At 50.1% G+C, this 107655-nt stretch overlaps 5 protein-coding genes across 7 annotated transcripts; 3 read left to right on the top strand and 2 right to left on the bottom strand.

Moving 5' to 3' along the window:
* The first annotated feature begins 4483 nt into the window (after window positions 1-4483).
* On the top strand, window positions 4484-29322 carry EIF3L (eukaryotic translation initiation factor 3 subunit L). Of its 3 annotated transcripts, none has more exons than XM_063074884.1 (13): window positions 4484-4585; window positions 5320-5368; window positions 6479-6689; window positions 9159-9238; window positions 11669-11730; window positions 14621-14690; window positions 15019-15092; window positions 18391-18562; window positions 20774-20928; window positions 21432-21602; window positions 22659-23156; window positions 28046-28126; window positions 29117-29322. In XM_063074884.1, exons 1-13 carry the CDS (start codon window positions 4553-4555, stop codon window positions 29153-29155), a joined length of 1695 nt encoding a protein of 564 aa, XP_062930954.1. In that variant the 5' UTR covers window positions 4484-4552; the 3' UTR covers window positions 29156-29322. The 3 variants fall into 3 exon arrangements, with proteins under 3 accessions (XP_062930954.1, XP_062930953.1, XP_062930955.1); XM_063074883.1 differs by lacking the exon at window positions 29117-29322 and adding an exon at window positions 28705-28781 and having other exon boundaries at window positions 4505-4585; XM_063074885.1 differs by lacking the exons at window positions 4484-4585; window positions 5320-5368; window positions 9159-9238 and having other exon boundaries at window positions 6611-6689.
* A 13806-nt stretch (window positions 29323-43128) lies between these two features.
* On the top strand, window positions 43129-70352 carry MICALL1 (MICAL like 1). The gene is made up of 16 exons (XM_063075330.1): window positions 43129-43307; window positions 47696-47744; window positions 49410-49551; window positions 53783-53871; window positions 55056-55198; window positions 56665-57119; window positions 58436-58493; window positions 59489-59862; window positions 61286-61710; window positions 63669-63803; window positions 64575-64701; window positions 64808-64898; window positions 65052-65125; window positions 67255-67369; window positions 67608-67654; window positions 68990-70352. Exons 1-16 carry the CDS (start codon window positions 43162-43164, stop codon window positions 69109-69111), a joined length of 2592 nt encoding a protein of 863 aa, XP_062931400.1. The 5' UTR covers window positions 43129-43161; the 3' UTR covers window positions 69112-70352.
* Window positions 70353-72342: 1990 nt separating this feature from the next.
* On the bottom strand, window positions 72343-78388 carry C12H22orf23 (chromosome 12 C22orf23 homolog). The gene is made up of 7 exons (XM_063076339.1): window positions 78330-78388; window positions 77925-78036; window positions 76984-77046; window positions 73759-73941; window positions 72955-73086; window positions 72644-72744; window positions 72343-72475 (listed from the first exon to the last, which is right to left on the bottom strand). Exons 2-7 carry the CDS (start codon window positions 78025-78027, stop codon window positions 72404-72406), a joined length of 654 nt encoding a protein of 217 aa, XP_062932409.1. The 5' UTR covers window positions 78028-78036; window positions 78330-78388; the 3' UTR covers window positions 72343-72403.
* A 198-nt stretch (window positions 78389-78586) lies between these two features.
* POLR2F (RNA polymerase II, I and III subunit F) lies at window positions 78587-89007 on the top strand. Its single transcript, XM_063075967.1, has 5 exons — window positions 78587-78698; window positions 80047-80116; window positions 84281-84411; window positions 88249-88320; window positions 88827-89007. Exons 1-5 carry the CDS (start codon window positions 78679-78681, stop codon window positions 88915-88917), a joined length of 384 nt encoding a protein of 127 aa, XP_062932037.1. The 5' UTR covers window positions 78587-78678; the 3' UTR covers window positions 88918-89007.
* Window positions 89008-94394: 5387 nt separating this feature from the next.
* On the bottom strand, window positions 94395-103527 carry SOX10 (SRY-box transcription factor 10). The gene is made up of 4 exons (XM_063076341.1): window positions 103301-103527; window positions 102313-102818; window positions 97352-97620; window positions 94395-95098 (listed from the first exon to the last, which is right to left on the bottom strand). Exons 2-4 carry the CDS (start codon window positions 102741-102743, stop codon window positions 94395-94397), a joined length of 1404 nt encoding a protein of 467 aa, XP_062932411.1. The 5' UTR covers window positions 102744-102818; window positions 103301-103527.
* Window positions 103528-107655: the final 4128 nt, after the last annotated feature.

Genomic DNA, 107655 nt, shown 5'->3' with positions numbered 1-107655 from the left:
GGTGTTCTGGTTTGCCATAATCCCCATCACCTTCTATTACCTCCACATTGAGGCCTAAAGGTAGTTCCCATTTATTGTTATACTTGTGCTGCTGTTCTTCTTAAGCAGAATTAACAGGAAATGAAAATATTTCATTTATCAAAAGTGGAATAATGAAAACTAGCATGGAGGAAAATTATCTAATATCTAAAAACATGGCAAATGGTAGTTAAGTGGCTTTTTAATATCATGCTAAAGAACTTTTTTTTATCTTTTTGCTGTCCAGGGATCAAACTCCATAATCCACCAGCTCATGCTAAAGAATTTCTAAGAAAGGGACTGGCTGGTGAGTTCAGTTGGTTAGAGTGCAGCCTTATAACACCAAGGTCACGGGCTCAGATCCCCACACCGGACAGCTGAACCCCCCCCCCCAAAAAAAAAGAATTTCTAAGAAAACCACACAAGGAAATCTGACTCTCTGGGGAAATTTAACTTTGGCTAACAATTGATTAGGATCCAGTGATGTTTTATAACTCTGTAAAATTAGAGGTTAGCTTGTAGAAAATTGATAATATACCATAATTTTTATATGTCTAATAGAGAAGATAAGTCCAGAGGTTACAGTTTTATTCTTCTGTAGGACGTGAAACAGTTTGAGTTTTACTTAGCAATCACATTCAGCATCCTTTGCCCATTAACTATTCTCAAATTCTTTCCAAACCAGCTCTGGCATACTGTTGATTCCTTCCTTTGCAATCAAATAAGCTCACTCTCTATGAGTATGCCACTTATGTTTTTAATCTCTTAAGGGCATTAATCTTTTGTCTATCATGTAAGTTCCAAGAAGTTAAATGTTGGTTGTTAATTTTATATATAATTGTTAAATCAAATTTATTTAAGTAAGATATTACATAGCAGAATCCCCACATTTTAAGTGTACAGGTTGATGATTTTTTACAAATGTATACACTCATGTAACCACCACAAGTCAAGATATAGAACATGAGAATAATATTTTTAACAACTTGAGAATTGTTCTTTTAGACTAGAGAGTAAGAGCCCTGTGTTTTAGAAAACTAAGTGAATATTTATTTGCGGGCAAGAACAAGTCTCAACGTCCATGATGAAAGAAAAGATATAACTTAAGATGTAGTCAGGAAACAGCCTGCCATTTCACTGTTTTTTGTTTTGTTTTTTGTAATGTCTAGTCAGCTCCGGTTTAGATTTTGCTTTATGACTCCTATACCAGATGATCCCTAAGAATGCTTCTAGCTCTGATTTGTAAAGACTCAGCTTTTCTCGGGGCCCACATATAACTGCAGTAAAGGGGGTGGGCAGGGGCTTGTGAGATCATGCTCAGGCGAATGAAACAAACAGAACAGTAAGTGAACTACAAAACAAATCCAAGATTCATGGGAAGTGGAGCTTGAAATGAATCCATCCCGGGCAAACTGTAAAATATAACTAATGACCTCCCTGAGTCAGAGAATTTCCTGTTCAAACCCCAGGCCAAAGAAGATCAGGGCAGAGAAAAGAGAAACGGCATCATTTCAGCTGCTAAATCCTGTATTCCAGAAGCTTTGGTCTGCACAGTTTCTTTCCCTTTGAAGTACTGCTTTTCCATTAACAAGGGAGCCTTGTGAAATCAAACACCCTGTCATCAGACATTTCATAGTCTGTAAGTGTTCTGTTTGCTTTTGGAGTAAAGTTGCATTTCTAAGCAGACTTAATGTACTGCCAAGCAATGGACTAAGTTGCAACTCAAATGCAATTCTACAAATATGGATTAAGAGTGAAAGCAAGAAGGGTGAGGAAGCTATTATAACAATACAGGTGAGATGATGGTGGCTTGGATAAGAATGAAAGAGACAAAATGGTGAGAATTGAGAGTCTGGGAATATTTTTGGAGGTAGAGCCAATAAGATTAGCAGCTGCATTGAATGTGGATTCTGAGAGAGCGGAATGAAGGATAGCTGTGAAAGTTCTGGCCTGAGCTACTGGAAGAATGAAGTTACCCTTAACTACCAAGAGGAAACTGTAGGAGGAACAACGTTGAGGCAGAAAATCACAAGCTTGGTTTGGACATGGTAATTTTGAGGTGACTATTAGACATCCGAGTACTTACGTGAGCCACAGGCTCACTTCAGGGGTGGGGTCTGAGATGGTGACATAAATGAGGAAGCATATGAATAATATTTAAATATGAATAATGTTCATATAAATATACGAATAATATTTAAACCTACTGGACTGGATAAGTCACCCAGGGAGTGAAGGTAGATACAGAATGGACCTGAGGACCAAGCCCAAAGGGAGGCAGTCAACTATTTAGCGATTGGAGAAAGAGGGAGGAACCAACAAAAGAAAGTGAAAAAAAAGAGTAGCAAAAAGTGAGGAAGGTTCCTTCAGAGCCATTACTATTCTAACTTGCATTGTGGTTCTCTAAACTAGACTGTATGTTCTGGAAGAGGTAGAAAGTCCTACATAAATAAATAAGTAAATAAAATGTATGTTAGATGGCTATAAACAGGGGATCCAAGTTTGTGGTGCCTGAAGTTTACATGAAGAATAATAAGAAAATTACAAAAACAGAAGTAGGTATGAAAGAGTATATTTATTCAGGATAAGAAATCACAACACAAATTGTGTGAGAAATCATGCAACTACAGATTACAATTTGTAATTTTAAAAAGCTGACAAATAACACAAACATCATAAAATTCAGAAAAGAAACATTTGTAATTTCGTAAAACATCTCCATAACACATATTCTTTTCTTTTTTTGGCTGCATATGCTTTGATCACCTCTTTGTTTTGTTTGGCGGCTGGCCAGTAGGGGGATCTGAACCATGATCTTGGTGTTACTAGTGCCACACTCTCCCAAGTGAGGTAACCGGCCAGCCCTGATCCCCTCTTTATATGACAAAAATTTTATATCACCGTTTTCCATAATGAGAATGGAAAGATAATTCAGTCTTTTCTCTAGCATGTTAGATCAAAGTTCTTTATGATTGATAATTTAGAAAAATTTCTTCTGACTTCACAATTACCTTTTAGTAATGTCAAGAGCATTTTGAGAATTGTGAAATTGGGGGCAACCTGTATCAAATTCTTGTCACATATGAGTTGTAAGAATTCAGGTAATTTCAAGCCCGATTAACCTTAAGTCCTCTTCTCACTGCAGTCATTGAGCACAGCGGGTGGTAGGTGTATCCTACATTCAAAAGGCAGAGTATTACACAAATATATCCTACTAAACTCAAATGTTTTCAAGTGGATTTCCTCTAGCTGGATTCCAAAAGCCACCAGACACAAGAGGCAGTATGATAGAGGAGAAATTGGAGTGGAGAGAGCTGTCTTAAGCGATTGCAATAAAAACATTATTTTGCACATTTTACAAAAACATATGACGATGTAAGCACATTGCTGGGGATCTTCCCTAAGCCAAGAAAAGGTCCGGGGCAATCGAGGGGCCCTAAAGCTTAAGCTCCATTAGTTCCAAGATACTATCAATAGTGCAAGGGAGAAACACGAAGCAAGAGTACGCCATAGGGAGTTGGGGTGGGGCGCTGCAGTTCTAAAGAGGATGCTCTGAGTCCATGACATCAGAGCAAACCTCTGAAGGAGGTGACGGAGCGAGCCATGAGGACATCTGGGGGGCTGCATTCTAGAATCGTTAGACGCCGACAACTTGCAAAAGCGCCGAGGTGGGTCGTGCCTCGATTGGAAAAGCAAGGAGGGCTGTGTGACAACGGGATGCCCAGGCTGAGGCCCAGAGAAGGTGAGACAAGCTCCTGGTCACACAGCAAAATCAGCGGCAGAGCAGGGACTGGAACCCAGATTTCCACTAGGGGTTGCGTATGGGCAGATGGCTAAACGAAGGCCCTTGAACCAAAGAGCCTCATGACCCATATACAGGTTTCTGTTGGTTGTTTTATAACCCAATCCCTGCTTCAACAGCTTCCCCGGGGCTCGAAGCCCCTCCACAGCCCAGATCCTAGCAAGACCCTCGCCGGAGCTCTCAGCACCTGCGCGGGTCCCAAGGCTCGCGCCAGAGCTGGCCTCATCTTTGCCTGCTCCATCCCCAGAATGCAAAGTCGGGAGGCTCCTCTCCTCAATGACCTCTCGCTGCATGGGTGCAAGCCTCAACTTTCGCACCCAGTTAGTCTAGTCTTTTGGAACCGCAACCCTTGAAAACATTTTTCGCTGCAGGCAAACCGTTTATACCTAAATCCAAGGTCAGCCCCCCCATCTGAATTTCCTTTCACGCGAGAAGCCGGCCCGAGGAAGCTGTCAGCCATCATTTGTGTGGCATTCCGTCTGGCTCCATTTAGTTTGCCCATCCTTTATGCCGAACTATTTCACGCCTTTATTTCTGAATTTACACCAGTACCACAGAGTCACATTTATTGAAACACTCGTCCTTCCTAACATGGCTATCTCAGATTGCCGGCGGCCTCAGGAGAGCTTCCGGTTTCCCGGCAGGCCAGAGGGGGCTGGACTTCCGGTCTCCTGACGCAGGCGCGGGCCGCTGCCTTCGCTCTCTCTGGTGGTGTTCGCGAGCGTCGCAGCCATGTCTTATCCCGCTGATGATTATGAGTCTGAGGTAACGTGGCCCTGAGCGCGTGGTGGGCTCCGCGACAGGGCAGGGCTCTCTGGATGCTGGGCCCTGGGATGGGGCGATGTCCGGGCCTCTCCAGGAGCCCCCTCGGGCCGCGGCCAGCTCCGGCTGCCTCCCTGTGCGGCCCTCCGGCTGCAGCCACAGTCCCCGGCTCTTCAACCACCCTGTCTCTGCTCGCCCACTTCGCGTGTGCGGTCAGCTTGTCCTCCTCTCTTCCAGGACCGGGGACGGAGGCTGATTAGAGGTTCTGTGTTCTTGTAAATGAGCTCTTCTTTTAAAAAATAAATAAATAAAGATGACCGGTAAGGGGATCTCAACCCTTGGCTTGGTGTTGTCAGCACCACGCTCAGCCAGTGAGCAAACCGGCCATCCCTATATGGTATCCGAACCCGTGGCCTTGGTGTTATCAGCACCACACTCTCCCGAGTGAGCCACAGGCCGGCCCATAAATGAGCTCTTTTGATTTGGGATCCTGTGGACAAACCTCGCTGATTCCCACAGCCCCTTGTGCTTTCCTTACCTTATTGCACCCATCATCTTGTGTTGTCATTGTCTGTTTATTCTCTTTTCTCGCAGGCATGTGACTTCCGCAAAGGCAGGGACTGTGTCTTAAGTGCCTTTGTATCTTTAGCTTTCTGCTTGGCACATAGGCCCTAGGGCGAGCATTTTTTGGATTTACAAATTGGTGACTGTTCCTGACTGTGTTTTTTTCCTTGTAGGCTGCTTATGATCCCTATGCCTACCCAGGCGACTATGATATGCACACAGGTGAGACCATGGGTTTGTCTGGCTAACTGAGTATGGATTGGCACCTATTGTGAATGTCTCACTACCAGCTTTGACAGGCACTTGGTAAAAACTACTTCTTGATGGCCCAGGTTTGGAGTCAGTCATTACCTCTCAGTGGGAGGGGTTGTACAGGCCTAATAAACCCAGCCTTTTTCATGGTCTGCCTCAAAGTCTCAGAAGAGAAGGATTACTGACCTGGCTGTGGTTTCCTTGTTTAAACTATTAGCTAGAAAAGAAAATCTTGATGTTAAAAATTTAAGTGATTCAAACCAAACCCAAATGAAATCTTTTGGGGAGGCTTTTGAAATGTTATAGTGACTTGGCTTGACTTAGAGTCATGCGTTATTCTGGGTAATTTATGTGAAATATTCCATTTTATCCTTAAAACAGTTCTATAAAGTATGTACGTTAATGTTGTCTTCTAAAGATGAGAAAACTGAGCACAAGGAGTTTAGTAACTTGCTGCAAACCATATATTTAGAAGGTGGCAGTTACTCATTCAATAAGTACTAAGTGCCTATTACCATTTCCTGTTCTCACAGTCTCCCACCTCTTTCCCAGCACATTGTTCTAGGCCCTGAGGGTACATCTGGGTACAGGACACGCAAAGTTCTTGACCTCATAGACTTTGGATTCTAGGGGGCAAAACATAATAAAAAGTAACTTTAAGTATCAATGCTGTTCATGGAAACTTAAATAGTGGTAATTGTTCTCAGGAAACAAGGGTTATGGGTTTGGGGGTAACTTGGGGGAGATTTATATCTCTGAGTGTTAAAAGGGAATTATACTGGTTTTCAAAGGTTTGAGTTGAGTTTGTGAGATGGGCTTGCCCTTTTGTTCCATCATATATATGGGTTTAAAAGCTCTCTGAAGGGCTGGCCCATGGCTCACTCAGGAGAGTGTGGTGCTGATAACACCAAGGCCACGGGTTCGGATCCCATATAGGGATGGCCGATTAGCTCACGAGGTGAGCATGGTGCTGACAATACCAAGTCAAGGGTTAAGATCCCCTTACCGGTCATCTTTTTTAAAAATAAAATAAATTTTTTTTAAAAAAGCTCTCTGAACAGTATCATATTCAAACTCTAGGAGATCCAAAGCAGGACCTGGCTTATGAACGTCAGTATGAACAGCAGACCTATCAGGTGATCCCTGAAGTAATCAAAAACTTCATCCAGTATTTCCACAAAACCGTCTCAGATTTGATTGACCAGAAGGTATATGAGCTACAGGCCAGTCGTGTCTCCAGCGATGTCATTGACCAGAAAGTATATGAGATCCAGGACATCTATGAGAACAGGTATGGACTGCTTACTGAAATGAGCTCCTTCTGGATGGGACTGGCCTTGTGATTCAGCTCCTACAAAAGGAGTGATGTTTAATCATTTTTCTGTAAAGAGTGCTCAGGGGATCCTTGGGGCTAGAGTTATGTTATTTTGGGGACTTTGTATCCCAGAAACTTGTACAAGGCCTAAAATAATATCACAATTAATAATTATTGTAATAGCAGTTAGTGTATATTGTTAGTATATGAGTAGATCAGGTGGTGGTCAAAGTGCTTTTCCTGTATTTGCTCATTTACCCTTGGCAGTAATCCCACAAATGGGTACTATTGTTTTTCTCATTTTACAGATAAGGAAACAGTACACAAGTCAACATAGCTAGTTAAGTGGATGTGCTGAGTTTTGAACCTGCACAGTTTGATACAAGAGCCTGATTTCTAAACTGTGCTGTGAAACCTCTCAATGCATAACAGGATGAGCCAAGGTCTGGAGTGGTTTTGAGGGGGCTGCCCTTGTGTAATGGGCATTAAAGATAACAGGTCAGTCAGCGCTGGAATAGTCAGGAAAGACTTCACCAAGGAATAAAATTTAAACAAGTCCTGGAAGGACTGGGGGAGAAAGCAGATAGCCAGAGCCTATAGGATCAATGAATAGAAGTTAATAGGAGTCAGAGGACCTGTGTTTCCTTCATTCCCTGAGTCTTTCTGGTTAGAAGTTTATAGACCAGAACTGTTCAGTAGAAATATAATGCTAACCACATATGTAATTTTAATTTTTTCAGGGCTACATTTTTAATAAAGTGAAAAGAAATGAAAATTTATCTAAAATATTATTTTCACATCATAATAGAAATTAGTATTTAAAACTAGTATGTAATTAAAACTAACGAGATATTTAACTTTCTTTGTGCTAAATCTTCTAGGTTTTTTTTCTTTATAGCACATCTCAATTTGTGTTCATCAGAAATCTTGATTTGTATTTAGATTTCATAAAATTTACAATTGGAAAAGTAGATTCACATACTCAAGTCATTCCAAATATACCTAAAAGTTTTCAAATAACTGAGTTAAGTATTGGTTTTTAAATTTAAGTTAGGGCCGGCCCGTGGCTCACTCGGGAGAGTGTGGTGCTGATAACACTAAGGCCCCGGGTTCGGATCCCATATATGGATGGCTGGTTAGCTCACTGGCTGAGTGTGGTGCTGACAACACCAAGTCAAGGGTTAAGATCCCCTCACCGGTCATCTTTAAAAAATATAAATAAATAAATAAATAAATAAATTTAAGTTAAAATTAACTGAAATTTAAAATTCAGGTCCTCAGTCACAGTAGCCACATGTAGCTGGTGGCTACGTATTGGACAGTTTAGACAAATATAGATGGTAGTTGAAGCCAAGCATGTGATAGATCTTTCCTTAGGAGAATGTAGTGAGAATGGCTAGTGCTTTGGGAAGTATGTTCCTTTAGGGGTGGGTGGGCAGGCAAAGAAGGAGAAAGGAGACAGAAAGAAAATGAGATAGTAAATCAGCAGAGAGAACCAAAAAATCTTCAGACAAGACTTCGAAGAAGGGAATGGTCAACAAATGTTAAGTCTAGGGAGGCTGAAATGAGACAGGAGCCAGTCGAATTAGGCAATTTAGAGGGTTCATAGTAACCTAAGCAGTGTCAATTTCAGTGGAGTGGTTGAGCAGCAGCCAGATGGCAGTGAGGTGAGAAAGGGGAATTGGTAAATATAGAAGACTTTTATAGGGTGGGTCAATGAGAAACTTTCTGTTTTATTTTGTGTTTTGAAGTGGGACTTATGCTTGTTTATATACTGGACTGAAAGAGTCAGAGAAGAGGGAGAAGTGGGGCTTGGGGAGAGTGAGGGAAAGTTGTAATAGCTGCTTAGCGGATCAGAAGAGGGAATTTGAGGACTGGCTGGTTAGCTCAGTTGGTTAGAGTGTGGTATTGTAACACCAATATCAAGGCCTGTACTGACCAGCCAAAAAAAAAGAAAAGAGAGGACGGAAGTTGAACAACAATCTCTTCTAGGTTTGTGAAGCAGTAGTGTTTTGATTGGATACTGTAGGTCTGTTGTGGCATCAGACTGCAACAGAAGGACTGATTTGCTTCCATGTTTGGAGAGGGACACAGCTCTCTAGGAGATGGAAACAGTATGTGCTAAGGGATGAAGGTAGTGGTGTCTAAGAACTAATTATATCAGGGAACAGAAAGCAGTTTGTGATATGGAGGAAGGAGATGATCCTGAAAGACTTGGTGGGTACTGACTAACTTATATAGAAGGAGTGTTTGCTGTATTAGGAAAGGCCTGATGTGCAGAGTTGGCTTGAGGAAAGTTGTTGACTTGGAGGGCTCTGGCCCTGGCTCTGTTTCTGTGACATCTTCCTCTCTCTGAACCTGGGTTCTCATCTGTAAAATGTGAGGGATGGCTCTCTCAGGTCTTTTTTGTTTTGGAGTTCAAGAATTTTTCTGCTTGGTTTTCAGCTGGACCAAACTGACTGAAAGATTCTTCAAGAATACGCCTTGGCCTGAGGCTGAAGCCATTGCCCCGCAGGTTGGCAACGGTAGGTGTGAGCTGTTTGTGACCTGTGCGCTAGATGGAATCCTATGGCTGGGGGTCATTAGACAGAAAGCTCAGGAGGGGGCCGAGCCCGTGGCGCACTTGGTAGAGTGCTGTGCTGGGAGCGCAGCGACGCTCCCGCCACGGGTTCGGATCCTATATAGGACTGACCGTCGGTGCACTCACTGGCTGAGTGCCGGTCATGAAAAAACGACAAAAAAAAAAAAAAAAGAAAAAGAAAGCTCAGGAGGGCTTGATACATAGTAGGTCCTTAGTAAATAACATGATGATTAAAGGCTGGATAAGAGAGGACAAAAAGCTCATTTTTTGCCATTCATGGGTGGCAAAAGCTGAAATTGAGATCTTTGTCCTGACTTGTTTTCATTTCCCTCTGTAATTTTGGGGGGTCATTGCAGTCACTCTGGAATGGGCTCTTTAGCCGCTCACCTTTCACTTTCTTAGATGGTATCTTTTATATATGGGTGAGGTAGGTGGATCCAACTTCGTTATTTTACAAGTGTCTATCCAGCTCTCCCAGCACCAGTTTTTGAGGAGAACATTCCCACCACCTCCCCACCTCCCCACCTCCCCAAATTGTCTTGGCTTCTTTGTTGAAATCAGTTGATCTTATAATTTATTTTCGGACTCTCCATTCTGTTCCGTTGATCTATATGTCTGTCCTTATGCTTATACCACACTATCTTGATTACTGTAGCTTTGTAGTAAGTTTCTAAATTGGGAAGTGTAGTCCTCAAGATTGTTTTGGCTACTCTGGGTCCTTTGGATTTCCATAGGAATTTTATGATCAGCTAGTCATTTATGTCAGCTTCTCAGTTTCTGCAAAGTAGCCAGCTGGGATTTTGATAGGAATTATGTTGAATCTGAAGATCAATTTGGGGAGTATTGCCATCTTAACAATATTAAGTCCTCCAAAACATGGACATAGGTTGTCTTTCCATTGATTTAAATTTTCACTTTCCTTTAGCAGTGGTTTGTAGTTTTCATTGTACAAGTCTTACACTTTTTTTGTTAGGGCTGACATTTTTTGAACACTTACTATTTTTATCATTGTTACACAGGTTTAGAAATTCTGAAATGTTATTTTCTATGTTGCTCAGATATTATATCCTGTTTAATATTTTGCTTTTAAAGAATGTAATATTGTATTTTTTAAGAACAATAGGAGTCCCGTGATATATATGAGTATATTTTGAAACAGGTAAGCATTCACAGAGCTCATAGTATAATGATTTGGTATACAAATCCCCCTCCCTTTCTGTCCCCAATTCTTCAGTATCTCTCTCTGGAAACAACTAGTGTTAGCATTTTCTCATTAATACTTTCTATGATACTCTGCATATATAAGCAAATAGGAATAACTCTTTTGTTCTTTTTTACATGGACTAAACTCCCTTTTCTTTCCCTTGTTTGTTTCCTACTTATATTTTTGGAGAGCATTCTGTATCTCCAGGAGTCCCCAAGACCACCACCAGGTTTGATGATTTGCTAGGAGGACTAACAGGATTCAGCATATAATCATTCCAGTAGCTATGAGTGTTTGCAGCAAAAGGATACAAAGCAAAATCAGTAAAGGGAAAAAGGAGCATGGAGTGAAGTCCAGAGGAAACCAGGTTCAAGCTTCTGAGAGTCCTCTTCTAATAGAGTCACATGGGACTCACATAATTCCTCCAGCAACAGATCGTGACAACATATGTGAAGTGTTGTCTGACAGGGAAGCTCATTACAGATACAGTGTCCAGTGACTTTATTGGGGGCTGGTCATTCTGCTTAATAGCTACCAAAATCCCAGATTCTCAGAAGGAAAGCAGGTGTGCAGGCATAAACTTTGCACAGTTTAGGCTCTGCAGGCCACCCTTCTCAGGTAGGGAATGGTGGAAGCCCTCCTGAAATCTAGGTTCCCAAATGCCAGCCTCAGGCCAGTGTTGCAAGCAAGCATGCACTTCTAAGGGTTGCAGTCTCAGGCCAGCTTGTTAACTCTTCTGCACAGCATCAATACCTAAAGAACCTTTTTTCTTATTCTTTCTTTTTAAGGGCTGTATTATATCAATAGGATGAATTTTTTAAAATAGGATTTCTAAGTCAAAGATACAGGTATATGTGTTTGCAGTTTTGATGGCGTCATATTGCCCTCTGTGGAACTGTTACTATTTATTTATGTGCTGGTTTAAGCAGCTGGATGGCAAAAGTATAAATGATGAAGGGAAGTGGGTCTGAATGACATTAAGATGAAGTTGATAGATTAGAATGAGAAAAGATCTTTTTCCTTGCTTGTATTCTTGGGGAATAAGCATAAGAGTGTAGATGTTATTTAATCTTTAAAATCACCTTTATCCACCCTTCCTGCAAGGGTTAAAACTGCCAGAAGACCCCAGTTTTGTGGATTACTGAAACACCCCTCTGCCATCTCTTTCAGATGCTGTCTTCCTGATTTTGTACAAAGAATTATACTACAGGCACATATATGCCAAAGTCAGTGTGAGTATTTAAGTGTCAATAGCAGTTTTTTACTTTTTATTTTTTATTTTTTTGGCAGCTGGCTGATATGGGATCTGAACTCTTGACCTTGGTGTTACAATACCACACTCTAACCAAGTGAGCTAAGTGGCCAGCTCTAACTAGCAGTTTTTTAAACTATGCTATTTTCATCGTGGGAACATAGTCACTATTATACTGGTTCAGTGTCCAAGAGTTGTCAGCATGTTTCCTGAGTGTTCTTTGAAGAAATGGCAGAAGGAATGATTTAACTAAGAAAGCTGGGTATCTGTTCCATATAGAATAACACTACATCGCCTGTCTGTCCTTTTTACTTTCTCCATCCTCACCCTTTTTGACTGGGCACTCATCATCCTGCACTGGCTGCCATCCTAGTAGATGTTCCCAAGCACCTTCTGTAACTGAGATGTAAAGAGGTTACTTGTTTTCAAATTTACGTGACTAATAGATGGCAACGTTCATTGAACCTAGGCCCATCTTGTTATAACACCAATGTGCTACACACTGTCCCAACTTTGGGCACTTGCTAGATTCTGTTCTTCCTGATTTCTAAATTTTAGGGTGCTCTAAATCTCTTAAAATGCCATCCGTACTGTTTATATACACCAGTGACTTTAAAATCTCTATCTTTAGCCGAAGTCTCTCTACTGAAGTCCAGACTTGTATATTCGGCTGTCTGATAGTCATCTCAAGCTTAAATGTCCAGAACTGAATTCCTATTTTCCCTCTAAACTCATTTCTCCCATGTTCATCATCTCAATAAATGGTACCATCATTCACTCACTTAACTGCTGGAGTGAAGATCTTTTTTTTTTTTTTTTTTTTTTTTAAAAGATGACCGGTAAGGGGATCTTAACCCTTGACTTGGTGTTGTCAGCACCACGCTCACCCAGTGAGCTAACCGGCCATCCCTATATGGGATCCGAACCCGTGGCCTTAGTGTTATCAGCACCGCACTCACCCGAGTGAGCCACGGCCCGGCCCCTGGAGTGAAGATCTTGGCATCATTCTTGACATCCAATCTGACAGCAAATCCGGTTCAGCTCTACAGCATTCTTGAACTAACCACTTCTCACCAACAGCGCTGCTGTTATCTTAGTTCAAGTCATTATCGTCTCTTGCCTGAATTACTGTGATAGCTGCTCACCTGGTGTCGGTTTCCACTCTTGCCCACTTGTTTATTCTCAACATAGTAATCAGCATGAGTCTTTTGAAACACAGTCTGATCCTAACAAACCTACTGACTTCCCATTGTCCTTAGAATAAAATCCCAGGCTTTAGCCATGGCCCCACTTGATCTGGCCCCTGACTTACTTCCTTGCCAGTTTCATTTCCTACAATTCTTCCCTTCCCTCCCTGGGCTCCTAGCCATACTCTGTGTCACTTACCAGTGCACATAATATTTGTGTGTTTGGGGGTTTTTACTTTCCATACTAAAAGGTAGACTCCACCAGGGTATGGACTTTGTCTTGTTTGCTGCTACTCCTGTGCTTGTCCGGTGCCTAAAATAACGTCTGATTCGTTATGGTGACATGTTAATTACATGTTAATTGAGCATGTATGTACTTGCACATGTGTGTAAATGAAGGAAACTGGCACCAAGTTCTTTTTTGGAGTGTTACCACCTAAAGAAGTTCTAACTTCTCACAATTACTCACCTCTTATCCCCCTGAGGACCACTTGATCTGACTAGAGCTTTGGATTAAGAGCCACCATCATTGGTGGTAGTTGGAGAAGTTTCTGCTGCTAAAGTAATGCAGGAAGCTATGTCTTTCTGGAATCCCATTGGGATATCTGACCACCTTATCTGATAGAAAGTAAAGATTCCCTTCTGCTATTGGTGCTGAAGTTCACGTACTTTGTGGGATATAGCTGGTTTTACCACCTCTAATCTCTGTCTGGTCTGTAGATGAAGGTTCAGCAGAAGTTTATTGATGCTGTAATCTCTTTGCTAAGTACCAAATGGGTACATGCACATACATGACCAGTTTTAAACCATAGGGGGGAGGTTCTTCATTGACTGTGCTTACCTTATTAAGCACTTTAACTACATAATCTTATTTGCGACTAGTCACAATCTTCTGTTCACATTTTATAGAGATTAAATACCTTGTCAGACCCCACAGTAAGTGGTGGGGCTGAGACTCCAGGCTATGTTCTTTCTCCTCCATCACAAATACATTGCTCATCGTATTGTTCCCCAAATCAGAAACCTTCAGTGGTTCTCAGTTGCCAGCAACATAAAGTCTAGTCAGGTGTCAGCAGTCTTCTTTGTGAAGGGCCAGATAGTAAGTATTTTAGGCTTTAAGGACCGTGGTGGTCTCTGTTGAATCTGTTCAGCTGTGCTTGTGTAGCAGCCATAAACAATATGTAATGCGTGGGCACGTCTGTGTTCTAGTAAGACTTTTTATTTACAAAACAGGTGGCAGAGTAGATTTGCAGACCCCTTGGCCTAAGATTCCTGTTTGGCACTGAAAGACCTATACGTTCCAGGCCAAGTCTAGTCCAGTATAGCCTAATACAACATTATTTCCTCTAATACTCTAGCCTTCAAGTGCCCCAGTTTTACCTCTTTGCCTTTGTTAGTATTATTTTTCCTGAAACACCTTCCCCTCTCTCTGCTTTGCCAGATCTGCATGCCTGAGCTCTGAGGGTCGGTTAAGGTCTGTTGCCTTAAAACCTGGCCATGTGGTCCAGTCTTCAGTGCCATTTGAAACTGCTGTAGCACTTGCTGAATTCCCTCTCACTTGAGTACTCTTCATGTGCATAGAAGGAGAGGACAGACATCAGTTCTTGTGTATTTGTTCTCAGCTGTGGATAAAAAACATTGACATTAAATGTCTGTGTCATGATGTCTCTGTTCTCTTTACAGGGAGGACCCTCCTTGGAGCAGAGGTTTGAATCTTATTACAACTACTGCAATCTCTTCAACTATATTCTTAGTGAGTCTGAGATTTCACCAAGCGGGTATGGTTATGATGAGGGCCAGCATTGGCCTCCAGCTCTTTTTAGTTGGCTTTTTTTTTTTTTTGGTTGCCAGCCGGTACAGGGATCCAAACCCTTGACCTTGGTGTTCTAACACTGCACTCTAACCAACTGAGCTAACCAGGTCAACCTGTTAGTGGGATTTTAATGTACCAGTGGGAGGAAGGGGGGGGTCTTGTGATTTATAGTTCCTTTGAGAGAGAAGTAAGAAGGAGCACTTGGTAGCCTTACTGAATGGGTAAAATCATTGCTTTGACTCTGACTTTTCTGTGATCTCCTGCACAGATGCTGATGGTCCTGCTCCCCTTGAACTACCCAACCAGTGGCTCTGGGATATCATCGATGAATTCATCTACCAGGTATCTGCTCAGCTGCAGCCTAATTTGAAATAATTGGTTCAGGGCTGAGCCCGTGGCGCACTCGGTAGCGTGCTGCGCTAGCAGCGCGGCGACACTCCCACCGCGGGTTCGGATCCTATATAGGAATGACCGGTGCACTCACTGGCTGAGCGCCGGTCACGAAAAAAAAAAAAGAAATAATTGGTTCAAACAGGGAGCAGCTGCTAGCATTATTTGTGTTGTTAAAAATATGTATATACGAAAAAAAAATCCCATGGCAGTGGATTCTCATGTCAGGTGGTTTTCTGAATAGACAGTCAAGTGTAAGCAGTGCAGACATGAATTTGGAAGTCAGGAGAATTGAACTTCTGACTTTTACCAAGTTCTGGCCTGACCTTAGGAGGTCTTCTGACAGGAAGAACACAGGCTTCACAGGCTTTGGAGCCAGGTGGAAGTGGGTTCTAGTCTGGAGTCTGCCACTTGTTAGCTCTGTGACAGTGACATGCCTCCGTGCCTCACTTTCCTCATCTACAAAATGGAAATATTCTGTATCTTGATTGTGGTGATAGTTACTTGGGTATATGCTAGATCAGAATATACAATAGAACATTTTTATCAAAACAGAAACCTCGGGGTGCTATTGTTGAGATTCCACTAAGAACCAAAGTACAGCAGCTGTGTAGACTGGGAGTAAAAGTTTTGGGTTTTGCTGTTTACTGGCTGGATGTTGGGCATGTAACTTAATCACGCTGTGCTTCAATTTCTTCATCTCTAAAATAGGGACTGTTGGGAAGATTACATGTAAACTGCTTATTAGTACAGTGCCTGTCACAGAATGATTAGTAAGTGTTACCTGTTCATTATGATGATGGTTAATATCATTATTCTTTTCCATCTCTTTATTAGCCCAGTCTTTTTATTCTTTAGAAATCTAGATTAAAAAAATAATTTAGAAAAATATAATTCTTTTTCCCTGTGTTTTATGGGGACAGTATAGCTCTCACTGGGTATTTCAGTGGAAATTGATTTCTTAATAAATATGTTATTTGAACTCTATGGACCAGAAAGCCTTTGTGAATTCAAAGTGCTGATAAATTGTGATTGGTGAGCTGAGAAAATTTTCCATATGGCTCTTTGACAAAGATACTTCCTAGGCTTTTTACAGTGAAGGCAACAAACTACATTGGTCTCGTTTGCCCTTCTGACTCCTTGGCTTGTGTCAGCCTCTTATGTGGCAGAATTTTAGATGGTTGGCAGTCCAGTTGACTCGTATTAAATGAAGGAGGATCATCTCTGCTGAGGTTCTTCATCCTTCTTAAAATAATTATAATCCCCTGGGCTTAGCTGGTGTTCTCTCGTTAAGTGGCTTAAGGTGCTTTATGCTTCTTAAGACCTTCCAGTGAGAGGCATGAGCGTCTGGTATGATTCCTTTCGTACAGGTGACTACCCCACTGAGATGAGTGGCTCTTCCTCACTACTCTTTCATTTATTTTTGTTGATACAAGTACTATATGAATGTATTATTACTGGTAAGAAATTTTTTCTGTTTTTTCAGACAGATAAAGTAAAAGTGCTTGCATTCCTTGCTTTTGCAGAGGCGTCAGTTATTATGTGGAAGGAAAAACCATGTTAATATTTCTCAGGCATATCCGTAAATGTGTATGTATAAAGAGAGATCATTTTAAAAAACGGTATCATGCTCTGTTGTGCCATTAGCTGTGATTTGGAACACTTAAAACATGTCTTCACAGAGACCTGCCTTGTTCTTTTGCTGCAGCTTGCATGATACAGACCTCCTACTTCTCTGATGATGAACATTTGGGTTGTTAGTTACAAACAAGTGAATTAATGGATATCCTTGTTTGTGTTATACATAGATATATCTCTAGGGATCACTACCTAGAAGTAGAATTGTTACTTAAAAGATATTTGCTTTTCAAATTTTTCAAAATTAGCCTTCAAGGTCAAGGGTTCAGATCCCCATACCAACCAGGCACCTAAATGAATGAATGAATGAAATAAACTTTAAAGAGGTGTAATTTATGTACAATAAAATGTACTAATATAAGTGTACAGTTGATGAGATTTGACAAATGTATATACCGCCTCAATCAAGATAAAGAAAATTCAGTCACTTTGAATTTTAATAAGTAGTAACACATTGCCCTTCCAAAGGGCTGTATTAAATTGTACTACTAACAGCAGTCTTTGAAAGCAACTGTTTTCTATACTAGATGTTTTCTGTCTGTCTAATTTTTGTCAGTGTGATGATAAATTTACATTTTTCTAATAATGAGATTAAGCCTTTTCTGTGTTAATTGAGAATCCTGTTTTTCTTTTAAGTAATCAGTATTCTTTGCCTGTTTTTCTTTGGATTGTTGTCTTTTGTGTGTTCGTTTGTATGTTTGTTTTTGTTTTGGGTAGCTGGCCGGTTTGTGGATTGTCTTATTGATTTATGAGAATTCCTTATATATTCTGGATATTATTCTTTGTTTATTATAAATTTGGAAATTTTTTCTTACACACTCTTAGAGCAAGGTAATATTTCAGAATTAAAGGACACTTCTATATCATCTAAGACCTAGATTCTAGGTCACTGGTTTCCAAACCTGGTGCACACCAGGATCAACCGCGAAGCTTTTAAAAATTCTGATTGAGTAGGTAGGTCTGTTGTGGTATTCTCTGTGTGATGGAGCCAGCCCAGCACTGTTTCCAGGTAGAACCCCTGCACCAAACAAATTCTTGTGGCATGTCTCCTGTGTGTGCTTTACACTTAGCCAGGCTCTGTGGTTGGTAGAGAGGTGACACGGACTGGGAACTATTGGTCAACTCTGGTAAGGAAGGCATGCACATACAGTTACCTACCCCACCTGCACCACATCAGTCGGCATACCCCTGACGCTGGCATGGTCAAGCCTCATATAAATAGATCCATTAGAAGAGCACAGGTGGTGCTTCTGTTGGCCAGGTCAACTGCATTGTGAGGCCTAGAGACAGTAAGGGACTTTAGGTCAGAGACTACCTGCTCAATCCAATTTCAGTGAGCTTCTAACAGGTTGGACTCCAGATTGAATATTTTTTCCACAAACTGCCTGTAATCTTAGAGATTTTTACTTAAATGTGGAATAAGTAACATTCATTGCTTAATCAAAGATGGTTTTGGAAAAATGGTGTACAAAATGGTTCAGGATGAGAAGTATCCTCACCCTCACCTTTTCCTAGTCCAGAGCCCTGCCATTGCCTCGTTTTCAGCACTGTGCGTGTAGACTGTCACTTTGGGTTTATACTACTGCTACATCTTTCTTTTCTTCCTAAACAGTTTCAGTCATTTAGTCAGTATCGCTGTAAGACTGCCAAGAAGTCAGAGGAGGAGATTGACTTTCTTCGTTCCAATCCTAAAATCTGGAATGTTCACAGTGTCCTCAATGTTCTTCATTCCCTGGTGGACAAATCCAACATCAACCGGCAGTTGGAGGTATACACAAGTGGAGGTGAGTGCAACAAGGCTAACAGCTGTGGCCTGTGAATTTCTAGCTGCTTGCCATCTGTTCCAGGTGAGTAGATACTGCAGGTAGAGCAGATAAGTCACTATCTCTTAGGTAGTGGGCTATTGCTCTTCTTTGGGGCTTGGTTGTGAGCAGTAGCTGAGTGCTCGTTTTGGGGGCTACAGGACTTGGCAGTGTGTTGCCAAGTCTGCCAAGTCTGAGCCAGTGCTTATTGAGATATGCATTTGTAAACACTTCTACTGTGTCTCCAGGGCGTTTTTTTACATAAGCACTTCTCAGACTTTTTGGTGTTAGGATGACTTTGCAATCTTAAAATATTAAGAACCACAAAGTCTATCTATGTTTTAAACATCTTTTTTTCAGTGAAAAGAGTGGCGTTTTTTGAAATATCTTCAGTGCCTGGCTTTCATAGCAGATGGCTGGATTCTCATTTCTGCTTCTGATTCAATCTATTGCAGTATGCTGGGGTTTTTTTTAAAAGATGACCGGTAAGGGGATCTCAACCCTGGGCTTGGTGTTGTCAGCACCATGCTCAGCCAGTGAGCAAACCGGCCATCCCTATATAGGATCCGAACCCATGGCCTTGGTGTCATCAGGACCGTACTCTCCTGAGTGAGCCACAGGCTGGCCCCTGCAGTATGCTGTTTTGGTTGAAGTATGAGTGTGTGAGGAAAACCTGGCCTCATACAGAAATGAGTGTAGTTCAGAAAGTACACAGAAAGATTCATATGATCATTTAATTCCATTTTTCCACAGTCTTTTTGAAGTACTCTGGCATTTAGTTGAGAAAGGGAAGAGTATCTTAATATCCTTTTCAGGTAGTACAGATGTTCTTTGACACTACACCGTGTAGTAATATGTACTTTGAAACTTGACAAGTGGTAGTTTCATACAGGTTAGTTACAGTGAGGAATCTGAAACTGTATTAGTGAACTTTTACTTTGTTATATTAAAGTTATTGGTCTATCTTGCAATTTGAATGGGTCTTTTACCCATGTGTGATTTTGTAAAATATTAGTTCACTGAGTTATTAAGATCTTCCAAATGTTGACACATTTTATTACACAATTTTTTTTATTTTTAAATTTTATTTATTTATTTATTTTAAAAGATGACTGGTAAGGGGATCTTAACCCTTGACTTGGTGTTATCAGCACCGCACTCTCCCAAGTGAGCCATGGGCTGGCCTCACAATTTTTGGCTCACTCGGGAGAGTGCGTCGCTGGTAGTGCCAAGGCCGCGGGTTCGGATCCTATATAGGGATGGCCGGTGCGCTTGCTGGCTGAGCGTGGTGCAGACAACACCGTGCGGAGGATTGCGATCCCCTTACTGGTAAGAAAAAAAAAAATCAGATTTTTTGCTTTTGCCACTGACCTCATCAGAGGTCATTTAGAAGCTGTCAAGCTTGTAGTGGCAGATACAAGTTTTACAAAATTTCATTTTTGCTTAAAAGCTCAAATTTTTCTTTTCTTTAAAAAAATTTTAATATTTCCCATCCCCACAAAAAGCTCAAATTTTTCATTGGCAGTAAACACTGTAAGTTGTTTTCATTGAAGCATGACAGTTTCACTTCATTCATTTTTGTAAAAATGTCTGCCAAATAGCCAAATCTGAATAGCCACAATTTGTGTCAGTTGTTCTTTTGAGTCACTGTGGTGCTCCTTGAAAAAAAGGGACTAGTTCTTTTAGTGCAAGTGAATGGCAAGTAACAGTACAGTGACTGCTGGTACACTTTGTTGTCACTGCCTGATTTATGCTAAATAAATCGAAATTTTGTCAGTAGTTTCACCCATTATTGTTTTTGCATCATCAGTACAAATGTCAAGTTAGTGGGAAAGGCAAATAGCATCTTGGTGTTTTTAGGAAAATAGCTTTGACCTCATGGACTTCCTGAAAGGAGGGGCCTTGGTGAGTTACTGTTACTAATGAGAGGGTCTCTCTCATACTCTCAGATGTGTTGGGACCAAAACATAACAAAGTGAACTGCCACCTTTCAAGCAACTGTTGATAAATTTAACACGAGCGTAAGGTCAGGCATGCTGTTTTTTGGTATTCCTTTGAAGGCAGAGTTATTCCCTTTGAAGGAAGCTTTAAAGGCTGGCAGCAGATGAGAAGTTTACTGAGTGACATTCAAAGGTCAGGCTTGCTTTCCTTTACCTGCCCCTCACTGAAACATTCAGTGTCTGTCTCTCTCAGGTGACCCCGAGAGTGTGGCTGGGGAGTATGGACGGCACTCCCTCTACAAGATGCTTGGCTACTTCAGCCTGGTAGGGCTTCTGCGCCTGCACTCTCTGTTGGGAGATTACTACCAGGCTATCAAGGTGCTGGAAAATATTGAACTGAACAAGAAGGTAATTATTGCCTGTTATCTCTCGCCCATCTTCCCAGAGGCAAATGTCTGTCTCTTAGGACAAATTTTCGGGAAAGGAAAGAGGAGTCTTCCTACAGGTCAGTTTAAAATAGAGACTGTCAGTTGGTTAGAGCAGGGTGTTGTAACACCAAGATTAAGGGTTCAGATCCCCGTGGCCAGCCACATACATACATACATACATACATACAATAAAATAGAATAAAATCAATTATTTAATTAATTAATTTTTAAAAATTGAGACTGCAACTGGGCTAACCACTGCAGGGAAAATCTGGACCTTGACTATTTTAAATTTGATTTTGGTGGTTAATGACATTTATATAGTATCCAGCATTCTTTTGATTTTGTTTTCAAGAAAATGGAGGCCTCTGCAGTGGAAGCTCTCTGTGCTTACGCCTCAGCTGACACTAGGCCCCACCAACTCTCAGGTCTTGTCTGGGATGAATTGGGACTCATGGATGCTTCTTCGACCTTCTTCTACAGAGCATGTATTCCCGTGTGCCAGAGTGCCAGGTCACCACTTACTATTATGTCGGTTTTGCATATTTGATGATGCGTCGCTACCAAGATGCCATCCGGGTCTTTGCCAACATCCTTCTTTACATCCAGAGGACCAAGAGCATGTTCCAGAGGACCACATATAAGTATGAGATGGTAAGGGGACCTTGGTGTATGGCCTGTGCCTTTTCTAATGAGCTGACTCCTTGGTACCTATTCCAACAGTTTTCAGTAAATTTCATCCAAAATTTTGCTATTTTGTATGCTTTTTTTCCAATACAATATAATGGCCAGCCTACTCTAAGAGTTTCTGTTATTATGCCTGTTACCTCAGATTGTTAATATCTTTTTTTTTTTTTTTTTTTTTTTTTTTTTGTCTTTTTCATGACCGGCACTCAGCCAGTGAGTGCACTGGCCAGTCCTATATGGGATCCGAACCCGCGGCGGGAGCGTCACTGCGCTCCCAAGCGCAGCACTCTCCTGAGTGCGCCACGGGGCCGGCCCAGATTGTTAATATCTTGATGATGAGGATAATTTCTTCTCTAATGTTTTTTCCCCAGCAGTGCTTACATTTATTTATTCAGCAGCAATTTGCTGAGTGTTCACTGGGGTATGGGTGTGTTAAAATGCATTGGTGGTGGATACTGCCCTCCAGCAGTTTGCCATGGCGGAGGATGGAGTCAGGACATGTGTAGAGTTGGAGGAGCTTCCTAGGCAGAGAGAATAGCATGAGGAGAGGGGTTGAGGCTTGAGAGCATGGTGATGCAGCAGCACAGTAAACCTTTTGGCTGGGGGACAGCAGAGTGGTGGGAATTAGGGTATTAGGTTCTGGGATAACTTTCATTACCCTGGTAAGGTATTTAGTCTTTATTCTGTAGGCATCAAAGTGTCATTAAAGGTTTTGGTTAACTTGATCCTGACTGGTATGAAAGGATTGACCTGCCAGTAATGTGTGAAGCAGACTGGAGAGACTGAGACAGAGATACCAGTAAGTAATCCAGGAGATGACTAAGAAGGACCTGGAATTAAGATCAAAGTCCAGGAAAGGATTGGAACAGATTTTGAGAAAGTTAAGTGACTGATGCAAGACAACGGGAGAAGTCAGAGATCTGTGCAGAGTGCACGTGGGAGGATGGTGGGGCCCCGGTGACAGTGGGGCCCTCAGAAAGTCCATTTCGTTCAAACCTGCACCAATCTCCACCCCATCCCCAGATTAACAAGCAGAATGAGCAGATGCACGCGCTGCTGGCCATCGCCCTTACCATGTACCCCATGCGAATCGATGAGAGTATCCACCTCCAGCTGCGGGAGAAATACGGTGACAAGATGCTGCGCATGCAGAAAGGTGACCCGCAGGTCTATGAGGAACTTTTTAGCTACTCTTGCCCCAAATTCCTGTCTCCTGTAGTGCCCAACTATGACAACGTGCACCCCAACTACCACAAAGAGCCCTTCCTGCAGCAGCTGAAGGTGTTTTCTGATGAAGTGCAGCAGCAGGCCCAGCTCTCAACCATCCGCAGCTTCCTCAAGCTCTACACTACCATGCCTGTGGCCAAGCTGGCGGGCTTCCTAGACCTCACAGAGCAGGAGTTCCGCATCCAGCTTCTTGTCTTCAAACACAAAATGAAGAACCTGGTGTGGACCAGTGGCATCTCTGCCCTTGATGGTGAATTTCAGTCAGCCTCTGAAGTTGATTTCTATATCGATAAGGTATGGCTGTCCTCTGGGCTGGGATCTCTGGGGCACTCTGTTCATCATTTCATCAATAAGTATTTATTAATAACTCACTATCTTCCACTCTTCTGGGCCTTTGGGATACATCAGTGAACAAAATCTACAAAGATCGGGCCGGCCCGTGGCTCACTCGGGAGAGTGCGGTGCTGATAACACCAAGGCCCCGGGTTCGGATCCTTAAAAAAAAAAAAAAAAAAAAAAAAAATCTACAAAGATTCCTGCCCTAGTGGTGCTGCCATTCTTGTCTAAAAAAAAAAAAAGGTGATAAACAATAGGCATTATAATTAAGCAAACTAGTTAGAAGTTGCCAACTACTACAGAGTAAAGGTAGAGGTGATGGGAGGCACAGGGTGCAGTATTAAATAAGGTGCCAGGGCTTTGCTGAGAAGATGAAATTTAAACTAAGGCTTGAAGGAAGTGAGGAAGTTAGGCAAACAGATATCTGGGGGAAGAGCATTCCAGGCAGAGGGAGCAGTTAGAGCAAAAGCCCCAGGGCAGGAGTGAGCCTAGTGTGTTTGGGGGACAGCTGTGTTATAACTGAGTGGCCTGAGAGGAGGCTGTGATAGGAGATGAGGTTGAAGAAGAAAGGGAGGAGTGCTTGTAGACTGTTGGAAGTACTTTAGCAAGTGGGAAGCCATTATCCTGACTTTTAACACTGTAGATTAGTGCTGTCTGTTTTTAACTTTATATAATGGAATTATACAGTGTATTTGTCCATTTCTGTTGCTTATAACAAATTACATGGAACTGGGTGATTTATAAATAAAACGAAATTTATTGCTTACAGTTACAGAGGCTGAAAAGTTCAAAGTCAGTGGAACACATCTGGTGAAGGGCTTGATGATAGCGACAGTGAGCCAGGGGTCTCACACAGCAGAAAATGGCAGAGCAGAGAGAGGAAACTCTCACATGCTGTCCTTTTAAAGTCCTTAGAACCACACCCCTGACCACTATTATTAATCCATTCGCTAGGGCATGGTCCTGCTATCCTAATTACCTCTTTAAGGCCCCCTCTTTCAATTACCATAACAGGATTTCCTACCCTCAACGGTTACAGTGGGGATGTAAGCTTCAGTGAGGACTGGGGGGGCATCCAATCTACAGCATACAGTATGTACTCTTTTTGTGTCTCTGACTTCTTTTGCTCAGTATTGTATTTGAGGGAATCACCATTCCAATGTTACTGTGTGTATTAGTAGTTCATTTATGTTTATTGATAGTCCTACATCTTCTGCAATTACTGTACTACAGTTTGTGTATTCTCCTACTGATGGACATTTGGGTGGTTTTTGACTATTATAAAAAGTACACATAAGGTTTTTATAGAGTGGCTACCAATGGTCCATTTAAGTTTTTTATAGTAATACATTTATGTGTATGTGCATCAAGTTCTTTGTAGAAGGATACACAAGCAACATAGCAGTGTTTTCCTTTTAGGAAGAGAGGTAGGTTGAGGAGTGCTGTTAGTTTTCACTATTTTGATTTTTAAGTTCAAGCTGGACATTTTAATGTCCTAATGGGGTTTTTAAAGAACTAACTTGCTTTGTTTTCTCTGTTTTTTTGTTTGTTTGTTTTTGTTTTGTCTGGCGGCTCGCTGGTGCAGGGATCAAACTCTGGACCTTGGTGTTATCAGCACGATGCTCTAACTGACCAACCCAGCCTTGTTTTGTTTTCTTGAGTGAATTTAAGACTTAAAAATTCTAGACTCCTAGAATTGTTCTTGTGAAATATCACCTCCCCTTTTTGTTTCCCTCATGTGCATACACTCACAAGTGAAGCAAACACTTTTTTTTTTTTTCTTTTGCATCTGGCTGGTCTAGGGATTTGAACTTGTGATCATGGTGTTATAAGGCTGCTGTCTAACCAACTGAAAAAACACTTTTGATCAGGCATGTTTGGAACCCTCATATGGACTTAAGAGAGTCTGTTAAATCAGTGGACTAATATCTCATCTATTCTAGAATATTCTTAGCCAATATCTGTTATGTATTGTTTCTGTTCCCTTCTTCTGGAACTCTTGTTTTAATGAACGTCCTCCATGTCTCTTAAACCCTTTTTCTTTCTTTTTTTTTTTTTTTTTTTTTTTTTGTCATTTTTTCGTGACCGGCACTCAGCCAGTGAGTGCACTGGTCATTCCTATATAGGATCCGAACCCGCGGCGGGAGCGTCGCCGCGCTCCCAGCGCAGCACTCTACCGAGTGCGCCCCGGGCTCGGCCCCCCTTTTTCTATATATCCCATCTTCGTGTCTTTTGTATCCTGGGTAATTTCTTTTGATTGGTCATCCTATCCCTGATTAATCTCTTCAGCTCTGTTTCTTGCTTCCTCTATTTTTTTTTTTCACTACATATGGTCCATTGTCTTTGAAAAACTACTTGTCAGCATTCCTTGAGGCCTAGGGTGAATGGTCATTCCTCTACAGGAGATTTGCTTTTTGCTTCTTCAAGCTGCTTGCAGATATTGTTGGTTTGGGACCACCAAAAACTGAGCTTATACCCTAAGGTCACCCACACAACAAGCCCAGGCTACACTTTGTCAAAAGAGTCAAACATTTCCAGGATTGGTCTCTTTAATACCCCATCCCCCTCACTCCCCACCTTGGCAACCTTTGCTTGGAGTGGGGGGTGGGATGGCAGTTCACTTCTGGTTCACCTTTAACTTGAGTATGAAGCCCATTGGGATCCCAGCATTATAAGGAGGGTCTTCTGTTAGACTGCCCTGCCCTTGGTTTGTCCCCTCAGCCCAAGTTTTCTAGGATTAGCAAATGTCTTTAGGACAGAGGGGGCTCCTGTGCTTTGCTTAGAATGGTTTCTGTTTTCCCTTAAATTGTTTCTTTATTCTTTTGTCAGCTCTGATGCTATAGGAGATTTTGAAAAATAACTTATCCTGCATTTTTAGTTGTTTTCAGAAAACGTGTTGGTCTAAACATATTACCGGAAATAGCACCTTTTTTGACAGTTTTAAAAAATAAATATATAAGGGCCGTCCCGTGGCTCATTTGGGAGAGCGTGGTGCTGACAACACCAAGTCAAGGGTTAAGATCCCCTTACTTGTCATCTTTAAAAAAAAAAAATAATAATAATATAAATAAATATATATATATATATCTTATATATATAATTTATATGGCATAAACTTCATCATTTTATTTTTCTTCTTAAATATTTATTATTTATTTTTTTAAACTTCGTTTTAAAGTGTACAATTCAGTGATTATTAGTATATTCACAATGTTGTGCAACCACCACCACTATTCCAGAACATTCCCATTCCTTCAAAAAGAAACTCCTTGCGCATTAGCAGTCACTCTAGATTCTCCCTTTCTCTTATCCCTTGGTAAAACAATAATCTACTTTCTGTCTCCGGATTTGCCTGTTCTTAACATTTCATATAAATGGAATCATAATATGTGGCCTTTTGTGTTTAGCTTCTTTCAATCAGCATGTTTTCAAGTTTCATCCATGTTGTAGCATGAATCAGTACTTTATTACTTTTTATGGCTGAATAATATTCCATCATATGAATGCACCATGTTTTGTTTATCCATTCATTAATTGGTGGACATTTGTGTTTTCACTTTTGGACTATTATGAATAGTGCTGTATTCACGTATAAGCTTTTGTGTGAACACATGTTTTTAATCTCCTGGGTATATACCTAGTTTGTGGAATTGCTGGGTCAGTTTGGGTAGGTTGGTTTTGAAAGCTCATCTTGCTCTAAGTTAAATACTCTCACTTAGAGTTTATGGCTCTCGGAAGACTTGGTGTTTGTCAGAACTTGGGTATCCCTGACATGAACAGACTCGCCAAAAGTAAAAATACATTAGTAGAGGAAATTTCTCAATTTATTGTTTTAAATCATGCTTTTAAAAATCAAATAAAACTGTCCCTCCTCTGCAGTATCATGTCAACTACCTGCTGTCCTTTTTGAGTTTATTCTCAATGCCTGACATATACATGTTCTTTGGCAGTATCACTAACCTGCTGCATGCCTCTGTTATCTCTTAGTGACCCAGCCTAACTAGTCCCAACTATCTGGATGGTTTAATAAAACACTTTTCCCAAGAATTAGCCATTTGGTTATTGCAAGTAAAATTTTTCTGTGAGGTTATATTCAGGTTAAATTAATAATATGTTCCTAGGGCTGGCCGGTTAGCTCAGTTGGTTAGAGTGTGATGCTGATAACACCCCAAAAAATATGTTCCTGATTTAAAGTCTCTATATCAAAAATTTTAATTGCCTGTTTTTATTGTTCCTTTCTAATTGGTAATGCTCTTCCAGAGGGCTCTTCTTCCAAAGGGGCTTCTCCTTTGTTTTTGTTTTTGTTTTTGTTTTTAAAAAGATAACTGGTAACGGGATCTTAATCCTTGACTTGGTGTTGTCAGCACCACGCTCTCCAAAGTGAGCTAACCGGCCATCCCTGTATAGGGATCCGAACCCGTCTCCTTGGTGTTGTCAGCACTGCACTCTCCCAAGTAAGCCACAGGCCGGCCCTCCCTTTGCTTTTTTTTTTTTTTTTTTTTTTGTCGTTTTTTTTTTTTTCGTGACCGGCACTCAGCCAGTGAGTGCACCGGTCAGTCCTATATAGGATCCGAACCCGCGGCGGGAGCGTCGCCGCGCTGCCAGCGCAGCACTCTACCAAGTGCGCCACGGGCTCGGCCCGCTTTTTTTTTTTTTTTTTTTTTTTAATATTTTATTTTATTTTATTTTGTCAAAATACAATGTGGTTGATTATTGTGGCCAATTACCGAAACCTCCCTCCCTCCTCCCTTTGCTTTTGAAAAGCTAAATCCATAAGGAAGTCCTGGATTAGGGAGTCCTTCCCCCTCCACCTCGCTGCTCTTCTCTGACTCTGGTTTTCCCCACAGGACATGATCCACATCGCAGACACCAAGGTCGCCAGGCGCTATGGGGATTTCTTTATCCGTCAGATTCACAAATTTGAGGAGGTAAGAGGTCTGAGAGAGTGGTTTGTTGGCTGTGGACAGAGATTAGGAACTAGACTGGGAGTTTTTAAATTTTTTATTTCTTATTTTTAGTTTCAAGAAAGCCTAAAATTTGCCCTTTAAGTTTCTGAGCTAGACTGGCTGGCTGCTTGGGGTTTGGGGAGTGGGGTTGGGCTTGTAGGAATTGCTGTGTCAGCCTTCTCTAGAGCATCTCTCTCCAAGATCTCCCTGTGCGGGTGGCCACCTCCCCTGTCCCTCCCTTGTATTTCCTAATATGGGTGGGTTCACTGCCTGCTCTTACCCATCCCTCCCCATTTGGCATTGTTCTCCAAATTAGACAGGTCTGGCCAGTTCCTGCAGGCTGGAGGATAGGAAGCTCTATTTTGACAGACTTGGTACATTCCATGACTTGCTCCAGGAGAGATCTTGTGGGTCAGGCCAAACACCCACCACAAGGGTGTGGGTCTCCTTTTTTGGCAATCACTGGAGCTACTGTGTCCTGGTACTTTCAGTCCTCCAGCAGAGGTCAGGCTTCTCCTGTGGGATCATAACATAGCCCCAGTGCTCTTTTTATTTTCTAGATGTGCAGATCACATCTGTCAGTGTGGTGGACTGGGGCTGTCTTCTAACAAGGATCCTGTTCCTTGTGAAAGGAGAAAACTGAAGCTCCTGATTCTTCCCCTAACTGGACTAGTAACCTTGGCAAGTCTAGCCGCTCTGAATCCCTTTCCTGTCTATAAAATGGCTAGAGCAGTGAGGGTGTGGGTTTGTTGAGTGCAAAGGGCAGATAGAAGAACAATCTGCGTGAACTGCACAGGGCCCTATGAACTGTGCAGGGCTTTACACATACATAGTGGTCATCCAAGCTCAAACCAGAGACTCCCTCCCTGACATCAGAGGGGTGGCTACGAGTCTGACCTAGTGATAATGCACACTGTAGGGAAGAGGTTTGGAGAAAACCCCATATCGAACTTGCTTTTCTTTCTCTTTTAGCTTAATCGAACCCTGAAGAAGATGGGACAGAGACCGTGAGCATCTTCACACTCATATTAGTCAGGAACCTTTTTTATGTCATTGTAGGTGGGAAGTGTGAAGCCTTTACCTAGGTCAGCCATCAGCCAGTCAACTGAGTTGAAATTTACTCAAATTAAGGACTGAAATGTTTTACGTAGAGTCAATAAAAGACCTCTGGAGCCCAATTTGTCGTCTCCTTATTGTGGGGGAGAATCTGAATTGCAGCAACAATACATTACTTCCCATGTCATGATGCTTTCATCTTGCATCAGTTATCAGTGTTTAAATTGAATTATTTATTTCCTTGGGTTCATAAAGTCCTGTACAGTTCACAGGATATTTTCACATTCCGTGTCTTATTTGCACCTCACAAGAATCCTGTGAGCTTTAAATGACCTGCCATAATTTGCATGGCATGCTAGTGGCAGTGCTAGGTCCTGGGAAGAAACCTCTCAACTCCTCCTGCAAGGAATTGTGCAAAGAGCTATCCATATATGTTGCTTGAACATTATAGCTTGGGTTTAATAGTATTTCCCTATTTCATTAGTGAGGAAATGGACCCCAGGTTATAACTAAGTGACTTGACCAAGGTCACATAGCTATAAAAAAGCCAAGAGTTGGCTCCAAACTACAACGTTTTTCTACTGTTTTCTGCCTAGGTAAGTGCCTGCTGCCAGGCAGAGCTGGGCCTCCTCTAGGTTCCTTTCATGCATGGAGACGTCTGATGGTAGGCAGCAGTGTCCACCTTACTCTGGGTGTTAGTGCTGTACCTGTCACCCTGAGGTGGACACCAGTGTGACTCTTGGGGTAGAAGCCCCTGTTGACAAGTCACTTCACCTTTGCGCCTGGTTGCTTGTATATGAAATGATGGGAACTTGCTGGGCAGTGGTGAGGAATAAATGCGATGCTATTGGAGTACCCAGTGCATTGCCTGGCTTGTAATAGATGCTCTTTTATTTACTCATCTTGCACACTTGGAATTCATAAGCTTTTCTGCATCCTCTTTTTTCCCCCTATTTGATAATTCCTTGCTATTGAATGCTGTAGTGGGTTGAATGGTGGTTCTAACTGTTAACAAATTCACTGAAAAAGAAATTTAGAGACAAAGACTTGGGCAGTTTGCAAACCAGGGAGACGCAACCTTGCAACATTCAGTACAAAATGAAAGAAAGCATGCTCCACCAGGACAAAGAGAGGAGTAGTCTTACATAGCCAGATTTCCTGCCCAGGTTCCCACTCTGGTCCTTTAAGCAAATGAGGGGTTCAAGTTTGTCAGTCCTGATTGGTCCAGTCAGTTATGCAAAGGAGGGATTCTGGCTTGCTGAGTTTTGGCCAGTTAACACGTGATAGGTCATAGTTCTTAAGTTTGGGTAGAGAGTGACTTCTGTGCAGCAATTGACTGATGACATAAACAGAAATAGGTGACTATGAAAAGCCCCAAAATTCAACTGTTGTTCAGCTTGGGATTTTCCCAGGGATACGTATGTTGTTCAGCTCTGTACAGAATTTAGACCCAGTTAGCCACTTAGGATCCATTTCAGGATTAAAGACCTAGGTATAAGACCCAAAACTGTAAAATTACTAAGGGAAAATATAGGTGAAACACTTCAGCAGTTAGGTCAGGGCACAGGCTTTGTGAACATGAGCCCGAAAGCACAAGCAGCAAAAGAAAAAATAAACAAATGGGACTATGTCAAACTAAAAAGTTTCTGCACAGCAAAAGAAACAACAGAGTGAAATGACAACCTACGGAGTGGGAGAAAATTTTTGCCAACTATTCATCCGACAAGGGACTAATATCCAGAATATACATAGAACTCAAGCAATTATACAGTAAAAAAATTAACCATTTAAAAAAATGGGCAAAGGAGCTAAATAGACATTTTTCAAAGGAAGACATACAAACGGCCAACAGATACATGAAAAAATGCTCAACATCACTAGTCATCAGGGACTTTCAAATTAAAACTACATTGAGATACCACCTCACTGCAGTTCGACTGGCTATAATCAAAAAGACAGTGAATAACAAATGCTGGCGAGAGTGTGGAGAGAAGGGAACACTACTGCACTGTTGGTGGGACTGTAAATTAGTACAACCACTTTGGAAAACAGTATGGAGGTTTCTCAAACTACAGATAGATCTTCCATATGATCCAGCAATCCCTCTTCTGGGTATATATCCAGAGGAATGGAAATCATCATGTCAAAGAGATACCTGCACTCCAGTGTTTATTGCAGCTCTGTTTACAATAGCCAAGATATGGAACCAACCTAAATGTCCATCAATAGATGATTGGATAAGGAAACTGGTATATATATACTATGGAATATTACTCTGCCATAAAAAAGAATGAAATACTCCCATTTGCAACAACATGAATGAACTTGGAGAAACTTATATTGAATGAAACAAGCAAAGCACAGGGATAAATACTGCATGTGCTCACTCATGTGGGAGCTAAGAGGTAAAGAAAGACCACAGTAGTGCCATGATCCAACAGAGGGAGGGAACATTCCTAGGGCTACAAATTGGAGTGGGGAGGGGGGGGAGGTTGGAGGATAATTGGGAGGGGACAAAGGGTACAAAAGTAATGTCTGGTAATGGATATGCCACCAGTATGAATCTGGCTCCCACACTGTGGACAGGAGGGGAGACAATCAGTTTTGTATCTCATGAATATTCGTAATAAATAAATAAATTTTTTTTTAAAAAAAGGATCCATTTCAAAGGATTGGCTCTTTCAGGGTTCATACCAAGAAGATATGTTCACATACTAACTCCTGGAAGCTGTCCATGTGACATTTGTTACCAGGACAAAGGTCTTCGTGGATGTAAGTTAAGGATCTCAACATGTGATCATTGTGGATTATCCAGGTGGGCTCTAAGTCCCATGACAAGTGCCTTTATAAGAGACATACTGAGGACAGATACAGGGAGAAGGAGGAAGAGGCCACACGAAAACAAGCAGACGCTGGAGTTATGTAGCCATAAGCTAAGGGATGCGTGGAGCTGCCAGAAGCTGTAAGAGGCAAGGAAGGATTCTCCCCTAAAGCTGACTTCTTGATTTTGGACTTTTGGATTCCAGAAGTCTGAGAGAATAAATTTCTGTTGTGTTAAGCCACCAAATTGTGGTAATCGTTATAGCAGTGCTAGGAATCTGATATGGTGCCTACTGAGTATCTGGCACATTATAAGATTTTATGCACAGAAAGCAGGGTCCTTTTTCTACAAGTGAACCAGCCAGGACTGCTAGGCAAGGGGGAAATCAAAGTTGGAAAAAAATCAAATTACATTCTAATGGGTGGAGACAGGTGATAGACCATACTTAGTATGTTGTTGGATGGTGATAGGTGATATGGAGAAAAATCAAGGGTAGGAGTTACTATTTTGAACAGGATAGAGATCACTGATTGGTGTCATCTGAGTGGAGACCTGACTGCAAGGAGGCAGACATTGCAGAGACAGGGGCAAGAGCTTTCCAGGCAGAGGAAACTGCAAGTGTAAGGGCCCTGAGGCCACAGCATGATTTGTGTGTGGAGGGAATTCAGCAAGAAGTCAGAGGAAGCATGGGGAAGAGAGGAGGAGAGGCCAGAGACTGGTGAGGCTCCAGGTCATATATAGGGTCTCGTAGATGACTATAAGAAGTGACTTTGAGTCTGAGTGAGGTCAGAAGTCATTCTTCACCAGGGAGATTACAGATCCGGTCCAAGTTTCCAGAGCTAAAGGGTAGAGCCAGAATTTGAACCCAGGTCAGCGCAATTCTAAGGCCTGTATTATCTCTGGGACACTCAGCCCCACTTCCCAAAGGAAGAAAATCAAAGCAACCTCTCCCTTAATATATAAAAGTCCAAATAATTGTAGAACTCATAGTAACTTCCCAAGTACTTATTCAACTCTTACCCTGTTGGATCCTAATGAGTGATAGAGTCGGGATCTGCCAGACATTTTGATGATCAGGCCAGTGCCAACCAGGGCTCCTTCCTGTCCACTGCCTACCTGTCGCCTAGCTTTCTGCTGTGCATTGATTCCTAATGAAGAACATCTCATTCTGTACCCACCACCAGTCCTGAAATTTGGCAGTGGCGACTCAGGAATTCAGACCCACCTTAGTGGTCCCTGGGTTAACTTGTTTTAGATTCAACGCCAAAGTTCCATAGTTCGTTAAAATTATGCCAGGTCAGAGTGTTGTATCTGACATGGCCTCTCGGCACTCTTAGGTCCCGGGAGATGGGAGATTTCAGGAGCCAGGGTCACACAGATTCAGTGTGTGTGAGTGCCTGGCTCAGGGCCATCTCCCAGTGGCTTGGTCCGGGTCCAGTGGTAATGCTGGGCAGCCAGCAGCCCTTGTGAGAGGGCAGGCACAGCTGAACTCTGCCTGGCACCGCTTGAGGAATGCGGGGCATTCAGCCGCTGTGGCCAACTCACAGGACTTTCATTCCATCTTGTCCAGAGCAGAGGAAGCAGGTTCATAATCCTCCCATGCAATAAAGAGAGCAAGGGTTTTGTTACCAGGGAATAGGGAGCTGGGAGCTCTGGGTGGTGCCGGTTACCAGAGAAGGTGGCATAGCAATGTGTGGGCTGGCTCTTGGTCAGACCCGGCTTTGAGCCCTGACTGCCACATACTTACTAGCCGTGCGGTTGTGGGCCAAGTTACTTAACTTCTCAATGCCTCACTTTTCTCATCTATAAAATGGGGACTTTCTGCTGATTAAATTATATAAAGTTCTTAGCACAGCACCTGGCCATAGTACATAATTAGGGAATGAAGGCCATTATTATTAGTTGGTTGTGATCTTGGCAATCAGAGTCATAGATTATAGAGGCAGAAAGGTCATGTGTGAACAGCCTGGCTGCTTCCTGGTGGAGCTGGGACTTGCAGCCTCCAGACGCCACCTGGGGCTTTCTCCACTGCCTTTTCTTCCATGGACCAAAGGCATGGCCTGTGTAGAGACAGTGTAGAGGCTCACAGAGAGGCTGAGGCACTTGTCTAAAGCCATGGAAGAGCTGGGCTTTGTGCTCAGTGGCAGCAGCAGGTGTGGAGAGAAGTGGGAGAATTCAAGAGAGATTTGGGAGATGACAGAAAACAGGACTTGGCAGTTGAGCGAATGTAGGGGCTGATGGGGAGGGAGATGTCCAATTCTTTGGCTGCAGCTGGGTGATAGTGGAACCACTTTCTGAGATGGGGGCCGTCGCTAGAGCAGGTTTGGAACAGGAGGCATGTGCAGGTGGGTAGAGAACTGGGTTCTGACACGAGTTTGAAGAGCCTGTGGGACATCCAGGCGGAGGTGTCCAGGACAGAACAATTTAGGCAGAGGCAGTGAACAGCTAGGGCTGGAACCCTGATACTCAGACCCCCAGGCTAGAGCTGGTTGGCCTTGGTCCACTTTCTTCTTTCTCTGTCTCTTTCCCCTCTCTCTTTCTGTCTCTGTCATACATTGGACTGCAAAACCAAGATGGAGCTGTTCTTTCCAGTATGGCCTTGACCCTTGGTGGCTCCTGTTTTCTTCCTTATCCGCTAACTGAGACAGTGAGAACAGTTGGTGTCCAAGGGCTACAGCCTCACCGTTCTCCAATTCTGGGTAACATCCTAGGATTGAAAGGGGTTGGGAGCCCCATGAACACCTGAGAATAGAGAGGCACTAGGGAGCAATAACGCTTATAGTAAAGAGATTTTTTTTGGCAGCTGACCAGTACTGAGATACACACTCTTGACCTTGGTGTTACAACACCACACTCTAACCAACTGAGATGACTGTCCAGCCCGAGAGATTTTGTTGAATGAGTGAATGATGAATGCAGGAGGAAGTGAGTGAGTGAGGACTGAACGAAACAGTATCAGCAGATGAACAGTGGTGGAGTGTGCCTCAGATCCGTTCCAGAGGGTAGAGGCCTAGAACGAGAGAGTGATCGATGAATGCTCTCTCCAGCACGGCTTTTGACAAATGAGAACCGGGACTGTGACTGCACTGGCTCCTCCTCACCTTGGCCTCCTTCCCACACCTGTTCCCTCCCCCACCTGCCCTGCAGACTGGAGATGGGCTGGACTGAGCTGTGGCTTAGGGTCAGAAGCTGGCCTCCAGGGTGGGGGAAGGGTGTCAGAAAGAGGCTGAGAGGGAGGCAGGGGAAGGGCCAGTGTGAAGGTCCAAAGCTTGACCAGCAATTTTCTGAGGTTTTCCGGAAGGAGGTGGGTATGGGCAGCAACTCCTGGTTCCTGTGGCTCCACATTCCTGTCAAGCCTGCAGCTTTTCCTTATTTCTAGCCCTACCCTGTCCCTATCCAGCCACTTGATAAGATCAAAGTACTTCCCTCCTGTCCCCACCTCCACAACTTTGGAGGAGATCCTGGGAGGGTGGACTTTTCCACTCTCTGGTCATGGTTGGGCCGTGGAAGGGAACCAAGAAACTGAAAACTAGGGGATTTCAGGCACGTGCCTTAACTTCTCTGAGCCTCTGCTTCCCCATCAGTCAAAGGAGAGAGTAATTCTCTCCCACCTGGGTCTCTCTCAATGTCAGCAAATAAAACTGTGAGGACGGCAACAGGTGTTTGGTTCTACTTGTATCCATCCCAGTTGAGTTGTACTGTGTTACCTGGGGATAAGGTGTGCCTCTCTAACCTCTGTTCTATTTAGAGAAAAAAGCAGCTCCCAGAGCTTAGAAAAGTCTCACTTTCTGTTTTTGACAGGAAGAGCTGCCTGGCTCACAGTATTTCATGGCATCAGGTAACTCGGAGACAAGCAGGCCTTTTCCGGTGTCTGACAGCCCTTCCTTGTCACTCTGTCCTCAGAGGAGACGTGACCTTCCTGTGTCAGGAAGTCTCAGAAGCTGTTTCCACTCTGCCTGCCTTTGACTTGCAGAGGGCCAGGGTTGGTACTGAGGGTGTGGAGGGAGGGCTCTGGCTCCCCATGGTAACTCCCAGGCAGCCCCTAAACCTACAGCCAAAGCATAAACAGGGGATTTGCAATGCAGATCCAACACTTATGTAGGGCCCTCCAGACTCCCTCTCTCTCTTCCTGCCAAATATTGGCCCCTGAGCTCCTCCTATGGAGCAACAGGAACACAGCTATTAGGGCCTGGAATTCTACATTAGTTAGCACCCAAACATCAACCCTGCTGGTCTGCTGGAAGAATTCCAGTATCAATAGTATTAATTACAGTCAAAAGTGAGATGGGAAATTCCGGGAGGGCCCTGGGGGCTCCCTTCTGGGTGGGCCTTTGGCATTATGGGTGTAACCAGGCCCTCCAGGGCCTGTGGAGCTCTGGGAGGGCTCCTGCTCACCAAACTCATAGGAAGATAACGATGAATGAATTTATCATGAGAACCAGGCAAGCCGTGCTGAACTGGACACAATGCCTGCCTAGATATACCAGTAATACGTCTTGGGGTGAAAAAAGTTCTTTGTGAAGCCAGAAAGAGCAAGGCTGGGTCCTGGAGGCTTCGAGCAGGCTGTGGAACCTCTCAGAGCCTTATCCTCATCAGTAAAAGGACAATGCGATAGTCCCTAGCTCACAGAGTTGTTGCAAGGAATCAACACAGCAATTCACACTAACAACAAAAATAACAAACACACACACAATATCTAGAGCATGGTTAGTGCTCAGTAAAATTTATTATATTTGTTTTTTGTTTTATTTGTTTGTTGGTGGTTGGCAGGTGCAGGAATCAAATCTTTGACCTTGGGGTTATCAGCACCATGCTCTAATTAACTGAGCTAAGCGACCAGCTCTCAGAAAAGTTTAGATAACTGTATTATTAAGGATCTCATAATCTAATGGGGAGACATGTAGATGCACAAATACATGCCATACAGCGTGAGCAACTATTCAAAAGCTGCCTCCTCCATGCAGCCTTCAGAGATGTCCCTCAGTCTCTGGCAGGAGGTAAGAGGCTCCTGGAAGCCCTGAAGCACTTTGCACAGCTCTCCATCACACCCCTTATCTTGTCTTCCTGTGACTGTTGTGATTGTTTAGATATCTGTCTTCCACACTGGTCTGCCAGTCCCTCCAAGGTAGGCATGTGGACGTTCCTCTCCGAAACTGCAGGGATTTTAGGATCCATCTAATTCTACAGTGAAGTGCTATGGGAAGACCTGGAGTTGTAGCCCTGTCTGGGCCTATTGAGGAGGGCTTTAGGGAGGAGGTGATGGCTGAGCTAGGCCTTAAAGCCTGAGTAGGATTTGGAACAGCAGCAGAGGCATTTTAGGGGCAGCCAAAAGAGGGGAGAGACAGTCTGGCAGGCTGAGACTTTAACCAGCAGCCTGTAGCACAGACAGTGTGGGTCAAGCGAATGGGGTTCAGTCCCAGCTCCTCTTCCAAGTGCCTTTATGAACTCTGTGCAAACATCTCCCCTCTCTAGCCTCCAGTCTCTCCTCCCAGTACACAGGGGGTCTTTGCTAGATAAGGGTCTTTGCCAGGTCAGATATTGCAGTGGCTTTTTTGACTCCCGCCTCCCTACCATACCTCGACCCCAGGACAGTCCCAGACAATAAAGTCTAAGTATTTCCCAGCTCAGAAGTTCCCTTCCCAGTGACAGGCAGCACACAGTCCCGTCTGCTGAAGGATTTAGTTAGTTGGTTGGGTTTGGGGGTAAGGATACAAGCCTACTTGCGCAGTCCCAAGCAGATTTCCAGAATGTGTATATGTAGGGGCCAATGGTCTGTGGAGAAAGGCTTGGAATAGCTGCCTATCTATCCTCAGACACAGCTGGTATTCCAGGGACCCAGGCCTCATCCAGGTGGGCAGGGCCCAGGGCTCAGGGTGCTGTCCTGGCACGCTCAGGACATGCCTCTGGCCCAGTGAGAACAGAGGAGAGCAGCGAAGCAGCTGCTGCTCCTGCCTCTGCTGCCCCCAGGCCCCTGCTCCTGAGGTTGCACAATGCTCCTATTGTCCACAGCTCTGCCAGGCTGCCCCCCAGGGAGCAGCTCAGAGCCAAGGGCCTGGGCAGGGCCCTGATTCCTGGGGCACAGCCTGGGTGCAAAAGCATGATGGTCAGACACATAGAACATACCCATGGAACTTGGAGAATCCTAGCCTAAGAATTCTAGAATCTGACAGAGACGCTTAAAAAAATGAAAACCTAAAATTAGAAGACTACAGGTGCTGAGGCTCCAGCTGTCCAGCCCAGAGAGATGCCCCAGTTCACATAGTCCCGCTCCCTCATCTTATTTTTTTTTCATTACAGTGGTTGCCAAGGGCTGGGGGTGGGGGGAAGTTGGAGGTAAATGTTAATGGCTATATAGTTTTGGGGGTGACAAAAATGTTCTAAAATTAAATAGTAGAGGCTGGCTGGTTAGCTCAGTTGGTTAGAGCGTGGTGTTATAACACCAAGGTCAAGGGTTGGAATCCCCATACCAGCCAGCCGCCAAAAAAATAAGTAGTGGTAATGGTTGCACAATTCGGTTTGTATACAGAAAAAATTGAACCGAACACTTTAAAAGCATGAATTTTATGGTTCTTGAATTATATCTCAATAAAGCTGTTATTTTAAAAATTATACCTGCTAATTGTTACAAATTTGAATGATTTTCACAATGATTCATAATGATTTGTGAAAGGTGAGTCTGCCATATCCCCCAATCTCAATCCCAGAGTTAACCACTGACAGTGTTTGGACATGTGTTTCCTTCCTCATGTTTAAAATTCTCTATATATGTATACAGAAGTGTTTAGACACATAAATACACATGAGATCTAGATAGATAGTTTTGCAAAAATAGGATCCTAATACACCTATTTATCCGTAGCTTGTTTTTTTCACTTCCTTTGAGGATATATTTCCATCACATTCTTTTTTCAATTTTTTAAAATATTTTTTTCATTTTTTAATTTCATGACATTCTTTTTAACCTCTGTGTGGTTTTCTGTTGTCCAGCTGTGCTGAAACTTAATCATCCTATCCCTTACTAATGAACATTCAGGTTATTTCTTGTGATTTGCTGTTAGCAAACAATAAACATCTCTGTATGTACATCTTGGGGCCCCTGGGGTAGTATTTCTTGAGGACAGAATCCTAGAAGCAGGCCTTCTGCATCATAGGATGGGCAAATCCTCACCTTTTATAGATGTTGTCATTAAACATTGGACAGGTGACATCCTTGTCCGGTGTCTCCCAGCAAGTAAGTGGCAAAGAGAGCAGGTGGTAGGTGAAATGTGGCCAGCCAGGCACCTCCTCCCACCCCCAGGAACACATTCATACACCCACCTCTGGCTCTCAGGTTGAAGTAGCTGGTAGACCTCGGAACAGGTGCAGAATCAGGTAACCAGACTCAACAGCCAGAGGTTCCTGGGTGGCAATGACGATATTCTTTTTCACCACACCCTCTCCAGGTCCCCTCCATGGTGGTTGCTCTCCATTTTATCTTTCTGAAACTTACCTTGAGATGTGTGTGCAAAAACAAACGTAAACCATAGGTCCTGGTCACTCATTCACTCATTCATTCTCACCAGTGTTCTTAAATATTAGTCTCTTCCACCCCCAGTGGGTTCTTTTTGCCTCTTGCCTTTGTACCTCTCTCCTTCAAAGCCCTCCTGCAAAGCGTGTTGGCCAGAAGGATGGTAAGTGGGAAGCACAGCCCCCTGACCCACACTGGTCAGGGGCCTCCTCTGGGCTCCCCTTGTTCCCTGGGCTTCCTTTTTCCTTGCCTCTTATCTTGCTAGACACAGAGTTGTGGATGTGCCTGTCTCCCTCCCCAGACTAGCAGGCACTTCCCTGCTGGGATCTTGCCCCTCTACTGGGACACCTGCAGCTGTTACCTTGGAAGAAATTAGAAAGGATTCCAAGTCTACTTGTAAGGACATCTCTCACTGGCTTGCTTTCAACTTGCTTTCTTGGGAGATAGGTGTCATTAAGCTCAAATGTCACCATCTCCAAGAGGCCTTCCCTGCCTGCCCTGTCTGTCTGCATCATTCTCTGTCACAGGACCTGGTTTTTCTTCCTAGCACCCATCACCACCTGAAATTATCTTGGTTGATTTGTTTACTTGTTCACTGCCTGTCTTCCCCATTAGAATGTTAGTTGCATGAGGGCAGGAACCTTGTCTTGTTCATCATACATGCCCTCAGCCCTTGAGTCCCAACACCTAGACCCCGACCCCCCCCACAGAAAATAGCTGTTGAATCCATACTTGAATAAATATCCATGAACAAGGCCTGGAAGGATGTTTCAAACTGACAACCGTGGCTACTTCTAGCTTTATTTTATTTTTTAATTTTTGGTAAGGACAGTGGACTCACTTCTTAATTGATAGTTAAAAAATAAACCAGAAAAGCACTGAGTTAAGGGCCCAAGTCCTTCAGTCCTAATCCTGAAATGATGGCATGCTTTTGGGCAAGTGGCCTGACTCACTTGTCTGTGGCTTCTTACCTCACCCATAAACACAGACCCACCTTCCATCTGAACCCTAGATTTATTGTCTGCACAGCATTTTCACATCCATTATCTCACCCAATTACCAACAACCCTGGGACATAGGCAAGGCAGAGATTATTATCCCCATTTTACAGGGTAGGAAATTGGGGCTCATAGGGGTAAGTTGTCTGGCCTGTGGTCATGCAGCTGTGGTCATGAAGGTCCTTACTTCATAACATGGGGAGCTGACTTAGATAATGAGTTTATAAAATCCACAAATGACTAATGGGGGCCAAGAGGGCTATGCTGTGTAAGCTGTTATGGCAATGGCGTCAAGGTCAGATCTGGAGCTGTCTTCAGTGACCCAAAGGGAGCCACTTAGGCTGGTGAGGACAGGGCATAATCCCTCTTGGGTTTTATTTATTTTGGGGGGGGGGAGGCTGGCCGGTAATGCCAGTAACAGCAGGGATCGAACCCTGACCTTGGTTTTATCAGCACCTTGCTCTAACCAAATGAGCTAACTGGCTAGCCTCCTCCTGGATTTTAGAGTCCCAGGTGGTCTTTGAAGGCTAAGGTGAAATGGTGGTATCAGGATCGTGAGCACAAGTTCCTGATTTAATAAAAGCACCTGGAATCCTGCTTTCCTGGAGTTGCTTTCCCACAGGGAATGGACAGGAGGTGGCAGCGCAGGGCTGGTGAGGGGCCAAGAGAGCTGGTCATGTGCTCGCTTCAGCAGCACATGACCAGCGTGGCTGGGTCAGCCCATTCCTAGATGGCCTGAGTCCACATTCTGGGCCAAGATGGAAGCCTTCCAGTTCCAGGGGTGCAAAGACGGCCTAGGTTGGCAAGCTGGGATTCCCAGGCCCTGGGTCATAATTGTGTTCTGGACTAGGACTCAGTGGACTTTGAGGAGGTGGAATTCCCCAAGTTGGCCTCTCTCCTTGAAAATTTACCCAAAAAGGGGCAGGTGACAAGCTGGGTACAGAATCTTTCAATCCATTCATTCCATGTTTACCAGGTACCAGGTATTATTAGTTAGAATTTATAAGTGATGACTAAAGGGTGGGACTTGATATCTTAATTCTCTCAGCCACCTCGTAAAGCAGGAATTATCCCCATTTTTAAGATGTGGAAACTGAAGTTCCGGCCCGGGACTCACTCGGGAGAGTGCGGTGCTGATAACACCAAGGCCACAGGTTCAGATCCTATATAGGGATGGCCGGTTGGTTCACTGGCTGAGCGTGGTGCTGACAACACCAAGCCAAGGGTTGAGATCCCCTTACCGGTCATCTTTAAAAAAAAAAAAAGATGTGGAAACTGAGGTTCAGGCAGACACAAAATCACAGGGCTGAGTGAGTGGGGAAAGCCAGGATTTGAACCTGGGTTGATAGGACTGAAATGACTCCAAAACCCGTCTCCCTACACCTGAGAGATGACTGAGACCCTGTTTCTTCCCTTGGGCAGAGAGCAACAGACCCATTCCAACTAGCTATTGCATTGGTCAGGGTGACGTCAGAGGCTGATTCATCTGCCTGGAGAACCCAGACAGGCCTCTGGGGAGGGGTCTGCTGAGAGGGGTCTGGAAGTGGGGAGCAGACAGAAAATGAGGCTGGGGAGGTTCTAAGGCCAGATTGTGAACGGTCTATATGCCCGGTGGACAGGGGGCTGCTGCCCCCCAAACCCTTCCAGTAGGAGCCCAACCCACTGCCGCTCTAATCCGGGCTGAAGCTGGGCCCAAGTGGGGAGGGGCGAGATGCCTGAGCTTACCCAGGGGCTGCGGGGAACTCTGCAGGACCGCTGGTTGTGCGCTCAATACAGGATTGGGGGAGGTGGTGGCGGGGGCACGAGTCCCCTGGCCCGCTATGAGGGTAGGGCTCAAGGAGTACTGAGAGAAGCTGGTGGCCACCTCAGGGTGCTTTGGGTCAGCAGGGGAACTGCCTCCCCAAAGTTTCAGGCCAGGGGTGGGTTTGCAGGTCCTTAGGAATGGGAAAGAGGCAGGATGGGAGCAAGAGGGAGGTGTCCCGCCTCTGCAGGGCGGAGGGTTCCCGGCTGGCAGCGTGGTGGTGTGTGTGGGGGGGGACAGGCCATTGGGGGAGGGGCTAGCTTGCGGTGGTTGGGGGTCTTCAGGGGCCAAACCAGAGTTCTTTGAGGGGCTCACCATGGGGAAGGGGTGACCAGGAGTCGTCGAGGAAAGGGGTTATGGGGCAGCTGGTCCTTTTGGGGCGGGGGGGGGGTCCGAGTCTGGGGGTGGAGCCGCCGCTGGGTGGGGCGCCAGGCCGCCCCCTCCCCGCTCTCCCGCGGCGGCGGGCGGGCCTCGGGTGGGGACGGCGGCAGCGGGACGCCCGCGCCCGCGGCCTGCCCACAAGGAGGGGAGCGGGCCGCGGTGAGTAAGCGGCGGCCGGCCCGGCCGGGCCACGCGGGCGGCGGCTGCTCGGGCAGGTCGGGGCAGGGCCGGGAGGGCGGGAGCAGCAGGGAGCCGAGCCCGGGACCCCGCGCCCGAGCCCGAGCGAGGACACCGAGGCCGGGGCCCCGCCTCCGCCCCGCCCCGCGCCCCGCCGGTCGGCGCCCGGAGCTCCGAGCCGCGCCGCAGCCGCAGCCGGAAATCGGCCCCGCGCGGCGGCCGCCGTCCCGGCCAGAGCCGAAGCCGGAGCCGGAGCCGGCCCGAGCCGCGCGGGTCATGGCAGGGCCGCGGGGCGCGCTGCTGGCCTGGTGCCGCCGCCAGTGCGAGGGCTACCGCGGCGTGGAGATCCGCGACCTGAGCAGCTCCTTCCGGGACGGCCTGGCCTTCTGTGCCATCCTGCACCGGCACCGGCCCGACCTGCTGTGAGTGCCGGGCCGAGGGCGGGCGGGTGGGCGGCGGGGCGGGTGCTGGGGACCGCCGCCCCCCTCAGTGACGCGGAGGCCGGGCGGTGACTGGCACCGCCCCCCGGGGACCGAGACGCCGACCCACCGGCCGCCCTGAAGGCCAAGCGGGGCACTGAGACCCCCGCGCCCGGGACACCCCTCCCCCACTAAGCCGGTCTGACCCCGCCCATCGGGACTCGGAACCCGCCCCCCATGCTGATCCGACGGCCGAGGGGCACTGACCCCGCCCACAGGACACTGATTTCCGCCAAGGGACCCTGTGCCACCTTGACATTCTCTTTGAAGGGGCACTGAGCTCTCCCTGGGGACCCTGGGCCTTTCCTACACCAAAGTCCTCTGCAGCAGGCACACTGAGCCTCCCTGGCCCCATTCGCCATTGAGGGCTGTTAGCTCCGGGGGCGCCCCCTTGCTCTGTGAGTCCTGGTGAGCCCTCACTTCTCTGATTCCTCAGTGGGAGCTTGTCTCCAGGGCACTAGCACAGTTCCTGGAGACTCTAGACTAACAATTGTAGGGGTGAATGGGGGCACACCATGCTCCCCCCATGCCTCCCCAATTAGGGCACAGATCTACCTTCCCAGGTCTGTGCTCCAGGGCCCTGCTGTCCTCAGTAGAACACGGAAGAGGAGTCAGGAGAGTGGCATTGGGAAGACTCGTAAGATCCCTTCCTGCCCAGAGCTGCTCAGTGAGGTTCCCATGGGAAAATGTGTTCAAACCCCCCAGAGCAGTGGACTTGGGGCTTCGATCTCAGCTCCCCTTGTCTTGGGCCCTGGAACCTCTTCCTTTCATCCATTCATTCATAAAACACTGAGTGAAAGTTACCTGGTGCCACCATTCCTTGTGCTTCAGGTCTTGTCTGCAAATCAGGGACAAGGGTCTACAGCACCCCTGCCAGGGCTCCCCCAGCCTGGCAGGATCTGGAGTCTTTCTGTGTGTGACCTCCAAATGTACGATCCCCAGCACCTGGGAGGGTTTCGAAAGGAGTGCCTCAAGGATTCCATGGAGCACATGCACCTGGTTTATTCTGTGCTGTGCAGTACAGTGTCTGGGGGTGGTGGCTTGGCCCTGGGTTGGGCTCTGGAAGGGAGGGTTTTGGGGGTGTGGATACAGATGGGAACAAGATAAGGTGGGGACATAGGTGGGCTGCTGTCTTCTGTGGGACATGTGACAACTGAGCTAACGGAGGCACAGGGGTGGGGGCTCAGGAGCTCAGGAGCAGGGGCTTGAAGGATGAAGGAGGGGGCACTGGGATTGGACCCATGCATTGGAGTCGAGGGCTTGAGGGGTCTTCTGTTTCAGCTGGGAGCAGGCAGAAAGGCAGGAGGTGGGGAAAGGGCCTAGTGTGAGAAGGAACTTGGATGTCAAGCTAAGCCATTTGGTGGTCCCGAGCCTACTGGCATCAGAATGCAGGCCAACGCCTGCCTGTCTTAGGTGTGCAACGTTGGGAAAATCACCGAACCCCTCCTGTCATCGGTTTCCTCTTCTGTAAGGTGGGGTTGATAATTAGACCTACTTCGAAGAATTGTGAGGGTTAAATGAGATAAAAACTGTTCAAGCAACATTAGTTATGAGTAGTGCTACTAGGCAGTAGGGGATGATGACTGTTTTATTCTTCCATTTATTCAGTAAGTACTTATAGAGTTACTACTCTGTGCTGGACACTGTACCTGGTAATGGAGGTACCAACCAAGCAAATAAAAACCCTACCCACTGTCCTGCACCTATAGAGGGAGACAGGTGTATAAACAGTATTGATAATTCCATGTGCTCTCTCAGAGGGCTAGGGCTGGGAAGACCTCCCAGGGAGACACAGTCTTCAATGAGATGGCCAAAGCCAGGTGAGGGGCTTCTGGCAGAGGGCCCCATCTGAGTAGAGGCCCCAGGAGAAAGGTGTGTGCAGAGCCCAGGCCATGCTGCTGGGGTGGGTAGCGCCAGGCAGCGAGAGGCAGGAGATGCGGTTGGGCCAGGTTACTGAGGGCCTCTTTTGTTGGCCAAGGAGGGTGGACAGAGGCCTGGGAGCCATGTGGGTTTAAAGCAGGTGACAGATGTGGCTGGAGAAAGCGTGGAGGGGAGGGTGGCTGTCCTGAGAAGAATCCAGAATTGTGCCCAGGCATTCATTTTAATTGGGTCCACGGAGGCCAGTGAGTGGGCTGCCAGCCCATTGTGCAGGAGAGAAGCTGAGGCCCAGGTCCCACATAAAGCGTAGGGAAGGGCTCAGCAGTGGAAAGAGAGGATTTCCGAGAGAGTATGGGTGGGGTAGCGGGTGAGGGCAAGTAGCATCTTGTAAAGTGTTTCCAGGCTTCTGGAGCTGTGGGTCCTGCCTGGGTGAACCAGGTGTTGGCCTAGGCCTCTGCTGGGGGGAGGGTTCTGCTGTAGTGGTGAGGGGGCTGGTCTACCCCCCTCCCCCCGCTGGCCCCCACCCAGGGATGTTTAAGCTCGCTTGAGGGCAGGGACCATGTGGGTTTCATTTTTATGTTCTTCATCTCCCCCAGATCCTAATAGAACCTCCCAGGCCTCTGAAAACTCTCAGAAAATATCTGTGTTACCAAAACCCAGATGTTGATTAGGGACTGAGAGGAGATAGGAGAAGATGCTGGAGGAAAAATTATAGTTTCCTGGGGTTTTTAGCATTTACTCATTCAACAAACATGTATTGAGTGCCTGTTGCATACTGGGAATTATAGGGTGTTGGGGGCACAGGGTGGACCACTTTTAGGAACACTGCTGGGGAACCCAAAATAAACGGACGAGACAAGTTGCTTTTGTCTCATTTGGTCTCAGAACAAGCCTGTGTTGGGGGCTGGGCCGGTGTTCCCTTACCCTGTTCCCAGTGTCACAGACTAGGAAACTGAGGCTTAGGAAGGTTAAATAGCTTGCTTAAGGTCCCACTCTAGAAACAAACAAACAAAAAAACCCAAAAAAACAAAAACAAAAAGGTGCCACTCTTAGGCAGTGCCAAAGAAGGGGAGTCAGTGAGGCAGCTGCCTGGCCAGAAGTGGCAAAAAGCGGGCTGGAGCTCAGACGCAGGGCCCTCTCCTCTCCCTCTGCGTGGTCCACCCAGCCCTGGGGCCGCAGCCTCCTTCCAGGCTTCTCTAGCTGCCCTTCCTTTCCTGCCTTTGCCTGGGGTTTCTGCTACCTGGACTCTGCCTGGACAAGTGTGAGAGGGTAGGAGAAGGAGGCTGCGCCTGCCCAGCCCACTCATATCTGTGGGGCCTGCCGTTTAGCAAGCCGGGACGCTACCCGTCTTCACCACCAGGCTGAGAGGTGCTTTCCCCCAGGACTGCTGACCTGCCCCGGGTCCCCCAGCCTGGCCTGCAAGGGCCGGGCCTGGGATTCAGGCCTGGGAGGAGGTGCTGCTCTTGCCACAGTCTGGGCAGTCAAGGTTGCAGTTTTCAGCCGTAGAAGGAAGGGCCAGTCTGCAGGCGGCTGCATCCAGGAGGCTGCCAGGCAAGAAGGATGAGCTGCCTCTGCTGGTTTCAGCCCCTCCATTGTCCTGGAGCAGGATGAACAAAGCCAGCAGGCTGGCCAGCAGTCCCATGCCAGGGGCCCCCTGGGCAGGTCCTGCTGCCTCTCACCTGTCCCAGCTTAGAAACCAGGAAACTGCTCACTGCTTCCCCAAGGGAAGCTGTCCCCAGGAGCAGCCTGGTGGGGTCAACCAGCTGTTCAGTGCTGGCAGCTCTGGAGTATGTACCATTTCCACTCTGCTTCAAACTTATTCTTCTATTCCTGACCCCCCTTAAGAAAAACGTTCATCTCTGGGCTGGGCTAGGTTGGGATTCGGCAAGCTGGTGTGGCTTCTCCAAGTCTGTGACATGCGGTGGAAGGGCCGGAAATGTGGATTCCCAGGGCTGGGTGGCTGCCCCTCTTCAGGACTCGGTGTCCTCTTCTGTAAAATGAGATAAATACCCACCAAATCAAATTGCTGTGAAAATAAAGTAAATGTGATAGAGGAACCCAACACAGTGCCCTCCTCAAGGTCAGCAGTCCCTGGATGCCCTTGTTATTACAAGTATCAGTCCTGCTCCCAGTTGTGTCTTTGCCACACTCAGGAGATGGCTTTCTGGGGATCTAAAACTTGATCTAAAGCTTGGACCTGAGCTCCACCCCTTCCCAGTGCTTTCCCAGCCTTTGCTTGGATGCCTCCAGGGGCCATGAGCTCATCCTCTGCCCCAGCTGGCAACCCCAGCTCCATTAACAACTGTTTGCTGCCTCAGTTTCCTCCTCAGCAGTCCACAGGTCCCCTCCTCCAACCCTGATGGCTGAGATGAGGTCACCTCTGCTGGGGGCTCCTTTCCGACCCCATCCCCCACTCCCTCTCTTGACCAATCCTCCTCTCTTTGCTCTTGCAGAGATTTTGATTCACTTTCCAAGGACAATGTCTTCGAGAATAACCGTTTGGTGAGTCCCCAGACAGATGGAAGCCAAAGGGTGTGTGTGTGTGTGTGTGTGTGTGTGTGTGTGTGTGTGTGTGTGTGTGTGTGTGTGTGTGTGTGTGTGTGTGGTGTGTGTGTGTGTGTGGTGTGTGTGTGTGTGTGTGTGTGTGGTGTGGGGGGGCGTGCGTGTGTGTGGTGTGTGTGTGTGTGTGTATGTGGTGTGTGTGTGTGTGGTGTGGGGGGCGTGTGTGTGTGTGGTGTGTGTGTGTGTGTGTGGTGTGTGTGGTGCATGTGCGTGTGTGGTGTGTGTGTGTGTGTGGTGTGTGTGGTGCATGTGCGTGCGTGTGTGTGTGTGTGGTGCATGTGCGTGCACGTGCGTGTGTGTGTGTGTGTGGTGTGTGTGTGTGGTGTGGGGGGGCGTGTGTGTGTGGTGTGTGTGTGTGTGTGTGTGGTGTGTGTGTGTGTGGTGTGGGGGGGCATGTGTGTGTGTAGTGTGTGTGGTGTGTGTGTGTGGTGTGTGTGTGTGTGGTGCATGTGCGTGCACGTGCGTGTGTGTGTGGTGCATGTGCGTGTGGGCGTGTGTGTGTGTGTGGTGTGTGTGTGTGGGGTGTGTGGGGTGTGTGTGTGTGTGTGGTGTGTGTGTGTGGTGTGTGTGTGTGTGGTGTGGGGGGGCATGTGTGTGTGTGGTGTGTGTGTGTGTGTGGTGTGTGTGTGTGTGGTGCATGTGCGTGCACGTGCGTGCACGTGCGTGTGTGTGTGGTGCATGTGCGTGCGTGTGCGTGTGTGGTGCATGTGCGTGTGTGTGTGTGGTGTGTGTGTGTAGTGTGTGTGTGTGTGGTGTGGGGGGGCGTGTGTGTGTGGTGTGGGGGGGCGTGTGTGTGTGTGGTTGTGTGTGTGTGTGTGGTGTGGGGGGCGTGTGTGTGTGTGTGGTGTGTGTGTGTGTGGTGTGGGGGGGGCGTGTGTGTGTGTGTGTGTGGTGTGTGTGTGTGTGTTGTGTGTGGTACATGTGCGTGTGTGTGCGTGTGTGTGGTGCATGTGCGTGCACGTGCGTGTGTGTGTGTGTGTGTGTGGTGTGTGTGTGGTGTGGGGGGGCATGTGTGTGTGGTGTGTGTGGTGTGTGTGTGTGGTGTGTGTGTGGTGTGTGTGTGGTGTGTGTGTGTGTGGTGCATGTGCGTGCACGTGCGTGCACGTGCGTGCACGTGCGTGTGTGTGTGGTGCATGTGCGTGCGTGTGCGTGTGGGCATGTGTGTGTGTGTGGTGTGTGTGTGTGGTGTGTGTGTGCGTGTGTGGGTGTGGTGTGTGTGGGGGGCACGTGTGTGTGTGGTGCATGTGCATGCATGGGCGTGTGTGTGTGTGTGTGTGTGGTGTGGGGGGGGCGTGTGTGTGTGTGTGTGTGTGGTGTGTGTGTGGGGTGTGTGTGTGTGTGTGTGTGGTGCATGTGCATGCGTGTGCGTGTGTGTGTGTGTGTGGTGCATGTGCGTGCGCATGCGTGTGTGTGTGTTTGGCCCCCTTGCGCCTGGAACATCAGGGCTCCTCCTTCTCCAGGCTCAGGGTGGGACTTGAGCTGAGGGGAGCCCACGGTCACCTCATGCCCCTGAGCGGAGCTGGGCCTGGGCTGGTGGGCATCCACTGACACCGCCTCCTCCTTCTCCTTCTCTTTCTGCTGCGGCTGCACCTTCCCGCACCCCAGGCCTTTGAAGTGGCCGAGAAAGAGCTGGGGATCCCCGCTCTCCTGGACCCCAACGACATGGTCTCCATGAGTGTCCCCGACTGCCTCAGCATCATGACATATGTGTCCCAGTATTATAACCACTTCTCCAGTCCTGGCCAAGGTGAGAGGGGACCCAGCTCTTCAGGGAGGCTGCTGGCCCTGGGGGAGGCCCTGTGACTTGTTTTCTGAGCTGCAGTCAGGTGGCTGGGGAGGCAGCACATCATCCATTCACTTAATCATTCATTCAAACATTTGCTTTGTTTGTTTACTCTCTGAATTATTATTATTATTATTATTTTCTTTAAATTTTTAAAAAAATATGACCGGTAAGGGGATCTTAATCCTTGACTTGGTGTTGTCAGCACCACGCTCTCCCAAGTGAGCTGACCAGACATCCCTATACAGGATCCAAACCCGTGGCCTTGGTGTTGTCATCACCGCACTCTCCCAAGTGAGCCACAGGCTGGCCCTGAATTATTATTATTATTTTTTTTGTGGCTGGTGAGCGATTGAATCCTGGACCTTGGTGTTATCAGCACCACACTTGAACCAACTAACGAGCCTCATTCAAACATTTATTGAGTAAAATAGCACTGTGCTAGGTCCTGGGGGTAAGCTGTGAATGCGATTGCTGCTTATAGTCTTGTGGGGGAGACAGACAACAAACATATAAACTCCGAAATGAACAAAATACTGTCACAGACAAAACAGGGTGAGTTCATCTGCTGTATGTGTTCACCTCCCCGACACCCACCCTCATTTCCTGTTTGTGGATACTTGCCTGGGATTTTTTCCTCCAGCAGGGAAATGGCTCTGTCCTGTGGGGCTGTGCAGCATCCCACAGAAATGACTTTCAAGGCCTGAGAGCTCCGTGGGTACCAGGCTCTGTGGGTGCCAGTGACCCCGGGCACATCAGACTGGTCCCTGCCCTTGAGACTGGGGAGCTGGGGTGGGCTACAAGGTTACCTCTCTGCTCTGAGTCAGGCCACTGGGCATCCCCATGCAAGGATGTCTCCTGGGGGCAGCTGGGCCTCCCCTTTTGCAGAGAGGAAATGGGCCCAGAGAGGGGAAGCAAGGAGCTCAAGGTCACACAGCAGGCATGAGAATTCAGGTGTCCTGAATCCTGCACTAGGTCGTTGTGTCCAGGGTCCCAGGTGGACCCCATTTCAGCCCTACCTTCTGTCTCTGCTCTCTATCTGGATGATCCCAGCCCATCCCCTTTTAAAAAAAGTGTTTCATGAAGTCAGGGGTTTCTTTTCTTACTAGAAGTGAAACACATTTACTCTAGAAAATTTATTTATTTATTTATTTGTTTGTTTATTTATTTATTTTTTAAAAGATGACCGGTAAGGGGATCTTAACTCTTAACTTGGTGTTGTCAGCACCACACTCACCCATTGAGCTAACCAGTCATCCCTATGTGGGATCCGAACCTGTGGCCTTGGTGTTATCAGCACCGCACTCACCTGAGTGAGCCACGGGCTGGCCCAACTCTAGAAAATTTAGAACATAGAAAAATATAAACATTAAAATAATCTGTGATTCCCCCTTTGCCTGATATAACACTAGGAATTAAAGTTATAATTAAACAAATCACATTATATGTATTTTAATAGAAATTAAAATGAAAGTATTTCTAAACCCCAGAGTCTTTGATGAGAGGCAGCCTATGGTGGGGGTAAGGAGGATTCACAATTTTCACTCTGCTGTTTACTCTCTGGGTGACCATGAGCCATTTACTTAACCTCTCTGCCTCAGTTTCTCCTGTGCAGTGGGATTAGGATAGCACCCATCTCACAGGGTTGATGTGAAGAGTAAATGAGGACAGGTAAAACCGTGTCCAGCCCTTATTTAGGACTCAGATTAGTATTCCTGTCACTTCTTATTTCATTGATCAGAGTTCAGCTTGCGTGCTTAAGAATCCCATTTTAGTCCTATCTCCCAGAGGCTTCCTTGTGGCCAAACCCAGATCTCTTTCTACTAAGCTCATCTCTGCTGGGCTGCTCTTTCTGGGACCTGCGGTGGATGGGTAGGGGCAGCCCTTGGTGGTGCCCACTATGTTCCCTGGTCCTCATTGGGCACCTGGTGGGTGAGGGTGGCCCTGATACCCCCAGCTCCCTGCACTGTGTCTGGCTGGGAGAAACACCTCGCCCTGCGAGGATTCTCGTTGATAGAGGTACAGCTTGTGCTTTGCATACAACTTGGCCCCTCAATGCAAACCATTTTTATCCAATCTGCCACTCAAGCAAAGGAAACAGTAATGTGTTCCAACCCTGGAGGCAAAGCTGGCTGTTCAACTGCCCCAGATGGTCCTGTACTGTGCTTTCTGGGCAAGTGGATACATTTCAAGGGTGATTTTGACGAAACTTGACTTTATCCAGATTGGGGAACTCTGGAGCCTGCCCCTGGCTGAGACACCACTGCTCCATGCTGAGTTGTTGAGCTTGCGCCAGGCTCTGTGGGTGCCAGTAACCCTGGGCACATCAGACTGACCCCCACCCGCAATGAGCCACAACCTGGTTGGGGAACCAGGGCGTGTGTGAAGGAAGCCCAGCAGATGTGGGGAATCAGATGAGGGGCACCTGCCCCACTGGGTGGCAGGGACAGGTAACATCAGGAAAAGTCCAGCTTCCCAGCATGGCTTTAAGGGACTTTTCCCCCTTAGCTTGAGCCACTCCCTGTCACATTCCTTCACTGGTAAGTCTTCTCGCTGACCTTCCTGCCTCTGCCCACACCCTGGCAGATTCTTTCTTGCTACTCCTCTTATCTTCACACCTTCCTCCTCCAGGCAGCCTGCCTTGATATTCCAGCTGCTCTCGTAGCCGCCCACCCAGTGGTGAACGTGGCCATGACGTCTTATTCATCTTTCCTCCTGGGCAGACCATCTCTGTCTAGTTCACAGCTATGTAGCCCCAGCACCTGGCACTTATTTAACAAATATTTATTGAGCTCCTACTGTGTGCCAGGCACTGTGCTGCTGCTGGGGAGACAGCTGAGAGTGAGATAGACTCATGGAGCTTGCATTCTAATGAATGTGGGGAAGAGAGAAAGCAAAGCATAGTAATATAATTCCAGATGAGTCCAGTGAAGGAAAGAAAATAAGGTCAGGGGATAAAAAGTCGTGGGGGCAGGGAGTGGCTACTTTAGATGGGTGGTCAGGGAGGGCCTCTCGGAGGAGGTGACATTTGAGCTGAGCTTTAAACAAGGAGGAGGAGTCCCTGTGAATATCTGGGGAGGAATGTTCCAGGCCAGGGGCAGCAGGGAGCCTGTGTGCTGCTGGGGACTGAGGGCAGGCGCAGAGGAAAGGAGGACAGAGGGTTGTGGGGAGTGGGAAGATCGTGTAGGGACTTGATTAAGCTGCTGTACTTCCAAAATTTTTGACCATGACTCACGGTAACAAATTTCCCATCACAATCCAAGTTCACACACACATGTGTAACGGAAACAAGTTTCAGGAAACGATTCTTCCCCTTACAGCATGTGACACATGCAGATATTTTCTATTTTGTTTCGTCTTTTTAATGTGCTTATTTTTTTATTTTATTTCATTTTTTAAATGGTTGCGATCTACTAAATTAATTTCAGGATCCATTAATGGACTGTGACCTGAAGTAGAATAAATGTTATTTTAAACCACTGTAAGGAACTTGGTTTTACTTTTTAAATTTTCAAACAGTAACTTAACTTTTTTTTTGGTGTACAGTTCTCTGACATTTTGGATTTTATTTTATTTTATTTTATTTTATTTTATTTTATTTTTGTTTTTTTGGGGTTTTTTTTGGATTTTATTTTAATCATTGGGTACAGATTAGGTGCTCAGTGATATTTGCCAATGGAGTGACAAAGGAGCTGTCTGAGAGGAGGCTGGGGGCTTGGGGGGGTTTCTTCTGGTGATGGGGAGTGCAGGCAGGGTTCTGGGCCGCACCTGCCCACTTGAGGATGGGCAGGGCAGCAGGTTGTCGACCCCAGGAAGCCAGCCCACTTTCCTGAGCCTTTGGGCCTTCCCTTCGGCCCACTTCCCCTGCTGGGAAGGAAGCTGTTTTGCCACATACCGTGCACTCCATTATTTCTGTGACTGTCCTGTTGCACTGTTGTTCGTATTGACTCTGTGCAGTAGGAACTACTGTCCTCATTTTATGGAGGCTTGGGGAGGTTAAGTGGCTTGCCCATGGCACATAGCTTGGAAGCGGAGGCATCCCTGGCCCGTGTGAAGCAGGAGACTGGTCTTATCCAGCATGAGGTGGTCTGCCCAAAGCTGATGTCTGCGGAGCTTAAATCTTTGGCCAGGTTGGGACCTCCTGGGACTCTGGGATCTCCACTTGCCTCAGGGCCCCTTTCCTGTCTCTTGGCAGCTAGTGTCTCACCACCCAGAAAGGACCTGGCACCCTCGTCCCCACCATCTGTGGCACCCACTTCAGTGGAACCAGGAGACAGGGCTCAGGTAGGCAGAGGCCTAGGGTGGCGGGAGGGTGGGGGTGGAGAGGGTGGGTTGGCAGGACACCTGTCATTGCAGTGACTGTCACGTGGGGACTGGGTCTCCTAGGCTGAGGCAAGGGGGCATGGGTCAGGATGCCAGTCGCATTCTGTGGACAGGGAGCCCCAGTTCTTTCTCCAGTGCTCAGCATGGGTTTGAGAGATGCCAGGCCTGGGAAGGGGAGAGAGGGCAGTCCACAGCACTGACTGCCGTCACGGGGCTGTCAGGAGTTACTCACATAATAAAGCAAATATTCCCGTGGATTCCTATTGAGACAGAGCTTTAAACTCCCCAGTGTGACTTTGTTTCATCCTCACAACAACCCAGGAAGGTTGATGTGGGCCCTGCTAGGCAGATGAGGAAACTGAGGCTCAGTGAGGTTTAGTCATCTGTCCAAGGTCACTTAGGAGGGAAGTGGGGGCCACACTGCCAGTCACCTGTTCCAAGGAGCTTAGAGGAAGTGGCACCAGCCCTTCTCATCTGAATAGCACTTTACAGTGTGCAAAGGGCTTTTCCCATCTGCTCCCAGCCACTCCTTGCTAGAGGAGCTCTGGAGAAAGCCAGGCCCACGGTGGGTCCCCAGTGAGGGTGTCAGGGACGGAGACTGGCAGGGGTTATACGATTCCATTTTTCAGGTGGGATCACAAGGCCCAGAGACTCAAGCAGCTTGCTCAAGGTCACAGTGCTTGGAAGTAGAGAAACTGGGATATAAATCTGCCGCAGCTCTAGGACAGAATACAGAGAAGGCAGATGAGGTTGGCCTAAGGAGACAATAACCCCTCAGGGGGCCAACCCAGAAGCAAGGATGAGGGGCAAGAGCAGCCAAGGGGAAGGAACTGTGTAGTGAGGAGCTGCCTTCCTGGGGGATAGGGGTCTGAAACTGGAAGTCAGGATTTTTGTGTTACCATCTTGGCTCAGTGACCCTGAGCAAGTCTTTCCCCCTTTCTGGGCTTTAGTTTGGGAGCCGGACAATCTCCTGTCCTCTGCCCCTCCTCAGGCCCTGATGACTCAGGCCCACATGATTACCAGGAAGCTCGGTGCACACTTGAGGGATGGTGGCAATTGGAGTGAGGGGAGGCGGGAATGTTCTTGAACAGGATGGCTGGTGACCATGCCCCCTGTTCCCAACCTGCCTGCCTCATTCCCTGCAGGGCGAGGAGCTTTCCCCAGGCAGCCTGTCGGAGCAGGGCACGCACCGGCCCCCCAGCAGCGTGTGCGCGGCCTGCCAGCAGCACGTGCACCTGGTGCAGCGCTTCCTGGCCGAGGGCAGGCTGTACCACCGGCACTGCTTCCGGTGAGTGGCCAGGGGCTCGCCACCATTACTCCCAGTGCCCTGGAGGGAGCTCCCATGGATTCAGCACCCCACAGCGTGCCAGGCGCCTTGCGGGGCTCTTTGTGCCAGAGCGTCTTGCTTATCCCCATTTTACTGATGAGCAAACTGAGGCCTAGTGAGGAGAGAAAGCCTTGCGCAGCTGCACAGTTTGAGGCAGAATTGTGTGACTGCCACAGGGTGAGAGCTCAGGGGTTCTGCTTCCAGCGCCTCAGCTCCTTGAGGATAACTGCCTGATGATGAGTAAGCAGTATATACTTTTCTTTTTTTTTTTATATTTTCTTTTCTTTTTTTTTTTTTTGTCTTTTTCGTGACCGGCAGTCAGCCAGTGAGTGCACGGGCCATTCCTATATAGGATCCGAACCTGTGGTGCGAGCGTCGCTGTGCTCCCAGCGCCGCACTCTCCCGAGTGCGCCACGGGCCTGGCCCAAGCAGTATATACTTTTAAAAACAGCAATAACAACTTGCTTAAGTGTGTGGCTCCCAGAGGAAGCCAGATTTTAAGAAAATGGAGTAAGAGGGAAGGAAAATTCAGAACCTTAGGAAACTTATGAAAACATATGTTACAGGAAAGAAAATCGAGCAGTCAAGGGAAACAAACCACTCAATTACAGCATGCACTTGCTCTGGTCTGGTGTGTACGTGAGTGAGTGGGGTGTCAGCTAGTGAGGGAGGGACACTCAGGGACCTGACTGCAGAATTGAGGTGCTGTGGGGAACACATCAGGACCGGGGGAAACAGGCTACACAATGTAGTCACATCTAGCCACCAGGGCAGTGTTTTAGAAATTTTTACAGTGACTCCCAGTAAAAAACACATTTGACACTATGACTAGATGTAAATACTTACCTGAAATAAAACTTGTGCAGGGCTGGCTGGTTAGCTCCACTGGTTAGAGCACAGTGCTGTAACACCGAGGTACAGGGTTCGATCCCTGTACCAGCCAGCCCCCAGAAAAGCAAAAACAAAACACTTGTGTAAATAGTTTATATTTAAATAGTAAGTAGTGCACAACTGGAATTAGAGTTTCAGAAAGCAATATTTGTCCTTATTTGTACGATAGACTCTGATAGATTGTATTTTGTTCTATTTCATTAAACAAATAAACCTGGTTGGTTGGAAACCACTGAACTGATGTCCTGAGCCACTGTGGGTGGCTGCTCGCCCTCTGGACGGTGCCTCTTGCAGCGCAAACCAAAGGCCTGTTTCGCCATTTCTGTTGCTGATTTCATGTGGTTTTATTGGCCCACTGCGTTTCTGACAGTTACTGTTTTCTTTTTCCTTTGGAAAGTCCTGGCTATTGAGCCAGGATCCTGGCTGGCACTTGGGAGGAGAGGAGGGAAGGAACACCCCTGGCTGCTGTTGGAGGGGTAGCCAGTGCCCAGGCCAGGCTGCCCGGCTAAGTGAACCCTTGTCCTGTCCCCTGGCAGGTGTCAGCAGTGCTCCAGCACCCTGCTTCCTGGGGCTTATAGGAGTGGGCCCGAGGAAGGCACCTTTGTGTGTGCAGAACGCTGTGCCAGGCTGGGCTCTGGTGGGCGGTCAGGAACCAGGCCCGGGCCCCCGCCCCAGCCAAAGCTGCAGCACCAGCAGCAACTCGCAGAAGAAGCCAAGGACGTCCAAGGAGGCAGCCCTAGCCCTCATGCGGCTGCAGGAGCTGAGACGGATGGACCAAAGGCCAGCCCCGAGGCTCGGCCCCAGATCCCCAGCAAGCCCCGGCTTCCCGGCAAACCACAGGAGCTGGCCAGCCCCTTGGCCAGCCGCCCCACACCTGCCCCCAGGAAGGTCCCTGAGAGCACAGCCCCACCCCACCCCACACCCCGGCCCCGGTCCAGCCTGCAGCAGGAGAACTTGGTGGAGCAGGGTGGCAGCAGTGGACTAGTGAATGGTGAGTGAGGGGCCGGGCGAGAGTGTGCTGGCCACGTCTGTGTGCATCTGGGAGGATTTGTGGGCCACTCTGTGCCCATGTGTACTGAGAATGCTGGGGTTATCTGTGTTTCTGAGGTTATCAATTCATGCAACTAGTAGTTACTGAGTGCCTCTGTGCCACGCTCTGTCCTCGATGCTGGTGCAGCTCAGATAGGATGCACACGGATCCCCCACCCCTAGCTGCCCCATTCTGTGTGTGTTGAAGTATTTGTGTTCTTTTGTGTCTGTCTCGTGTGCTCCGGTTTCAGGGTGTGTAGTATGTGTACATCCATGTGTGCCTGTGTATCCTGAGTGTCTCTGGGACTCTGTGCACGTTGGTGTCATTACTGTGTGTCCTGGCTGATTTTCAGGCGCACTCTAGGTGTCCTCCATACCCAGCCTATGTGCTTGTCAATGTCTGGCAGGGGAGACCTCGGACTGGAGGGAGGGCAGAGGTGTCAAGTGGGTCCCTGAGCTGGTCTGAACTGCAATGGTGACCCCTGCCCCACTCTGTGGGTCTATTCTCCCCCTCCCCCTCATCACAGACCATTCCCAAATGACCTCCTTGGGTTTCCATGAGCTCATGGAAATGAGGCCTGTGTAACCTGAGGTGTGCTGGGCAGCCCCCATCATCCTGTTGAGGAAGGCACTGGAAGCCTGGGGAGAGAGACTCCCAGGGTCTCCTTGCACCAGAATATTCTATTTATTCAGTTCTGTTTAGTACTCAAGGAGGCTGGCTCTGAGCACAGCTCTGAGCTGAGCACTGGGGACACGGATACTGTTCAGACCTATTTGTGCCTTCGACGTGCTACCAGTGTTGAGGGGGAGACAGGCACAGACACACGGGGGTTTCAGTAGAATGTAGAGGTCTTTTTAAGATGGACGAAGGAAATTGGCTTTTGTGGGACTCATGGAAGACACTTGGGAGTGAGGGGAGACTTCCAGGAGGAGGTGACTCCTGAGCTGAGTTGAGACGATGATTCCTGACCGCACTGGGGGAGTATCTGAGGGGACTTGGGCTCCCTTTTCTCAACTGAAATGCAAATGGTGTCTCAGGTGGCCTGGCCTTGCCCCTCTGACCGTTCTCTACTAGGTCACCTTTGGTGCTTATCTAATCTCCCTGAGGGCTGGGCTGGGAGGTGTGAGGGGGCAGTTGAGGTTGCCATGGCTACCTAGAGCCCATGGCCTACCAGCTCAGAAGGTAGGGCACTCCTTGGCGGGGCAGCACTCTGGCTGACTCCCTGGGAGCCCCTCTGCTGCCCATGAAGGCCTGGCTCACTCTCCTTTCCCATCTAGGAAGACTACACGAACCCCCTGTCCCCAAGCCAAGAGGGACACCCAAGTTGTCAGACGGGTACGTTGGTCCCTGAGAGGCTTTTTTGCTTGGGAGGTCCTGGTGCTGGGCGGGGTACCCCTGGGGCCTGGATGGGGAGCAAGGCATCCTGTGGATGGGCAGGGCAAAGCTCAGGAGGGAGGCTCATCTCCAGGTGGGGAAGGAGAGCCGTGCCCATGTTCCCTTTCCCCCTCTTTCCCCGTGGCTTACCCTGGGATTCCTGCTGCCACTGCCTGACCTTCCTGGGTCCCTGCTCCCGTGGACAGCAGGGCTTGGTGGACAGCTGCCTCTGGAATCATAACACCTCACTAAGCCTCTGTTTCCTCTACAAGATAGGGGACCTAGGCTGCACTCATAGCATTGTTGTGAGGCTTAGCTGCAGAGCATAGAAAGATCTGGAAGAGTTCAGCTGTGGCCCCTGGCTCTCAGGTCCTCCACCCCAGCACCCTGCTTCACAGGGGAGGACAAGTGTTTGCAGCTGCTCTTTGGGAGTGGAGCTTCCCCTGCATGGTCAGCCAGCGAGGGAGCGAGGTGGGACACGGCCGTACTAGTAGTTAACCTTTGTTGAGCATCTGGCACAACAAGTGCTTGGGTGCTGTGCCCAGTGGGGGATGAGGGAACTCACTGCATCCTTTCAGCAACATGTGAGGCAGGGTAATTATTGTCCCCACTTAATGGCTAGGGATACTGACACATGGAGAGGCCAGGTAACTTCCTCAGTATCATGCAGGTGGTAAATGGCAGAGCCCCTTGTCAGTCCTTTCCTGGGCTGGGTTAATGGCGGCTGGTGACTTGAAGGTCCCCTCCTCTAGACCTCAGGAGATCCAGTTGGGAGGTGACTGTAATAGTCCTTTCAGCCTGGGCCCAGAATGGTTCCATGGGGCTGGGGGTGTGAGAAGGGAAGGGGCCGTTTCTCATCTAACCCCTTTGAAATAGACTCAAAACTCTGCAGAGAGAGAAGGAAGCTGACCCCTCGCCTCTTCTAATGGTTTTTGCCTCTTCCTGCTTCCCTCCAGGATGCCAGCCCCTAGGAAGGACCCCCCATGGATCACGCTGGTGCAGGCAGAGCCTAAGAAGAAGCTGGCCCCGCTCCCCCCGAGCAGCCCTGGGCCGGCAGGCCGGGCCAGCAGGCAGGTGCAGAACGGAGGCGTGGAGGAGGTGGCCCAGCAGAGCCCAGCGGCCGGCCCAGAGCCCAAGCCCTACAACCCCTTTGAGGAGGAGGAAGAAGGAGAAGAGTCCCCAGCTGCACCCAGCCTGGTCACCAGCCCTGCCCTGGCCCAACTGGAGTCCACCCCCAAGATCCTGCACCCCTGGTACGGCATCACCCCCACCAGCAGCCCCAAGACAAAGAAGCGCCCTGCCCCCCGAGCGCCCAGTGCATCACCGCTCGGTGAGTGCCTTTTCTGGAGCTCTCCTGATGGTCAGGACTGTGGGGTTGGGGGCCAGGGCAGGGTGTGGTCATGTGAGCCTACAGCAAACCCATGAGTACGTATCTGTACCCCCACTTTGCAGTGAGGAGACAGAAGCACAGAGAGAGTAAGTCATTTATTTGCCTAAGACCTCACAGTGCTGAAGAGTGGAGGCAGGATTTGAACCCAGGCGGTCTGGTTCCTGAGTCCATGCTCTTTTTTTTTGGCAGCTGGCCAGCAGGGGATCCGGACCCCTAACCCTGATGTTAAAAGACTATGCCGTAACCAACTGAGCTAACTGGCCAGCCCCACGACCCCACCCCTCCCATTGAGCTAATGAAATGTGTTACCCAGTGAAGTGCTTAGCATGACACTGGGTTCCTGGAAAACACACAGCGGGGTTAGCTTTAACCTGCCCAACTCTGTCCCTGTTTTCCCAGTGGCCGAGCAACAAGCAACTTGGGCTCTCACCTGGCTATGTGTGGCTCAGGTGTGGTGACTCTGAGCTGTTCTTTCCTCAGTTTCTCTGTCTGTGAAACGGTGGTGGGCCAGTCCCAGGTGCTGCACACCCCCCCCAGTACTCCCTCCCTCTTCCGGTCACGCTGTAGATTTGGGCTCTCACCTTTTGCCAGTCTTCTTATGCCCTGGGCTCAGGCACCTTCCCACGGCCGGGGACTGGCTGCCTTGGAGAGCTCTGTAGGAACCCTTCAGACAGTGGGGTCAAGGGTATGTTAGAGATGACCAGAGGCAGGTGCTCGGGTGGTCTGGGTGGAGCTCTGGGACAGGGTCAGGGTACAGTGGATAGGCATGAGCTCTGGAGTCAGACCCCAGCCCTTGCTGGCACAAGTGTTTCCTCTCTGAGTCTGTTGCGTCGTCTGGCAAATGGGGATGATGTACTTAGAGGCATGGTACCTGCCATCCACGTGAGGGTGAATTGGTGTCCAGCAGTGCCTGGCCAGAGTCGGTGGCTGTGGGGGCTGCCTGCTCCTCCCTGCTCTGCCCTCCCTGCCCCGTGGGTCGGAGCAGAGGAGAGGTGGCCTCACTTCTCTCTGGCCTTCCCATGCACCAGAGCCTCGCCTCCCCTGCCCGGGTGGTTAGGCCTTTGGGTACACTCAGGCATGGGAGGGGCCATGCGTCGTGGGGAAGTGGAGGCATCAGCCCTGCTGGCTGAGGGTGAGCGGCCCACAGCACGGGAGTGTGGGATGAATGCGGACGACTGGGTGCGCTTTATGACTTTGCCCCTGTCATGCATTGGCTGTCCTCTGGGCCCTTGTCCCGCCTAGATGTGGAGGAGCATGGGTTTCCAGGGCCACCTGCAGCTCTGTTGAGAGTGGAGCGTGTTAGGTGAGGCCAGAAGCCCTGATCATGCCCCGTTGTATGGTGTCTGCTTGCTCATTTGTACAGCTCTCCACGCCTCCCGCCTCTCGCACTCAGAGCCACCCTCAGCCACACCATCTCCAGCCCTCAGCGTGGAGAGCCTGTCATCTGAGAGCTGCAGCCAGACTGCTGGTGGGATGCTTCTGGAGCCACCAGCTGTGCCCAAGAGCTCCTCAGAGCCTGCTGTCCATGCCCCTGGTACCCCTGGCACCCCAGGCAACCCTGCCAGCCTCTCTGCCAACTCCTCCCTGTCTTCCTCTGGGGAGCTGGTGCAGCCCAGTATGGCACGGACACCTCAAGCCAGCCCTGGCCTTACCCCCAGGACTAGTGGCAGCCCAGGTCCCCAGGCAGCCAAGTCCTGTGGTGGCACCACTCCAACCCCTCTCTTGTTGGTTGGGGACAGGAGCCTTGTGCCTTCCCCTGGAACCTCATCCCCACAACTGCAGGTAAAGGTGAGTACCTCCTCACCCTCCTAAAAGCTGCGTCCTCTCTAGTGGACATGGGTCTGGTCCCAGGGCAGGAACGTCCAGGGTCTTCATCTCTGCTGGCCTCTGACTTCTTGAGTGGTCTTGGCTGTGTCCATCTACCCATCTACCGCTCTGTTCATTGAGGCACAAATCCACCTATCCTTCCTTCCATCCGCCGGCTAGACTTCCTGTCCACCTGGCCAGCCACTTGGCCCAGCATGACCTGTGCATCCAGGCCCCTGTTTACCAGCCTATCCTATGCAATGGCCCATTTGGTGTCTGTTCCCCTAGCCACCTTCATCTGCACATCCTCTGTCCACCCTTCCACTCACTCAGGCCCTATTGATGCCAGACCCTGGGCATCATTGCATTAAGATCCACTCTTGCCCTCCAGTGGCTCCTGGTCTGCTCAGAGAGACAGCTTAATGATTGTTCTAGAAGGCAATCTGGGGTGGAGCACAGAGGGGAGGGGATGAATCCCTTCTCCAGAGACCTCGATCTTTCTGCCATGTAACGGGGCAGCTGGCAACTGCTGAGCACCTCCTGGGTGCATGAGCTGCCTGGGCTGCAGGGGTCACACGAACATAGTGGTTGCTGTCCTCATGCTCACAGCCAGGTCACGGGGAGGTGCTGAACTGACCGTGCCATGGGGTTTGTAGTGGGCAAGGGGTCAGCCCCCAGCAGGCAGAGGGCTCAGACACACCCAGTTACTGAGCGCTTCTGTTGTGTGCCCTGTGGGAAGTATTGACAGAGAACAGCAGGCACAGCCCTGTCCTCAGGCTCCCCTCCCAGGTCCCCTTTGGGCCCTTGCTGGGCTCTGTCTTTTCTCAGGGTGAGGGGGACACTGGGAGGGGCTGCTGGGCACCCATCTGGGCAGCTCATTTTCCAAGGGCAAGAGCTTCCCTGTGGGAACAAACCCTGTCCCCTGCTGTGCCCAGACTCTGCCATGGCACTTTTCGTGCTTCAGAAATCCCAGAGCAACTCCCCACCTAAATGAATCTCTCCCTGAGCTGGCACAAGTGAGGGGCAGAGTCCCTCTCCCAGCTGCTGGGAGAAGTGGCCAACACTCCAGGCCTCAAGTGCATCCTCTTGGAGGGGTCCCTGATGACACCTGTGTTTGTGATAAGCTGGGAAAGTTGTTGGGAAACATCAACACTGCCTATGTGGCAGATCGGGCCTGCTGTGCCTTGGAGGTGGGGCTGCCCAGCTGTGTTGGCCTCTAGGTGGGCAGGGGTCTCCCCAGAGGACCAAAAGGATGCAGAGCCTGGGTACATGGGTGGTGGGCTGGGCAGCAGAGGGCGGGGGCCTTTCCCAGGCAGGGAGGGAGCTCCCCTCCTCCTCCAACTGCTGGCCAGAGGAGGGCAGGACCCCTGCTTTGGCACTTACTGGCTGGGTGGCCCTGGGTTAGGAGCTTCCCCTCTCTGAGCCTTAGAATCCCCACTGGGGAAAGGGTGGTTGTGAGGCCTGAACGAGCTCCTGTAGCTCTGTCTTGCCCTAACCTTTGTGTTGTGACCACTGTCGCTCCATGCTAGACGGCTGCTGGGCCCTGAAACAGACAGATTCTCACCCAGCTTGGGCCCATGGGAAGCGTGTGGCCTTGAGCAAATTCCCTCACCTCCCTGAAGCTGGGTTTACCCAACTGCAAATGGGCATTATGATACCTACTCTGCAGGGTGGTTGTGAGAATCAAACAAGTGTGTACAGAGAACATCTAGTGCAGCAGCTGGCACTGGAAGGGGCAGTGGAAATGGGAGCGGTTTTTGAATGACCAAATGCATTGGAGTCAGAATTCAGGGAATTCTCTGTGCCTGGGCACTCCTCCCCGCAAGGCGAACTCTCCCGCCTTTGGGGTCCTGGCCTCTCCATATTCCCACATGATCAAGCTGCTGGGGTCTTGACTGTCACCTTCCCCAACTCACCCTGTCACGTCTCCCTGCCTTTAGTCTTCTTGCAAGGAGAATCCTTTTAACCGGAAGCCATCGCCTGCAGCATCCCCAGCCACAAAGAAGGCCACCAAAGGATCCAAGCCAATGAGGCCACCTGCCCCAGGACATGGCTTTCCACTCATCAAACGCAAGGTACCAGGCTTCCCGAGGCATTCTTAGAGAGGCTGGGTGTCTGTTCAGCATCGCTCACACATTAAGAGGGGGCTGTTGGGTGGCCTAACTGGAGGGTTTAACTTGCAACCAGAGGGACTTAAGACAGACTGGCCATTTGCAACCCAGTGCAGTGGGTGGTGCATTTAACTTGTTACTAACAATAGTCCAGGTATCAAGGCTCTTATATGATGTACTTCTACTTAAACAGAGTGTTCTAGGGCCAGCCCATGGCTCACTTGGGAGAGTGCGGTGCTGATAACACCAAGACCGTGGGTTCGGATCCCCATATAGGGATGGCCCGTTAGCTCACTTGGGAGAGGGTGGTGCTGACAACACCAAGTCAAGGGTTAAGATCCCCTTACCAGTCAGCTTTAAAAAAAAGAAAAAAAACTGAGAGCGTTCTCAAGTTTATCTCTATTATAGGGTCATTCTCACTCACAATGTGGCAGAGAAGGGGAGGAGTATCCACAAAGGGCAGGAAGTTGTGCCTCCCTCTGAGTGTGTCTGTCACCACTGGGACCAGTGGCTTGGAGGGCTTGTGTCTATTCCCACACCGACCCCTTCCCCATACTGGGACCCTGCCTTCTTACCATGCTGATGTGTGGGACAGGACCCAGGGCCCTGGAGCCTGCAGTGGCCAATCCTGGCTGGACAAAAGGGCACAGCTTCTGGCAGCAGCCTGAGCTGGAGGAGGGCAGGCAGGCGGGAGGGGTCGGCTGTCCTTCAGGTGACCAGGGCACTGTCGGGCAGGTCCAGGCTGACCAGTACATTCCTGAGGAGGACATCCATGGAGAGATGGACGCCATCGAGCGCCAGCTGGATGCCCTGGAACACCGCGGGGTCCTGCTGGAGGAGAAGCTGCGCAGCGGAGTGCACGGTGCGGCAACGCTGCAAGGGCTGGCAGTGGGGGGGTCTCTCTTCTTGGGGGGAGCTGAGCTGGGACTTGCTATGAGCCCTGGCCTTAGTGGGTGTCTGGTTTCCAGAGGGCCGCGAGGACGACATGCTGGTGGACTGGTTCAAGCTCATCCACGAGAAGCACCTGCTGGTGCGGCGGGAGTCTGAGCTCATCTATGTGTGAGTCCCCTCCCCTCGGCCCCTCCCGCCCTCCCTGAGTCCAGAGAGCCTAGAACTGAGACCCTGTGCCCTCTCCCCTCCCTACTGGGTGCAGGGCAGGGCAGCCAGGCAGCGGGGACAAGTGTTAATAGTCACCTCACTCCCATCCACCAGCTTCAAGCAGCAGAACCTGGAGCAGCGCCAGGCTGACGTCGAGTATGAGCTCCGGTGCCTTCTCAACAAGCCAGGTGAGCACAGCCACATGCACTCCAGCACCGACCCTGGGGCTCTTCCCCTCCGGCTGGGGAGCTGACGGAGCCAGCCCCATGGGGGATGCATGGGCAGACTGATAACAGGGCCAGAGCAGTAGGGTGTGCACGGTGGCTATCTGTGTCACCTCTGAGGAGGGAGAGATTGTACCAGGTGATAACTAGGCTAGCACATGGCAGGAGAGGGAACCGCAGGATGGTGTGTGGGTGTGGAGGGCCATGGTGTTGGGGATGACAGGCTGTCTGGGAACACCAGGCCCAGGAGCAGCCCGGCCTGTTTTGGGCCACACAGTCCTGTGTTTTGCCACTAACTTGCTGCGTGACCTGGGCAGGTTTCTTAGCCTCACTGAGGCTCAGTGGCTTCATATGTAGGACGGGAGTGCAGGTACGCACCTTGTAGGGTGTTCTTGGAACCAGGAGACAGTGGGGTGGGAACGCTATGTACCCTCGGATGGGCCAATGGCTGATGGTCATTATGTGGCTGAGTTGGGGTTTGGTGAGGGAGGGCTCCTTATGTACCCTGTGGCCATGACATGGAGTGAACTGCAGCTGCAGGGGACACCTCAGGGCTATGGAGAATCCATAGCTGGGAGCCAGGGCTTGGACCACTTTTGTATGGCCCAGGCATGGTGCCAACCCTGGGAGTTGGCCATTGTTTCCATTTAACAGATGAGGAAACGGAGGGCCAGGGAGGCTGGGGGACTTGCCCATTGGTGGTGGAGCTGGGCTTCGGTCCACGTTTTTGACCTTGCCCTGTCCCTGCACAAACAGCCACCCGCCTCCTGCCCTGCCTCACCTGCTGGGACAGCGGTCTTGTCTCTCCATTGACTGGGGAACTTGGGAGGCTGGAGTGTCCCTGAGGAAGCCACAGAATGTCCAAGGCCTCCACTACCGTCGAGTCCCTCCCACTTCTCCAGGCGGCTGGGATGTGGCCACTGCTCCTAGGGAGCCACAGTGACACCCTGTGGCTGCAGTGGGCACAGTCCCTCTGCCTCCTGGGCCAACCTGTCCCTGTCCTGTGTGGTGGCAGCACCTCACAGATGTCAGCCTGTCCCGATGTTGCTTTTAGAGGGTGAGAGGCTGGTTTATAAGGCCCTGGGTGGGATGGAGACCCACAAGACACCATACAGGCCATTATTTGGGGGTGTCAGGCTGCCCAGGTTCAAATACCGGCTCCACCTGCGCTATGTGATGCTGGTTCAGGACTTAACTTCCCTGAGCCTCAGTTTCCCTATGTGGACTGGGGACATAACTTACTCGGGTCCCATTTGAGAAGTGGCAGAGCAGGATTTGAACTTGGGTGGTGACTCTGAAGCCCACGCTCAGAATAAGGTTGGGCCACCTGCTCCTGAATTTTGGCAAGGTAAGGTGGGAGGGGGATGGGTAATAGCTGAGGGGGCCTCAGGATATTTATTTCAAGACGGAGAGGCCTGTGGTGGCAGATGTTGTGGAGGGGAGGCCAAGTGTGTAAACCCATCCCTGGAAGTCTGCAGGCTGGGGGAGTGGGGAATACCCAGGCATGGGGGCCCTGAGGGTGGGCCTGTGGGATGGCTCAGGGCCTGGAGGGGAGAGAAGGGAGAGAGGCAGCAGGGGTGCTCGGCCTCAGGGAAACCTCCTGCTGGACTCCTTGCCCCCAGCGACCCCTAATCTACTCTCCTCCATGGCCTTGGGTGGATGTCCCAACATGTCACTTGGGTCACGTTGCTTCTCTTGCATGTGGACCCCTGGGGTTCCCTGTTGTCTCCCCACCCCTGCCCCACTCTGGCCCACCTGAATCCTGCCTCTTGCAAGAAGCCACCTCGTGAACCTGTGAATGGATGAAAGAACATGAGCAGGAAACCCTTTGGTCCATGCTGTCCTCTGTTCTTAGAGTGTATGTGCTGGCCCTGCTGGGGCCCCTTGAAGGGTGTTTTATCCTTCTAGAACAACCTGCATTTCCCCATTAACTTGTAAACCCCACCCCTCTGGACTCCTCCTTTCTGTGCTCATGGTATCTAGCGTGGGGCTGGCCTTTAGCTACCTGCAGCACTTAGACAGGAGCTTCTGACATCCTGGGAAGGAGGAGGGTTTTCCCACCACTCACACCCCCAACTTTTGTCCCTGGGCAGAAAAAGACTGGACGGAGGAGGACCGGGGCCGGGAGAAGGTGTTGATGCGGGAACTTGTGACCCTCATTGAGAAGCGCAATGCCATCGTCAACTGTCTGGATGAGGACCGGCAGAGGTGACATAGCTGGGGGAGGGGCCCAGAGCAGGTGGGGCTTAAGGCCCCATGGGTGGGCAGCTCCCTGGCAGAGCCTGAGACACAATCCCATACCCTAGGCCAGGCCAGCCCTGTCTTCACTGCCTGTGATCCCAGGACACCCTTGCTCAGCCCTGTGTGGTCTCGGAGGCTGGAAGGGACTTGGAGATTATCTGATCCTTCCTCCTGTGGGATGCTTAGCTTTCCTTTCTTACTGCAGGGAGGAAGAGGAAGACAAGATGTTGGAAGCAATGATCAAGAAGAAAGGTCAGGCTGCTGCTGGGGATGAGGCCGGTGCCTGGGAGTTCTGGCCCACCTGAACTCTCCTGAGTGTGTTCAGCTGGGGGGTTGGAGGGCAAGGAGGCACGTTTTTGTGTTTTTTTTTTTTTCTGACCAGTAAGGGGATCGCAACCCTTGGTTTGGTGTTGCCTGCACCATGCTCAGCCAGTGAGCTAACTGGCCATCCCTATATAGGATCCGAACCTGCAGCCTCGGCGCTACCAGCAACACACTCTCCTGAGTGAGCCACAGGGCTGGCCCCCAAGGAGGCAGGTTGAATGGAGGATTGGAGTGGGCACTACAGGGATGGTTGTGCACAAACTCCCCAGCCTCTGTTTTGCTGGGAAGGCTGTGTGTGGCAAGGGAGGCCAGCCTACAGCCATGAGGGCAGTGGCCCAGGCTTGGAGGGTGGCTGTGGGACATCCTGATGCCTGCAGGAAGGACTGTGATATATGGGGCATTTTCCCAGGGGGGTTTGCCTTAAGCTGTATATTCCTCCTTGAGATCTGCAGCTGGTTTTGGTGGCATCTGTGGGTCCAAACAGCACTTGCCTGCTGGGAATTGGATAGCTCCTGGAATGGTTCAAAGAGCCCTGGACTGTGAGTCAGGGTTTCTGGGCTTTGATCTTGGTTCCACCAGTGCCTTACTTTGTGGCCTTGTGGTTAAATCTTGACTCTGGCTAGAGCCACATTGCGTGGATTCTGGTCCCAGCCCTGACACCTATTAGCTGGGTGACTTTGAGCCCGCACTTTACCCCTCTGGTCTCACCCTCTGTATCTGCAGAATGGGGGTGATAAAGACACCCCACTCCCAGGCATGTGCCGACGATGACTGAGATAATGTGTGTAAAGCGCTTAATGCAGGTCCTGGCGCCTACAACGAACTCAGTTGGGATTAGTCTGTTTCAAAGGCCCACGTTTTCCTTGTCTATAAACTTAGGGCGTGGACAGATGATTTCTGAGGTTTCTTCTTGCTTTGACAGTCAGTATTTGTGTTGTAACCAACAGAACTGTAAGCACCAGCCTAGGTGAACTGAGCCTTTTCAAGACACATAAGTGAACGCCATGCTTCTGTTCCCAGCTTCCTTTCGCGTATGCTTATTTCCTGATCTTTGCCAAAATGCCAGGAGAGGGGGTGGTCCCCATCCGCTAGGTGAAGAAACGGAGGCTCAGGAAGGGGAAGTGACTCGCCCAAGATTCCACACAGCAGGTGGTGGCGCTTGGCTGAGCCCCTGTTGGCCACACGCCCAGGCCTGTGTCACTGGCCTGCGCTGGACGGACTCCCCTTCCCTACTTAGTTAAGTGCCCTGTTTCTCTGCTGCAGAATTCCAGAAGGAGGCTGAATCCGAGGGCAAGAAGAAGGGGAAGTTGAAGACCATGAAGGTGCTGAAGCTGCTGGGAAACAAGCGTGAGACCAAGAGCAAGTCCTCCGGGGACAAGAGCTAACAGCGAGGGAAGCCAGCTGTGGACTGTCTGCCTCCTGGATCAGCCCTTGGGCTGTGCTCCCTCGTGGGGTACCACCTGCCTCAGAGCAGTTGGGAGGAAAGATGACTTCAGGGAAGGAGCCTCTGGGTGATGGCCTCTCCCTCCTCAGGGTCCTCCGGCGGGGCTGGGCCAAAGAATTTTCCTCCCTCTTCTTTGAGCTCCAGGCAGCTGTGATTCCTCCCTGCCCAGTCTGATTCTGAGGACTCTGGATGCTGTGACTGACCTAAGGGGCAGCGGCCGAGCATGTCCACTCCCTTGTCCCACCCAGCTGCTGCTGTGATGGGGCAGCTCCCTGGTCCTTCTTCCTCTCTGTACCACTTCCAGATGGGATTCTTAGCTGTCCAAGTCCTGCAATGGTAGCTCTCTGGCCCAGGTCTCCTGCCTCTGTAGGCTGCCCTTCTTGGCAGGCTGGCGAGTAGCACTTGGAGGTGCTGGCTTCTTCCTGCCCAGCCCTGGCTCCGAGCCTCTGCCCTCCTGTCTGGTGCAGGTGCCCTGAGTCTCAGTTTCTCCTTGCTCAGGAGCTCTACTTATGAAATCTCTAATTGAGTCTGAGTTAGTTACTGAATGGCCTGTGCTGTGCCAGACACGGAAGGGCCTGATGGGCAAGTCCCTCCCTCCCTTCCTCTCTCTAAGTTCTAGGAGATGCCTCCCTCCTCTCCCCTTATTCTGCAGGAAACCTCGCTTTCTGTGACACAGGGCTGTGATGGCCATGCTGGGGTAGGTGGGTGTCCCCCACTAATTCCCCCCAGTGCTGAGCCCTCCAGGAAGGGCCTCTGGGAGGCAGTCCCTGGTTGCAGTTCCGGTTCCTGATTGTCAGCCTAGGGTGGGTGCGCTTCAAGTAGGTGCTAATCCTGGTTCTTTAACACATTGTAGTCTGACCCCTAACTCAGGCTTTCCTCCAGACCCCAGGTCCAGGGGATAGGGCCCATTCTGTTTGTGGTCATCACTAGTCTTGTCTCCTCTGTTGTCTGTTCTCTCCCCAACCCATTCCCACCAAGGGACAGATGGCCACTTGCCCCACTGGGATAGCTGTGGGAGAGGAGGAGCGATGGGGACACCAGCTTTTCCATAGGGAATGTGCCAGCAGTTTTTGGTTGAAGCACTGTTTCTATAAGCTATCTCTGGGATGCCCCTAGGTCCCCCTTCCCTCCATGTACCTCTGGGAAAAGATTGCACTGTATTAATTCTTGAGGATTTTCCACACCAACAATAAATGGAGACAACCTCATTTGCCAGTGCCCTGTGGTATCAGGTCGCGTCTGCCTTCCTGCCTGCTTCTGCCTTGCCTCATGGCCAAGCATCTCTGGTTGTGCTGGAGGGTCTGGGGCCATGTTGGGGCTGTCAACTGGAAGGGACCTTGGCCCTGACTGCCTGCCATTGGACAGGATTCCCTTTCTCTGCAGGAAGAGGTGGCCTGCCTGCTCCTGTGTAGCCCCTGGTGGTTTCCTTCCCAATGTGCCTGTTGTCCTAGAGCTGGGGTTACCAACACCAAGGCCTTTCAGGGGCCAGGCAGGTAACATGTGAACCAGGCTGGGTGTAACCTGAGTGATGGCTGATGGCTGCCACAATGTCAGGAGACAAGGGCAGTGGGGACAGAGGTGGATTGGAGTGTCTATGCATAGCCCAAGGGGTGTTCTCCCTGACTTAAGTCAGCTGTAACTGGTGGGAGTGAACATGGGCCCAGTACTACCAGATCTTTTCCATTTTTCAAAAGAATCTGGAACTCCAGATTTTATATGTGTGTAATGTATAAAAGTTGACAACGAATCTGATTTTAAATCAAGAGTAGGCTGATACGGTATTGTCAAAGGTGGGCTGAGTTTGTCTTGGGGTTCTCTAGTTTGCTGCCTCTGGACAAGTGGATGGGACCTCCTCGGTGGAGGATGCTGTCCCCATCGTGTTGCACCCTCTGCCCTCAATTCTTGAGGTGTGTGGACACAGAGGCTTCCCATGGCTGTTCCTGAGCCAGCCCCTCATCTGGTCCTCTTTACTTCCAGGACCCTGTTTATTCTGCAAACCCAAACTTGGGTCATGTGACCTGACAGGATTATTGACTCCTTCCAGGAGCAGGGGACAGCCCAGGAGGGTTGGTTAATATTTCCAAAACATGTTGGTGATTTATGGGGACAGAATACTGGAGAAGGTAGGGCTCACAGAGGCACCAGTGGAGCAGAGGCTGCAGGTTTTGCCCAAGGGCACACAGCACTGCTGGGGTTGGAACTCCATAGCCAGGCCCTTTCAGCCTTGTCTCTCCCACCCCTTTGTGTTTCTTTGTGTAGGCCATGGGTTTAGTGGAAAGACATAAAGCTAACTTAATCCTCAGTAGACTACTTGTTAGTTAAATGCACTTGGTTGTAGTAACTGGTGAGTCTTAGTCTTCACATAGGGATAGAAACTATCACAGAGGTTTGCTGAGTAGTTAACTGAGAGTGAATTTCAGTCCCTACCATAGCTCTGGCCATGGAGTTGGTCTCCATTTCCACTTGAAATATGCAAACAGGGGCCGGCCCCATGGCTAACTCAGGAGAGTGCAGCGCTGGTAGCGCCAAGGCTGTGGGTTCGGATCCTATATAGGGATGGCCAGTGCGCTCACTGGCTGAGCGTGGTGCGGACAACACCAAGCCAAGGGTTGCGGTCCCCTTACCGGTCAAAAGAAAGAAAAAAAAAAAAATAGCAAACAGGTAGCCAGAAACCATCTATGCTTGACAAATTCTAACTCTTTGAGCAAATAAGCCTTATCCCTCTGAAAACAAAATGGTGCGCATCATGACACATGTTAAATGTGATTTATTGGCCAATTAATCACTGTGGTTAAACATTTCCAAGGCTATAAGAAGTCAAATAAGGAGGTCCTAAGACAGGTAGGAAGAAAGGAATCATATTCATTCCCAAGTTCAGAAAACTAAGTGAGTAGGATGCACAAGGCTGGAGTTGGTGGGAAGAGGGCCAGCTGGATGCCCATAGACACACATCCAAGGCGATGAGATGTGGGCCTTGCTTTCACTGTGTATGGGGCTCTTTTCCCTACAAAAGACTTGAAGACTGTGTCTGTGACTGTGGGTCTCAGAGCCTCCAATTGCTGACCCAGCACCCCTGGGCAGTGTCTAGGGTGCTGTCTATGCCCCGGGTACCTTAGGCCAGGGCAGTGCCGTGCGACCATTTGACATGACTGAAGGACAGTCTGGGTGGGCTGACGAGGGGTGGGCTCTGGTGGTCGAGGTTGGGCTACCCTGCCCCTGTCTCTGGAGACAGATTAAGTGGTGGCAAGAGCCTTCCTAAGTTCCTCACTCCTCTTGTGGTCAATGTCTTCCATTTCTCGTAGTTTCTGCAAAGGGCATCAGGGAAAGCTGGTGTCAGGAGCCACCACAGATGCGAGCTGGAGCTTGACTCCTGAAACCTGTCACCACAGCTGGCCCTTTGTTTCTCCTCACATCTTTTTCTCCACGCTCACGGTGGGCCCATCTGTTCCCCACTCCCTGGTTGTTTCTCCTACCTGGGAGATTTCAGTAAGGACAATTCCTCGGTACTGCCTGCCCTGTCCCAGGGCCTCCATATCAGCCAGGAACTCTTTCCTCTCCTGGATCTCTTTCACCACTGTACAGACGAGAGGGCTGTCAGTGCATGGGCAGAGGGGGCCGCCAAGGTCCTGCAGGGAATGGGCAGCGGATTGCCACTCTTGAGGAGAGGGAGACGTCTGTTGTCAAATAGTGTATCCCACCTGTTGGCCCTCAGGGATAACCCTGCCCCGTCCAATTCTGGGCCCCCTCCACACATCAGCCCCCCACCCCCCATCGAGTGGCTTACATTCGTCAAACCGGTCTAGCTCAGGGACTGGGTCCTGCTGTTGCACAGGAGGGGTCTTTCTTTTCCGTTCCTCAGGGTCTTTCCCAGTGGCAAAGATATTTTGGAGTCTTAATTTCTCCTTCTCCAGATCTCCTGTAGGGCCCAGAAATGGGCTAATTAAGGTGTGAAGGGTGCCCATACTCATGGTCTGTGTTCTCAGTTGGGCACGCTTGCTGCAAGGTGCCTGGATCATGTAGTAAGCGCTCTGCTTCTACCCTAGGTGCTCCTGAGCTTGTCATGTCAAGATAGGTAAGAAGAGGTTTAAAGAACAAAAAAGAGAGTTATCAAAACCCACACACTGCTTGGGTGCCGAGTAAGGCTAAGAAACTCAAGGACCCGAGGCCTCAATGATGCCCTTACTGGCAACCTGTGTGTTGGGAATGTGGGGAGATGTTAGGATGGGCTGGGCCAAAAGTTCTGTCAGATGCCAAGTACAAAGTGGGAGCAGCGGCTCTGTGAAGCGGGCTGGGGTGCAGAGGAGTTTGATTCCAGTGACTATGTGAGGTCAAGAGAACAGAGGCTGTGAGACCTGACAGCCAAACGTTCATCAGGCATATTGGTAGAATCTAGTTAATAGTCAAAGAGAGTTCTGGAAAAATAAAAAAACAGGACCACCTAACTGGTCCTGAAAACCTTGCAAGCTAACATGTGCTCAAGAGCATTAGTATGAAAAGCATGAGAATTTGATTAGCTACCAGCTCACTTGCCCAGTGGGCTGCTGGTCCCATCCCCCCCAGGGAGGTCTGTCTGAGCCTTCTCACTTACTGGTGGCTTGAGGTTTGAACTGCTCCCGGCTGTAGGCCCCATTGGCTTGGCATATGCTGGCAGGCCGGAGGTGGGACCGAGCCGCCAGGATAGGAGGTAGGTAGATGGGTGAGGCTGGCTGCTTGGAAGGTGAGACCCTCTGGCTGGATGTTGGGCTGCACTGTAGGGGCAAAGTGTCTCCTCCTGGGGAGGAAGAGTCAGGGTGGGGGAGACCCATCTGGCTTTTTTTTTTTTTTTTTCCTTTTTAAAATAAAAGTTATACCTACCTGTTTTAGCAAGCCAACAGCACAGAAGTCTTCCCTTCTCCCCTCCAAGCCCACCTCTCTACAGTGAGCAATGGTAACACTTTGGTGGTCTCTTCCCTTACTTTTTGATGCTATACAAACATGTTCAAATGTGCATATATTTTATATGTGCATATAACATTCTTTTTTCAAACACTGGATCATTCTGTCTTATATTCAGTAACAGACTCTTCACTTAACAAATTATCATGACATCTTTCCAGGCCAATCCATTTATACATAACTTATTTTTTATAGTTATATGCTTGTGTTTAGAATGGATACATTATTTATCCAGCTAGTCTCCTAGTTTCAGAAATTCAGGTTGTTTCTAGGTTTTTTGTTTGTTTTTTACTACTTCAAACAATGCTGTAATAAACATTCTTGTGCATCAAGTCTTCGGACTGGGGCTGTTATTTCTATAGATGGGCTGCTAAAACTTTCTGTTTGGATGGCAGTAGACACCTGTTCCTCCTGCTGTCCATCCCCCGGGGTTCCTCCCCTAGCCCAGCCAAGTGTGTCACCTCTTATCTGGTCAATTGGCCCCTTCTCTCAACCGCCCTAAAGCCTAGCTTAGAGCAGCCTCCATCCACAGTTCGGATCTGGCCCTGTTTACGTTTTCCACCTTTCCAGCCTTCTACATCCATTCAGTGAATTCGTATTGAGCATCTACTCTGCCAGGCTCTGGACACTGGGGGAAAGTGGGAAGTAAGACAAAGTTCTGCCCTCCTGGCTTATGTCTGAGGTTGGGGGAGGGTGCAGGTGATAACAGGTAACATACACAGTATGTTGGATGGCTGGAGCATGGGGTGTGTCACAGGGTTTAGTTTTAATACGGTAGCCAGGGAAGGCCTCACAAAGGTGACATTTGAGAAAATACTTGGGAGTGGTGAGGAGGCCAGCCCTGCAGATATTTTGGGGAAGAGCCTTCCAGGCAGAGGGAACAGCTGGAGCAAAGGCACTGAGGTGAAAGGATGCCTGGAGTTTCTAAGGAAAAGCCATGAGGCTAGGGTGGCAGAAATGGAGTGAACAAGGGGGAGCAGAGGTCAGAGGCCATGGAGGCCTCTGGAAAGACTGGCGTTTAGTTTGTGTGAGATGGGAAGCCACTGGCGGCTTTTGAGCAGAGGACTGACCCTTTGGCTGCTGTTAAAAACCCAATGTCTAGGGCCAAGGGCAGGGGCAGGGAGACCAGCTGTGAGGCTACTTAAGTACTGTCCTGGAGCAATGGTGGGAACCTGGGCCGGGTGGTGGCAGAGGAGCTGGGGAGAGGTGGTCAGGGTCACGATATGGTCTGAAGGTCAAGCAGACAGGATTGCCAGCGGGTCGGATGTGGGGTTGGGAGAATGGGGGAATCGAGGATGGCTCCGAGCGGTCTGTCCTGAGGAGCTGGAAGGATGGAGCTGCCATTACTTCCCACTAGTCTCCCTCTTCTCGTACCCTCTACCTAGAGCCACGCCGCACCTTTGTCTCCTGAAGAGATGCTGTGCTTCCACGAATATTGCTTCTCCCCGCTTCCCTCCCTATTTCTACCTCTTTCTTTGGCCCATTCTCAGCAAATAACTGCGACCTAAATAATTCTGGGTGCTCAGGTGAAGGAGGGGGAGTTGTGGCCTGCAACAAAATTTGAATTAAGCAGCAAACAACAAGTAGGATTTGGTTAAGAGGACAAAAGTTGAGAGGGAATTCTAGGAGAAGAAACCAACTCAACACCAAGGCTTGGAGGAAATTTTTTAAAAAAGAAAACTTCTAAGGAGAATTAAAACCATTAGGCAAAGTAGTTACTCATGTTAACCTAACCACTGATGCAATTAGTTGTTCAATACATATTTTTCCCCCACGCCCCTGTTCAATAAATATTGAGTACCTGTTCTAAGTGTCGGAGCTACTGCTATCGTGAACGAGGCAGACATAGCCCTTGGTCTCGTGGTATTTTCTCTGAGTGGAATTTCTAGCACATTCTCTTTGTTAGAAGAGGGACTACAAAGAAAATGCTACAGGGGACACCAGGTTATTGGTAAATCGCTGGGTGTGGAGATTGAGTTATATGATCCAACTGTATCATGGCACCTGTCTTTGACAGCCTGAGTTGTCCTTGTCCACAATGAGGAAGGCGATGTGACCCCTGACCCAGCCTGACAAGGCCTCCCTCCCCCAGCTGGTGCTGGACAGGCACTGCCAACATTCGCTTCTCACTCTCCCTTCCCCACACTTTTGTGGTTGATCAGATGTTCTCCTGATAGGCATGTTCTTTCTTTAGAGAAGACAATAACTTTAGGTAGATTCAAGTAAAACTCAGAGGCTTGGACCTTCTGGCATTCTCTCTCTTACAGGCAACTTTACAGGTCTCTGTTCTGACCCATCAAATGTTGATTCAGCTAAATCACAAAAAGCAAGGTTGTTTTCAAGATTTTAGTGGGCACCTTGCTATTGTGCTCATGTACTTTTACTTTTTTTGTTTTCCTTAAAAAGAAATAACACAATATGTGGTGAGAGGTGAGCTGTGGAAAGGCTTTGTGTATTCTTTCTAAGTTGGAATTCGCCCAATTATCTTGTTTCTTCTAGCTATGAATAAATAAAACTAGGAATAAGACACATACACATTTCCTTTGGAGGGCTTCTATGGTATGTGTGTAGCAGGGAGGGATAGATTGCAGACACGATGGTGTGAGACTATTTTGGCTGGCCAGGAAGTTTGGGCCATGATCTCTTGAGAAGTTTGGCTAGAGCTGGACTGCAGTGGGCTTATGTTGTGCCAGGACCCATGTCTGGGAAGAAACAAGGGCCCCACAAGGTCAATTCCCCAGGACCAAGGGTCAGAAATACTATTCAATTTTTTTGTTTGTCTTTTGAAATGAAATCCCCTCTCCCTTAACATGGAGGAGCATTAAAAATGTGGCCCCGAATCCCTTTGTCCAGGAAGCCTCTGGGGACTGCCTCTTACTTTTCATGGTGTCCATGATGTGACGCTGCTGGAAGTTAGTCAACTTGGATTCCTTCATCATTACTGCAAAATAAAGCACTTCCATGAAGTCTTCTGGCCTACAGGCAGATCCCTTCATCACACCCTATTGAAATTTAGAATTGTATCACCTTGATCCTCCTTCTGCCCTCTCTCCCTTTCCTGCCTTTAAAAATTTTATTTATTTATTTATTTTTGGTGGCTGGCTGGTACAGGGATCGACCTTGGTGTTATCAGCACCACACTCTAGCCACCTTTCCTGTTTTTCCTATAGCACTCATCACCACCTAAGTTCTCTATATTTTATTTATCTTCCACCATAACATTAGCTCTATGAGAACAAGAATTTTTGCTGTTTTTTCTTTTTTCTTTTCCCTCATTGCTGTATCCCCAGCATCTAGAACAGTGTCTAAAGCACATACTAGGCTTTAAAAATGTTTTCATTGAGTAAAGGAATGAATGAGTACTTTGTTCATTCATGTGCCAGGGCCTGGAGCTACAATTGTGAGCCAAAATAGGCACAATCCCTGCCTGATGGAATTCACAATCTAGAAGGGTAAATGTGACACTAAACTAAATATTTGACCCACTGTGCCAAGTCCATTGAAGGAAAATGTATATTTGGTAGTGTGAGGGCACATAAGCGTTGGTCCTACTGTGGCGATAGTGGTGGGGAGGAGATAAGGCTTCCCTGAGAAAGTGTAAGTTAAAGAATGCATGGGAGTTAATTGTACAATTCTTAAGTTCTTTGGCTTTTGGTCCTTTGCAAGCTATAGGAGCACCCTGAACCTTCCTGAACCCCGGGCTCCTTATCTGTAAAGGAAAACAGCAATTGCTAAGCTACAGGTCGTGTAGGGGAGAAGTGAGTTACAAAGGGTAAATGTAACCACCGCTCTCCTCCTCGCGTCCTTTAACGCACTGACCTCTGAGCAGCTCGCAGGTCCCCGGGGTGTAAGTGACCGGCTTGGGGCAGCGCCAGAACACTGTTCCTTTGGTCACTGCCTCCACCCTCTCCTGTGATGCCATGGGAGGACCCTGAGGATGGAAAGACACAATGACACACTCCCTGTCTCGCAGCCCCCTTCTCTGCTCCCCCACGCCCAACACTCAGAAGTTTGGAAGCAGGTTGCAGAGAATCGTGACGTCACCAGTTAATACTGCCACAGTGCCCGGTCCTCCTACCCCGACACACAGGCAGATACACACACACAGTCCTAATCTCGACTCGGCGCCTGTGGCAGGCAAGTCCCCTCGCGAGGAAGGAAGCGTTAAGATAGTCGAGGTCACAACAGTACCCACTGGGCGATGTGCCAAAATGGAAACCTCACCCTAAAGTCAGACCCCGTCTGGGTGCCCCCTCCCCACAGAGAGCGGCGGGTGGGCTCCCGGAGACGGTGACTTCGACTCTACAGCGGCACCCGCGCCGGTGCCCCGCTGGAATACAGTGTAATCTGGGCGACTAGCACCTACAGCCAGCGGCTTCGGCTACCATGGTAACAAGCGCAGCCACTTGGCGCAAGCGCGCCGTCATTGCCCCGGCCAGCCTCCCGGAAGTAATTTCCTCTGGGTCACAGCGCAGGCGCAGGATTCGCGTGGTGCTGGGAGAGGTGGAAGCGCGCTCCTTAAGGGTTTCCGTGTGGGCCTGGGTAGCTGAGCCGGGTGACTGGCGAGGGCGTCATGTCGGACAACGAGGACAAGTGAGTGCGGGAGCGGAGTGACCTTTTTGGGAGCCTCGGAAGGGGCGGGTGAGCTGGGGCCTGGGTCGAAAGTGGCTGAGTAGCCTTGCGTCCGGGGATAGTGTCTGAGGAGACTGGGGTCCCCGGGGGCACGCGGAGCTGGGGAAGGGAAGGATAGGGACCCAGGGGCATAGACCGGGCCAGAGCCTGGGCACAGAAAGGCCCAGGCTTGAGGGGCCGGAGAGGATCAGTGAAGGTTTCTTTCAGCGAACTTTCTACTGAGTGTTGTAATGAGAGTATTGAGATCAATTAGGTATAGCCCTGCTCTCCAGCTGCTCACTTTCTGGAAGAGGCGGCGGGCCCATAAGCAGAATAGCCGGGGACGTGTGAGTTTACGTATTAGAAGCGTGTAGTATAAGTATCCAGAGCAAGGTCTGGTGTAGCTTCACTGGGTGGTAAAAGGCTGGAAGGGTTGCATTAACCTAGGTGAGAGAAGGCAGTGGCTTGTACTAGGGTAATAGTAGTAGAGGTGCTCAGAAGTGCTTTTGAATTCTGGAGATATTTTAAAGGTAGAGCCAAAAGGATTTCCTGATAGATTGGATGTGGGGTGAGAGGAGAGATCTATTCTGAAGATAAAAAGTTGGGAGTTGTCAGCATAAGTATATTAGTAGAAAACAAGAAACAGGTGGGATCACCGGGAGAGTGAGTGTCAGTAGAGAAGAGGAGGTGACCAGTGACTGAGCCTTAGAGAATTCCAACATTGAGTGCTTGGGGAAAAGAGGAGAAACCAGCAAAGACCGACGTGGAGCAGCCAGTGAGGTGGAGGGACACCAAGAGAGTAAGGTGTCCTTACAGTCGGTGAGGAGAGTGTATGCCGCGGGAGGGATGGCCTAGTGTGCCAACCGATAGATTGGATTTAGTAATGTGGAGATCATTAACAAACAAAAAGAGTGGTTTTGATGGAGCTTTGGGGATGAAAGTCTTACTGGAATGAAATTACGACAGAGTGGGGAGAGGAGCTGGAGACAGTGAGGATGAACAGCTCTTTCACAAGTTTTGTTTCAAAGGGGAGCATGGAATTAGGGCCGTGCGGGAAGGGAAAAGAGAAGTAAGTTTTTTTAAAAGAGGAGATAAGTACATGTTTAAATGCTGATGGGAGTGATCCAGTAGAGGGAAATGGTGATGATGAATGAGTCATAGTAAAAATTTGGGGGAAGATGGGTGAGACTGAAGGAGTAAATGGAACACAAGTTTGATTCACTCAAGTAGATATTTATTGAATGCCTCCTACATATTGGGTGAGACACAGATCTCTGCCCTCTTGATTCTAGTAAGTGGTGCTCTAACTAACTGATCTCTTCTTGTCCAGTTTCGATGGTGATGACTTTGATGATGTGGAGGAGGATGAAGGGCTAGATGACTTGGAGAATGCTGAAGAGGTCAGTATTTAACCTCGGGCTTCCACCTCTGCAGCCCAAGCTGCCAAATAGCCTGGTAGGTGATAATTACCAGAATGTATCTGCCTCTTGTTTGTGGTCAGGTTCCTTGCCATAAATATCCCCAGTTAGAGTGAGCAGTATTCCAGTCCTGGGTAGTGGAGCAGCCCTGCAGGTAGGCCTGAAGGCTTTTGTAAACATCACCTTTACTCATTCAGCAGACACTGTTGAGTGTTTATGTGCCATGTGCTGTGCAGGGGGGAGCTACATAGGGAGCAAGGGAGAGAATGGCCTGGGGTCAAGCTCGAGAGGTGAGCAGGGCCCAGATCAGGCAGGATTTTGTAGACTAAAGACAGTGGGAAGCCATGACAAGTTTTGAGCCAGAGAGTGGCATAATTCAGTTTACATTTCATTTTATTTATTTATTTATTATTTATTTATTTTTTATTAATATTCTTTTACATTCTATGATGTTGTTGAAGAGCAGTTGGGAGGGAGGGGAGAGGGGATAGGGAAAGAAATGGGATGGAAGAAGGAGGATGGAGGAGGGGCAGGATTGAGGCCTGTGGCACCCCCCTCATTCCCACAAGGAAGACTGGGGGGCTTCCAGCAGTGGTTTGGCCATTGCCGAGCTGGGTCCAGATGTCAGGGGCCCTCCCCTCCCATCACCCCAGCTCGGGAACCTGGGGCCATTGCTGTGGCTTGGTGGTCATCACTGGAGCGATTGTGCCTGTTGGGGGTGTGTGGCTGAGGCCCAAGGCCCCACCCTCTGGGTGGGGGTGTCAGGGGTCATGGCTGAGGCCTCTAGCCCTCCCTGCCTTCTGGCTTGGTAGCCCAGGAGGCTTCTGATCCTTCTAGGTGTTATAGGTGTTCTTTGGTGTAATGAGATTTTTACTAGTTAATATCAAACTTTGTCTCTGGTCGTGTGTACTTTGTTTTTTCTTTAAGTTCTGTGTTGGATTATTTGCTGTTCCCACTGCTTAAACTCTGCACTGGAACTAATTTATTGTCCTTTGCTTACTTCTAAAATGAGGGAACTTCCTGTGGAGACCAGTACTTGAGCTCTGTGGTTGAGCTAAATTATTGCTTTGCTGCTGATTCTCTAGGGAAGGCTTTTAGTGCAGCTCAGGTTTTAATGGTTAGCTTTATAGGTACTTCCGGGTCTAGTGATATCTGGTGCACCTGCGTTGTGTAGAAACTCTGGTCTGGGCCTGAGTCTTTTCATCAAACTGCACCCCATGCAATTCTATATTCCTGACCAGTCTCCTCTGAGCAATCGTACGCTGATGGGGGGAAGATCAGCTGTCCTTGCTGTGTCCCAGTGTTCCCCTAGTGGGCCCGTCTCCCCCGGTGCCCATGCTCCAAACACTTCCCATGGGTTGGGCCATGCACCAGTCCCTTGTGATGACTCACCAGCCTCTGAGTGGCTCCTTTTTTTCAGTTGTTGTGGCTCCTCATTCCTATGTGGATCCATGGGAACCCTATTAGTGGTCTTGCTGTCCTGGGGGCCACCAAGGCCCTCTTCTTCCCTGTCGCCTCCAATCAAATTCATCTGAAGGGCACAGCTGTGGCTTTTGCTAGCTACTGCTCCATGTGCTCAGCAGGTCCAGCCTGGAAACACCCAGGATTCAAAATGATCAGAGCGGTCCTTTCTTTTTCTCATCGTGGCTTCTCCCGCCTTTGTGCACTCCATAGGTCTCTCCTCCTCTTTCCCTGAGCTCTATTGGCCCCACCTTGGCTGTCATTGCTTTTTTGTAGTTGTAAATTGGTTGATTTGTGGGAGAGAGAGATGCTGGGGACTGTCTATTCCACCATCTTGACCGGAAGTCCCAGTTTACATTTTAGATAGTGCATTCTGGCTTCAAGAACAAGGAATGGTTGGAGAGGGGCAAGAGTGAAAGAGAGGCACCAATTAGGGAACTCTTATGGACCTCCAGGTGAGAGACCCATGGCTTGGACATGGGTGCTGGTAGTGTAGGTGATGAGAAGACAGAGGAAAGGTATTTTGCTGGATTAGATGTGGGGCTGAGATAGTGGGAGAGGGCAAGGATGACTTTGAGGTTTCTGGCTTGAGCAGTTAGGTGGATGGGTTGCTAGCTCCGTGAATAAAGTAGGGCCTTCTGTCCTGTGTGTGTGATGGAGGAGAAGTACTTATGTCTCCTGGAGAAAGAGATCCTGTGATTTTTTTAGGCTGGGAAGCTGAAGTCCTTCTTTCTTTCTTTTTTTTTTTTGGCGGCTGGCCAGCCCAGGGAACTGAACCCTTGACCTTGTTGTTATAAGCACGCCCTAACCAGCTGAGCTAACCAGCCAGCCCCGAAGCATTTCTTTTTGGATTTCCTCTGTTGCATGCCACTCTCAGATTCACTTGAGTCAGAAGCCTCCCTGTCCGTTCTTCTGGTCCCCTTCCCCTCCCTGTCCTGTTGATTCTGTCTCCTAGATGTGGTTCAGTTTTGGCTCCGTTTCTCCACTCCTGGTGCCTCAGCTGGGTTAGATCTCATTGCTTTTCACCCACATTCCTGTAGAAATTGTGTAACTGGTTTCCCTGCCTTCAGTCTCCACTTTGCTGTTATGCAGCCAGAGTTATCTTTCTTACCTGCCCACATGATCGATTACTACTGGTTTTCTTAAATGGTCGGTCTGCTTCTGCCCTTACCCCCTACAAAATATTCTCAACAGAGTATTCCGAGTGAGCCTTTGAAGTCTTAAGTCAGATTGTTTCTTTCCTCTACTTAGGGCCCTCATCAGTGGCTTCCCATCTTACTCAGAGTAAATGTGAGAAAGATGCATGAGGTCCTCCATGATTTGGCCACCTGCTCCATCTGTGACCTTATCTCTTCTTCCTGTCCCTGTTCATGCCAGGCAGTCTACCCCTTAAGACCTTGTTCACACTGTTCCTCTTCCAGGGATGCTTTTCCCTTAGATACACACATGGCCTGCTGCCTCATCTCCTTCACGTCTTAGGTGGTCCAAGTCCTTCAGCTTCTTAGATGGTTCATGTGCCACCTAAATGAGGCCTTGGTGACCATCCTATTTAAAATTGGGGCATTCTTCCCTTCCTCCCCCACTACCACTATAGCACTCCCTGTCTTCTCTGTTGTTTTTTTGTTTTGTTTTTTTACTTGTAAATATTTTCTCTGTCGTCTTTGTTTTTATACTACATTTCTTTTTTTACTTACTATTTTCTTTATTGTTTATCAGTTCTCATTATAATGTAAGCTCTGTAGGGGAAATAATTTTTATCTGTCTTATTCACTGCTTTGTCCCAAGCACTTAGAACACTATCTGACATATAGTAAGCACTCAATCAATACTTGTTGATTTAATTTTTTATTTATTACAGATTTGATTCTCCTGCCTGTAGTCCTGTATGCACCTTTTGCTCTTCTTCTTTTTTTAAAAAAAAAAGATGATAAGGGGATCTTAATCCTTAACTTGGTGTTGTCAGCACCACACTCTCCAAAATGAGCTAACTAGCCATCCCTATATAGGGATCTGAACCCATGGCCTTAGTGTTATCAGCACTGCACTCTCTCAAGTGAGCCACAGGCTGGCCCCCACCTTTTGCTCTAATTATACTCCACAATTAGTTGTCCAGTCCTGTTATGGTCTCTTCCTCCTCTGTGCCTTTGCACATATAATTCAGCCTGCTTGGAATATTCTTCCCTTCCTTGTTGGCTTGGCAGCTCCTACTCATCCTTCTAGATGAGCTCAAGTCTCATCTCTGGACAGTCTTCCTCACTCCTAGTGTGAGTTGGATGTCCCCAACTTCTCATTAACTCTGTTGTGTGTTGTATCCCTTCATAGCACCTGTTCTCTGTTACTACTCTTGTCTCCCGCTCGCGATCGTGAATTCTCTGAGAGTAGAAACTCTTAACTTTCTGTCTCAGCACCTATTGCATTGTCTGGCACAGGACAGATGCTTAATAAGTAATTGTTAAATATGTGAATATGTAACTATACCTACCTTCAATGAGGAATATCATCCCTGCCTCATAAAATTATTGTGAAGATTAAATGAGGTGTTAGTAAGCAGTCACATGGTCCCTGGCATGCAATAAGCATTAATGGGGGTGATAGTGGTGGTGGTGATCATTGTCATCATCACCCTCCCACCCCACCCAGAAAATGCACCCTGAGATTTTCCCTCTTTTTTGTCTTGGTGTCCAGGAGGGCCAGGAGAATGTCGAGATACTTCCCTCTGGGGAGCGGCCACAGGCCAACCAGAAGCGAATCACCACACCGTACATGACCAAGTATGAGCGGGCCCGTGTGCTGGGTACCCGAGCTCTCCAGATCGCGTGAGTGTGTGCCCCTTCACTGCTTCTCTGTCAGGCCACAGTGAGCCCCCAAGCCGCTGATCCTGTCCAGCCTTGGCACCTGAAAACAGACTCTCCCTGCTCTCACATTATAAACAAAGGTGATGCTGTATCTGTGTGCTGGGCATTGTGCTATATCCCTGCCCTCAGGGAGCTCGTGATCTAATAGGAGAAATAGGACCTGAACATCTGAGAGGTCAAATAATAGTACAGGAGAAAAGTAACAAAAAATACAGGACTCGATGATTGCCTGTCAGGTTAGTGAAGCAAAAAAAGCTTGTGAATTCAGAGTGCCCTGGATCATTGTGTGCCGGTTAGTTGGGGCGGGGGGGGGGTTGTGGCAGCACCCATCTGGCTTGTGGTGGCTCTTGACATGAGGTAGACTGTGGCCAGCCCAGTGGCGAGGGGAGGGCCCTCCACTGTGTTGCTTGAGATGGGAAAGCACAGAGTAGTGTCTGGCTTCTGGGGATTCGAAGATTGGCAACCTTTCCTTTCTCTCCCAAGTTTGGAAGAATAACAAGATTCAGGAGATGGATGGTAGAGACGTGGAGATCCAAATGTTGGATGATTGCTGATCACCTAGTTAGCCACAGTAGCGCAGGCCTCCAGGTGCCTGCTGAGGTTGTGGGCAGACTGGAAAGCACCCTCTCTGCTGGCAGGTGCCATTGAGAAAGCAGGGACTCTCAAAGAGGCTGGGCCACAGATGCCTGCTTTTTTCCTCTAGGCTCATCTGTCAGATAAGTTACTACTTCTCCCTGGGAAGGAGTAAATGAGGGACAGAGAGGGCAGGAGGGTTAGTGTTGCTCTACTGGAAGGTCCTCCAGAGGGAACCATAAGGCCGAGGAAAGGAGTCCCTACCCCAGACTTCTGATAAGCTGGTGTGGGAAATGGCAGGTATCTGGAGGAAGTGGACTAGTGTAGGGAACAATAGAGATTAGGCTAGAAAGAAAAGCTGGGGCCAGATTTATAGAGTCCTTCCTGATGGAGGGACAGTGCTGCTGTCTGTGTATTCCCCTCCCTGGTGTTCACATAGTGTTTGACTTTTATCTTCTTCAGTCCTGTGGGGTGAAGAGGACTGCCATGTCTACCTTGATAAAGGGTTTTATGGGCCACCACACTGTTCTATCCATTCCTCGGTGATGGGTCTGTCTTCAGCCTGGTTGTACTCCTTATTCTTCCTGGCAAAATAAGAGCCATGCTTATATGATATCTTTTGGTACTAGTGGGGTCAGGATCCTCTTGGCTTGCATTATCAGTTATGGTAGCCACTAGCTGCATGTGGCCATTTAAGTAACATTAAATAAAATTGAAAATTTAGTTTCTGTCTTACTAGCCACAGTTCGAGTGCTGAGTAGCCACATGAGGCTAGTGGATAGCACAGATACAGGACATTTCCCTCATTGCAGAGCATTCTATGGGGCACATTCATCTAGGCTAAAAATGGTTCAGCAGGAAGAATTCCTAAATTATTTTTCAAACAGACTGCTTATATGCAAGCTAAACAGTCTTTCAGCACTGCGTGAGACACTGTGCTAACCTGTTGGGGATGCAAAGATGATTAAAGATGTAATCCCCAGTCCTCCAGGTGTTTTCTTGTGGAGGAGATGGACCTGTGCACAGATACCCAGAACACAAGGCAGATGCCAGTGCTGCTTTACAAACTGTACAAAAAAGGAGAGAGGGGAGTGATTGCAGGGAATGGGGTGGGGGACTGGGAAAGCTTCATGAAGAGATTAGAATTCCAGCATAGACAAATACAGGGACTTGGTTTCGTGGGTGTCCCAAGTGCTAGAAACAGTACAAGGAAAGGAACAGTAGGATTCAGGCAGGTGTCGATTGTGGTAGGAAATGGCAAGTAGCTTGAGGCACAAGACTGGAATAGATGTCACTAGTCCCTTGAATGACAAGCTCAGAAGATTGGAGTTTATTTTTGCGGGCGTTGTGGAGCACTTAAAGGTTTTGAGGCCGACATCCAGACCAGTCATAAGTCCAAGTGTCCTGTTTTTCTTGGGGAGCAAGGCATGCCCCAACTTAGTCCAGTCTGTAGTACTCCTTCTGAGTAAGGGATATGATGCCATTTGCTTGTTCCATGCCTGCTGTTAAGCCCTTGGATAGCCACACTGTATTGTATCTTATTCCTAGCACAAGGCTTGTGACCCTGCACTTAGTAGGTGCCAAACAAACATTGCTTGGATAGGTTTTGGATGAAGTTTCAGTGTGCTTCATTAGCACCACCTGGTGGCTGATGCTGTTTGCCACATCCATTTCCTAACTGGATGGTTGACGCGTTTATTTGTGGAGGCCATGGTGCAAGAAAAATTACTTAAGGGCACACTCTTGCACACTGCACAACGCATGCACATGGCAGGTGCTGGATGAATGAATACCTTTGAATTATTATATCACAAAAGAAGAGAAAAGCATTTTGCCACATTCTTCAAAGTCTTATATTTTGAGAACATTTAAATACTCAGTATATAGGGAAAGTTAAGCACTTGGTCTCTGCCCTTGGGAAATTTTCGGGCTTTTGGTAGGAACAGAAACCAGAATTAATCAATCAATCTATCTATCCATCTATCTATCTAATCTGTCTATCTATTTGTTTGTTTATTTAAAAAGAGGACCGGTAAGGGGATCTTAACCCTTGACTTGGTGTTGTCAGCACCACGCTCTCCCAGGTGAGCTAACCGGCCATCCCTGTATAGGGATCTGAACCTGTGGCCTTGGTGTTATCAGCACCACACTCTCCCAAGTGAGCCATGGGCCGGTTATTAAAACCGGAATATTTAGTAATATTTAATATTTATTAAAACCGGAATATTACTAAATATTCCAGTTATTAAACCAGAATATTTACTAAGCTGGTGGATTTCAGACTGGCTGACTCAAATCCATCTGGGCAGCTTTGGAAATGCAGATTCTCAGGCCCCTTCACTAGAGATTCTATTCAGAGGGTCTGGAGAAGGACCCAGGAACCTGTATTTTTAGCATGTTTTCATGGTAATTCTGGATCCATTAGTGTAAACTTGAGCTGGAATGATCAAGGTGGCTTCCTAGAGGAGGTGGGCCTAGAATTGGCATCCCCTTGTTTGTTTTTGGAGCCTTTGCTGTGGGCCAAGCATGTGCTAGGGGCTGGGCCCCCATGGTGAATAACATGTAGTCCTGGGCCCCCAGGAGCTCATGGTCTAATGTGGAAAACTTCCAAACAAGTAGTTAACAGTCTAGTGAGATTGGTGCCAAGAGAAGCATATGCAAAATGAGTTGGCATATAGAAGATTCAGGCTTGTAGGGAGAGAATGTGGGGTAAATACAGGGAAGTAGCATGAGAAGGTGCTAGAAAGGTGAACAGGGACCAGACTGGGTTCTGGCCTGATGGCCATGGGGAGTCATAAAAACGTTATAAGCAGGTGAGCATCATAAAAAGGTTATAAGCAGGTGAGCATCCTGACCACAGCCCTGTGTTGGGGGGCTGGAAGAATGGGACCTGCAGGGGTGCTGCTGTGATAGAGCAGGAAAATGAGTCAAACTGGGCTCTGTGGCTGGGCTCGTGGGGTTGGATTGGAGCAGTCAGAATGGTGGTGCCATTCACACACGCCACCCTCTCTTGGTGGGATACTCTGCCGTGGTGCTGGGCTCAGGAGTCTGCGATAGGCTCTGGAGAAGGTCTCTGGCAGTGCCCCGGCACACTGCTCCCTCCCACCTGCCTACCTAGGAGACCTTTCTAGGTGAGGACCAGGATGCCAACTCCATCCTCACTGCCTGTTGGGCCCTTCTCCCTATGTTTACAGTCTCCCCCAACACCTGTCCCTGTCCTTACAGGATGTGTGCCCCTGTGATGGTGGAGCTGGAGGGGGAGACAGATCCTTTGCTCATCGCCATGAAGGAACTCAAGTAAGTCACCGAGATCGTGGTTCACTCCTCACAGCCCTGGGAGGCATCTCCTGGGCTCTCTGTTGCACCCTCCTTTCCCACTTCCCTGGCTGGGGAAGTTGTACTTGTTCCTGTAGATCTTAGTTCATCTAGGAGTCAGCTCACCAGGAGGGATGGGGCAGAGGGAGAAGCGGGCAGGCAAGGGGGAGGGCATTGATGAGACATGGACCTCTCCTTGCTGTCGGAATTTCCCTGCTTCTGCCGTAGGAGGCCTTACCAACATCCCCCAACTCTTCCCCCTCCTCCGTACAGCTTTTGGATGGCAGAGCCCCTCCAGACCCTCTGTCCCACATTCTAGGATGCAGAAACTTTCTTGTTATTATAATTCCTTTCCTACAAAGTACATTCATCAGTCCCAAGAGGCTGCTCCTAAGACTTCTCTGCTCACATTTTGCACACAGTGTTTCTTCTGCTGCAGAGCTGGGGTTACCAGGCCTCAAGTACTTGTGACTTCTTCCCTATCACAGGGCCCGAAAGATCCCCATCATCATCCGCCGCTACCTGCCAGATGGGAGCTATGAAGACTGGGGAGTAGATGAGCTCATCATCACCGACTGAGCCAAAATCATCTTCCTGACCTTGCCCCACGCCCAATTTCTATTCTAACTTTATACATGTAAATAATAAACTATTTAGCTTTCAGCCCCATCCGCCTCCAGCTGTCTGCCTTGCCACCACCTGCTTCCCTTTTACTACCCTGCATGCACCTAGCACAGTGGCCCTGTGACTGTCAGCTCTTTAAGAAGTACCAGGGGCCCTTAGGCCCTGTGGATCCCCCACATCCCCTCCCACCATCTCCCCGTTCACCAGAGCAAAGACTGCTGCAGGGGAGACACCTCAGCTGCCTTCCCAACAGACAACTGAGTCTTTGTGCCCAGGGAGCTGGTTGCCACGGAAACCCCCAATTTCCTTTCCAGTGGGGACTGGTTGCAGGGGCTTCTCCCTTCTCAGGAGTATCACAGAGCAGGTCTCATCAAGCCACCTATTGTTTCCTAAGGACCTGCCTCGAGCCTCTTATCGTGGGCTCAGATCCCCTTTCAGGAGCAGTGCCCCAGCAGGAAGCGTGGGGTTGCAGTGATCTCCCACCCTCCCCAAGCACAGCAAGTTAGCAGCTGGCAGCTGGGGCAAGGACCAAGCACCTGCCCACCCCTGCTCCCGTTCTGTCCCTCCTCCTCCTCACGCCACTGCCCACAAACTGTCCTCCATGGTCCACCTCTCTGGTCTGTCACACCCAAAACCCTCCCCTTTGTAGTTCCTGCAGGATGTCCTTTCCCTTCTGTGTGGGGCTTGTGATCTGAGGTCTTGTCTGGGATGGGGTGATGGTGCTCCAATCCCATCCCAAGGCATTACATTATGTCAGAGCTGGAGCTCTCTCTTCCTCTGCCTGGGTTCTCTTCTCTAATCCACCCTGCTTACCCAACCTGGGATAAGACTAGTCCCACTGGCTCCTCCCTCCTCAGGACAGGGAGAGGGTGTGTATTGACACCAACAGAGACAGAAGGGAAAACTGGCTCCCTCAATCTTCCAGCCTTGACCTCTATACCCTTCCTGGAAGAGGAGGAGCCCACAACCTCTGTAAGAGGCAGGGCCCCAGGGGATGGGTGCACCCTGGACAAAGTGGGAATGGTGAGCATCCACAAGAGTGGGAGGGGTGTTTGCAGTTCTGGAGAAGGGTTAATTCAGGGAGCAGTGGACTTCGCACCCCCTTCCACCCTCCTCCAAGCCTGTGGAATCCTTTAATCAAGTTGGGTGCTGAAATTTCAGCTCTGAAATGCCGCCTTTGTGCCGGCATCCAGGCAGCCGCCCCAGAGTGCGGGGGTCACTTTCTCGGCCCCATTTCTCTAAATGGTCTCTTTGTTCCCTGCTGGGCTGTTCAGTATCAGATGTGATTAAAGGGAGATGGGGCTTGTGCAGGGGAGGAGGGGAGTAAGGGGGTTAACCCTTGGGGGATAGAGTGTAAGGGAAATGGGAGAAAAGGGGTATTTTTCCTCTTTTCTCTTTCCCCTTCTGATCCGCTTTTGGGGAATCCCTTGCTATTCAGCAGGCAGGTTTGGGTTTTGACTTGTCTTGAATGAAAAATCACCTGCCAGGGCCGAGCCCGTGGCGCACTCGGGAGAGTGTGGCGCTGGGAGCGCGGCGACACTCCCGCCCCGAGTTCGGATCCTATATGGGAATGGCCGGTGCACTCACTGGCTGAGTGCTGGTCACAAAAAAGACAAAAAAAAAAAAAAAAAAAAAAATCGCCTGCCGGGCCGGCCTGTGGCTCACTCGGGAGCGTGTAGTGCTGATAACACCAAGGCCATGTGTTCGGATCCCATATAGGGATGGCCGGTTTGCTCACTGGGTGAGCGTGGTGCTGACAACACCAAGAGTTAAGATCCCCTTACCGGTAATCTTTAAATAAAAAAAAAAAAAAAAAATCACATGCCACTAACATTGGTTCTATATTTTCTTAGGGATTGGGCAAAGTCCCTTCAATTATTTCCAGAAACACCCAGCCCCTCACCTCTTTATAAGTGGAGCTATTAGCTACTGAGGCCTGAGCACATCTGGAACCTTTGGTTCAAGGGATGTGCACAAACTAGGTTTTCTGACTTCTTGGGAGTCATCTGTCCCTTCCTGTGTCCATTTGCCCTCCTCCCACATCCCCAGTGATTTTTCAGTTGATCTCATGAGATGCAAGGTTATGAAGGTGGTGGTTTCATCTTCTGGATGCAGCCCCTGCCCTACCAGCTCTATGCCCATAACAGTGAACAGACCGGAAATAGACAAATGTCCTTCCTTTCAGTGAGGGGAAAAGGGTGGGTTGTAAAAACTGAACATATCAGGTTAGTACTGATTGATTCCTAACCTAACAAAGTTCAAGAATAGATTATTACATATTTGGAAGCATTTAGACAATAAAGAGGAGATGCAGGAGCCAGCATAGGGTTTCTAAGAATATTGCCAAATGAATGTTTTTTTTTTTTTTTTGATGGTTACTGGTCTGCTAGGTTGAGGGAATGCCTCAGATCAGTGAATCGTGATTTTTAGCAAGGCATCAAGCAGTCTCCTGATGGTTGTAATGGAAAAGTGTGCTCTTCATGGTGACGTAATCAGCCTCGGAACTGATTAGAAAGGCTTTACCTAAAAGTTGAGATAATAGAATTGATGATGGAGAGAGGTATTTAGTGGTGTATGCAGGGCCCTGATCTTTATTAGTACTTGAATGAGGATATTCAAGTTTACAAATACATAAAGCTCTGAAGGAGAGCTAAGTTCCAAAAAATTTAATATAGGTGGGGAAATGGGTCAAATCCAACAAGATGAAATCTGTTAAAGATCAGTATAAAATCTTGCATTTATCTACAGAACAAAACAAAAACAAACCCCACCCCAAACAGCTTATCTATAATTTGGATCGTCTGACTTTGCAACAGATACTGTCTAAAAGATCAGGTGTGTTAGTTACCACCAAGCTTCATGAGAGCCAGCGATTTTGGGGAGGTTGCCTGAAGAGCTTGCATGATGCAGCTTCCAGATGGAGGGAGTTTGACCACATCGGGGGGACTGGGCTAGTTCTTGGTTGCCACCCTTCCCCCACAGGTCCTGACTAGGAGGTAAGGGGCTGGAAGGAAGGAAACAGGAGATGCTGGGTGGAAGAAGTAGGGCCTGCAAACCATGGACAGGTGGAGGGGGTGGTGGTTAAGAGTGCAAGCTTCAGAGTCAGCTGGGTTAAGATTCTGGCATCAGCCTCTCAAAGCTTTGGCTTCCCCATCTGGAAAATGGGGATAATGATCAGATCCACTCCCTCACAGGCCTGACTGACATAAAACACTTGGCAAGGCACTTGACCAGGAAGCACTCAGCAAATTCTAGCTCTTACTGTTATTATGAGATGGGCATAGAGAAGAATTTCCAACCATTGCAGTGGTCCATCAATGGAGCAGGATGGTGAAGAGATTTTCCTAGTCTCCCTGCAATTGTGTGCTTGTGAGGTGGAGTGGTTCCCGGCCCCTGAGCACAGGCTGGAATTCTGCTGAGGAGAGAGCTCTTATGGAATAAGCACTTAAGGATTAGATTGCATATCTGACATCCTTGGTTTGGACTGGGACATGGCAGTGCTGTGAAGTCTCAGCTAGCTCCCAGCGTGGGCCAGTGTGTATGTGTGTGTGTGTGTGTGTATGCTGGGGAGGTGACATGTGGAGGGGGCAGCCATAGAAGTCCCCTCCACACATCCTAAAGGACCAGGCCTCTGCCTGCAGACAAGGGGTCACCCACGACCCCCTCCTCCCTTTCAAATACCTGTCCCTTGAGTTCTTTGCAAATTCTTCTCTGCTGGGGCCGAGCCCGTGGCGCACTCGGAAGAGTGCCGCGCTGGGAGCGCAGCGACGCTCCCGCTGTGGGTTCGGATCCTATATAGGGATGGCCGGTGCACTCACTGGCTGAGTGCTGGTCACAAAAAAGCCACACACAAAAAAAAAAAAAAAAAAAAAAATCTTCTCTGCTGGCTGAGCAGAGGGGCTGCTTGGAAGGCAGTGATTCCCAGCTGAGCCAGTGAAGAGGGAGTGGCCCCCTGCAGTGGGGGCACAGCTGGGCTCGGGGAAAGGCTCCCATCTGATGCTTTGGTCCCTGAGCACAGACTGACCCCACTGGGATGGCAGCTGACCTAACCCACTCCATAGTCTTCACTTCCTTAGTGGGGAGGAGGAGAGAAAGAGACCTTTGGATTCTCTTTCCTTACATTCTGTTTCTAGCTATTTCCAGAGAGCATTTGAGGAAGCCCAAGTACAGGGATAGGAAATCGAGAGACAGGCTAGGTCAGGCCCACCAAGTGGGTAACCAGAACCTTTAATTTTATTAAGTGGAATGCTTAATGCAAAGTTAATAGGGGCGAGGAGAGGGGAGAGGGGACTACTGAGATAAATAAGAGGGGGACAGTAATGAGTTACATGTGGGTTGTGGGGGCTGCAGAGCAGGAAAATAGGGGCGGATATAGCTACGTACTTTATTCAGATATCACTGGGAGGCAAAGGGCAAAAGGCAAGGGCAGAGTGTGCAGGTCAGGATTTTAGTGTCTTCGGCCTGCTGCCAGCAACCTGGGTGCTGGGCCCTTGACTCCTCCTGGAGCTCAGGCTTTGGGCCTGAGCAGCTGCAACTCTGAGAAGCCCAGGGAGGTGGGGCTGACAGAGCAGGGGCCACAGAGGCTAGTGAGGGGAGGGGAGCTGGTGAGGAGCCCAGGGCAGCAGGCTCCGTGAATTGTCTCTGAATCCTTTCGTGGAGCCCCTGCCGCCTCGCCTCACATCCCGGGATGTGCCTCGAGGTCTGGGACGGTGTAGTAGAAGGGGACTGGGGCTCTCTTTCTCAATTAGACAAAGAATGAGATTCTTGGCACAGAATTGGGTCCGGGGGCCTCTGTGCCATTTCCTTCCTGCGTCCATGAGGGGAGGGGGCATTAAGGGATGAGGACTCCCACGGAGGGCCCCCTCCCCATGAGGCTGTTCAAAGCTGTCCTCAGCCCCTGAGTGGCAGACACAATAGCTAGCTGCAGGCACTGATGGAGGTCTCTGGGGGGCCTAACCCTTAGGCACTGTGGCACAGGTGGCATGGGGGCATGTCAGACCCCTCACTGTCTGTGAGAGAGAGAACTGGAGTGCATAGGAGTGACAAGGCCTCCGATGACCATCCAACCCTGGATGCTTCCCCCCTCCCTGAGGAGGGTGAGTGGGTCCCGCTCAGGTCCTGGGATAGAGAGTCATTCCTGGGGGGAAGGCGCAGCCCCTCATCTTTCAGTCTAGGGGCAGCAGTCAACCTCCTCGTCCTTTGCCCAGCCTGTTAGCCCAGGGCTTTGCCAGCTGGAGCCTGGATAGGGCGGTGGGTCATCAGGGCAGTGAACCGACAGAAAGCCTCCCCTCGGCTGTCAGCCTCTGCAGCCTCCTCCACCACCCCCACCAGGCCTGAGATGGGCGAGGAACAGGACACACGGGCTGGGGAAAGGGGCTCGGGACCCAGGACGGGCTGGGCAGGGGGTGGTGGTGCGGGGCCCCCTTTAACTTTTAAGGCCGGGACAGCGTCGTATATACTGGCTGCTCCCAGTGTGTGGGGCTGTGGGACTGGGGCCCTGAGGGGCTGGGGTCAGAGATGGCCGTGTAGAGGGGCCGCTGTGAGGGCCCCATATAGGAGAAGGCTGAGTAGAGGCCAGAGGCCTGGCCCGAATGGCCATAATAGGGTCCGGAGGGCTGATGGTCAGAGTAGTCGAACTGGGGGCGGGAGATGGAGGGAAAGGCGGAGCCGTAATGGGGCAGACTAAGGGAGGTGTAGGCAATCTGCGAGGTGGACGGCTGGTCGGTGTAGTGTGGGGGCCCTTGGGGCCCCGCGGTCTCTGTCTTCACCTGGGCTTTGGCATCCACACCAGGTGGTGAGACCGTGGGCAGAGCCACGCCTGGCGGCTTGGAGATCCAGGCGGAGTGTCCACTGGCCACGGCCAGGGCGCTGCCCAGCCCGTAGCCAGCTGCCGAGTAGCTACCCACATGGCCTGGGTGCCCGTTGGGTGGCAGGTACTGGTCCAACTCAGCCACATCAAAGGTTTCCATGTTGGACATTACCTCGTGGCTGATCTCACCGATGTCCACGTTGCCGAAGTCGATGTGAGGCTTCCCGCCCTCCCCCATGGAGCGCCCATCCCGCTTGGGGTCTGCCTTGCCCGACTGCAGCTCTGTCTTTGGGGTAGTTGGAGGGGTGGGTGGGCCATGGCTCTGGCCTGGGCGGAAGGGAGACAGAGAGAGAGAGAGCAAGGGGGGTTCAGGTCAGAGGCAGGTGGGCACAAGTGGACTCTGTTCACCCTCAGGCAGCAGAAGCCTCCAGGAAGCTGAGGCCACATCACTGGGCTGACCTTGAAAGGTTCATATGTTTTGGCAGCACGAGTTGGCATTTGCTTACACACTGGTCTTGGGTTGGTCTCTAGCTATTTATATATTCTGGAATCTTAGGGGTGGGTTCTGCCTCCCATTCTCTGTCACTCACCTCCTGGAGAGGCTTCATTTTGCAAAACCTTCCCTGTCGGAAGGTTCTGGCTCACATCAGCTGAGGTTGACTCCCTGCCTCTCTGCCCTCCCTGCTCCTGTTGCTCCATGGCTGCTGACCTGCCCTGGTCGGGCCCTCGGCCTCTGCTGGCTGCTGTCCTCGCTGAGCCTCGCTCGCCCTCGTCACTCCTGACTGCTCTGTTTGCTCTTGCCGGCTTGCCTGTGCCTGCTCCCCACCCTCGCCCCCACATTCAGCAAACACTTAGGGGGCACCACTAGGAGCCAGGCACTGTGCCAGGGACTGGGGATACAAATGTAAATAAAATGGGCCCATCTCTAAAAGCTCATAGTCTGGGGGGAGATCCAGAGGCCCAGACATGTCTAGGCTTGGAAGTACCATGATGACCAGATACTCAAAGGACTCAGGAGACCAAAGAAGAAGCCATCTACTGTGCTGAGGATTTGGGGAGGATCTCACTGAGGAAGGAGTCCAATGCTCATAGTTTCATTCTGAGGTGGCATGTGTGTGTGTGTGTGTGTGTGTGTGTGTATGTGTCTCTCTCTCTCTCTCTCTCTCCCCGAATCTCTGAAGGTGACAAGTATATATGTATGGGCAGAATGGCTGGATGGGGCATTCCATCGGATCAGAGGCAGTGCTGAGTTGTGCACTGGCCAAGGGCTCTGGACTTCGAGAGACCTACCTGGGGTTTTTTGTTTTGTTTTGTTTTGTTGGCAGCTGGCCTGTACAAGAATCTGAACCCTTGACGCTGGTGTTACTGCACCGTAACCAACTGAGCTAACCGGCCAGCCCCTACCTGGGTTCTTGAGTACTGGTTCTGTCACTGGACAAATCCCCAGTCTTCTCTTAACCAGCTTCCTTATCAGTAAAACAGAGATAGTACCAAGCAGCTCAGACACTGCCCCCTTCCGGAAGCCCTCCTTGACTAGAGTCTGCTGGGTAGCTGGGTGTTTTTGGAGACCTGACTGGATGGCTGGATGGCTGGATGACGCCTCCCTGGAGGCCATGCCACCTCTGGATCTTGCCTGGGCTTCTTGTGTGCTTGTTTCTTCCTATACTTAGCTCACTGGTTTTCATCCCTGCTCCTCCCTCTAGACTGTGGGCTCCTGAGGCCAGGGACTGTGGGCTTCTCTGGTTGGCAGCCCTGGTGTCCGCTGCAGTGCCTGGCACAAGTAGGACAGAGCGTGTCTTCTGAAGCCGGAGCTCTCATCACTGGCTGAGCACCTCCCGTGTGCCAGACCTGTGTGTGGCACTTTCTGTACATTAGGAATGTAAGCGAAGTGGCCATAATGCCAAGTAGATGCCCCGGAGCCACACTGCTTGGGCTCGGACTGCAGCTGTGTGGCAAGTTACTCTCAGTTTTCTCATCAGTAAAGTGAGGGTAACTTGCCACACAGCTGAGGTCTGAGCCCAAGCAGTGTGGCTTCCTCATACACTGTTTATAATGATTGGCTGAGTTAATATAAGACCACTAGCACGGTGCTCTGCACACAGTAGGTGCTCAATTAATGTTAGCTGTTATTACCATTAATGAGAATTAAACAAGCTATCAGATGTCTGGCCCATCCATGGCACATGTTTGACATGACATGCCATGTCTCCCCATCACAGCGGGAGATGGGAAGGGGACAATCGTTTCCTCTCCTCCAGCTGATCTCCCACTTCTCAAAATCATTCTGTCCCCCGCTTTCCTTGTAACTGCCCCAGCCACTTCTCACCCCATGGCCTCCACAGCCTCCTTAACTGGCCCTCTTCGCCCAGCAGCAGTGCCCCCTTGCATCAGCCCTGCCCAGAGCCATCTTGGCCAACCTCCTCCCCTGGCACCAGCGTCCCCACTGAGCTCCCTTTGGTCCCCTGCACCCAAGCTGGGGCAGGTGCACAGCCTGGCACACCCAGGGCCTCATGCCATCCAGCCTGGTTCTCTCTCCACTGCTCAGCTCCCCCCTGCCCCAGCTCTGTCATCAGCACTCACCTGAGGGGTGCTCAGGGTTCCCGTCCGACATCGGGGAGCCCTCTCCTGGGTGCCGGTGGTCCAGGTGGGCGCTCTTGTAGTGGGCCTGGATGGCGGCGGCCCCGCCTTGCTCAGCCTCCCCGCCGGGGCACTCCGCCTCCCCCTGGGCCGCCTTCCCATTCTTCCGCCGCCGGGGCTGGTACTTGTAGTCCGGGTGGTCCTTCTTGTGCTGCATACGGAGCCGCTCGGCCTCCTCGATGAAGGGACGCTTGTCACTCTCGTTCAGCAGCCTGGGGTGGACGGTGGGGGGACAGCGGAGAGGCCAGCATGAGTACCAAAGTGCCCAGGCGGCCTCCTTCTGAGCGTCTGCCCCGGAAGATGTGAGGCGGGGGCTGGGGAGCCCAGAGGGCAGTGCCCGGGAGGTGCAGGCCCAAGGCACAACTGCCTCGAGGGCTGTCGTCTCTGCCCCCAAACCTCTCAGGCGGGGGCTGGAGGGTGAGAGAGGGGTCAGCCTGCTGTCCCCGGCAGCCCCTGAGGAGGAGCCAGAAGTAGGAATAGAGGCTACAAGGGGGAAGATGTCAGTTCAAGGAAAGGAAACTTTGTCATCATCAAAGTCGTCTGCAAGTGGAATTGATTGCCTCGTTAGGGGGTGAGCTCCCTGGTACGGGAGGTGTGCAAACAGAAGCAGTGCGGCTGCGGGAGGACTCTGGTCTCTGCTACTTACTAGCTGTGTGTGCGACCTTGGGCAAGTTACTTCTCTGAGCCTGAGGTCCTTCACCTATAAAACGAGGATGATAATGTCTACTCCATTGGGGTGTGGGACTGGCCAGAATAACGGATGTGAAGTGCCTTGCACCCGGGTCTGGGACGGGACATGGGCACCTTGAGAAATGTCTGCTATTCTAATACTGCTTGGGGGGATGGGCAGGAGACCCTGGGGGTGGGCCCCCTCAACCCTGGGATACTGATTTTGTGAATTCCAGTGTGTTGGTTCTGAGGGAGGCAGGGTATGAGCCCCCTTCACTATGTGGTAGCACTGCCCCCTGGGGGAGATCCTATATCCTTGTTAAGGGGTGACAGAGGGTAGAGGAAGCTAGAGTCTCTTCCCAGACACCGGGACAGTCCTGAGACCGGCCCACAGAGGGAGGAAGCCCTGAAGGCAGTGCCCCTGCCCACCCAACTCCAGCCTCAGGCCAGGGTTGGAGCGGGGTTCAGGGCTTGGCTGCCCCAAGGTGATAGGGGGCCTTGCAGAGGGGGTGAGAGGAAAGAACACAGATTCACGGAATCCTAGAATCAGGGACTGAGAGTCTACCAGTCTTCATGGGAGCAGCCCTGTCCCTCTGTCCAGAGGGCCCCTCTCTCTAGTGGCCCCACCCCTCATACCCCAGTGGGTGCCCTCTTCCCCCAGTCAGTGGAGGGCCCAGCCCTCCCTACCCCTGGGGAGGGAGGGGGTGGTCACACCAGGCACCTCCTAGCCGGCAGCAGCATTCCTCTGCAGCTTAGTGTCCTGGTTGCTCCCCATCCCCCGCCCCACCCCCGCCCCAGCCCAGCCCTAGCCCCAGCTTTCTCCAAGCATCCCTCTATTAGGATCAGTGTGCACAGTCAGGACAGAATGGAGACCCCAGAGCAGGGCCTGGGAGTCAGGGAGTGTGATGCAGGCACCCTCTCTGACTTCTGGGAACAGGGTGGGGTGTGGGAGAACCATGCAGAGGGGGCACAGGCCAAGCAGCCCAGCCAGCCATGGCCAGCACAGATGCTCCCGGGCATCTCTCTGAGCCTCTCTCTCTCACCCCATCCTTCCCTGAGCCCCCTGCCCAGCTGGCAGCCAGCAATCAGCAAGAAAACAGCAGGAGGCATGCAGGGGGCTGCACAGGCCAGAGAGAGGGAAGACTCCGCCATTGGATCCCACTTTTGCCTCCCCAGCTAGTTCCCAGCAGTGCCCTAACCCTGACAGAGACCTAACTCTAGGCCCACTGCCATCCCCGACCCCAGCCCTAACCTCAGCCCCATCCTCCACCAGCTGCAGATGGCTAAGCCCACCTCCAATCCAACCCTAGCTCCGTCAGGCTCTCTCCTAACCCTAAACCCACCCACCCCACCATGCAAACCCAATCTCAAACCTAATCTTGACTCCAGAGCCAGCCTTGCTCAACATTGCCATTCCTGATCCCCACTCCGTCTAGCTCCAAACCCCAGCTCTAGCTCCAAACCCAAGCCTCATCTGCACCCTCACGTCAGCACTCTTTCCCCTCATCTCCAAGGTTTGGAATAGGGGTGGGGAAAGGGTACGCTTGTTCCCCACCCAAACTGGAAACCCCACCTGGGGAGCTCCCAAGGTGGGGCACTGGCTGCTGCTACATCTGTCCTCCTGCCAGACCAATGGCACAAGAAGACTTTACCTGGGGAAGGGGCTTGTGGGACTGGGGGCAAGAGAGGCTGGTGAGCCCTCCAAGGCTCCAGCCTGTGACCCCCTTTTCAGTTTCTTGACTCTGATTATTCTTTCCGGGCAGATCAACCAACACACAACCACCACTGTGGAATCAGGATCAGATCAGCATCAAAGATGAATACAATTGTCAGACTAACACAGCCACTTAGGACCTGGGCTCTGCTGTGTTTGACCCCAAACCCACGTGTGGCACTCCACAAGTCTGTCTGTATGTCCTTCAGTTTAAGAACCCCTGTTTTCCAGTTCTGCCTACCTAACCATCTCCCTTCCTGATGTCCTGGGAGTCATGAACTTGGGGGATTTCAGGAGAAGCCTCTGGAGCAGTTGGCCAGCCCAACCCACGTCCAGATGTCTCTCAGGCCCCCCACCCAGGGTCCAGGTAGCCACCATCTGTTGGTATAGCCTTTGATCTTTGCCATTGTCCTGTCCTGCCCCCTCCTACCTCGAGGGTTGGATCTTCAGCAAGCAGGGCCTGCTTTCCTGATTGCCCCACCCCAGTTGGCCCCTATGAGCACAGCTTGAGTGGTGGCCAGGAACACATCCTCTTGAAGGGCGCCCAAACCCAGGGTTCTGGGCTGGGGGAACCTGGACAGGGACAATGGAGGGGCCAATCTTTTTTTTTTTTTTTTTTTTTAAAAGATGACCGGTAAGGGGATCTTAACCCTTGACTTGGTGTTGTCAGCACCACACTCAGCCAGTGAGCGAACCGGCCATCCGTATATGGGATCCGAACCTGGGGCCTTGGTGTTATCAGCACCGCACTCTCCCAAGTGAGCCACGGGCCGGCCTGAGGGGCCAATCTTAAACCCTCGACAATGGGAGGTGGCGGGAGGATGGGGGTCCATCCTTGCTTTGACTCTCTCATTGGGCTCATGCTGTGGTCTGCTCATGGTCCCTGGGGCCTGCTCTGTCTGCCTATCTATGCCCCTCCCGGCTGTCTGTCTCTCACTTGCTCTTCTTAGTTAGTCCCACAGCACCAAAGGTACCTGGCTGGGCCAAGCCTCACCCAGATCTGGATGGACCGCAGCCTCTGCTCCTGGGCAGAGCTGGACTCCCAGGCCTGTGCAGGACGAGCAGGGTGCTGAGGGCTGAGACGGGGAGCGGAAGGGCACCAGCCCTTCAGCAAACACAGGGCAAGGACAGACGAAGGGCTGGATGCCAATCTCTTGGTCTCTTGGGGGCCCTCCTGTTCCTTCCAGCCCTGGAAGCCTTTGGCCCTCTAGACCAGTCTCCACCAGCAAAACTCCTCTGACAAAGCCCCGACTTTCTGGAATCCACATGCGCCTCGCTCTTGCTCTTCTCTTCCTGCCCCACCCTCATGACCTCTTGCCTACTCCTTAGAGAGAAGGGATGACCCATTACTGTTACTAGGGACAATGTGGGGGGAAGACCTCTGGATAAAGAGTGGAAGACCTGGGTTCTGGCCCTGGCTCTGCCACCAACTGCTATGTGACCTTTGCGGTTCCTTTGCCTTTCTGGGCCTGTCTCTTGGGCAGCCTAGTGGGGATCAGGTGACCTCGCTCTTTCAGAGCTGCCCTGGGACTCCTGAGGTGGGGGTGGGGACTGCCCTGCTCCACACATCCCCAAGGGGCCAGGCTGAGCCCCAGACTTGAATTGAGGGTTGGCGGACTTCCTCCCCAGGAGATGTTTCTCCCAGAGGGTTGGGCTGGTCCCAGGGAGCCTGGGACTCTGAGGGACCCTGGGCATGAAGGGGGCCAAGGTTTCCTCCTGGCCAGGGTGCTGAGCTCCAGCGCCCAGGCTGGCAGGGGAGAGGTTGCTCAACGTTGGGTGGGGCCCTGGGAGGGAAGATGGCACCGAACTAGGAGAAGGAAAGGAGAGAGAGAGACCAGCTTGGTGGCTCTGAGACAGGGTGAGGGGAGGCATTCTTCCGTGTGCCCGCTCCCTGGGGGGATAAAGAAGGCCCCAACCCAAAGGCGGGTGGGGTCAAGAAGGCCCAGTGAAGACAGCTGGGATAGGGTGAGACCCCGCAGCGGCAGACACATTTATCCCTTGGCCGTCCTCCATCCCTCACTCTTTCAAGGACCCTTTTCGGAATTCCTTGTTTTCCTCGAACCTCCCCAAGTTCTCCATCTGGCTGCCTCAGTTTCTCTGCATCTCCAGCCAAGCCCTCGATTCTTTCTCAAGCGTTTCCCCCGCTTCCTCCTGACCACTGGAACTGGTGGCGGTGGCCCCCTGGGGTGCGCGTGTGGGAAAGGGGTTAGTGAAGGCCTGGAGCGTGGAGCCGGCCGCCATCCTTCCTTCCCGCCCTTCCGCCTGCCCCCGACAGAATTCCAACCGCGAGGGGGCGCCTTCCAGCCCGCCGCCCCGGGCCGCCGGAGTTCTGAGTTCTAGGGTGGGCAGCAGCGAGCGGAACCCTAAGGGGGTCCTTGTGGAGGAAGGGCGCGCACGGTCCCCACACCTGGTTCCAGCCCCATCCAAGGAGGTGGCTGCCCCGAGGGGAAGGGCGCAGGCCGTCCCCGCTGTGCGGGGCAGGAGGCCGGAGCCCCCGGACGGAGCCGGGCGCGGTGCTCACCTCCAGAGCTTGCCCAGCGTCTTGCTGAGCTCGGCGTTGTGCAGGTGCGGGTACTGGTCGGCCAGCTTCCTGCGCGCCGCCTGCGCCCACACCATGAAGGCGTTCATGGGCCGCTTGACGTGCGGCTTGCTCTTGCTGGCGCCGTTGACGCGCACGGGCATGGGCACCAGCGTCCAGTCGTAGCCGCTGAGCACCTGGCTGACGGCCTCGCGGATGCACACGGGGAACTTGTCATCGTCCGCCTCGCCGTCCTGCTGCTCCTTCTTGACCTTGCCCAGCTCGCCGGGCCCCGGGCTGGCTCGCAGGCCCGACCCACCGCCGCCGCCGCCGTCGGGCCCCAGCGAGGGCGCGCTCCCCGGGGACAGGCAGCGGGGCTCCTCGGAGCCCACGGGGCTCAGCTCCACCTCCGACAGGTCCTGCTCCTCCGCCATGTCGCCCCCGGCCTCCGCCTCGGCCGCCTCCCCCGGGCCCGCCGCCGGGGTCCTCGCAAAGAGTCCAACGCCCACCTGCGCGGGAAGGAGCGCGCGATGGGGCGGCCGTGCGCGCAGCCCCGAGGGCGGGCGGCCGGGGCCCGACGCGGCACAGCCCCGACGTGGCGGCCCGCCCCGCTCCCGCTAAACCCACGCCGGGCCCCGGGGCCCGCGCACATGCCAGACCCTAGGTGGGTGCGTCCCGCCTCCGCGTCTTCCCACCACCTGGTCCCAACCGTCTCTGGGTGTGGGTGGGTTTTTTTTGGTTTTGTTTTGTTTTTTAACCTCCTTTGGGGTGGAGGTTTGTTGATGGAAAGGAAGAAAAACGGACCCTTTATTCTGCCCTAATCCCGGCCCCTGGAATTTCCCACCTTTTCTCGCACCTTCCCCTCTGCCCTTCGGCCTGCCCCGACGGAGTCCACAGGAGCTGGGTGGGGGCGGGCCGGGGTGTCAGCCTCTCTGCACCCCACGGTGGGTCCCAGGCCTGGGCGGCCGGGAGGAGCGGGCTGCGCACTCACCTCCTCGGACCTCTCCTCCAGTCTGGGGCTCGTCCTCAGGAAGTGGAAAACCGTGTCCCAAGGTGTGCGGTCCAGCTCGGGGCTGGGGGGTGACGCTCGTGAGCTGGGAGGGAGGGGCTGGGGGCCCTGAGCCTCAGGCCGCGGCCTCGTTAGGACGGAGCCTGAATCCTCACCACCAACCACCCTGGCCGGACAGCCCGAGACTGACTGAGCGACTGAGCCGCTGCAGAGGGCTGGGGAAGGAAGGAGGGGGAGAGGGGGAGGGGGAGGGGAGGGAGGGAAGGGCAGAAGGTGGAGCCTCCAGCGCTTTCCTTCATCCCCGACACTTAGGGCGCCTCCATCCCAGCTCGCTGCTCTGCTGCCCAGGCCCATCTCGCTTGGGCTTAGCTTAGGCTTAGCTTGGGCTTGGTGAGGAAGGCGTAGGAAAAGAAGAGATGCAGGCGGGCAGGGTCGGAACCCGTTGCTTGGAGGGAATTTGGGCCCATCTGGGACCCCCAACTTCTGCCTCAGGTGGCGGGATGGGCAGTTGGTGAAGGATTGGGGAGAGATTGGGAAGAAGCTGGGTGAAGGTCCTGTCCACCATGAGGGTGGCTGGCCTGTGCTGCTTCACTTAAGAAACCCTGCTGAGTGCCTACTGTGTGCCAGGCGCTAATGCCCAGACTGTCTTGCTCTGCTCCCAGGCTACTCCAACCTATACAACAAAAGGGAGATCTCAGGGCCCTACCTGGCGAAGCAGGGGGGAAGCTGGACACCCCCTGCCCAATGCCCAGGATGCCTCAGCTTGACCCCCTGTCCCTTTTCTCCAGACACCCAGCACACGTAAGGGCTGGGCTGGCTCACAGTAATGCCACAAGACTAAAGTACCCAGGAGGCTGAGGCGGGACTGGGGTGGGGGTCTTGTTCAAGTAGGTTTCAGAGGCATTCTGGGGTCCTACTTCCTGGACTCACTTGGGAGAGGGTGGGGGAGTCCCAGGCCTGGTTGTCATGAGTCCTCCACTTCCCCACCCCTGCCTCCAGCTTCCCTCCTCTCTGCCCACCTCTTCCCCCTCCCCTTTTTCTTTCTTGCTTTCATCCCATGGCTCCATTTCCTCTCCTCTTTCCTAGGTCTCTCCTCCAAAGGTCAGCCCCTTTCTCTCCCCAGCTGAAGGCAGCTCACTCCGGTGGCAGGGCAGAGGTGGGGTATATGTGGAGGGATAGACGGAGCTGGGCCGCGTTGGCGACCATGTGTGGTTCCTCAGCAGCTGGGCAAGGCCCCAGGCCCACCCCAAGGGGGTCCTGTCTGGAGTGAGGCTGGAAAGGGGGTCCAGGGAGGCAAGGCCTCATGCTTGGGAAAGGCCGAGGGGGTGGGTAATGGGACACAATGAGGTAGTCACACGAGGCAGAGGCATGTTGGGGGTGAGGGGAGCGGACATTGGGACACACACACACACATGCTCACACACACACAACCAGCCAGACAATCGGGCCAGTGTGTCTGGGCCTCGGAGCCCAGTGAATTAGGAGTTTGATAAGGGTTTTCTCTTTCTCTCGCTCGCTGGCCTTGGACAATCTCCCCCCAGTTTTCCTCGACGCCACCCCCGGCGCTGCCAACCCTCCTCCCCCCGCCTCCCTTCTCTTCCCTGTGCCCAGACGCTTGTTCGGGGCCTTGAAACAGTGAGCTGCCTTTGTTCGAAATACAGGTGAACGGCAACCATGTGATTAACACGCACACACATAAAAAGCTTTTTAACAGCGCCCGCCCGGCCTCAGAACCGCCCAGAGAGGAGCCGCCCTGGATGGACAGAGGGACGGAGGGACGAGCATCCGGCCAGTCGTGTCCCGGCTGCCCCGCAGCAGTCTCCGACACCCGCTGCTGCCCGCCCGCTGCCCGCCTGCCTGGCATCTCTCTCTCCCGGTGGGTCCCCATTCATCCTTCCACCCTTTGGTTCCTCCTCTTCAAGGGAGGACCTCTCTGCTCCCTGCCATGTCTGTGACTGGGCCTGAGACCCTTTGGGGCAGGGAGGGTGGCTGTGGAAGGAGAGGGCCCAGGTTTAGGAAGCCGGGTGTGGGGTCCCACCGCCGCTGCCCTCTCCAGCTCCCTGCCTCCCCCATTACCCTCCTTGTCCCAGCTGTGCCAGGATGGGGGTGGGGGTAGCCCGCTCGCTGCGTCCACAGAGAAGCCACGCTAGACAGAGGGGACGCTCCCTCTCTCCCTGTCCCTTCCTTGTCCCTGCTGTGCTTGGGTTTTCTGCCGAGAGGTGCTAGATGAGGCAGGTGGGCCTGCAGGGCTGCGCAGGAAGGGCTGTCAGATGACCAGGGCTGCGTTTGTGGTGGGGGAACCGCCTGCTGTAAACACAGCCCTGTCCTCCATCCCATGCTAGGCCCTGGGGACCCAGTTTTCTCCAGCAGTAGAGGGTGAAGGTCCATACTCATTCCTGGACAGCAAGGAGTTTGGAGAGGGGGTGAGATCCTGGCTAATGACACTTGGGCCTCTGCCCCTGGCTGGACGGCCAGGATGGCCAGTGCCACCTTCTGCTCCTTTCCCTGCTCAGGGTGGAAAGGGTCCCTTTACCCCTCATTCCTGAGCCCTCCCCAGGGAGTCTTGTGACCCCTTACTTCACTTCCCCCTCCCCCCATCAAATCTGCCCTTAAGGAGGGTTCATCCCTATCCGTGGAGAGGCGTGGTGTCTGGGGACTCTATGGCCTGCCCTCCCTGTTTCCCTCCCTCCCGGGTTTTTATTCCCCAGCAGGCAGGGGCCCAGGGTGTGAGTGCAATGTGGAAATCAGCCGTCCTTCCATGGGTGGGGCAGGCTTTGCAGGAGCAACAGGATTCTCCTGGGATCCAGCCTGGGTTCCATTAAGGCTTGTCCCAGAAGATGGCCCCTTAGAGGAGGAGAGGAAACGAAATCCTGTCAGTCAAACATGAAGCCCACTGATGACGCTGTGCCCTGCCTTGGGTCGGCAGTGACCCTTAACCCCTCAGCTCCCTGTCCTCTTCCTCAGAGTGCTGGTCCTGCTTTGTGGGAGGCTCTGCCCGTGGTTCCTGCCCAGGGTCCCAGGTCCCTCATCTGTCACATGGAGGAATGGTCACACTCCCTCCCTACCTGCCCCTGGGGACACACTGAGATGAAGGTCAGGAAATCTGTTCGGTAGAGCCAGGGGCCATGCAGGGATCAGAGATGGTTCTGGGCAAGCTGAGCATCTTCCCCAGCCTCGGTTTCCCCACACAGGTATGAGACTTTCTTTCCGACTCCCTCAAAGGACAAGGCTGAAGATCAGATAAGGGGACACGGGGGAAGCATTTACCTCCTCTAAGCACTGCATGTGTATGACCTGGGGATCCTGCTGTCCTCTCACTGGCTCTCTCGGGCCTGTGCTCCCCCTCCCAAGGGGACTGTCACAGGGGCTGGCTTGTGGGACCGAGTTGGTCTAGGGCAGTGCCTGTTAGAGGTGTAGGTGCGTGCTGATTCTTCAGGTCTGGGCTGGGGCCTGAGAATCTGCATTTCTAACAGGAGCTTGCCTAGGATGGGATCTAATTCTTGTTGCCAGAATCACTTGTAAAGCCCAGATTCCACCCCAGGCTACTTAATTCTGAGTTTCTGGGGATGAGATGCAGACCTGTTTATTTTGTTGGATTTCCCTGGGAGCCTTGCTGTCTCTCACAGGTGTCTCTGGAGCCTGAGGTTGTGAATGACCCCCTGCCAGAGCCAAAATCTCCAGGGAGTGGGGAGGGGGGTTGGGCTGTGGACCCCAGAGCTGGAGGCCAGAGCTGCAGGTTATATTGAGGTGTCTGGGGAGTTTCGGGTGTGGTGGGGGTGGGCCCATGCACTGGGGAGGTGGAGGGCTGAGGGGCACGGGGTTGGGGTCAAAGACAGTAGTGACAGAGACAAAAGCCATCCCATGCAGCTTAGTCTGGGAGAGTGTATTGGTGTGTGGGAGCTCCCCGAACATATTCTAGGCCACCTTCACCTCTGGACAAGGCTGTGTTGTCCTCAGTCTGGGAGTAGTGGAAATTGATGTGGAGTCAGGAAATCCCACCACCACTATTCAAGGGGCCTTGGGCAAATTATGCTCGTAACCTCTCAGGACTTGGTTTTTGCATGTGTGAAATGTTGATCATTTTATATACCCACTATATCCCTAAGTGGATGAGAGAATCAGATACGAACACACATAAAAGTACCTAGCGTAGTAACTGCTCAATAAGTGTTGATTAGAGAAAACAACTTAGGTATTAGGCCGGTACTGGGAGGTATGGTGGGGTGAACTTCGGTTCCAGAGCAGTTTATAATCTGCCCAACATCGGGATGTCGTCTCAGCCCCCAGGGTGGGGTATGATAAGCTCCCCTTCATGGGTGGGCCTCCCTGCCCACCCT

This window comes from Cynocephalus volans, chromosome 12 (genome assembly GCF_027409185.1).
Source record: "Cynocephalus volans isolate mCynVol1 chromosome 12, mCynVol1.pri, whole genome shotgun sequence".
Taxonomy (NCBI): domain Eukaryota; kingdom Metazoa; phylum Chordata; class Mammalia; order Dermoptera; family Cynocephalidae; genus Cynocephalus; species Cynocephalus volans.
Note: the sequence above shows the minus strand (reverse complement) of the source record. Positions and strands in the feature narration are given on the sequence as shown.

Coding starts and splice junctions, on each gene's coding strand:
- EIF3L (XM_063074883.1), top strand. CDS start 4,553: ATGTCTTATCCCGCTGATGATTATGAGTCTGAG. Junction 14,691..15,018: donor TCTCTTCAACTATATTCTTA/GTGAGTCTGAGA, acceptor TCTCCTGCACAG/ATGCTGATGGTCCTGCTCCC. Junction 21,603..22,658: donor CCACATATAAGTATGAGATG/GTAAGGGGACCT, acceptor CCCCATCCCCAG/ATTAACAAGCAGAATGAGCA.
- MICALL1 (XM_063075330.1), top strand. CDS start 43,162: ATGGCAGGGCCGCGGGGCGCGCTGCTGGCCTGGTGCCGCCGCCAGTGC. Junction 49,552..53,782: donor CTTCTCCAGTCCTGGCCAAG/GTGAGAGGGGAC, acceptor GTCTCTTGGCAG/CTAGTGTCTCACCACCCAGA. Junction 61,711..63,668: donor CCCCACAACTGCAGGTAAAG/GTGAGTACCTCC, acceptor CCCTGCCTTTAG/TCTTCTTGCAAGGAGAATCC.
- C12H22orf23 (XM_063076339.1), bottom strand. CDS start 78,027: ATGGCATCACAGGAGAGGGTGGAGGCAGTGACCAAAGGAACAGTGTTC. Junction 77,047..77,924: donor GACCTGCGAGCTGCTCAGAG/GTCAGTGCGTTA, acceptor TTTATTTTGCAG/TAATGATGAAGGAATCCAAG. Junction 72,476..72,643: donor TCCTTACTGAAATCTCCCAG/GTAGGAGAAACA, acceptor TGCCCTTTGCAG/AAACTACGAGAAATGGAAGA.
- POLR2F (XM_063075967.1), top strand. CDS start 78,679: ATGTCGGACAACGAGGACAA. Junction 78,699..80,046: donor ATGTCGGACAACGAGGACAA/GTGAGTGCGGGA, acceptor CTTCTTGTCCAG/TTTCGATGGTGATGACTTTG. Junction 88,321..88,826: donor ATCGCCATGAAGGAACTCAA/GTAAGTCACCGA, acceptor TCCCTATCACAG/GGCCCGAAAGATCCCCATCA.
- SOX10 (XM_063076341.1), bottom strand. CDS start 102,743: ATGGCGGAGGAGCAGGACCTGTCGGAGGTGGAGCTGAGCCCCGTGGGC. Junction 97,621..102,312: donor ACGCTGGGCAAGCTCTGGAG/GTGAGCACCGCG, acceptor CGTCCACCCCAG/GCTGCTGAACGAGAGTGACA. Junction 95,099..97,351: donor GAACCCTGAGCACCCCTCAG/GTGAGTGCTGAT, acceptor CCTTCCGCCCAG/GCCAGAGCCATGGCCCACCC.